The sequence below is a fragment of the Adiantum capillus-veneris genome, chromosome 17 (assembly GCF_014529385.1).
Source record: "Adiantum capillus-veneris isolate H3 chromosome 17, ASM1452938v2, whole genome shotgun sequence".
In the NCBI taxonomy this organism is placed as follows: domain Eukaryota; kingdom Viridiplantae; phylum Streptophyta; class Polypodiopsida; order Polypodiales; family Pteridaceae; genus Adiantum; species Adiantum capillus-veneris.
This window is the reverse complement of record NC_140947.1, coordinates 132,263,196-132,407,374: the sequence shown is the minus strand read 5'-3', so window position 1 is coordinate 132,407,374 and position 144,179 is coordinate 132,263,196. Positions and strand designations below refer to the sequence as shown.

Here is a 144,179-nt window from a genome sequence, read left to right as displayed (position 1 = left end):
TCTTCTTGATCCCAAGTACATAAAGTGCATCAACAAGTGTGAAAGAAATGCCATTTGTAGCAGTAAGCACAATCTTTCCAACTCCCCTGAACCGGATCACAGGCATTGTTGGCACAAATAACTGAATTCCCATGAGGGACAGACTCAAGAGATTTGAACAAATCATGATGTGAGGTGATGTGCTTTGTAGCACCACTGTCAAAATACCACACATGTGAATTTGCAGCAACTGACATGCATGCATCATGAACAGCAAGATTATAGGTACACTCTGCACTAAAAACCCATTCTACATCAACATCAGCATCACAATCTCCTTTCACAGAAGACTCAACAATAGCTACATTTGTAGTGGAACTAGCATTTGCAGTGGAACCACCCTCTTTCTTCTTAGCCTCTTTGGCCTTCAACTTAGGACATTGCTTGATCAAGTGATCATTAGCTTTACAATAATGGCAACACATCTTCCTTTTGCCCTTATCACCAGAATTTTCAAATGAGTTGTTGCTAGCAGAAGCATTAGGAACATGTGATTTTCCACTCACAGAAGAACCATAAGAAGTGCATGCATTACTGTTACCACCCTTTCTTTGAGCAACAATAAAAGTCTATTCAATTGCACGCTGTCTAGTCCTGTTTTTTCTTGAAAGTGACTCTTGCAATAGCAATGTGCATAATGCATCAAACTTGACAACTTCAAGATTTCCTTGGGTCATAAGTCTCCAAGTACTAGAAAAGTCTGGTAAGAGTCTGGCAAGGCATCAAGAACAGTCTGCACAAGAGAACTCTCTGAAATGACTTCACTTGCAGAAATAAGTTGATCATTGATATCCTTGACACAAGCAAGGAAAGTGTCCATATCATCTTCCTCATGCATAATTTTTTACTCCAACTCTTTATGCAGCAATGCAATTTTTTCCTCATTGCGGCTTACATAAAGACCAGCCAAAATATCCCAAGCATGTTTTGCAGATTTTGCTGAACAAATGTGAGGAGTAATGGTGGGCTTTGCAGAAAATGCAATCAATGCATGAGCTTGCGCATCCTTTACATCCCAACGAGCTTGTTCTGTCGTAGGCAAAACAAATCTAACAACAGCAAGACCTCAACATCCTCAACATCGCCTACATCCTCAGAACCCGGACGTACATCAATGAGTTGCACAATATTCTAGATGCCCTTTGACATAAGAACATGTTGCATCATGTAAGCCCATATAGGGTAATTGTCCCCATACAATCTGTCCTCAGCAACAAACATCTAGAACACATCTGTGTTGATGTCAGCCATGGTAAATGCTACATCAATGTGAAAAGTGCCCAAAAAGAGAAGAAACGAAGCAAGAACAACACGTGCTATATAGCACAAACCGTAGAAGACTGTAAGGGACCTGTTATGCAGAAAAAGACACTAACAAAAATTTTGCACAAAATGACAAAATAGCATGTGCAGTACTACCTGTAGTGGAAACGAAGGCCTAAATGAGCCCAAAATTTTTATTGACCTAAGAGAGGTCGCCAAAGTCACTAAAATCGAAGAAAGTGAGCAGGCGTGTGTTGGAGCTGCTAGCGGCTAAGCCCGAGAGGACGCAACTTGCTCTGATACCAATTGTTGTAATTAAGGTTGCAGGAAAACACATGCAGCTTGGAGAAGATGAAGGAAGATCAAGGCACTCAATAGAGAGTGTATTACTTAGTCTGCAATGGAACAGATAGATAGCCCTAGAATGAATGGGCGTATATACAATGCACGGGGGATAAAACCTCCTAATGAGGGAAAAAATGCCTCGACAGTCCTAGGTGTGTTCAACACATCACTACCACATGTATATGGTAACAAAAAGTAGGCTTGAACACACCACGTGAGCGAGGGCCCCAATGCCTTGTGATGATGCACTAAACCAAGTGGGAATGACCCTCGATTGTTGGAGAAACCCGAGATTTAAATTCTTATGCTATCCTTTGCAGGGGACCACACATACACAAACTCACACACACACTTAGATTAAAGAGTCAATTGGAAGCTAAAAATGAAGGAATTTTGTGTGCTTAATCGAAAGCTTGAACTTTGTGCAAATCTTGCATTTAAGTGCTCTATAGAAAGCTCTTAGGAAACACATCATACACACATGAGCCCCAAAAGAAAATGGATAGTACAATGAGAGCAATTCCAATGCAAAGTGGGATGAAGATGAACACAATAGCACGCTAAGAAATTACACACACACAATGCTAAGTGTGAATTCCCCTCACCTAATCACCAAAGGGTAGTGGAGCATGTTCTTGCCCAAGTGGTGATTATGGATTTGGATTATTAAGCTAATGCAAATAAATATTAGGGAATGTTAATCACACAAATGCATACTAATGAATTTATCTAGCACACTATAGCTCTGATACCACTTGATAGGAATGGGAATGTGCTAGCCAGGGTGGATGGAAAACAAACATAATGAACACAAGTGAGTGTGTGTAGGCTAGAGTGTTACTCAAGCAAACTAGGTTCCAAGATAGATTAACTTGGACTCATAAACATGATCTTGAGTAGTTTTCTAACCCATTACAAGCTCACCATAAACAAGAGAGATGTAATGCAAACATGGAATGGATTTGTAAGAGCTTTAAGTAGCTCTACAGCCTTGCACCAATACATGTGGGATAATTCCAACTCTTCTCTCCTTGACTCATACTCTAGTGACTCTAGGACAAAGCTCACACCTTACAATATCCTTCAAAGTCTCTCTTTGCATACATTGTTGGAGATATATAGAAGCCTAATGCATGCATCTGCAAACAATTACTTGCTATTTGATCTGCCATTTGATTGTACTCTCTTCTAGCATTCTTGAATTGGATTGCTTTAAAAACTTCAAAAGCTTCTTAATTGTGAAAAACCAATTTTTAAGAGAGTCCCTCTTCAGTTGCCACTGCCCCAAAAGTAATTTCATAACAAGGAGAGCATCACCTTTTGCAATGAGCCTAGAAGTCCCAAACTCTATGCATTGCTTCAATCCCAAATGAAGTGCCAAGTATTTCATTTCATTATTGGTATGCACGTTCTCAAGATCATAAGACTTTGAAAATACCACTTTAACTTGATGATTCTGGATGACAATTCCTCCACCTACTTTCTGTATCACTCCCCTATATGCATCATCAAACCACATCACGAATGCTCCCTCCATCTTTAGCTCTTCTTCTGCTTCCTCTCACACCACTCTTGGGTGTATAGCTAATTCTGCATCCCTGTTCACCAATATCAATTTTAACTCAAACTCAAATTCTTGTAGCTCCAATACTACTCCCCTGGCTTCAAATGTAGAATCACTTCAAGCATTAGGTTATTGGAGGTAAGTACATAAAACTTGTGAACAATAAGGTAGACTTTGAACCTCCTGCATGCAAACACCAAAGTTGTAACCCAACTTGTCAGCTTCTATGTAGGTCGTCTTGCTTGGACTTGTTGTGACAATAGATAGATTTGTAGTACCCACCAACCTTCTGCAACAAAGTGACGTCAATTGCAACATAGAAACATAAAAAATATATTACCTATTTGGTGGAAAAATCATCGCCAAACTGACTTGATATCTCCTTGACCCTATCAAAAGCCTTTCGTGCATCTTTGCTCCATGAAAAATCATGAGCTTATTGCCCTATCTTTTGAAGTGGATAACATACTGAGAAATCATCCATAAAAAACTTAGCAAATACTTCAATTTATGCACAAATGGAGCCAAACCTTGAGCATTTGATGGGGGTTCCATCAACACAAGATCCTTTACCTTCTTTAGATCCGCTTCTATACACCACATGCCCAAGTAAATGAGCTCGAGGTTGCACCAATTTACATTTTTTGAACCTTCTTCCTCCAATCTTTGAAAACATAGCTGCGACTTTGACCAGTGCTCCACCCTAGAGCTGTAACCCAACTGATGTCATCCATAAATACCATTATAAACTTATCCAGATAAGGACTGGACACACGGTTGATCCATTGTTGAAAAGTGGCATAAGCATTCACCAAACAAAAGGGCATCCTGTACAAGCAAAGCACCCTCATGGAGTGATAAATGTCATCTTCAATTAGTCTTCTAGAGCTATGGCAATCTGATGATATCCGAAGAAGCTATCCATAATAGAATAACTTTCACGACTCAAAAATCTCATCTTGGAATGGAAAAGGTTAACGATTTATTCGCCTTGTTGCATTGAGGGGCTTGTAGTGGATGTATATCCTCTACTTACCATTCTTCTTAGGCATAATAACAATAGAGGAAACCCACTTTCACTCATGCATGAGATAAATGAAACGAGATTCAAATAACTTGTTTACCCTAATGCTTTTGTTGAATCTCTCCCAACTTGTGAAACTTTTATGTTTTTATCTTCTACCCTTCTTTGAATAGAATTCTATGCTCCCCTCCTTTAGCTCCTCCTCACAAGTTTGTTTAGTCTATTGCAAATAGCTTTGCATAAGATGTGCATAATTGCATATAGTCTTCTTTCTCCCTCCTCAATCAAATCTTCTCCCAACATAGCACACACATCCATACCATGAACTCAAGAGTCTATATATCTTTCCCTATGTTGGATGTATCTAAAGAGACTCCAAACAGGTGTGCACCAATATTTAAACAATCATCATCACTTTTCTCTTTGTCTATATCTGTATAACTTTCATCATAGATAGTCTTAGTGACATACTCATAACTCGCCGTTGAATCTCCATCATCTTTATTGCCATTGGATGAAAATGAGTCTCTTTGGTCTTCAAATCGAGTACCACCTTTTGCCCATTATCCTTATTAGGCAAGTGTTAGCAGCAAGCTAACACAGATACCACGGATACCATTTTTCGGAGTTCTCATTATAAAAACAATTATAATTCTGATAAATCGAGAATATTGTAACTTCTAATTTTTGGATAAACCTTGTAATTGATAAGTCCGGGCTACAAGCTTCCAAATTGTATCAACTTGTCATTACCCATCTTTGGTAGAACTCCCAGATTATTAGTTTTGACCGCCAAAAACCTTGGCTAAGGTATAAAGGCCAATTTTTGTAAGTTATTATTAAGTTTTGTATAATGAAATACACAGCGTGAGCTAACGACGCTCACTTCTCTCCTTCTCGTGCTTCCTACTCCCTCCCCGGTTGTCACATTGAAGTCGCATTTGTTGCATTGCAATGGCAAGTAAGAGCTCTACGCATTGACGTAAGCACATCATAGTAAAAAGCAGCTTTTGGCATCGCCAACCCATGGTCTAATTTCATCATAACTAAGAATTTACACTTTCAAATCAAAAACTAAGCATAGGCGGGGTATTGGGGCATCATTGCTAAGCATTTAGATGCATTGTGGGTCGAAAACGACTAGGCCACTGTTGTTAATAATCGTGATTTTGGCACTTGACCTAAAGTGGGATTTGAGATCATAAGCATGTGTGCTTAGTTCTTATAAACATGTCCTAGAAGTTTCGTTATGTTTGGATGTCGTTTGATGTTGCAACGGATGTGATTTGATTGTCGCGATGAGCGATTGGCTTTTGATGATTTCAGTCACTTGAGTGTAGCTAGAGTTAGATGCGAGTTGTTAGTTGTTTTCCAAGAGATTGACAACCTCTTGTAGCCTCTATGCACTAGTCAAGTCAGCTTTATCCCATGGATTGACAATTTAATTGTGGTTCTCGCTAATACTGCAATAAGATAGGGTAGTGAGGTTAGACACGCGTTCCACATTTAGCGTCGTTGCCAGGGATCGAAGAGACCTAAACTAGGGAAAAACACGAGTGTCTTGTGAAGTTATCCTTTAACTTTCTCTAGGATCGCCTAGGTTCGAAACGTTCTTTTAGAAACCGCATAGCCTAAGATTGTCGTCTTTTGCTGTGTGTAGAGGTAGCTTGGAAGTAATCGTACTTGTCGAGTGCCTTTAGGATTGTAGGCTTGTAGAAATAGATTAGGATTTTGAGTATGATTGATAGACGAAACAAGTCTTAAGATCAATGCTCAGAAAATCATAAAAGACAAGAAAACGAGTGTTTGTGGACACTTTCCACAACCCCATTGCATGAGAATCTAGGAGTAGGGTAAGTAGGATCCGAAGTGGATTTCAGAACATTGCTCTCTTTGAAAGAACCATTGTGAGTTGTTATTGGCAGTTGCAGAATTTCATGTCTACGGCTAGAAATAGCACGAAAAGACTACAAACCACTCAATCCGACTGGAGAGTAAGCTTAAAAGCTGTCTGAACCAGTGGGTAAGCTCAAGGATACTTCAAGGTAAAAATTTCAAGAGTTGGCCAAAACTCATATTATTTACTTTTTCTTGATATTTTAGGCCAAATTAAGTTTTGACGTGATTCATAGGCTTAAAATAGATCATAAAGAGACTGTCCATGAAAAAAGTGCAAAAATAGGTTCATTTCAAGCCTGAAGTTAATAATCACGATTATTAACTTTCAGCTCAGATTTGACCAAGGTTCATACCATTGAGTCATTGCATGTGTACAAACAACTTTTGTAAAGGCACAAAAGATTTGGATCACCAAACTGGCAAAAAACTAGGTAAAAACTAAAGTTTGTACTGGATTTCTAAATCTTGAGTGTAAATTGGGAAAAAAATTGTCCAAAGTTGTTGAAATTTGATTTATAGGCTTATATTGATGTGATAAACATGTGTACATGCTCGGTTGACCAAAAAGAAGCAAAAATAGTGCCAAAGTAAATAATCGTGATTATTTACATTTGCCCCATTTTTCACCTTTTTGACCAAGTTGGCACACCACTAGTTTTACCATGTTGTAATAAGCTCACAAACCAAATTTGGTAATATTTTGAATCATTGGATTGAAAATTGTGGCCAAATTTGCAAAGTTAGTCTGTGAACATGACCATTTGACCAAAACTTGTCCAAACTTGATGAAACTTGGCTAGAGACCTTAACTTGAGGTGCTTAACAGATCTGTGTCAAAGTTGGGACAAAAATTGGCAAAAATATAGCTAGAGTAAATAATTGTAATTATTTACATTTGCTTCAAAAATTGACAAATTTGCAAATTTGAGTATACCTCAAGGTCAAGCATATCAAGTAGACCCCACAAATCAATTTTTGTGAAATTTGGATCACAAAAGTGAGACTTAAGCCAGATTCTTGAAATCGGGGTCTACGGACACAAAACAGTTAAGAAACTTGAACAGATTTTGTCCAAACTTGTTGAAACTTGTCCAGGGATTTTAGCAGGTTGTATACTTGCCAAACCAAGCCAAAAAGTGTAAAAATCTGACAAAAGTAAATAATCATGATTATTTACTACTGCTACACAGGGATACCAGTTTTGACTTTTGAACTTGTACAATGTTAGACCAACATAATACAAAGCCACCGGGCAATTATGGGTTCAATCGGATCCAAATTGGTACATGTTTACTCAGTTTCCAAGTTGCAGATTAATCCTTTGATTTTTTGCCAAAGTCGAATCTGAAAGTCATTTGCTAACTCCCATAGCTTCATTTGAAGTGATGCACACAGACCAATCACAATAGTTAGCAAAGATTATACAGTCTTTGTGAAAGAATAGCTAACTTTATCAAATTTATACAGGAATCAGGTTGCAAAAAAGCAATAGGTAGCTTGACAGAAAGTTGCAAACGAATCAAGTAAAAATTGACAACAAGTCAATCCAAAGGTAAGTACTCCATCCAAGGCTTCATAAGTCTATATGAACCTTAGATCTGGTCGTGTACTAGGAAATCAAGGCATACTCGGAGAAACCTCCAGTAGAGTATCAACCAATGAAAGCGTGAATCAAGGCAATTCCTTGCACACTATCATTGAAGAAGTCTCGAACACTTTTTTAGATTCAACATCTGAAATGTCTTCCTATTCGACTCGCTCGAAAATCGGAATGGCAATGCACTAAAAGCATATACTCTCTTTTTATAAGACTAATCGCCATGGAGCTCAGGTTTACCCGGATCCTAACGAGCAGTACGCTATTTGCATTGATGACCATGGTATTGAGTTCAAAGAAGAGATTAGGGCAAACAAACAAGGAAAAATATACATGGATAGAAACGGAACTCAGTATGTACAAGTCAAAAACCCTAACGTGATAGACAAATGGGGGTTAGAAGTAAACACCATAATCACGGATATGTCAACAAGAGAAGGACCACCAACTTTAGAATTCGAGGGATACGATCAAGTAGATTTGAAGCCTTTGAAACGGCTTAATACGGATAACCCTAGGATCGGAGTCTATTGTTGGAAGGATAGAAACGTAAAAGATCTTTTGTGGACTCGCATGCCAAATCAAGACAACTAACGGCCATGAAGATCATCTATATCTTCAAGATCAAAGATAAGGGATCAACAGACCTACCAACCTACCTGTTTAGAGATTGTTATAACAACAACCTTGTAATGATGACTCATGAGGAGGTAGAACAAACCAAATATCAAGGGTATTCTATAAGGGATTGGATATTGGGACAAGGACCAGAAACAATTCCAAGAGATGAACACCGTGAGAGATCATCTGAGAGTAATGTTAAGAAACCAGAAACCACCTCATCACGTAAAAAACCGGGTGACACTAAGGCCAGTCCAGGGCTACATGAGTCACTATTTCCAACAGATTGGTTTGAAGCACTCGGAACAAGACCAACTGCCAGGAGACCGGGAGTTAAACCAAACAGACGTGTCAGACTAGCTGATTTTCAAAAATGGGTCAAAAAATAAAGTGGATCAAGAGATCCATACGACCACTTAGCAAGCTTTAAGCAAGTGCTAAGAGCAGAACGTATACTTGATTTTCATACTCAATTTGAGGGGTTTGGAATGACATTAGAAGGAAAAGCATTGACATGGTTCCAAAACATTCCACCAAGGTCAACCATGGGCTTAAACACATTAGCTCAAGGATTTGTAGCTGCTTGTTCCAAAACGGGAATCAAACATAATATGGTAGCTCAAATCTAGAGCTTTAAATAGAAACAGGGTGAGTCTGTTAGGGATTGTGCAACTCGAATGAAACAATACATTGCCAAATGCCCACAGTTAGAGATACCTGCAAAAGAATGACTCGTATCTTTGTTTCTAGAGAGACTGCTCAACAAAGAACTTCATGATATACTCTATAGCAAGAAGCATACAACCCTAGAGGAGTGTATGCTATTGACTTAGGAGACAATTGTGATATTTTCGATGAAGAAGATGTCCCTAAGGATAACCAAAGTGAGAAAATAGCATCCATTAAACCAGCACAAGTAGGAATGGCTGCTCTGCAGCACCGCTTTCAACCATAGAAGATATGCTCAAAAGGATGAACGAGATGATGAGCAACATGCAAAAAGCACCTATATGAGGACCAGGACAAGGGATACCCCAACAGGGACAACCAATTAGGCCACAAAAATGGTGTGCAATCAAGGGTAAATGGACCAACCATGAGACTCAGAAGTACTACTTCCGACCAAAGTATGATGGGAATGTTCAGTACGGGCCTATGAGGCCACAAGGACAACCCATGTATAAATATCAGCCTAATATGCCCAAGCTCAAAGACCACCAATGGGTATGGGAAGACCTCAACCTGTGTTGGGTCAACAACCTTCGTATCCAGGACATAATGCAGTGCCTGTAAAGTACATGCATTCTGAAGGGGTCATAGATGAACAAGCATTAGTGCCTATTACATCCTATGTTGAGCCTAGTCCATCTACAGTAATGGTAGTGGAGAGGTCAAAAATCAACCAAAACACCATTATCACCATTTCACATGATGAGTAGGAGTAGAGTAAGTAGGACATCATGATTCAGGATCTAGAGCACTTCATGAGTAGGAGTAGAGTAAGTAGGACATCATGATTCAGGATCTAGAGCACTTCATGCATGTATACTTGCTTGGTAAAGTCATCACAAGTTTGTAAAATACGCAAAAAGACGCAAAAGGGTGTTTTAAAGCCTAAGTGAAGTCCAAAAGTTATTGTGAGTGTTTCTGATAGAGTTGCAGAGCATCAGGAGCATTTCTGTCAAAAAAAAAATTAATTTCAAGCTAGGAGACATCCTACGCGTAGGATGTCTACAGGCTAATCTGGTGGGAATTTTGGGATTTTTAGTTGACCAGTGTGTTCAGAAGGTGGGGTTTACCCTAATTTCAACTGGAAAGTGAAAATTTGACCATATCTTGACAGGATAACGCCCGATAGACTGAAATTGCCAAACATCCTATCCAAAAAGCATTATTTTAAAACCAAAACCATATGATGGATGCATGAGCATGACTTGCATGATATATTGAGTGACTGAGAGGGGTTTCATCTCATTTGGGTGAGAAAATTGGGTCCAAAGCAGACTTTAGCACTTTTGACTAAAAAAGGCAAGAACAGCTAAAATTGGGGACTTTTGAAATCCAAACCAAAATCTAAGCATACCACTGGGTTGCTGACATCAAGGGGAAGCTGTGGGTCAAGTCTGGGGTCAAACAGGCCAAAAAGACATCCTAGGCGTAGGATGTCTTCTGTGTGATTTTACACTCCAAACCTAATTTTGAGCATACCAAAGTGATCAGTAACTCAAGGGGAGCCTGTGTTTTGAATTTGAAGCCATTCTGATGAAAAAGACATCCTACGCGTAGGATGTCTAAAGCAAGAAATTGGGGGCATAGCAAGGTGTTGTATAGCCTGAGGCAAGCCTCCTGGTCAATTTTGGTCCAAATTGGAGTTGATTAGATTGATCAAGATCAACAACCGGTTGTCGGAACAGATTTCTGATCCATTGACCAGCTTACAGGTGTCCAAATCAAAAAGTAAAAACAGTTGTGGACTCAGCACATCAAGGGGAATCCATAGTGCAAAAATCCAAGCAAAACAAAGTAGGAGACATCCTACGCGTAGGATGTCTATTGGGGCCTACTGACGAGAAAATTTGACTGGGCTTAGACAGTGAGATTCCATTTGGCTCAAGGATTCCAGAACTTCTTTCGGAAGTGAATTTGGACCTTGTTTGTCCATTTGACGGAGCAAAGACTGAATTCAAACTTCTGCACGTAAAGCGAGCAACATCCGAGGGAAGTACACTTCCGAAATAGCAGACCTAGTCCAGAACAATGTATAAAATACAGTAGTGGTTGAGATTAACTCCCATTTATACCAATCATTACTAAGATAACCTCTAGCAGATAAATGCTTTGATTCGATTGCCGAAATAAAACACTTGTGTACAGGTATATTCAGCAAACAAAGTAAGAAGTTGTGCGGAGACTGATCCTTTGCCAGGTGAGTGGTTGGATTTGTGATTAATTGCATTGATAAGTTTGATGAATTTAAGATCAGGAAGATACATTTTTAGAGACCAGAAGGTGGCAGGTGACTAAGGTAGCTTAGTGTCCACCGAGGAGAGTGTAACTTAGGCAAGGCTAGATCCACTAGCACCGATTATTGAGGAAGGTAGTGATATTGACACTTCGTCAGAAAAATCTTTCTTCATGATGGGTAGTTAACAGCCAGGAGGTTTTACCTATGACGGACCAATGCTAGGAGGAAGCACCTCTCTAAATCCTTTGAATGCCAAGAGGAAGCACCTCCCTAAATCCTTTGAATGATTCCAAGCTCACTGTGATCTTCTTAGAGGGAACAAACTCGAGGGGAGCCCTAGTCTATTCTGACTATTGAGGACGCAAGTGCATTTGTATCGAAGAGAGGCCAGCACAAAGATTGGAGATAATTCGAGCCTATGATGATGGAGATAGATTCCGAGACGAAAAGGGTAACCACTATCTAATAGTCGGTAACCCTGAAGATTACAACAGATATGGAGATAATGTGGCGAAAGGGAAAATGGCTTCAAAAGCCACCAAACATTGATCGGCCCGCAGCTATTTTTATGTATGATAAGAAAACAACCAGGGTTCCAACTTATAATGAGAACGTGGGAATCTACAAGCATGAGAGTGAGGGTATAGTCACTTACTTTCGCAGCAAAGAACCATACTTAAACGAATTGAGCAAAGACAAGGTTCTTTACTTATTCTCTTATGAAACTGCTATGGGGAAGGGTATAGTTTTTGTTGATAGATACGGGTGAGAATACCAACGTATTCTCCCAGAGGAGGTAGAAAGGGCAACAGGTCCAGGAGCATCAACATATACCCTTGAGGAAGTGCCAAGAGCCACCTACACCCCAAGCAAGTCAACGAATCCTTTTTCAGAAGATTATGATGCCACCTCACTTTCCACCCGACCGCAGACATTCAACAACCAAAACCAACCAACAAACCAACCATCATTACAGGCATGGCTTCGACAGAGTGCAACAGTGGAACAAGACCGAAACCGAGATGATTATCAAGCCGCACGAGGGCTAAGGGATTTGCAAGAACCACCACTCTATTCAAGGTATCAAGGAGAGAGTAAGCCAAATACTCAAGGGTCAACAGAGCCTGGAGGGCCACCCTTAGAATGAGTTCGAAGAGATGAACCATCTCTGGCGAGAACTATTAGAAATTATGGCTTAGCAGCACCACTGGGAGAGAAACCAGCCTATTACAGAAGACCTAAAGAGGTATATCGATTAGGACGTGGAGATCCAATGATGAGGTTTGTAGACCATCTAGAATTAGACCTTCTCAAGTGCAAAAATGGGTAAACAAGAAATACACAGGAAACAGAGACCCAAGAGATCATGTAGCAGCCTTTGTACGTGTAATTAGAGTTGAAGAGGTGTTAGACTTCCCTACCCAATTTGCAGGGTTTGGACTAACCCTAGAGGATGACGCTGCCACTTGGTTTGACTCTGTAGAGCATAGAGACTTTGAGTCTATGGAGGAAGTGTTTGACGAATTTATCGAGGAATTCTCACAAAGGGGGATAGCTCATAATACCGTCTCACAAATCCATAAATTCAAACAGAAAGATGGGGAATCTATACGAAAGGCAGCCCTAAGACTAAAAGGATATGTTAAGTTATGTCTTGTGGAAGAACTGCCAACTCAGTCCAGACTTATACTTATATTTATCCAAGGACTAAGGAATGCGGATCTCCAGAAAGACTTACATATGAAGAGGAGCACGACGTTGAATGAGTTGACCAAGGAGGCTCTTTACCTTGTGGACAATTGTGCGGTCTACAAAGAGGGGGAGTTCAAGGACCTTGACGACAATTCATCTTCACAACAAAGTGGAGGCAAGTCTTCTAAGACAGCACCGAAAGGAGAAGTAGCTGTAAACCAAGAGCATCTTGTAGATGAAGTGCTAAAAAAGATTAACTTGTACGCCAAACCCCATGCTAAACAGCCCAAGTGGTGTGCTATTGAACAAAAATGGACGAACCATGGAACAGAGGAATGTTATTATAACAAGGGATATGTGAGAGAGAGACCTTACGCTCCCCAATCCCAGATAGCTTCTCCTTGAGTTCCACAGATGCCTAGGTATCAAGCAGGCAACCTACCAGGACCTGTAGGTGTAGAAAGACCACAACCAGTGTTGGGGCAACAACCACCCCTACCAGGATCACGACCAGTCGGTATAAGATACACACCAACCGTAACCAAATCAAAGGATAAGGCTTTGGTGCCTATGCATGCATATTATGAAGATCCCAATGGATATGCGGCAAACCCTGTCTATTATCCACCGAAAGAACTCTCGACACCAGAACCATGGAGCATGATAGGAAGTACAGGACCACCAACAGCTGCACAGGCAGTAGGAGAAGGAAGATATAGCCTGGATGAACGAACATTGTTGTTCATAGCCAACGGAGGCATGGGCGGACAGAGACATATATACCAACAAAGAGGAGCTCAAGGAGCACCTCAACAACCCAAGGGACCCTGCTGCAAGTATGGTGGAGACCATTGGCTAAGAGTCTGTCCTCATGATGAAATCATTAGAGTCAACGCATATTGCACCGAGTGTGGAGTTACTCATTTGATTCTCGATTGCCCTAAAAACTCGAGCAAAGCAGCAAAAAACACCTTGAACATGCTAGAAACAGTACCTTCCAGTGGAGGGTCGGAAAATGAAACAATCATACCTATTCAGGCGGTAACATGAGCCCAAGCTCAAAGAATGACGAACGAACCAATAGTTTAAGAGCCAAAAATCGATGCCCAAAGTTCAGAAACGAAAAATCAAAGAAGCACTTGGAAAGCTAGAAATGCGCGTATGAAAGCCAAGAAAGAACGAGAGCAAACTGCTCTATCCGAGGAGTTGAAACATACAAAGGATAGATTAGAGCGGTTAGAGGATCTAGCTAGCTTAAGCTCACACACCACGGCAACCATAGCACCCAAGGAAATAGCAGAGCCCAAAAGTGCAGGATCACGAGGATCTGTACTGGTAGACAAGGTAAATGAGCAGTTGGATGCGCTTCTAAAAGCTTATGAAGCCAGACTCAAAAAGAACCAAACCCAGGAGCAAAGATGGATGACTTATCCATATGCAGAAATAGAAAAACAAAGGTTGGAAATGTGTAAAAAGATGATCGAAACAGCTCAATCATTGATGGAAGACCCGCTGGGTAAACCTGCAAATTTGCATGAAGCACCAGCTCCAACCCCTATCCATCCAACTTTAGAGGAACAAGTAGAAACAAAGGAAAGATTCACTAATGCCTATGAGTCCAAAGGAGAGCCTATCATAGTGCCAAATACAACAGATAGGCAAGTGACGGGTTCCAGCCTAAAACATTGATTGTGTTAGGAAATAAGACGTAGCTAAATAGATAATTGAGGAGATTACTTAATGGAGAGAGACAAATTTACATACACGAGATTATAGAGTAGAGAGAGAGAGAGTACACACGATATACGCGGTTCACCCAATGTGGGCTACGTCCATGGGAAAGCAGCCACTCATCAATGGCTTTAGTACTTCAAAACAAGAAGTAGTTTACAAAGGGATTATACCCTTAATCGAGCTCCCACCTTGCTTCACTCTCACCACCTCACACTCACCTTGTTGCATCAACTTCACACTATGAAATGTGTGTAGAAATGGCCTCCTTTTATAGGCCAAAAGGGCTGCCCTCTCATGAGAGGCACCATGTGTAGCCGCCCTTGTGTAGATAAGTCCAAATCTGACCCTTCAATCCGTCCATGTGTGGCCGCCCTTGAGAAAACAAGTCCGCTTTTGAATTCGGCCACCGGCCACCGGCCATTGACTACCGGCCCACCGGCCAACCGACCGGTTGTTTTTCGACCACTTTCCGGGCGCCGTTCGGCCATAATATTCCGGCAAACAGGAATATTCCGGCGAGGGAATATTCCGACCCCTGATGTTTGGCCATGAAAATTTTGGTTTCTGGCGAGTGATTTTCCTTCACGCACGATGGCTTCTCCTCATAATGGGGGCCTTACAAATGTGCGCTTTTACCACAGAAGATTACAGGGTAAATCAGGCTCCATATTAACAGACAAAAATGGGTAAGGACTGTAACGATCTAGATGATCTGTGGAAGCAAATCCGTGAGGCCAACGAGGCTAATAGGATGAGTAACCACATGAATAGCACGAGAAAAGAGAAGAATGTGACCTTACCTCCTATTGAAGAATTTGAGGCAAGGTCACATTTGAACTACGAGATACATTCACAAGGGGGAGACTAGGGATCAATTAGTTCGGGGCACAGCCAACCAAACTTGCTGAAAACTTTACCCTCTTACCTAGGAGAGTATGAAGCCAAGTCTGAAGTGAGAGCAATCCCATCTCAAAGACTTTCTTCTAACAAAGTGATGGATTCGCAAGGATTTATTGAGTTATTGTCCACCCCGGTGGCATGCACAATCACCTTAGCAAAACTCCTAAGGTTATGACCAAACATGTGGACCACAGTAGGTAAATGCCTAGAAAAATTTGGAGTAAGAGATCCCACCTTGAGGCTACAAAAAGGGATCAGAGAGTTGGACCGGCCTCAACTAAACACTAGGCCAGTACCATTAAACAAAGTTGGAGAGTATTGTGAGGGAGAAGATGGAAATACCATGCTACCAGTAGAATTCCAAGGAGTAGTTTCCAAAGCTATTCTTGACAGTGGAGCGGGAGTTGCTATCACCACCAAGGAAATCTGGAAAAAATGGGAAAAACCAGCTTTAAGAGTTACCATAATGAAATTGCAATTGGCACATGGGTTCATGGAGAAGCCTCTAGGACTCTTAGAAAAGGTGATTGTCACTTCGTGTGGAATCGAGTATGAGCATACATTTGCAATAGTCGATTTCGACAAAAAGAACAATTATGAGAACATCTTGGGAAGACCATTCATGCGACAATTGAAGATGGTCCAAGATTGGGGTTACAACCACATATACCTCAGACATGGTGAGACAACAACTAAAATACACTTGAAAGACCATAGTTACAAAGATGTAAACCAAACATCTGTGGAAGAGTTTGATTCAGCTACAGTAGCAGGATCAGAACTCCCAGCATGGTTAGGGCAACAAAAAGAGCTATGGATGAGCGGAGCTTCACATTGTGGAAGCTTAAGAAGAGAAGAATGCGTCTTAGAAAGAGCGATAGAGGAAAAGGAGTATATTCCGGAACCTTTCCCTGAAGATGCCTTGGAACCTCTAGAATGGGAACACATACTAGTAACATTGGATGTTTGTACCATTACAAATAGTCCAACAACAAAATTTTGCGATAAGAATGGCTATGATGTGCTACCCTACTACATGGTAAGCATTATACTAGGAGAAGATGAGACGATAGAACCACCAGAACAAGAAGAGTTTTATAACTCCTCTGAACGTCTGGAAGTAAATGATGGTGCAGATAATGAGTGTTCAGACACATCGAGTGAGCGTGGAAGGGAAACCGAGAATATCAAATTTTATGATTTTGCTAATCAGCACCCTAGACGCCAGGAACGCTATAGGAGGAAACAAGCAGGAAACAAAGTGAGAGAGAACCTGATGCCCAGGATAAAAGATAAAACTCACTATTTGATGCTTGTAAAAGTAGAGGATTGTGTAAAAGATCAAATATCAGGAAGATTCTCAAAAGATCGAAGGGAAAGAACGCGAGAGGAAATAAAACAAGAACGAAAAGCTAAAACAGAAACAAAATCACAAAAATCTCAAAAATAAAAAAAAGAAACAACAAAAGACCAAGAGTGGACCAAACTAGAGCGTAAACAGAAATACTAAGAACTGAAACGGTCTTTACATGAGATATGGACTACTGAAGAAGATAGTGATGGTAAAGGGGAGTCAAAAAAGGGGAACATGAATGTACCATCACACTATCGGAAATTTACCATCCAGGACAGAAAAATCATCATGACACCACCAGTCAGGGAAAGAACCAACCAAGAATCTTACGATGGGCCTGAAAATGCAAAAAGGATAGACCTCGTGGAAACCAGGTGAAAAGCCTCAGCCGGTCTATATAGCAAACGATTTAGAGCCTGAAGAAGAAGAACGGGTAACACAACTTCTCAAGAAGTATAAAGATGTGTTTGCATGGTCCTATAAAGACCTCAAAGGAGTTGATCCATCGATACGCCAACATACAATTCCTTTGAAATCGGATGCAAAACCTAGCAAACAACGTCCTTATACATATAATGATACATTTGCTAAACGAATCAAAGAGGAGATTGATAAGCTGACGGAAGCTGAATTCATCTATGAAATTGAACATACAGATTGGGTGTCACCCATTGTGGTAGTATGTGTAAACCTCAAAAAGGTAAATGCAGCCACCATAAGGGACATGTACTTGAGCGGGTGGCCGGAAAATGGGCTTATTCCTTTCTGGATGGGTTTTCAGGATATAACCAACTGGCAATAGCAAGGGAGGATCAACACAAAACAGCGTTTGCCACAGAATGGGAAATTTATGCATATCGAGTTATGCCGTTTGGCTTAACTAATGTCCCAGCTACCTTCCAAAGGTTAATGACGCACGCGTTCAAAGAATACCTAAGAATATTCTTAGAAATATACATGGATGATCTTTGTGTACACTTTCTTCTACGAGAGGAACATATTCATCATTTGCAAAAGGTATTTGAAAAATGCAAGACATATCGAATCTGTCTTAACCCGGAAAAGTGTATCTTCAGGGTCAAGCAAGGCCGCATCTTAGGACACATTGTCTCAAGAAATGGCGTAACCACTGACCTAGACAAAGTCAAAGTCATAGTAGACCTACCCAGGCCTACTAATGCTAAACAAGTGCAATCCTTCATGGGACACTGCGGATATTATCGAAGATTCATATACATGTATGCCGTTATCGCACAACCTCTGTATCGTTTGCTAGTCAATTTCGATCGGACCGAGGAGTGTGAAACTTCATTCCAAATGCTAAAGGAAAACCTTATATCAGCACCTGTACTTAAAGCACTAGATTGGGAAAAGATATTCCATGTTCACATTGATGCTTCTGCATATGCAATCGAAAGTATTCTGGCTCAACGGAACAATGGATTTTCCAGTTTTTTGTGCAAGCCGACAGTTAAAGAGTGCGGAAAAGAACTACACAACCACCGAGCGAGAAGGGTTAGGAATGATTTATGCTCTGAAGAAATTCCGGCATTATTTGCTCGCAAACAAATTTGTGTTCTTTACAGATCATCAAGATCTTTTGTATCCGGTAAATAAACCATGCAATACAGGGAGAATTGTACGCTGGTTTATTATATTGCTAGAGTTTGATTTCACAGTGGTGGTCAAAAAGGGTAAAACCCATCTACGAGCGGATCATCTTTCAAGGATACACAACGGGGAAGCTCCTGAAGGAGTAGATGATGACATACCAGATGCTTATCTTTTCAACATTGAAATGATACCCAAATGGTCTTAGGAAATTGTTAGCATTCCTTCCTTTGGAAGTAGATTTGATCATACGGAATACAGATCCAGACAACAAACAATTTGACAAACAAAAAACTTCCAGTTTATAGCAGGACGACTATCATCTAGGATCAGACCAAATCCTATGATTATGTATAAATCCGGAAGAATTCGAGTGCTACCTTGAAGAAGCACATGTCCAGGATTGTGCATTTCATTGTTCAATAGTGAAAACACACCAGAGACTAAAGCAATTAGGGGTTTATTGGCCAATTATGTATGCGGACACACATTCTTATGTTACTAATTGTACTGTATGTAGTGCCAAACGACCAGTGGATCATGCGACATTGTTTTAGGTAAACATTGCACGTGCATGGAGTCAATATATCATTTATTTCTTAACCACTAGGACGTTTTCTGAGAACATCACAAGAGCACGGAAAAGGGCTATAGAGCTGGAAGCTCGTGACTTTCAGTTAATTGGGAACCAGCTCTATAAGCGAGGAAAGGATAATCAACTTAGAATCTGTGCAAGTGAAAGCGAATACCTACTGATTCTAGAACATGCACATAGCGGAATAAGTGGAGGCCATTTTTCGGGCGATAAGACGGCAAAAGTTGTCTTAAACGCAGGTATATGGTGGCCTACATTGCACATGGATGCTGAAGAGCTTGTAAAGTGATGTGACGCATGTCATCGCACCAAGGTGCCGATAAAGAGAGATGAGATGCCACTACGGCCAATGCTGGGAGCAAGAGCATTTGCAAAATGGGGCATTGATTTTGTGGGACCTATCTCACCCCCTGCATATCGCACCCATACCCAATATATCATTGTGGCTACGCACTATCTCACAAAATGGGCGGAAGCCAAGGCAATGCAAAAAGCAGATGTACGAACTACTGCACAATTTTTGCATGAGAATGTTTTTGTACGATACGGTTTACCAATAGAAATTGTCAGTGATCATGGGACACATTTTCTTAATGAAGTCATTGAATATCTGCTAGTGGAATTCATGGTCATACATAGGAAATCTGCTCCATACCATCCACATGCAAATGGACAAGCTGAGGCCACAAATAAAACACTATGCACTGTTCTTACTAAAATAGTGTCAGAGTCAAGAACATCAGCAGCTACACTCAACACTATGGGCATACAGGGTAGCTTACAAAACATCAAATAGAACAACACTATACAACATGGTGTTTGGCCTAAATGCTATACTACCCATAGAGTTTTTAATTCCAACTCTACGAGTAGCGAAACGCTTAGAATGGACAGGGCATGAGCTCTCTTCAAGAATAGATGATCTTGAAAAGCTAGATGAACTCTGCTTGAGAGCTGTAGCTTCAATCTATGCTAAAAAGAGAAGACAAAAAGAGTTTTTTGACAAGCATGTGCGCACTAAAGAGTTCAAAATAGGTGATTATGTACTTGTTTATACTTTGAAGCAACATGCCAAGAAAATTAAAAAGCGAGGGATGGGACCATTTGTGATTAGTGATCTATCACAAAGCGGAGCTGTCAAGCTTGCTACATTAGCAGGTGAAGAAATGCCGAACTGGATTAGTGGATGTCGACTGAAGAAATATCATTTACCACTAACATAGGAGATGCTCCAAAAAATCTATCAAGGAAAACAACGGATGAAGGAAAAACAGAGAGTACGAGAAGAAGCTCAAGCAGAAGCAAAAGAACGCATTGCAAAACGAAGACTTTTGCGACAACAACAAAGTGGAGCACCATTGCGAATCAATGCCATTCGATTAACGAAGTTGGATGAAGACACAGTGGAGCCAATAATTGCAGTCAAAGTGGGTAGCAATCAAGTTGAATCGACGACATTGCTTGATTCTAGAGCTCAAGCAAATTTGATCTCTTATGAATTATACCAACATCTCAAATCCGCAGGCCAACTTCATCCTGCTCCTCAAGTGTTGGAAAGTAGTATATCACACTCGTTGACAACATTGGGCTGGGCTGGACTATATTGCATGTACAAGTACATCAATATATCTACCCACACAAATTCTATGTGGTAGAGGATGAAAGCACACAACACCCAATGATGTTGGGACAACCTTGGCAAAAACAGTACAATGTGTAGATAGATTGGAATGCAAATACAATCAAAATTCAGCATGCACAAGAATAACAGGTGATAGCCTTTGCTCAGCAATACCAGAATAATCAGCTGCCAGCCATGCAATCACTGGAAAAAGAGACAAAAGCAAGAATGCCACCAAAGAACAAGATGATACTCAAGGCCAACAGACAAGTAAAAGCCAACCATGGTAACTACATACATACGAAGTCACGAACCGCAGTGCAAAGATCCAGATTACCAAAACAAGGGAAACAAGTATGGATGCGGAAGGATAGAAATGACATAGCAGACAAACAACAATGCAATGCAAGAATCCAACCTAAGCAGATGGTTCAACCAAAAACCACGGGTATAAAACAGATATGGATTCCAAAGAAAATGCTCAGCAATAACCCAAATGTTACTCGCATTTGGATACCAAAACAAAAGCAAAAGGAACTCCCTTCAGTACAAACAACAACGGAAGGCAAACATCTGCATTTCAAAAAGGGCAACCGACTTATGTGGATGCCAATCCGCAACAAAACAGTGGCAACCAAGGAAGTAGCAAATCACCTACAAAAACCGGCAAAAACAAGCTACCAATGGACAACAAAAAAAATACGATCCACAACCATTCAAGCCAAGCCAATCCTCTCCATCGAAACAACTCCGGCTATATCAACAGTAGAGGCAAAGCGATTGCCTTTTGCAAAAAAGACAATTAAACAGAGAGCAATAGAGTTACAGCTGTTACTTGCAAAGAAAACAGAAAACCTTGACGGCGAATGCATCTTGCTTATTCCCTTCTCTTGCACAGCATTAATTTTTCCATGCATTGACCAAATGCATAAATTAGGGCCACATAAATCGGCCAAGCATTAGCACAAAGTTTTCAACTTATACACGGCACATACTCCGACGCAATATCTTGTCGTCCTGGAGGACTCCGGGTAGGAGGGGGGAGGCATTCTCAAATGCGGAACCAATAGCAGAAAGAGCAAAAAAAGGGCATGATTTTCGACTATTTTAAGGGTTGTTGTTTGATTGTGAAATTTTCAAGACTAACCCAAGTACATATGCCCTTATACAACATGTATCTATAGGTATATGGGGCTAAACGCCAAATCAAGCCCCTAGTGTGTATATGAGTAGAAATAGCCATTTTTCGGACAAAATATTGGTAAAACGGAGAAATCCGGCCATGAAAATTGTATGTGAGTATATATAATGTTTTGCGGAGATATTTGTAATTTATTAGGATTTTTGGGGATTTTTTGGGTTTGATTTGCTATTTTCCTTTTAATTTTGTTAATTTTCGGCAAAAAAACTTCAAAAATACAAAAAGCAGGTGAAAAATGGTCGTAATGAAAAAAAAAAAATGGGGATGATTAATGACTATAGAAAAACCTATGGTACAATGGGGGTGCAATTATGAGACTGGAGCGGAAAGCGTGTTTTGACCAGGTTTTGACTAAAATGCCAAATTTCTGGTAAACAGAGCAAATGGAGTCCAAATCAAGAAATTTTTTAGCCTAAACCGCATCTCGCAAGAAGTTAGGAGCACATGTCAAATTTCATGAAAAGTGGTTTGGGGACCTTCATTATAAGAAATTTTCACTTCATTTTTAGCTCATTTTCACTATTGACCTTTTGGAGAGAGCTTCTGCCACCTAGAGCGAACGGACCTTCCATCAGCTTCTACGATGCGCACGACTACCCGACGGCTTGAGACATGAGAGGTAGGCTCACCACCTTGAGCTTTTCGCGCATGTTTGTCGTTTTGTCGCGAAAACTAGCGTAGGGTTCACACACAAAGCGGTTGGTAGAGACCAACAAGTAGAGGCGGCGACCTAACGGCTAACCCAAAAGCAATGCGACTTCATCGACAGCTTACCCTAGCATAGGAGACAAGTCTTGGATGTCCAAAGGCAATAGAAAACCATCGGGAAAAACCCTAATTCCTAGAATCCTGCAAGTGGCCACCAAATGGGAAATCGGCGAAAAGGCGCCCAAATGCTACCAAATTTCATGGGTAGGAGCATCTCGACATGCTCGACAAGTCTATGTGACCCACATGACCAAAAAGTGACCCGAAGTGGCACTAAAATTCAAAAACGGCATCAGATACACAAAGCGTCAAATTGCTCTCGTGGCCAAACTGCATGCCCGTTTGCCACCAAACTTCACGAGTGGCTTTCCTAGACCATCAACAACCACGTCCTATGGTGGTAGACCACCACAAATCATCGAAGACATGTAAACGCAACCACGGGTGCTTCTAGAGCGACAAATTGCCAAATGAAGCTCCGGTGAAGCCAAAGTTGACAAAAACCATACGACAAGGATCCCCAAGGGATCGGGAAGCTATGGAGACCAACATCAAGAAATTTCATCGCCAACAAGCACTCCAAAAGTCAGAAAACGACTCGGAGGCTCTGAAGTCCACACAAGGAGTTACTTTCTATCCATATGACTTTTTTGTTGAAATAATGCTTAAAAGGGACTCAAGGGGACCAAGGGCAGGCACTAGTGGCACATTCCATTAAAAAATGATCAGGAGACATTCTACGCGTAGGATGTCTCAAGGGCCTTTATGGACACAGATCCCAATATTTTTCATCACACACATTTTCTGAATGACCTTTACATGCTAGCCACCAAGTTTCATCACATTTGGACCAACATTGACCTCATATGCATGAAAAAACGCAAAGTTAGGGCATAGAGGCAATAATGGGCCATAGACCTACCAAATCTTGTCCAAATCACATGAAACTTGCACAACACATTCACAAGCACATCACCAACCAATCTGTGTGGTCAAAAGCAAAAATTGATGAAGTAGACATCCTACGCGTAGGATGTCTGTTTGACTTTTTTGGCCTACAGAGAATGTTTGTCCATTCCAGATCCAATTACCTCATCATCAAGAGCTCATATATCAATTTTGAAGCCATTCTAATCAATTTTGACCTCCAACACCTTCAAGATACACTTTTTGCGCCCAAAAACACTACACAGGCTCTTACAAGCATCAGTCCTTGTCCAAATCCAAATCCAAGAGCATAGCCATGTTCCATAGGCCAAGGACTACCCACAGAACAAATCTTGTGCCATTTTGATGAAATAGACATCCTATGCGTAGGATGTCTCTAGCATAATTTAGACCTTCTGTGCAAAGAGTGACATCATGGAAGCCAATACCATGGTGCAATGAGCCCATATACCAATTTTCAACCCATTTGGACATCAATTGCTACCTGTTATGGACTTTCTACCCAATTTGTGACGTAAAGCCTGAATCAGCCCAAGAAATCCACTTTTTGATATCCAAATCCATATCCAAGCACATAGCCATGTTCCATAAGCCATGCACTACCAGCATGTCAAGTATAAACTAATTCTGATGAAAAAGACATCCTACGTGTAGGATGTCTAAATGGAAATTTTTGGCCAGATTTGCACTGTGAGCACATGCACAGTTTCACAAGTTCCTTTTAAGCTTTATTTTCAATTTTCAAGTCATTTGGATAGTTAAAACTCAGTTTCTCAACTAAAATGGAAAAAACACTAACTTCGGACTACTGAGTGCAACAGGATCTATGGCAGCTGCGAAGTCACCGGCAAAGAAGAAAAGAATGACCATTAAGGATTACCTAGAAGAAGTGGAGCCCTTCGTCATACCAGAAGGAACACTAAAGCCCACCAGCACGTGGATCCAAGAAGATCTGTTAGAGTCCAACGACCTAAAGATCTACCAAGGAGTGTTCAAAGACATTGAAGGGAATGTGATCGAGCTACCGATGCTACTGCGAGAACTCAATGAGTTCGTAAGAAGCAAGATGGCCGGGTACTTGGAGAAGATTGATCTCCACAACTATTTTAAAGCAGTGCCGGCAGGGGTTGACATAAAGAGAGTCTGGGAGTTTGTGACGACCATCAAAGAAGATGGAGTGGCCAGAGTAACCGATTTGCAAGGCAGGCCAGAAATAGAAATAATCATCACCGAGCAAGTTGTAGCAGATGCACTAGACCTCTCCAACAAGGGGGATAGTGTAACTAAAAGAAGGGATGATGTCAAGGTGTACAATGAAAAGAAAGGAAACTACACTTTTGAACATATTGCCAACCCAAGAGTGGCAATCACGAGTCAGTTGTACAACCAATACTTCCATATGTGTACGAAGAGTCCACAAAAGTACAGAATGCTACAAGGTGCAATTGCCACGACATTCACTTAGGCAATGATGAAGAGCACTCCAAAGATAATCAATTATGCAGCATATATACATGACAACCTAGTGAAGATGGGTAACAAGAAGCCAACATACAATGTGCCAGAAGAACTAATCACTAAGGTGATTTATGGGGCATTGCATGCAAAAGGAAGATGGCTTGACCGCCCGTCACAGAACGACTGGCTGAGGCTCAAAGAAGACAAAGAAGATGAGCCACAAAGGGCACCAAGGGTTGCTACAAATTGAAAAGACGGCTAGAGCCTGTTCAAAAAGAGCAGCCAGAGCAAAAGAAGGAAAATAAATAATTTGCCCAAGTGCCGGCAAAAGAGACAAAGTCACAAAAAGCGGCTAGACTAGAGCGGCTGATGGAGAGCTTCAGAGCAGAAAGAGCCCTTAAAGGCGATTTGAGTGAACTCTGGAAGCCGTCTCTAGAAGCAATGTCGGGATCATCCCGAAGGGTGCAAAGGGATAAATTCGAAGATTACATTAAAAATTTCGAGATTCTTGATGCCGCATCAGAGAATATCCCGCATGTACCTTTTACAGAAGAGGAAGTGGAGCAGGTACGACAGAAACTGCTAGACGAGCAAGAGAGCCAAAGAGAAAGAAATACAAAGGCAGATCGAGATTTAAAGAAAAAGCCTACATCTCTACCAGCCCAACCCACAGCCCTCACCACCTCCTCACAGCCCTCCACAAGAAGATAAAGAGGAGGAAGACAAACACAAAGGCCAGGAAGAGCCCAAGAGAGAACAAATCCAGGAAAGGAAAGAGGTTAAACCCAAGAGTGAGGAGACAAAGCCAAACGAAGAATACAGCACATTTTTGGACCTGCTAGTTGCAGGATACACAAAAGAAGAAGCTGCCAGAGTCGCATTCAACTTGGCAAGCACAAGGCCTAAGGAACAAATGCAAAGCATCAGGTTGCACCCGCCCTCCAACAACTGGGATGTGGTGATGACAAAGTTAACTGGGTTAAGAGCGCAGTCCATGGCCTCAAAAAGTGAGATGGCAGCTCTCAAGGCCATGGAAGTAAAGATAAAGTTGGAAGTAGACTCTTTACAAGGACAAAGCCAAAGGCAGAAAGAGAGAGAAGCGGAGCTGCAGGCCAGCCTAGCAAGGGTATTGCAAAGATGCCAGGAAATGGAAAAGGAGAATCAGGCAGTAGCCCAAAGAATGCAAGGAGTTGAAGAGGAATGTAAGCAACTCGGTAAATCATTGATAGAGGCCAAGAGGGAAAGGGATAACCTGACCCTACAGCTGGCTGAGGAATCTAAAGAAGTTGAAGCCATGCGAAACGCCAAAGAAAAGGCGGAGATAGATCAAGAAGCCAGCCAGGATGAGGTCCTTGAACTCAAGGACCAGCTCAAAGTGAAAGATCAAACCATCCAGAGGCTGCGGGCATCTCCTGCCAGAGTCAGAGCTACTAGCTCGACTCACATCACTACGAAAAGCCAAATGTATGAAGAACAAATGCAAGAACTTCAGAAAGAGATAACTCTAGAGAAAAAGCAAAGATTGATGATGGCAGAAGGGTCTATTGTCATGCAAACACGAATGAAAGAAGAACAAAAAGCCAGGTAGGAGGAGTTAGAAACCATCAAAAGAAATCTCGAGGAGGCGGAGAAGATAAACACCAAGTTGAAAGACCTCCTCGTGAATATGGGCGAAGAAGCTGAAACAGAGAAACAGAAACTCCTAAGGCAAATTGAGGAGCTGAGAGGATTGCAAGTAGGAGAGCAAGAGGGCACAGGGCCAGCAGCCAATAAAGGCGTAGATTTAGAAAATGTGGCAGATCCTGTGGACACACCTATGCAAGAGGAAATCCTAGAAGGATCCTCTCAAGAGCCACAAGATCTGACACAGGAGGAGGAAGAAAAGCTACGTAAGGCAATAGAGGTGGAGATCAGAGAGACAACAAAGGAAGCCCTGGAGTGGGAGCAGAGGGTTTTCAAGTCCATGACCATCCAGAAGATTGACGCCAGCAACCTCAGGCGCGAATGGCTTCAACCCTCTCTCCCTTATCCTTTGCTGAAATATGAAGCTGCCACCATCAATAAGAGGATTAGAGAAGAGCCTACAGTGTCACTCTACAACGAAGATATCTCCCAACCAGAAGGGGTCAGGCTAATAGTTGACTCTCAGCCAAAATGGAGGAAGGCCTGGCTGACAAAGTACCCACAATACCTAATCCATTTGGTAGAGGCACCGAAAAACATCAGAGACAACCTCAGCTTTTTTCCTCTACCAAGGATCAGGACGTGGAAGGCCCAGGAGATATTACAAAGGAGCCAACCCACTTGGCTGAATTATCCTAAGCTGCCGGGCTTGAAGGTAGGTGAGAGAATAAGTGTCCAATACATGGTGAAAACCCTAACGGACGCCATCAAATTGTTCATTGGCTCACCTGACCTTACGTGCATCATGATGAAGAAAATCTGCAAAACTCTTTTGGTAGTATTTGAGACATTCAAGCCAGGCCAGGTGACAGACAGTATCTTCTTCTTCCAAGATACTTACAGATGTGCCTATGATCTGTCTGGCCAACCTTCCAAGGAGGTGATACATGCGTTGTATCAAAGAATAATGTTTCTACCATCCTATCACCTCCAGGCCTTTGAAGAAGCGTTCTACACCGGCTTCTTCACAATAAACACTGATATTTTCGGCCCAACAATGACGAATCTACATGGAAGATACGAATCATTGATCAAGATGCACGAAACCATACGATGAAGAAGCAGATCAGTGGCCATGTCGGGGACGACATGAGCAAGGAGGGGGGGAGTGTTAGAAGCTGGACACACCCCACGGAAACTAACTACTCGGAAGATTATCATTTTTGTAATTATTCAATTATTGAGAAAACCTAATTTTTCACCTTGTAAATATTGGGGCTTACAGAAGTTTCCAGATTGTATCCCAGTTCTGATAGTTAGATTGAGTAGATGGTTGATTTTGGAACTTTAGGGTTTGAGAATTGTAAGGTATATATACCACTTTTTGACCTTAATGAAAAAACCTTTTGTCATTTTTAAGAGAAGTTTTGAAGTCTGTGAGTGAGCGTACTGTGTACGAGAGAGAGTGTGAGCTTCATCTTGACGCTACGTGTGCACCGGTGGTCGGAATCGAGTGCGGAGAAGTGCAGCGTGTTGCCCCCGACGAGAGCTACGCGCCGATACCTACATTGCGCGTGTACGGTCCGGTTATGCGAGCTCCTTCTACGAGCTTCATCTGGTGGTTTGGTGAGCATACATTGTCCGATTTTGCATTGCAGCATATCCACGTGTTCACATTGAGTAGAGCTACACATTAGGCACTTTAGATTTTGGAAACGAAGATCTGCAAATTTCGGCCAGACATCCTCCGTGATTTTGCACCGGGTGTTTTGGGTTGGGATTTTGGTTCATAGACCTTAGGAAGAACGACCTATTGGTGTTAGTAGGGTCTCCTTCAAGATCTGTGGTGTTTCGGGATTGTATGTGTTCAGCTCTAGACAGCGTTGTAGAAAGTTTCCTCTTATGCACTCCTGAAGGCTGTGACTTAGACAATTGGTAGAGACCTCTGTAGGAATTAGTTAGGAGTCGGTCGAGTGTAGGTTGACACCTTATGCTTGCTTCCACGCGCCTGCGGGTCGAGCTTCGTCCTTAGCTGACAAATCTTGTTAGGTGAGTTCTCGTTGTGCTGACGTCCGCCGCGGCGTATCCGTCCAACAATCGACAACCTACCACCTGCCCTAGATCAAAACACTTGGATAGTGTCAGCTCACCTTCTCCATGAGCTACAAGATCTGCCAAGAGATCCTACAAGTCTGATGAAGAATCAATTGAGAGCTCGCCAGAACGGCACAACAGTGATAGCTCGGATAATGAAGAAAAAAGAGCACGACGGGAGGAAATGAAGAGAAAAGCCGTGGCAGCACACCAAGAAGAGCCTGTTCAAAAGCAAGCCCGGTTTGAAAGAGAGAAACCTAGAACCAAGCATCACACCAGGAAGTAGTTTGATGATCCCATGGAATCCTTGGAAAAGATGTACCAAGAAGCAAAATCTTTGAAGCTAAAAGAAGCCCAAGAAGCAGCGAGAAAAGTGAAAGAGGCGGTAGAACATCAAGAGCAAACAGAGGAATCCACTGCACAAGGAGAAGAACAACATACTCAAGGTGATGTGTCTCCCCGCATCTCTTCTCTTGTCTCTGAACACAAGATCACCCAATGTCGAGCCCACCACCATCACCGGTAGTTAGAACCACAACAACTAAGCCAACAAAAGAAGAAAAACCTGAACAAGAAAAATGTCATAATAATCAATATCTAATTCTCCTAAATGATTTTCTCATATTAAACTGATCATTTAATGTGGGGAAGTGCCAAGGGAGAAAAAGCTAGAATATTGGTTAAGTTAGCAGACCGGCCACAGTAGGGATCCAAAGGAGGGAAAATAGGGATCCAAAGGGGGGGCCATCTGCAAAAGAGCCATGTGAAACAACGGGCTAAAAAGACCCTAAGGTTCAGCCCATTAAGACTTCCAAAATGCTAAGGTTCCAAAATTCAAAGGTTGTGTCCAAAGGTCAACCTTAGGGAAAATTGGATGCTTAGTGTGTGTGCCCAAAAAGTCTTTCTGCATCCCTACATGGGAGGGGGCGAGCCCCAAAGCTAGGGGATGAGAGAGAAAACCACACACACACACACACACAGGCTCCCTTTACACAAAGGGAATGAGGGACACATGTCAGCTCCCTAGGCCAGATGCCCACAAGGTGTGCCCAATTCCTATTGGAAGACCCTTGAAGTGGACCAATGAGAATTAAGCTAGAGTAAATCTAGTTTAATTAATTTAAAAACATTTAATAAAAGAAACCAATAAGAATTAAGTGTCCTAGAAGACTATTGGGCAGTCTCCCAAGGGGTCCAATGAGCATTCAGAAGCCCCATGGCTTGCCTGATTCCTATTGGCCAGGAGGCAAAGGGGTCCAATGAGAGTTTAGTTTAATTATTTAATTATCTAAAGCTCTCACAAAAGGGGAAAGGGGGACACATGTCAGAAGGCTATCACTTATGCTGCTTAATTCCTATTGGCTTGACTTGGGGAGGTCCAATGAGGAAAAAGCCAGCCTAACTTAGCAGCTAGGGCTCGCCCAAGAGAGAGGGGGGGCTGATTTTTGCTGGGCATTCACTCTCACACTCTCACACTTGACCATGTGTGAAGGAAAAACACTCTATCTCCTCCCAAGCTTTAATGGAGAGCTCATCACCTACTCCAAGCTTGTGAGATAGAAGCCTACATCAACACTCTCTTGGCATGTGGATGCAAATCCAACCAAGAGCCAAGCTTCAATGCATGCTCATCTTCTCTACCAAGCTAATTACTAAGCTAAGCTATGCTAATATGAGTGATTATGTGAGGAGATGTACTTCTTTCTCGTAAGATACTTCTTTTTCCTCTCAATCTACTCTCATACCCTGCTAGCTCTCACCATCTTCGAAGGTGTGTGAGGTCTTGGGTCTGAGAACGGGGATAATTCAAGTTGTGTTTGATTAAGTGTTTTGCTTGGTGTATGAAGCTTCCATCTTCATTGCACTAGCTAGTCTTGAAGGAACACAAAGAATTGTATTGTACAATGTCTCTCTTGATGGGAGAAACCATAATACAAAGCCTTTTGGAGGGGGGACCGGCTCCATGCAAATCCGGTCCTCAACTGTTGTCAATAGTTTAATTGCTCTCTCTTTTGAAAGTATTGTCGATGCTATCTAACTAGGTGTTATGCTTTTTGTTGCTCTCTCCACCCAAGCACTCTTGTAATTATCATTAGGAATCTATTCTAATGAAATGCCCACTATGTTCATGCTAATTTCCGCTACAAATAAGATTCTAGGCCATTAAATGTTACAAAAAAGCAGTTGAATCTACACAAGAATCTGAACAGCAAGAAGCAGCAGAAACAACACAACAAGCAGTTGTCTCTACTCAAGAGCAACAAATAGAGAAAGAGCCAGAGACAGAAAAGGCAACCAATCCTGCACCAGAAGAGGACACAGTAAAATTTGAGCACACAAGAGAACAAGAGGCCTAGGAAACACCCTCTACCTCAACACAGCAAGAGAAGAATGAGGCACCACCCTCTACCTCAACGGAAAAAGATCAGTAGCCACAAGGGCAACAATAGCAACCAGCAGCTATGACGCAGCCATAGGTAAAAGAATCTGCAAAAACGTCAAGACAACTAACACAAAGCGAAGATTGGCAATCGAATGATGAAGTCATCGTGCAAGTTAACGAATATGATAAGCAAATGCAGGAGATGATAGAAAGACTTCGCTCAGCAGCACTTGGCCGTAGTATAAGGGCCAAAGAGATAGAGATGGTGATTGACACACTCCAAGGGGAGCTCGACGATAGACTCAATGTCATCACCGATCTAGAGAGACAAGTGCAGGAGTTGAGAGCGAAAGATGAATGACATCAGCTCGCAAGAGATAAGCAACAGAAAGAAATGAAGGAACTGGGTGGGTTTCTCACAAAACTGTCAGATGCATGCAAAGCAAAGGATGATCAGCTGATGGAAGCTACAAATGAACTTTTAACTATAACCCTATCAGCTCAAAAGATCCAGGTACAGTTAGATGTGTCCAATGCTTCCCTACAGTACTCAGAACAAAGAATCAATGATCAGGCGATATTCTTGTGGCAAATACGAGAAAATCCAACCGTCGACTCAATCAAGGCATTAGAAAAGAAAAATAAAGACCTCGAATTGGAGCTGAAATTAGAGCAGTCTCAGCGCAGAGACCTGGCCTTAATGCGGGTCCAAAGAGAAGACGAGCTGCTGAAGAAGATAACTGAACTCAAACGAGTCAACCAGCTACCGAGAGAGGGAAGGACAGAGACACAAGAAGAGGCAAGCACTCCGGAGCAACCTCAATTAGAAATCCCCTCAGTCTCATTTGTTGACATGGAGACACAGCTAGCAGTAGAGCTAAGCGAGGAGGAGTTTCAAGTACCAATTATTGAAGCCGACATAGTGCCCATGGTTCAACTCTCAAAGGCTGAAGAAGATGCACTGAAGGAAAAAGTTATACAAGAGGTAGATGAGCAGTGGAAAGCAGCAATGGATTGGGAGCTGAGAGTACTTCACTCCATCAACGTCACGCAACTCACTCCCAATCAAATAAATGTGCAATGGAACCAACAATCCGTGCCCTACCCTCTAATTAAAGTTGAGTTGCTGCAAGTAAAAGAAAGGCTTTATACCGACATGCAAGTCGAGGGCACAGATAAAGACCACCCGAGTGGAGGTTGAGCTAGTTGAACAAGAATCCCAGGTACTTGATTTTGTTCACAAGAGCACCTGCGGCCCTGCAAAAGGATCCTACCTTCTGTCGTGTACCAAGAGTAAGGACCTGGATATCACATGAGGCACTACTAAAGAAGCGGCCAACTTGGCTGAATTACCCCAGATTGCCTGCTCCAAAAAAGGGACAGCCGACTGAAGAATACATAGTGAAAACCCTAAAGGGCCGCCATGTCATTCTTTAAAAGTCTACCAGATTTTCCATGTGCTATGTTATACAAAATCTGCCAAATGCTGCTCACCTGCATCGAAGTGTTCAATGAGCCAGAGCAAGCAAGCGCCCCTTGGATGTCATTCCTCGAGGGTAACAAAGGGTTGTGCTATGATCTCAGTGGCCAACCTTCCGAAGAAGTCCTCTATGGCTTCTACGCCAGGTGTATGTTTCTACCTTCACACAATATGCTGGCATTTGAGGAAGCGTTCTACACGGGATTCTTCACTTGGGGAATGAAGATGTTTGCGCCGATGGTTAGCAACCCGACCTCAAGGTTTGTAGGCTACTCAACATTGGAGCTAAAAAACAGAGTAACTATGCAGTTCTTACAAGTGCTAGATAAGAAACGGAAAATTAGATATCAAAAGGCTCTAACAACACTTAAAGACTGTCTCGCCAGCCGTCAGCCCGAAAACTACTTTAGCCCATAAGGTTGTGTCAAGGGACGACACAGGCGAGGAGGGGGGGAATGTTAGTAGCAAGCTAACACAGATACCACGAATACCATTTTTCGGAGTTCTCATTGTAAAAAAATTTATTATTTTGATAAATCAGGAATATTGCAACTCCTAATTTTTGGATAAACCTTGTAATTGATGAGCCGGGGCTACAAGCTTCTAGATTGTATAAACCTGTCATTACCCATCTTTGGTAGAACTCCCAGATTATTAGTTTTGACCACCAAAAACCTTGGCTAAGGTATAAAAGACAATTTTTGTAAGTTATTATTAAGTTTTGGATAATGAAATACACAGCGTGAGCTAACGACGCTCACTTCTCTCCTTCTCGCGCTTCCTACTCTCTCCCCGGTTGTCACATTGCAGTCGCGTTTGTTGCATTGCAACCGCAGGTAAGAGAACTACGCATTGACGTAAGCACATCACAGTAATTCGTAGCTTTTGGCATCGTCGATCGGCGACCTAATTTCATCATAACTAGGAATTTACACTTTCAAATCAAAAACTAAGCATAGGTGGGGTTTTGGGGTATCATTGCTAAGCATTTAGATGCATTTTGGGTCGAAAACGATTGGGTCAAAATCCCACTGCTGTTAATAATCTCAATTTTGGCACTTGACCTAAAGTGGGACTTGAGACAATAAGCATGTTTGCTTAGGTCTTATAAGCATGTCCTAGAAGTTTCATTACGTTTGTCGTTTGATGCTGCAATAGATGTGATTTGTTTTTGCCGATGAGCGATTGGCTTTTGGTGATTTCAGTCACTTGAGTGTAGCTTGAGTTAGATGCGAGTTGTTAGTTGTTTTCCGAGAGATTGACAACCTCTTGTGGCCTCAATGCACTAGTCGAGTCAGCTTCATCCCATGGATTGACAATTTAATCGTGGTTCTCGCTAATACTGCAATAAGATAGGATAATGAGGTTAGACACGCGTTTCACAGCAAGACAAACATTCCACTTCCCTATTCCTGCTTGGCTCCCATGGCAAGTAGCCATGGCCTCCCTAGAATGATTGGGTATGCATTGTCTCCTACTTTCATTACAAAATACTCAACCAAGAATTTAATTGCCATGACTTTTGCAGATATGTGTTTTGTGCTCTATCTATATTTTCCTTTCTTCATGAGCTCTTTTATTTTCTAGAACATCAACATCCTGCTTATCAACCCCAATAATGTTAATTTGCAGAACATCTACATTACCTGGATGAGGTGGAGGCCCTTGACAGGTTTCTCTCTCAGATCATTTGGTGGTACTTGCCCTCTTCCTCTACCAAATAAGGGATACATACTGCCTCACTCTCGTGGTGGGTGCAAACAATCGGGAGTGAAATGCCCCTCTTCTCTGCAATTGTAATACCGCCCTGGAAAAGTCCTAGCTCTACCTCTTTTGACCTTTGGTTGTCCTTGACCTATAACACTCATCCTTAATTCTTACATCTGCTCAGACAAATGATGTACAATGTGTACCCATTGTTGTGGAATGACTGCCAGACCTCTATTAGAATGGCTCTCAGCTTTGGGTCTCATCATGAAAATTTTGTGGTGGTAAGGAGGCATGGGCATCATAACCTAATGCACCCTACTCTATCTTCTTCCTTATCTTGCAACTCTTTGCGTGAGCGATCACCATAGCACAATAGTAGTTCTATGGACTCTTAAAATCCACTTTTTCTCAAACTTATAGGTGTAGACAAGCTAAAATCCACTTTTTCTCAAACTTATAGGTGTACTCCCCATCCACCAATTGCATAGTTGTTGCCAATTCTTTCCAACTTGTATCAAGAAAAGTATTGAAATCCTCGCTTACATGTCGTTTGAGGGACTTTAGCTTCGCAACCATGTCAACTAGAGAGACCTCTTAAACAAATCAAGTTTGCAAATAATATCATGCCTACCTCTCCATCCAATGCATCATACCATACTCTTGCTTTACCTCTCATTACCAAAACATAGTTTGCAACTTTTTTTTCATCTTTCAACATATGTAGGGATAACATGTATAGCTCAAAATCTGCCATCCATTTGTCATAATTCTCTTGACCTTTGAAAATAGGCTTATAGCTAAAAGCCTATCATTTTCCTCCTCTCACGCTCTCAATACAAAATGATAGTAATTACTGTGAGCCACTCATTTCCTTGAGTTTCGGTCACATTCATGCATGCATCGGATCCTTTCTATATATATCATTTCACTTGAACAAGGGAAAGTGGGTTCTCATCCTCTTGAATAAATGTCGCTTCCTAATTTGGTTGACAAAAGTCCCCCGTACGTGGAAATAGTCCCCAAGAATAGTCAACAATCAACAGACTAGTGGTTGTCCTTCTCAATGGATGGAAACCACAACAACACGCACACGCGGGCAACTGGCAAGAGAGTGACCGCCATAGCTCATGCCAAGAGGAGATCAAGAGTCCCCAAAAGAGGCTCTCTCTTGTGATGCCTTATGAGAGGGTCTCTCCCACTATACATAGCCCAAACACTTCACAAAAGAACCCGCATGTGGGATAATCCAAGTGCCACATGGCACTTCCATGGGAATTTCCTTTTTTAAAATTCAAAAACCATCCAAAATCTTCCCCACCCCTTTGATCTTGGGCATGCACACTTCACTTGCTTGTTGCAGCTTCCTATTAAGGCTCTAATTATTGAGCCATAAATACCATCCCCCAAATGTGCATCTTAGGCTTGCATTTTGAGGTTTTCAATCACCCGCACTGGCTTCCCAATAATTGGAAAAGTTAAAATTTTCCCACTACTCCCTGTTCCTACCAACTTCAATGGCCCATATCTTTATGCATATAGATCTGATCGATGAGCCGTAAATCACATCTAACCCTGGTGAGCTTAAAAAATCCTTTAATGCTTGCATTTCAAAGGGGACCAATTTAATACAAACTCGACCCCTAAATAAACTTCAAATGGTCATATAGCTTCCTAGGGGTCCACTCTCACTAGCACTTAACATGACAATCTCTAGCTCAACCTTTATCGGGAGAAGCTTCTATAAATCCACACTACAAATTGTTTTCACTTTTGTTTTGATTTTTTGGTGCGTGGGCTAACCATCTATGTTGTAGGCCTTCGTGATTTTTCACCTTAGTAGAATATCTATTAGCACTAGTACATCTGGCGGCATTCGGTCGCCTCTCTCTCTTTCTTCGTGCAACTCTGTGTGTGTGTGTGTGTGTGGTCGGGGCTGCAGAGAACGCATGTCGAGAATGAAGGAGGAGTCGACACGTGGCAGGGAGGGGGGCCGGAATCCCCCCCCCCCCAATTATAAATAGTATAGAATGTTTTGTGTGTACCCACCTTGTATTTTTCTTTCTCTTTGTGCAATGTGCTTGTCTACTTAATTGTGTTTTTTTATGAAGTCATACTTTTTTGTGTTTATTTCCCTCACATTTTTTTTCAAAACTCATATATGGTGAGTGATATATTACATACCCAAAAGAATTATAGAAAAGGCTCTCCTCACCCCCATCCAGAGCATCTACAACCACAACCGAACACCACATATGAGTCCATATGCCAGAGTTTATACATGGAAGCTTGCAAACCAAGTACAAAGAAACATAAAATGCCTTGTAGGACCATATTGGGTGTCCACCACCGGCCCACTCACACTGAGCCGGAGGTATCCAAGACATCCAACAATACATAATAAACTAAGGAAAAACTATTACATGCGGAGATAGAACAACAAGATCTTCGAGAATGAAGCAACAATCTCCCCATGACAGTTGACGACCAACGCCATCGCGAACACACCAACATGAGTAGTGCCAATCAACACGACTCCTAACCATCCACTAGCAGAAGAGGACTACCACCAAGACATTGAGCAGTTCACACTTGTCCACTACTTATCCCACTTCTTCCACCAAAGCTCGGATCCCAGATCCGTTCGAAACACTGATCTCCAACTAAGACTGCAACAGTGTACACCAAGGTAGATCTTTTTACCTTTTTTTTGACACACTAGAGCACCCACATGGGGAGGTGCTTATCCCTTCCAAATATTTGCCATGTTACATGGTTGGGAAAGGGCCGCGTACCATCGAGCAAGAGCCACGTGTAGGCATCACCATGCCACCTATTTGATGCACCACATGCTGGGAACGACGAAGAGAACTAGCAACAACCTTTTTTTTTCAGTACACCAAAGGGCCCATAGGGGGAGGTGCTTATCCCTTCCAAATATTAGCCATGGGCCACGTACCATCGGGCAAGAGCCACGCATAGGCATCACCATGCCCACCTATTTGATGCACCACGTGTTGGGAACGGCCGAGAGAACTCGTAGCAACCAAGTAGGAACCTCCTCCTTAGGTGACCCATCCGAGGGGGGGATGCACTTGAGTGTCCAAGGGCAAGAGCCTTAGCAACATGAACACCAGAGGTGAGCACAAGGTGTCCCTCTAAGGTGTGACCCAGCAGGGGATTTGAACCCACAACCCATAAGTTGAGAGGCCAAAGCCTTATTGTTAGCCAACTCTTTGGGGACATCTTTTTTTTTTGGGTTGCGATGTGAGTGGATTATATTAGCAATCCAAAAGAATTACAATTACTAGTCATGCTCGTTCGAGCCATGACATCTTTGAGCAAACATCAGTACATCGGCTAATAGGGGGGCCACCCTGTGACAAAGGTATAACACTTGGTTGTCTAAGGATTAGACTCTTACCCATCCAATTCCGATATTGCTGCATTCACAACCTCTCTTCAGAGTTCCTCTGTTTCTCAATGGCAACAATCACTTCCTTGCTTTCTTGAATGATCTCCATGAACCTTGTTGTTTCCATGACATTCTCAACAAGTCAACAATTCTTGGCCTTCTAGACGTGTTTAAAGTAACAGTACCTGACAATTTGTGTATTGATTAGAAGTGGTTGGCTCATGGACACCTTCCCACCCAAGAAGAGATCGTTCTTGCAGAACCCAATCTTCCATTTCTTTTGGACCCACTTGCATGTATTTCCTGCCAGGCCACAGATCCGCAGGTAGTCCTTGAAAAGGTAGGGGAGTTTCTCACTTGTTGATCTGCATTGCGGGCATCAATCGGGACCAATACCTCTAGCTAGGACTTTCACCCCATTCAACAAGGCCCCCAGAGTACCGTCCATACAAAGACCTTCATCCTATGTGGCCATTGTGGGCACTGGATGTCCTTTGCAATTGTCACCCACATATTGCCTCCGGCCATTGCTTGCCATTGCTTGTTCACGGGGGAGATCCAATCCAGCGAGACCATGAGTATGTTCTACACCTCCTTCGTGTGTGGTTTACAGAAGTGTATGTCTATGGGAGGATGCCATGCTTTCCAATCAAACCTAGACTCAGAGGTCTGTAGGAGACAACTGATAAGCCATTATAAGACTCTAAAACCAACAATCTTTCAGTCCCATCAAGATTGAACTAGGTAGCTAGTTGGTCCGATCCTTTCTAGTCACTACTACTGTAGTCCCATAACTGGCCCAGTCATTGGAGTCCTTTGTTGTTCATCTTTCTTGCTACCTCCCTCCAAAAAGGGTTCACTAGGTCGTTTCCTAACTTATAAATCCAAGGGGACTAGTGAGACATCAAGTTGTGAAAGTATCTAGTTACCTCTCCCATTCCAAGGCCTTCGCTGCTCTATTACACTTTCGAGCCAACTGGCCCGTTAAGTCCCCCAAGCTTCAAGTTAGACCACCAAGGGGCAAGCAACTTGTCTTGCAAATCTAGCCCTTTCCACTGGACACCTTACGAGTGCAGTTTGTCATTTTCCATCATGGCCTTTGTCATATCAGCCCAGGCTTGATCTTGCTTCGTGATTGCAACCACAAACTTGGCACACTGGGCCTCTGCGTGAGTACTAGGGTTTAGAATTCCGAGACCACTTTGCCCCACTGGTCTCGCTATGGTCTCCCAGCTTGCCCCTGCTAAGGTAGCGAGTCTTTATTGTTGTTTTTCCAGAGGAATATTTTCATTGGTTTTAAGATTCCTTCCAGTTAGAGTTGGCTGTCTTAAGCAGTGGGCCATTAAATGTTATATATGTGAGAAAAAACGAATTGATCACTTCCAATCTACTTGCAAAAGGGAGAAGCACATACTCCCACATACGCAACTTGCTCCTTACCTTATCCAACACCCATGATAATCTTTTCTTATGGGTTATATCCTGTCAGGACACCGGCAAGGCTGGACTAGACAAGGGCAGGGCCGGGCTAGGCAGTGTGGGAAGGGAGTCCAACTAGGGCAAAGGGCCAGGAGCTATGATATATAGTGGGTGGTTGGGTGGTGGACTCTCAGGTTCTAGTTCCCCATGTCTTACAATGCTATCAGAGCTAAGTTCCTATTTTGGGGAAAGGGGAAGGCGTGGTGCTTTTTAGCCACACAAAGCCTTGCATGATTGCATGTCATGGTCGAAAACTATGAAGATCACCCTTTGCTAAGAGAAACGACGAGGAGGAACCACCGTGGGCAAGTGGGCTTGGCAAGGAGAGCCGCCGGGTGCAGGAGCACTAAATCGACTGCGCTCGGGCTCAACCGATGTGCACTGGGCTGCTAGTCACTTCTCGACACAGGGCCGAAGCCCGCCTTGGAACGCATCGACCACCCTCATCTTCCCAAGCCTCTGCGCGTTGCCTGCTCACGGCGATGGAGTTTTGAAGCTCACTATTCACACATAAACGCCAAAGGCCAAGGGCCTTAGGACTTTAAATTAAGATTAGGGGTGATACACACCCCCGCAACGGATACACACCCCTGCCACGAGCAACAAACTCTCGGGATTTAGTGAGCACATATCCGAGTGGAATCGAGACGGGTCAGCAAGTACATGGCAATACACAAATTCCCTGTGTGCTGGCTGCAGAAATTCAGCACGTCAATAAAGCTTCATAAGCGGATTCATTGGCGACAGTAGTTCTCAAATTGATTGTGGTCGAAAGCAATACCACTCACACTCGATTCGGCTGCAACGTGTTTAAATCAAGTACCTGCACGGCTGAAATTTTGGATCGTTTAATCGACGTAATTAGCAAGGATAATTAACCTTAATTAGCCTTGGTGGTGCATCCTACATCTACAGGTATTTTTTCTTGCTATTCCTTCCACTACACTATGTCGCCATGGATTCGGATATCAATATGACATTCGATTTTGAGCAAAGTACACATGATCCTGCCAATGATGGCCTGCAGCCGGATCCTCTCAAGGAGAGTACCCGCGACGCTACGGCAGGTGAGGATACTTACGAATTGCTCGGGATATTCAAGAATTTTGTGCACTTCAGACACGCATGACAGTCATGGATGAAAATTTTAAAGCTTTAAATGAAAATGTTACTAAACTATCCACATTAGTAATTCAATTAATGCAACATCAGTCCAAAAGTCCTGCTGACACGCACGTGCATGAGCACGTTGCTACACAAGGAAAGGCACTTCTAATCTAGGGCAAGGCCTAAATGCTGATACGTTGCATACTCTCACTACAAAAGAGGTGGATGAATTGTTGAAAAACACCAAACCACCGATTTTTAAGGGAGAAGACCGAGACCGCAATAAAGATGCAGCGAATATCTTTCTCAGCAAGTGGGATGGAATTCACGCCTTACCGCGTACTCCGGACGCAGTCAGAGCTCTACAAACGAGCTTAACTCTGGAAGGCAAGGCCTACAAATGGTGGATGTCTCTCAAGGAGAGAACATCATACCACACGTTGGGCAGCTTTTGAAGCAATGTTTAGCAAGGAATTTTTGCCTACAAACGAGGCCGCTCAAAATTGGACGGCTTGGGACACATGTTCCATGCGCCAATACCCATCACTACTTGAATATATCTCTCACTATCGGGATGTTATCCTCAAGTTGGAAGGCTTAGATACCTTTCAACAAGTACGAGGGTTCATACGAGGTCTGACACCTGAGCTTAAGAAGTATGTCAAGACCCAAGACCCTAAAACACTTGAAGAAGCCATAGTGAAAGCACATATTCATGATGATCCAGATGAAAAGAAAACACATAATAGTCACGGGCCTGCTAATATACATGGTAATACACGCACTTAGTATGGGCACAATAAAAGAAAATTTATAGTTGCCAATTCGGATGCATCTAAAAAACCCAAGGGGTCCAGGGGTCCTCTCTCTCCTGAGGACTTTGATAAAGCCAAGAAAGAAAAATTATGTTTTCAATGTTTAGGAAGAGGTCACCGCAAAAAGGATTGTCCCAAGGGGAAATCTGCTGCTCATGGCAAGGAGAAAGCAATGCACACGGTGCAACTGCTGCCTCTTGAGTCTTCCTCACGATTCTCTACAGTGGAAGTAACACACACTGAGGTGGTGCATAACTGCTGTCTCACAGCTTCCATGTGGCAACCAACCTTTGGACCACATGAGTTAGTACGTATGCACGGATATTTTCAAGGGCACAAGGCGCGCATCTTGGTAGATGACGGTGCTACTCACAATTTCATCAATTACGGATTGGTGAAAAAACTCAAATTGCCTCAAACTCCGAGTACCCACCACTACAAGGTAGCAATGATGAATGGACATGATACTGAAATGTGGGATACTCAATGCCGAGCTGTTCCATTGGAAGTACAAGGGTACTCCACATGTTTGGATTTTCAGGTTATGAACATGGAAAGGACTGATGTGGTTCTTGGTAGGGAGTGGTTGCATAGCCTAGGACCATCACTAAAGAGTAGCTATGAGCACAAAAGCTTGATGTTTGAATCCCATGGTGCACATGTGTTGTTGTTAGGAGAAAAAGATATACCTTCATCACCACTGATTTGTACCGCTAAGCTTATGCATCTCGTTTTTTATAATAAAATAGATCAGGTTTTCTTGTGTTACTCACTGTCTCATTTTCTTTCTAACATTGAGTCTGTTGAACATTCTTCAACGCCGCATGCTTCTCTCTCCTTTGTTCCACCAATTGCTAATTCTAAACAAGCAAACATTGCTAGTCAATTACATAAATTATTATAGGAATTTCAAGATGTATTTCCTAATGATTTGCCATCATGATTATTGCCAACACGATCAGTGCAACATAGCATTGACGTGGCTGCAGGCTGTAAACCTGTTAGTAAACCACCTTACCGTATGAGTTATTCAAAAGTTGCTGAGGTGGAACGTCAGCTTGCTGACTACCTTAGCAGAGGGTTTATACAACCCATTTCTTCACCATGGGCTTCGCCTATCCTCTTAGTGAAGAAAAAAGACGGTAGTATGCGCATGTGCGTAGACTACCGTGGCTTAAATGCGGTTACAATTAAGAACAAATACCCATTGCCCATAGTAGATGAGTTGTTTCACAAGCTTACTCATGCTTGCATTTTTACGAAAATAGACTTGCGGTCAGGATATCACCAAGTCCGTATTCGACTTGTCGATATACCCAAAACTGCATTCCGAACACTGTTTGGACACTACGAGTTCTTGGTGATGCCCTTTGGGTTAACCAATGCGCCCGCAACATTCATGACACTTATGGATAGTGTCTTGAAGCCATATTTGGGCAAATTTGTCATTGTTTTCCTCGATCACATCCTAGTCTATAGTGCTTCTGAAGAAGAACACTTACAACATCTCAGGCAGGTGTTTGAGTTGTTACGCACAAACAAATTATATGCCAAGGAATCTAAATGTGCTTTTCTAAAAGACGAAATTCATTAATTAGGGCATGTTATTTCAGCTAACGGGCTATATATGGATCATTCCAAAGTGGATACCATCCGAAAATGGCCTTCTCTTAAAAATCTGGAAGAATTCCATATATTTTTAGGATTTGCAGGTTTTTACCAAAGGTTCGTTAAAAACTATGCTCAAATTGTTGTTCCTATGACGGATCAAGTAAAAGGCAAAGGTAAAGCTTTTTAGTGGGGATCCGCTCAACAGCACAGTTTCGATACGCTCAAGGATGCATTAGCTACAACTCCTATACTAGCTATTGTAGATCCTTTGAAACCATTCGTTTTGGAAACGAATGCCATTGACCGTGCTATTGGAGCAGTCCTGTTTACAAGACGGACGGCCGATTGCATTTGAAAGCAAGAAGCTTGATGCAGCTGAGTGGAACTATTCTGCTTATGAACGCGAACTCTATGCAATAGTGTTTGCCTTAAAAACATGGCAGCATATCTGTATGGTGCTCAGTTTGAGATTGTGTTTGACCATGAAAGCATCAAATAGTTTACACAACAAACGGATCTGAAGGGTCGAAAAGCCAGGTGGGTCGAGATTCTTTAGGAATATGACGCCAAGCTAAGGTATCACAAAGGCCGGTACAATGTCGTGGCGGATGCTCTAAGTCGAACGCTAGAGATCAATTCGCTCTTGTTCACGGAACTTTGTAGTGAATTTTTAGATTCTCTCAAAGGCAAATATGAGCATGATGAAGCATATTCCAAAGTGTGGAGCCATGTTCAAAAGAGGGATCCTTCTCACTCCAATGTACAGTCAACCTCCACACCTAGTTCTCCTTTATCAAGTGATGAACTACAGCGATGGAAGCATTTCACCATCGACAATGGGTACCTACTCCATAAGGGGAGAGTTTGTGTACTGACGGACACAGACATTCGGCGCCAAATTCCTTATGAATGTCATGATAGTCCAAGTGCAGGGCACCCGAGGATTAGAAAAATTTATGCTCTCGTACGACGACAGTTTTACTGGCCAGGGATACATGGCTTTGTTCAAGCTTATGTCTTGCATTGCCAAAAAATGTCAAGTTAACAAAGCAGAGCGCCTGAAAGTAGGAGGACTCTTACATCCTTTGGAGATTCCCAATGGAAAATGGGAAAGCATCTCTATGGATTTTATTATGGGTTTACCACCCACTATACGAGGTCATGACTCGGTATGGGTGGTCGTAGACAGGCTGACTAAACTATGTAAGTTTATTCCGACCAAATCAACGGTTAAGTCACCAGAACTAGCCAAGTTATTTGTGGACAATCTATACAAACTGTATGGTTTACCAAGTAACATTGTCACTGGTCGTGATCCCGAGTTTAACAGCCACTTTTGGAGAGCAATATTTAAATGATTGGGTACACAACTAAACCTCAGTACGACTGATCATCCAGAAACAGATGGTCAGACGAAACGAGTTAACCAGGTGCTAGAGGATATGCTAAGAGCATACGTCAGTATTAAACAGTCAGACAGGGAAGAATACTTACCTATTCTCGAGTTTTCCTACAACAGTGCTAAGCATGTCACAACAGGCTTTAGTCCTTTCATGCTCATGTACGGGTTTCAACCTAGGTCACCAGTTACGGTGGAGTTGGCAACCAAAAAACTCCAACAGGTTAAGGATTTTCTCCAAGACCACATGGATATGCTGAAACTTGCTCATTAGAATATCCAACAAGCACAGGATCAGTATAAGAAGTACGCTGATGAGGAACGTCTGCAAGTTACCTTCGAAGAAGGGGAGGAAGTAGTTTTACGTGTGCCAGAACAATCAGAAAGTCTGAAAACTGGGCCAACACCTAAATTATCTCCCCGATATTGTGGGCCTTTCAAAATACTCAAGTGAGTAGGTGATCGTGCCTACAAATTACTACTACCTTCACATTGTCGCATTCATCCGGTGTTTCATGTAAGCCGTTTACGTAAGTGGTTACATGGGGACGACAATGTCATTGACCAACACGTTTTGGTTGATTTCATTGAACCTCCTACCTTACCGCATGAACCTGAACTCGTTCTCGATTATCATGAGTTGCTTACACGTCATCACATACGTCAACAAGCCTTAATCAAGTGGAAAGACCGACCTGAGGAAGGTGCCACTTGGGAAAACATTAGTGTTCTTAAGAAGAAGTTCCCCACTTTTGTTTTCGAGGACGAAAACTCTTCTTAAGGGGGGAGTAATATCAAGACACCAGCAAGGCCGGACTAGACAAGGGCAGGGCTGGGCTAGGTAGTGTGGAAAGGGAGTCCAACTAGGGCAAAGGGCCAGGGGCTATGCTATATAGTGGGTGGTTGGGTGGTGGACTCTCAGGTTCTAGCTCCCCTTGTCTTACATATCCACCTCAAGAGGGGCTCCCAGGTGCCTAAACATCGTCCCTTTGGACACAATCTCCCTGGTCGGATTGAACGAGTCATCTTCTGAGAGGGAGATCAATCTAGATTTTTGATATTTCAATTTGACCCTAACGCAATGGCATACGCTTGCACAATCTCTAGATACTTCTTGATCACCCGAGGACAAGCTTTGAGGAAGAGTAGTGAATCATCCGCAAATAGCTTCGCAAGTAGCTGGTCATTATTGGGGAGGGATAGCCCTCGAATCTCCCCTCTTGAAGCACTGTCTTCGAGCATTGTCACCAGTGGATGAGATCCAATGGCAAACAAAAGAGGAGCCCATGGACAACCTTGCTTAATAGATCTTTTTCCCTCGAAAGTCCCCACAATCCACTCATTAAATAAGAGCTCAGATTGAGCTCATATTGGCTACCAACACCTAATGTGCTAACTAATTGACACATCCGCGACCCAAAGCTGAGTGATTTCATGACCTCTTCGATAAAGGACCATGTGATCCTATCATACACTTTATCTAAATCCAATTGTGGTAATACACACTTTTGCTTAGTGAATGATGCAAACTCTATGCCGATCATTGATGCCAGAATGTTGTCGTAGATAGATCTTCCTTTTATAAATCCATGCTGGTGGGGGTGACGACCTTGTAAAGTAGGGGAGAGAGCTTGAGAGAAACAATTTTGGTGATTATTTTGTATGTTACTGACATCATAGTTATCGGGCGCCAATGCTTCAACTAGGAGCATTAAACTTGTTTAGGGATCCGTTTGATAAGGCCTCTTTTGACGCTCAAGTCGAGAGCTCCATTGGCTAGAGCTTGGTTAGCCATTCATGTGATCAAAGACTTAAGCTCCTCCTAGGATTCTTTGAAGTACTCCGTAGTTATGCCGTCCCATCCAGGAGACTTCTCTTTGCCGAAATCTTGCATCGCGTGAGAGCATTCCTCCTCGGAGAACGCCTTCTCTAAGATGTTGGCATCTGAATGTGAAACCATTTTTTTTAGACTTCCCGGAAGAGAAACTCTGGCTCCATCCACTTATGGGGAGGGAGCCTTAGGATGGCCAATTATCTGTTTCAAGTGGTTAAGCATCATATGAGCCATTTCATATGGGTCCTTGATTACCTTTCCTTCCCCATCAAGCAATGAATGGACGATGCCCCAATTTCTCTTGACTTTGAGGGCCATGAAGAAGTGAGATTGGTTAGCCTCCTTTGACAGAAGGAAAGTCTCTCTGGATATAATTCTGGTCTTTTTCACCTCCTCGAGTTGTTGTTCATTCAAGTCACATTTAGCTTCAAGCCACCTTCTGTGCTCGGCTTCAGAATCCGACCTTTCTTGTTTTTTGGTGGTGAAAAGCTCTACTTTGTCTGCGAGTTTCTTTAAACTCTCCTCGTGGTGTTTCTTCCTTCTAGGGCATGCAGTCTTGATTGCTTTTTGAATATTCTTGGTGAAGATATCCCAAGCCTTAGGGATTACCAAATCTATATGCATCTTTCTTATAGCTTTTTTGACCAGGCTTCTGAAGAGAGGGTCTTTAAAGATATGAGCCCCTGTTGTTGTCAGTAGCTTCTTCGATCCTTGGGGGCATTGAACTCCCACTTTGGTTTTTTGGAATTTCATGCTTAGTGGTAGGTGATTCGACAGGCATTGTGAAGCTACCACCTTCACATCAAGCGATGGTGGTAGCCAGTCGGCTTGATGGGAACAATAACATCTATCCAATGGAAATGTGCCAACATGCTAAAGGTTGGTATACGTGAATCCTAGTGTGCTATTCCATGGACCCACCTCCCACAAGTCCATTAAATCCCACTTCTCACACAAACTTCGCCATCTGGATCTCTCAAATCCCTAAGCATGCTCGATGAGCCTATTCTATCCTTTCTCTTCTCCACCATATTGAAGTCTCCCATTAGGAGCCATTCCCCTTCCATGTGAACGCCTTTCAAGTGATCCCAGAGCTTTGCTCTTTCCTTCGCCACGCAAGGACCATATACATTGACAATGGTGATATGTTGGTCCCCCCACTTGATCTTTTCTCCCAAAGCTCCCCCAAATGGATGATTGATCACCACCTTGGGTTCTAGGTCCTTGTCTACAATCGTCATGACACCAATGTACCCTCTCCATAAATTACAAGCTTCTTCCCCAGTGCTTGTTTTCTTTTACTTTCTGCATCGAGGTGATATTCTTGGACAACCCAACAATTGACTTCTTTTCCTTTTCTAACTTCCTCCTAGAAGAGGGAGCTCTTCTTCTGGGTCTTGAGCCCCTTAACGTCCCATGACTGGATGATCAGCTCCTCTATTATTGAGATAGAGGAAGTTTCCCGGGGGATCCAAATTAGGGGCTTGTTTTCTCGTAACACTGTAAAGGGATTATCAAGTGAGACGACAACCGTCACCCCTTTCGGTTGGCGGGAAGTGGGTCGGAGCTTCTCCCTTTCCAAACTTTCGTAGTCTCAAGTGACCTGGAATCCCTTGCTACTGCCCTCACCCTTTTGGCCCTCTTCATGCCTGGATTTCCCAATGTCATAAACTTAGGTGGAGAAGTATTCTCCTTGCTTGGACATTGAGGGATTTGCAGAGCGAAGCACTGCTTCTCCACCATCTTCTCCTGTTGTTTGGTTACTTCTTTGTCACAAATCATAGCCTCTTTTTCTTCACCTTCTCCTGACTCTTTGTTATTCTCTACCTGTTTCTCACTCACTTCTACAATTGTTTCCATCCTAGAGTCTTGCATTGCGGGTCCAGTATTTACCTTAGCCTTCATGGGACAATCCTTGGCCAAATTTGTTACACTCAAAGCATGCAATAGTAGGTCCCGAAGTTGAGTGGGATCATAACTAGCCCTGCTCCAACATTGATGACCATGATCTTAGGCGGTGTCTTAGAGAAATTCCAGCCTATGCATACCCGATTAGAGGTCCTGCCTAGTCCTCTCTTGTTTGGAACAAACAAGGGGGTGTCTAGTTGACTAGCAAGCATCCTGATATTATCTCAAAGCCAACTTGGTAGCCCCGCGAACTCGACCCAAGCTGGATGTATCCCGTTGAGGGATTCTACCAAATCAAAAACGGGATCCCATGGTACTACACAGACCGTGGTCCTTTTACACAAGAGGGGGCCTTTATCTAGGATCTTCAAAACATCGGAGTCGTCCTTGAATCTGACTGAGCAAAAGCTAGCGAGGTATGCAATACTTTCAATTGCTCCTCCATGCCCAAGGATTTAAGGTCATTGAATCCATTGAATCAAATCGTATCTATTCGGTACTCTCCCACTAAACTCAAACACAAGCGTAAGCTTTGCTTGCATGGCTAGCTGCTTTTTAATAAGCACTGGTGGAATCGCCACCGTGATGGCCTCTGCAACCTCCACCTGTCGGAAGAGACTTCTTTAAAGCATTGTAAGCTCGATCCACCAGCCCATCTTTGAGAACCCCCCGCTTTCAGTCTGTGAGCTAGATCTTTTGTTATTACTGCTAGCCAATCTCCATTTGTCTGTTAAATTCTTTCAGTTCTAGTTCGAGCCAGGACTTTACTTTCTTCAGTTTTTCTTGGCCTTCATCGCTAGATCCCTCAACAGTTGTAGCTTTGTTGTAGGCCATAGGATTAGGACCCTTCAGAATGCTTGCAAATGAGATGACTGATCGGAGAGAACCAAAGCTGGTAGCCATCTTGTTGGTGTTCATACAGATGGTTCCTTGAGGCTCCCCCGTCTTGAGTGTCTTTACCTCGAAATTATATCCTTTGATATTGAGATCGACCACTGCACCTTTTTTTGAGAGAGTGATCTCAACCAAAGATTCTTCATTATCTACCTAGATTGGTCCCTTAGTCAATGCTACACCTGTCATCGTTTGAAGCATGCGGTGTTTGCTCAACCCCTTTGTCCATTGGCATGATGCCTTCCAGCATCGGCACCTTTCTCGATGCAAGCATCTCCGAAAATTTGCAGATGTCCTCCTCCCTCAGTAGCATCTCGGCATCCATGCTATGAACCGCCATGGTGCAAACAATAGTGGCGGGGCAGGATGGTTGACAAAGCCGCACTGTGGTGGGCATGAGGCCTAGGAGAGACACAAAAGTCAAGCCAAAGCGCCAAAGATAACAAAAAGATATTGCCGAAGATAATATAATACCGCCGAATAAAGGTAGCACCTAAGATAAAGACGTAAGAGGGAGCACTGAAGATGACAAGAACAAGAGAGAGCGCCGAAGATGGTGCCAACGCCAGGCCGGTGCGATAAGCAAGCGAAACCTCTCGCGCAGGAGATAAACCGATTTTTTTTTGGTTGAAGACGCTATGCAAGGCGTGTGTGTGTGAATATCGAGACTCAAAGAGGGACAAGCGACGCTCGTGGTTTTCCCTTCTGCATACAGTTTTGCCTAGACTTGCGCTCAAAACAGAACGCGAGGGTCGAGGGGGGTTTCAACTAAACAACTCAGGCGCTCAGCTTTCCTTCACAGAAGGCTTGATATCTGCCATCTCCAACACAGCTTCAACTCTTTGGGGACAGCTTATTACCTTTTTAGAAAGCCTTCATGAAATCTTCAAGTTCCCTAAAGTTCCCCATTTAATCAATTGAATAACATATGACCTTTCTTTCTCATTTCAAAGTATTTTGACCTTTTAGAAGGAGTTAAGGCCATCGTTCAAAACTTTATTATTTTCTACTCTGATTTTGATTGTTTTTTTTTTTTTGAGAAAACTGGAATTGATTAATGAAAAAAGCAGATACAACCTTTGATTTTGATTGGATCTTGCTTTTCATGAGACCAATTGAAATGATCTCGGAGTGTTGCATAGGTACATCATTTGATTTCCCTTTCGATTTAGATGTTTTAGTTTAGAAAGCCGATGTGAACCATTTGCTTTTGCATCTTTTGATGAATTTTGGTTTATTCAAAATTGTCATTGGACTTCACTTTGATTTTATTCGAAATTGTGAAGGCAGGGAGTCGATAGAGCAGCTGGTCTACTTTTGCCATCGCCAGGCGCGCTCTTCTTTGCAAGAACGCAGGTTGTTCATCATCAGTGATGGAAATCAAAGAGTTCCCGAGAGAGAAACCCTAGCTCTAAATCGCATTCGAATTTCATGGATGAAGGTCACGCCTCCGCTACCGCAAACGATTGTGACAAACGTCAATGTGCCACGCTTCTTTCCAGAAATGGTTCTGATGGGCATGGAAGGCTCACTTGTCCTTTGGGTGAGCCATCATGCGTACCTCGGAACAAAGTATTAACGCTTCCTACTATGCTCACCCTTGGCCGCATCGCTGCCATTCCCATTTTACTGTTTGGTAAGCTCTTTGTGCACTTATGCCTCAGAGAGAGAGAGAGAGAGAGAGAGAGAGAGAGAGAGAGAGAGAGAGAGAGAGAGAGAGAGAGAGAGAGAGAGAGAGAGAGGTATTACGTCGTGTAAAGGCTGAAATTGACCAATAGGTATAGGACCAATCAGGTATATCCGTTTCACATTCCATTGTGGGTATCATGCCATAGATGCAAGGCCCCCCACCGTGTTTGTGGAGTGGTATTTGCTTTCCATTGCATAAACAGATTGTACTTTACAAAGTTACTATAGATGAGATACATCAATGTAAGACTCGACTCAACTGTGCGGGTGAAACTTTCAGCTTTGAAATGTTTTGAGGTGATGCCGGCTGCATATGGCCACCACGGGGAAGCTCTGTGGCTGATTTGCTTACCGAATATGAGAAAACTCGAGGTTTGGTATTAGACTCACGAGACGATTTTTATTTGCCAATCCACTGGGCCTAATTAGTCCTAGTACTAATTACTTCCTCTTATCATTTGTGAGATCAATCAAGTATGATTATGTTTGTCACAAACTGGTGACGTGGCTGCCCGGTACACACACATCCTCCGCTCATGGACACGCCGGAAATGATCTGAAATGCTGACGTGGCTGGCTGTATGGCACCCTGGAAATTGCGGAAAACTCGCCACGTGGCAACTGTATGGAGTTCGGACGCCCCACTTTTTGCGGCGTTTTTGGCGGACAGTTTTAATGGCAGCTTTTTGGGGCAGTTTTAAGCTACGCAAATTGAGAGAGAGAGAGAGTTCTTTTGCTTTTGCTTTACTGTGGCTCAAGAGAGCTTGAGAGAGAAAGAACAAAGCTTTTGATTTTCAGCTTTTGGGGCTCTGCTTTTAGCATCCCTTGTAAATCTTTAAAAGAGTCTTTGAACTCTCACTTCTCAGAGCATCTGGACGCAGAGTCTGAGAGTGAGTCCCGGCTACTCGCTTGTACTTTGAGTTGCAGATTAATACAAAAAGAAAGGGGCGCCAATCTTTGGGGCCAATATCTCTAGGCACGGAACTCCTCCGGGCCAATGTCGAATCAATTGTGAATTGTGAACTGTTTTGAAGTGATTATTTGTGGTGTCACGGTAGATTCTCGACTTGGAGTGTCTGTTACAGTGGTATCAGAGCGTGACCGATTTCTCTTCTATCGGGAAATCCGATCCTTTTTACGCGGCACCTATGGCTTCAGACAGAGATCAGTCGACTCCCTCTGCATCCGGAGATGCGGGAGGAGAGCACGAAGAAGATTTACCCGAGGAGTATGGCCCGCCTCGGCCTACTCCGGCGGAGCTTGAAGAGATGGAGCGTCGACGACTAATCGACGACGCAGGAAAGATGATGTTAAATTTTGCGAAGGACCCGAAATTTGCAAAATTTATGACTCAGACCTCCTTCGACCAGGTGTATGCACAATGGCAGCAACAGACCACTGAACCACCCCCCAAACCGGTACTCAAGAAACCTCCTACCCCAAGGATGTTTACTGAGCAGGAATTAGAAGAGGTGGTTGATGCACGGATTTCTCAGCCTTTTGACGCGCAGAATAAAGTAGAAATGCACGACAAAAAGCAGAAGAAAGGAACTGACTTCCCGGGTTATTTGGGTCGTCAGTCTACTTTTGCCTCGGCCAAAAAGCAGAAGAAGCGTGTGCGGTTTGAAGGATTACCTAGTTCTTCTTCTTCTTCTTCTAAGAGTTCTTCTAGCTCTTCTAATTCGAGCGAAGAAGACAGAAAAGGCAAAAAGCGAAGTAAAAAGCACAAGGGCAAGAAAAAGGCAAAGAAGTCTAAATCTCGCCCAGTTTCAGATAGTTCTTCAGAGGACTCGTCTTCAGATAGTTCGGACTCCGATGACCGCAAATTCTATTCAAAGAAGGATTTTTTTACAAAGCCAACCAATATGACTTTCTAGAAGATAAAAGCAAGAAAGTCCGAGAGTTCAAAGAAGGTGGACAGTCAGTTAAATTTAACACTTTTTCTGGTTTTTGAGATGCTTCGAAGGCTTTGGCCTTCATAGAGCAGTTTGACATAGCTTTCTCTGGAGGGCATTACTCAGAGCACTCCAAGATTCGGAGGGCTACTTCCTATTTTAGAGGGAATGCTCAAACTTGGTGCTCCACTCTTCTTTTGAACAGGAAAGCGCCAGTTAAATGGCTGAAATTTAAAAGGCTTTTTATTTCTTCTTGGCTGACTCGAGAGTACGAACACGACATACGAACTGCTTGGAACCATCTTCGGATGACCAAGAAGGATACTTTGGACGCATATTGCGAGAGATTCTGGAGCTCTTTTCTACCAGCCTCTTCATTTAAGAAGATCTTGTTCAGAGAGCAGATTGAGCGGTTTACCTTGGGTCTTCCTACAGAGATCCGAGATTACTGCTTAGAACAAAAGTTAAATTCCTTTCAGGAATTGATGAGTCGTGCGAAACGGGGTTTTGCCATTCACTCTGGCACTTTGACCTATCCCACATATGAAATCATGACACAAAGAAATGAACAGACTTCGAACAGTGAAACTAGAAAGAAGAAGAGTAACCCAGAAAAGAAAGAAAAGGATGCACGACCCAAGCTTACTCTTTCATAGAGAGCTCTTTACATTAAAAAGGGGAAGTGCTTCGGATGCACGAAAACTGAGCATATCTCCGCGAAGTGCCCTAGAAAGGCACCGAAAGAACAGAACGACAAGGATGAAGACGGGTCAGAGAGTTCGAGAGCAGCTGAGGACCGTGGACGAAAAGGCAAGATGAAAGCAGGACTGGTTCCAGATTGCATGGGTACTGACCCAAGTACGATTGATGAGAGTACAAAACTTTGCCGAGCTTGGGGCAAAGTGAAAGACCAAGAAGCCCTAATTTTCTTTGATGGAGGAGCCAAGGCCAACTTCATTTCACATTTCACCTGAATTGAATTGGCAGCGCGGCTCGTGATCACACCCGATCGGATGGGACCACTAGCAGAGGCAGTTCTAGCGACACCCGACAGGGACGTAGCCATTACACCTGTCATTGGCAAACTTCGATTGCATTGTCAGGGGTATTTGGGGCACGAGGACTTCTACATAATGCCTTTGGAAGGTTGTGATGTCCTCTTGGGAATTCCCTGGTATCACAAGAACAACGCAATGGTCGACTATCGGGCGAGAAAAGCGACTTTGACCACAGAGAAGGGCAGAACTATTGTACTCGATGTAAAACTTAAGGGCGAGTCTGTCCCTATTGTATCGGCTACAGCCATTTCAAAATTAATGAGATCCAGTCTGTTTGTTTACTCGATCTTCTTGAGTAAATAAAGCAGAGCTTTACTCGATTTCACAAGCTCTGCTTGAGTAAATAAAGCAGAGCTTTAAAAAAAAGTAAAGCTCCCTCTCTCTCTCAAGCATTGCGTAGACAAAGCAGGCCTAAAAGCTGCCAGAAATTTCGTACGCAGATCTGCCACGTCAGCAGGCCGGAAATTCTACCGAAAATCGCGGGGATCTGTATGGGAGTGCCACGTCAGCATGCTGCACAAATTCCGGTGCCGTGTCTGCATTTTCCCCGGGCTTGTTCATGCCAATGTATGTGTACACATGGGCAGCCACGTCACCAGTTTATTACATGTGAACTATGCTTTGATGTCGATAGATCCTCTGACAGTTGAGGAGGCTCTTTCACAATCAAAGTGGAAGTTGGCCATGCAAAAAGAACTTGATTCCATCGAGAAGAATGACACTTGGGAGCTGGTTCTGCGGCCTGCCAAGCGGAAAGTGATTAATGTCAACTGGGTCTACAAATTTGATGGTTCTTTGGACAAGCACAAGGCACGACTGGTTGCCATAGGCTTCTCTCACAGACAGGGTGTCACATGTGCACTTCACTTGCGCTATGTGGACAAGCTATTGCTACAGTCTAGCTCAGTCTTAGCTTAGGACCTAGCCTGGCACCCTTGTGAGCCTCTAGCAGGACGTGCATGCCCAGGTCGGTCATAGTTGCATACCCTCACTTGCATAGTTAAGTCACTTAAGCATATAGACATATGAACAGTCACTTAAGTGTGACTTTGACATGACATTTATTAAAAGTAGGTAGGGAAAATGGCTAAAGAACCTATAAAAGAAGCCCTTTGGGCGCCAGTAGAATGCGGAGGAGCAATAGAAGAGCCTCTTAGCAATACCAATGCTTGGGCAGCCATCAGCCAACGTTTTCTCCAGCAGCCATCATCGTTTTCAGCCCTATAATCGCCATCAAATTTCAGCCCTCAGCGTTTTCAGCATAGCCTCGTCGCGGCTGCAGTCCTTGCCGCATTACCACCAGTGTTTTCAGATTTTAGCCATCTTCATCTTCAGCGTTTTCAGTTTTCAGCCCATCGCCGTCCCCGGCGATGGCAGATCAGCCTCGTCATCGTCGTCGTCGTCGTCAGAGTACCAAGTACCTTGATCGGTACCCATTAGTACCTCAGCTGCACCGCAGTACAAGTACGCCTCGTTGTCGTCGTCGTCGTCATCGACGTAGTACCCCAACATCTAGCACCCCTTGCGTTTTGGCTTGGCTCCTGCCTAGCTCAACGTAGGGATCATCAGGACCTCCGTGTCCTTAGCACCCAAGTACCTTCAATACCCAAGTACCCACAGTACCAAGCACCTGTAGTACCCCGCAGTACCCAGTCCTTAGCCTCGTAGTATCAAGCATTTACGCAGTACCCTTCAGTACCTCATTAGTACCCAGCATCAGTAGCATTAAGTACCCATTAGCATCTCATCATTTAGCATCATTGTATCAACAGTTTTTTGCAAGAAATGAAGCAAGTACATGTTATGGAAACCAAGCAAGGGGGCCCTTGAGGGTGGTTGGGACTTGACATGCCGTGTCTACTCTCTTTCTTCTCTCTCTCTCTCTCTCTCTCTCTCTCTCTCTCTCTCTCTCTTTGCGTCTCTGTCTTTCATTCAGTTCAGTTATGTTCTTTCAATTGAAGTAAAGTAACCTTATGTTTGTGTGCGGAGTACTAGCTCCGAGTTAAATCCATAAACACTTCCGCCACACCTGTTTTTGAGATGGATGTAGTTTCGGCTTTTCTCTCAACGGCTTGTACTCTTTGGCATGTTGTTCGGTGCAAGGTTCCAGCATTTGTGCACTCTCTCTCTCTCTCTCTCTAGCGTTTTTCTTCACCTAGCATGAACCGCCCACCATACAGACACAACAACCATCTGCAAGCACAAACACCGCAGGTAGGGTGTCTACACGTTGAGGAGAGGGAGCGCTAGAGAGAGGAAGAGAGATCGCTTAAGAAAAACGCCAGAGACAGAGAGAGAGTTAGCTTGTGTATGAGGAGATCTAACGTAATAGATCCAAGATCCGTTGGCTGCCCGATCCTAAGAGGAGGTTTGCTCACGGTTGCAGACGAGATCAATACCCGATTCACCCTTTTCCGCTGCAACTTTGACACCAATCTTATGCAATCAGAGTCACAATATGGGACTAATGGTACTCTTGTCAGATTGGGTCCACTTTTGGTGTATCTTGGGCTTGGCTCTTCATTCTCTCTTCCATTTTGGTGCCAGCATGCCATGTCACCAAGTTGTGTCACTCCCAATCTTACACCATGAGAGTCGCACTCTGAAACTAATGGTACTATGGCCTCTATTTTGTAGGCATTTGGGCCCAAAAAATACAACCCAACGAAAATAACTTATAAGCATGCCTCCTTTTGTATTCAAGTTGATTACCTGGTTGTTGGTTGGATCGTTGTGTGGTAACTCATCTATTTTCCATGTTGGGTGCATCTGCAGCGTTTTATTCAAGAGCGTCATGGGCACCGACAGCTGTAGCTTGTATCTTTTTGTTAGCTGCTATAACAGATTGGCTTGATGGATTTCTTGCGAGGAAGGTAAGTTTGTTTTTCAGAGGGAAAGCTTTTCTCCAATGTAACAAGAGAATCTCTATTCGTGTTTTCTTATTCTTGTTGCATATTTCATTGCAGATGGGGTTACATTCCAGTTTTGGAGCTTTTTTGGATCCAGTTGCTGACAAGGTTGTTAGCACAATCAATATTCATGCAATGAGCTGATTTAGTTGTCACAAAGTTTTTGTTGGCCAGGATTTATCCTAAGTCAAAATAGCCCCAAGTTGCCATGAACGTCTTCCCTACTATCATCTTTGTTTTCTGATTTCTCTTGATAGTCTGCATTTATGTCAGTAAATGTTGTCGTAACTTCTTCTTTGGGTCAACATTCAATCTGTGTACACATGCTCTTATGTTCCTAGAGCTTTAGCTCTCTCAAGGTAAAATTTGTTACTTGGAGCACACTGATGTATTGTCATTTACAAAGTCCCTTTCGTCTTGATGGAGTCGTATTTTTACTTTCAATGCTCCCAACAAACTTGTTACAACTTGAAAGTTCCTTTTTTACTTTAAGAAGACACTCATTAAAACAACTTTTCATGGTGAATAAACCTTGCACATCAAGGGTAGGTGCCTTTGTATAAAGTAATTGTCCTTCTTGCACATTATCTAGGGTTTTCGGAGACATAATATTAAGTAAATAATGCTTAGTTTTTTATCACATTTAGTCATGAAATTCAGATTGAGATGTGTGGTAGTGTTTTTAAAAACATTGACATGTATTTATTCGAGTTTATTAGAGGTTACGTGTTTCCACCAAAAGTGGTACCAAAAGGTGGCACCATCCCTCCATACATACCTCTATATTGTGGCCCCCGGGGATACCCCTGGATGCCAAACATCATGCCATACATGCCTCCTATATATCCAGGCACAGAGGCTCCAAAAGCCACCCCATAACCTTAGTGATCCATCCATGGACTTCGCCTTCCTGCAATGTCAGTAAAAGGGGAATTCTTCTTATGTGTTCAGAATGATTGGGCATATTCATGGCTATCTGTTGTTGTAGGAACTGCTGTTCCTGCTGCAGCATTTGCTGTTGTAAGAAAGGATTGACATCCTTGGTGCTCTAGGACTTGGTACCCTTTGCTGTTTAATTTGAGAATAATTGGGCGCCTTTTGACTCTTGCATTGTAAAAGGATTTAAAGAACCTTGAGTACACACTGAGCTCTCATCCTGAGCATTCACCATCATCACTTCCACTGCACATTACACCTTAAGAAAGGGAATGTAATGACAGCGTGGTAGGATACTATCAGTCTTTTAGAAGAGATATACTTGCTAGATTTGTGGATGACGATGATGAAGATGAAGCCTCACATAAATGCCACTACTCTAGGAGTCACTAGGCAAGAGCTACAACGGAAACTTTGGTCAAGGTGGGTCATTTTGAGGAGCCATATGTTGCATTGATAGATCATGGCTCCGAAATTAATCTTATGTCCAAGAGTCTTTACATGAAGGCAAGCGGTCGATAGACACCAACCATGGTTGGATGATTAGAGCTGCCAACAACTTATTAGGAGATCTCTATGGGGCGTTTCCAAATGTGAAGGTGACCATTGGCAATGTCAAAGATGAGCAAAACTTCTTCGTGCTCCTTGGGCAGCCATACATCACACTATTCGCATGGAAACAAAGGTCTTGGATGATGGTTTTGTTATGTCGGGATAAAGAGGAGAGATAGAAAGCGAGCTGTTCAATTCTTGATAGTATGTGTGAATCATGAGAGGAACCATGATGGTCTTTGGGAGTATCCTCTACCAAAGGCAAACAAAGAGTTCAAGGACTACATGGAGATCACGGGTTTTGGCCATGTACCATTGTGAAGCGGTATTGTAATGGTACAAAAGAAAAAAGGTTCTCGCCTGACCCAAATGGAGAATCTTTCTCTACACATTTTCAAGGGCTAACAGAGCATGGGATGGTATGTTTCATGAAGCTTGAAGGTATGAAGAGAACTGAATGTCAACATGTATATAATTTACAAAATGAGATGAGAAAGATGGGTTTTATAGAGGATAGTGAATGTGTAACAAAACTTGGACACCCCAAGTCAAGATTCTAGTGTGACACAACAGAGATTCACTTCAAATAGTTCACAAAAGACGACACGGCCCGGCGTAGTTCCGTGCCAAGAGGTATTGGCCCCAAAGACTGACACCCCTTTCGGTATTTATTTTTATATTAATCTGTGTGCAAAGTACAAGGAGCCTACGGGTGCTCACTCTCAGTCTCTGCGTCCAGATGCCCCAAGAAGTGAGCCCCTCTGAGGCTTATTTAGTCTTACAAGGGATGCCCAAAAGTAGAGCCCCAAAAGTTAAACTCAAAAGCTTTCAAAAATAAAGCAAACTGTAAGCTTGCGAGTGCTAATTCAGCCAACCAAAAAGAGCAGTGTAATTTCTGGAAATCAGTACGGCATGTCAGTGCTTTTTACGGAACGTCCATACATTGCCACGTCAGCCTGTCAGCGGAATTTACGGGTCTGTACACTACTGCCATGTGGCATTTCTGCCGCCAGGGTGTGTGAGTGTGTCCGAGGACCTGCCACGTCACCAGTTTGTGACATATCCCCCTCTTGAAAGAATTGTAATCGCCCTCGATTACGCGTGCAAAACAGACATAGGCCATAAACTATCTTAGTAGACATTGATTGTTAGTACCGATGCAAAAGTCAAGATACATTTAGCACTTGTACAAAACGACAGTCACATCACAGGACATCACATGACAAATCAGACAAAGTCATTCCAAATCTTAGACCATGCCCAATTGGAAACGTATTTAGTAATCGCATCTAGATCCATTCCGGACCTCACAGATGCCCGATTAACTAATCCATTGCAATCATGTCTATAGAGATTTATGAGACCGAAATGCTGCAATCATTTTGTCTTTCAGTTCCTGCACTCAAACAAGTCAAGTACAAATGAATCATTTTCATTTTCGGAAATTCCAGTTTTAAAATCATATAGCAGAATACTACTCGGCCCTTTAGTATCCCTGAAACCCAAAGGAGACATCAATGACTCTATTCAAAATCGGGGTAATCTGTTGACAAAGAAGAGGAGTGACTCCCCTCTTGTGTAAACCCGCTGCACTAGATTCAGCCTCGCTGAAGTCGGGGTTCTATCGAAGTAGACTATGCTAAACTGAATGCTTGAAGGTAAAGTTCCAAAATTTGAGAAGTATCTGCTAGGTCCTCCTCCTCCATCCACTTCGCTTCACTAGGATAGTTCTTGAATTTAACCAAAAACCGCCTAATCACTTTACCTTTTATCTTTCTGTTCTTGTGTGCCAAAATCTGTTCTGGAACGAGTATCTCCTTGCTTTCCTCCACTTCGGGTTGCTCATCTGGCTCCCCATCATCGGACACATCGCCTTTAAAAGACTTCAATAGACTCACATGAAATGCATTGTGAATCTTTCAAGTATTGGGTAGCTTCAGCCTAAAGGAGACATCATTTATCTTTTCTTTTATCTTGAAAGGGCCATAATATCTCATGCTAAGCTTTGGAAAAAACCACTCCTTTCTCTTTTTCTTTCCTAGGCGTGCCTTCTCAAAACGTAAGAGCACCCAATCGTCTTCCTTTAATTTCAAATCGCGACGGTGTCAATCTGCTACCTTCTTGTGTTGTTCCTGAGATTTCGCTAAAGCCTCCTAGACCTTGGCAAAAGCAGTGTCGAAGTCCCTCATGTACTGGTCGGCTTCAAAAATCTTATCTTTAGTGCTTAGGAAGGGTGGAACCTTTGGAGCACCTTCAATGATCTCAAATGGCACCTTTCCCGTCTAAGAGTGAACCTTGTTGTTGTAGGCAAATTCCACCAAAGGCAATTATTTCTCCCATTGTGTCTTCTGATTAGAGATGTAAGACTTAAATAAATCCAAAACAACTGAATTTGCAATCTCAGATTGCCCATCTATCTGCGGGTGGAATGATGATGAGAACTGCAACCGTGTGCCAATGTTCTTCCAAATAGCCTTCCAAAACAAACTCGTGAAGTGGGGATCTCTGTCGGAGACTATTGTTTCATGCATGCCATGTAGTCTGAATATCTGTGCAATGAACTGTCTCGCTAAATGATCTGGCTTGACTGTTTTCTTCACTGTAATGAAGTGAGCTTGCTTGCTAAATCCGTCGATGACAGTCCAAATGCCATTATGATGCGCACTCTGTGTCTTCGGGAGATAAAAAATGAAATCCATAGCAATACTTTCCCAGGGGCGGGTGGGAATGGGTAAAGGCTGTAACAATCCTTTTTTTTTGTGAGAAAAAGATCATTCTATTAGTTACTGAAACTGCCCATGGGGCTACAACCACCTCTGCTAGAGAGGGCTACAACAAACATAAGGGGGAGACTCTCCGAATGAAAAATAACATATGTACAATGAGGCTAAATCAAGAGATGGGAGGAGGGAAAAGCCACACAGGTGGGCGGTAGTGTCATCTCAACACACCCCAGACCATGGTGAAGAAAGGCCAAGGGCGCCAGAGTCGAAGGAAAGCTTCTCTACGCCCCCGCATGCGGTCGGAGTTGCCCTGGAGTCTCTCGGACAGTCTCTGCTGGTGGTATAGGGCGAGCCTCAAAGATGCGGAAGGAGCAGGCTGGATTGTAAATCGATCCCCCTGCATCACTATCATCCTGTTGGTGGAGGATAGCTCAAACTGAAGTGCCGGGCCCGTGAGAGTGGACCAAGCAGCTGCCCCCCAAGTGTACTGCCGTGCCGTGGAAAGAGCTGGCATCAGCCGAAGGACATGAAGCCAAACTTGCTGTGCCAAAGGACAGTCTCAAAGACAATGGCGCTGACTCTCCACAGGATGGTCACAAGCTGCGCATGCTGTGGAGAGACCACTATGTACTAGCCAACTCCCAACCGCTGTAGCTCGATGTGCAACCAGACACTGGAACAAAGTGACTCGCCGCGGCTGTCTGGAGTCCCACAAAAGCTGACAAGAGGGTCCCCCCAAACCACTCTCTAGGATCCCACTGCACTCGCGCCAATGGACATCACTCCCAAGCCCACAGCCTCCGGTGGCCAGTCTCAAGAGCTGCAAGGTCGAGATCTATGACACAAGTCCTCCCAAAGATGCCCACAACTCGGATCCTTTGAAAACAACACTCTGCCGCCTGTGGGGCCTCTACTGAAACTCGGTGTAAGCGACCCTCACCGTGTAGCTCGAAAGACAAGGAGGGTACAGTCTTTGAGCAAGCCGGAATTGCGATGAGAACCTCCAGTTGCATGAAGGCCCCCATCCATCTGGGTGCTGCTGACTCAAGAGATGTGAGCCACTCAGCAGGTACTGCCTTTGTGATGTCCTGACACATGCTCTACACCCCTCTCATGCCTTGAAGCTGGATGCTCTGAAGCTCCTCTGACAAACCTGAAAACTGTAGCCAATCACCCAAAGTGCGTGCTGGACCCTCTCACATGGGACTCCCGAAACATGAAGCCTACTACCAACCAAGTGGCCTCTCTGAGTGCTAACCATGGGGTTCCAAACTAGGGACTATCTCAAGCGCTCCTCCATGCAAGTAGGTTGATGCTGCTCCAGGCCTCTTTGCAGCTGCTCCCAGGAATGGAGCAAACTCACAGCGAAATGGTCCTCCAGTCTCGTGCTCAGGCCAACTCTGCGCATCTTTGTGAAAATCCATCTGGTCAAAGGTCGCCTAGGGCCTCCAGCGTGAGGTACTCTAGCGCTAAGCCGCTGCAGCAAAAACTCCTTCCAGGGCTCCTCCCCTAGAAGTAATCCTCTGACAACAAACTTCCCAAGAAGGGCTCTACTCTGCTGTGCTGGGTCTATGATCCCCAACCCTCCTTGAGAACAAGAAAGAGTAATGACTTGCCAGGCTACTTTGGCCTGGGCTATTTGAGTGTCACGCCCTGACCAAAGGAAGTTCCTGATCAGCCTCTCTACCTGGCTGATGTAGGAACTCGAAAAGATCCAACAAGAAGTGATGTACCACATAGTAGCCAACAACACCTGGTTGGCCACTACAACTCTACCTGCCAGAGAAAGTCGTGCGGAACTCCAATGTAACAACTTCCTCCTGATGGATAGGAGGAGGGGAGCAATTTGCTGCTCACGAGACAAGTCCAAGCCAACTTGACAACCCAAGTATCGAACTGCAGTCCCTGGGGGAATCCATTTGAAGCCCTCACCTGGCAGCCAATCAGGCATAGGAGCATTACCAACCGAGAAAGGCACCGTCTTTCTCCAGTTGATCCGTGTGCCTGATGCACAACAAAGGGTCTCAAGAGCCTGCTCACACCTGTGAAGGTTGCCCTCCTAGCCCTCCAAGTACAAGGCTGAGTTGTCTGCAAACTCAGCATCGAGTAGCTCATCTCCCCGAATAGGGAGCGCTAAGCCACATAGACCAACCTGCTGTGAAACCAAAAACGTGCTTATCGCCTCAGCATAGAACAGAAAGAAGAAGGGGGCAAGAGATCAGCCCTGTCTAACCAAATGTGTGAAACGATCTCCTCTACCACCTGCCAAAGGTACCTGACTGTGTGCCCGTCTGTAAAGAGCTGACACACCTCTGATCCATGCATCTGAGAAGCCCATCCTGCGTAGAGTGCCCTCCAAAAAGTCCCAGTCAACTCTATCGTAGGCCTTCTCAAAATCGAGAAGAAATATGATGTATCACCAGAGCCTCACCACGGAGGTGTGCGAGGGCAGATGCCTCCCAGAAAGTGAAGATGTTGTCAAGGATACTATGCTCCTTGACAAAACCTGTTTGTGTCCCATGTATGACGCTCTCTAGAAGTGGCTGAATCCTCAAACTCAGAGCCCTAGCGAGAATTTTGTAGGCTAAGTTGAGGATGGTGATGGGCCGCCACTGTCGAATCTCATCCAAGGAGCCACCCTCCTTGGGAATGATGTAGATCAGGCCCTCACTCATGTTGTCAAGCATCTCTCCTGTGTGTAGAATGTACTGAAAAGCGCTGCAAAAATCTGAGCCAAGCAAGTCCCAGTACTCTAAGAAGAAGCTGGGAGTCAATTCATCCTCACTCGGACAACTACCACGGGGAAGTGCTCCGAGGGCCACGTGGAGCTCCTCTAACTGAAGAGGCAGCTCAAGCCTCTGACGCATCTCCTCAGTCACAAGACAAGGCATCTGTGCCCACACCTGCTCTCTGCATGCATCCTGACTCTCTGATCGAGTCACTACTGACAGCAGGTCACGGTAAGAGTCGGTGGCAAATGCATGCATGTCCTTTGGCTCTGAAGCAACTGACTCGTCAGGCCTCCTCAATTGGCTAACCCTGGCATGCGCATGTTGGGGCCCCACTGTCTCAAAGAAAGCCCGTCACTCTGTCACTGACCTGAGTCCACTGAGATGCCTGTCGATGAAAAGCAAGCTCCTGGCGCCTCTCCTCTCACTGCTGGCAAGCTCCTGGCGAGCCTGCTGTAACTGCTCCTCCAGCCAAGGACTGTCTGGATGTTGCTCCTGCATCCTCTGCAAGGAAGCAACGCCCCGTCGGAGACGCTGCTCCTCCTCTCTCACTGCAGCCGGGCGGGCCGTAGACTCCTGAAGAAATAGCCGACTAAGCTGAGCAAGTCGAGGCCACTCTGTCAGCAGGAGAGTCCTGCAAGTCTAAGCCCTTTGTCCAAAGAGCCACCACTCGCTCTCTGAGCGCAAAGTCCAACAAGACCCTCTCAGAGATGCGAAGCATCGTGCTCCCCCTCCTCTGTTTATCTGTCATTGTGAGGATCACTGGTGCATGGTCCGAAAAAGATCTCCCAGCTAGAATGCAAACTGACCCACCCAAGTCACAAAAATGGTCACTAGTGTAGAAGCGATCTATCCGAGATAGATTCACTCCTCCCACTCTGCGGTTCTACGAGAGAAGGCCAGGCTGTCTGGAGGCCTTACATAGCTAGAGTGCTGCCACACATCAAAAACCCGCATAGTCATAGATACCCTCTCCCAAGCTGCCAACTCAACTCCATGCACAGTCGTATGGCTATCTCCAATCCTGTCAGAGGGGTCCAACATGTTGAAGTTACCCTCAATGCACCATTGCTCTGCCTACGGCAGAGACTCTACAATATGGGACCAAAACTCTGCACGTGCACTCGCCACATTGGGTGCCAGATGTTCAGGAAGCCCATGAGGCAACCCTGAATCTGCATAGTAATCCACTGAGCCCTGCCTGGCACAATAATCCCTCTACCCACAATGGCCTGCGCAAAGAATCCGCAATAGTCATACATACCCCACCCTGGATGCCTCCAGGTCCAAATGCAGTGGACCAAAACGTCTCATAGCGACAACGCAAAATCTGACACACCGTCTAATGCAATTCTCACAAAGATGATGCTCCTGTAGCATAAGAATGTCATTCTCACCACCCACCAGGCATCTCTGAAGCTCCTGACGCAGCCGACCCCGCTGACGCTGAAACTGGGGCTCTCCTAATCATTGCACATTCCATGAGATGATCCTCATGGAGTCAGTGGGAGAAAAGAGCTGCTGCCACATCAACCAACCTCGCTATCTTTGAGGCCGGTTTGGCGCATCCAAATGACTCTAGACAAGCGCGAAAGAAGTGACTGTCCCACCCAGGCCCAAGCCGATCTTGCAGCCCAAAGGGCTACATCCTCTGTCCAAGAATCCTCATGTACACATACATAACAAGGAGGGCTCTAAGTGTCAGCAAACAAATGCACCACAATGTGCCTGCAACCCACTGCATCCGGAGGCGTCACGCTGAACTTGGCCAGAGGCCAAAGTATTGCACTAGATTTTTCACCCCAAGTCCCCTGTGTGGTGTGAGAACTCAGTAGCCTGAGTCTGGAGCTAGTCAAGAATTGTGTGCCGAGTCCACTCTGTGTGATCCCTATCGCACAACGGGAAGGAGCAACCCACCACTGTGTCCAAAGACTCAATGCCTCTAGCTGCAAGAAAGAGGACATGGACTCAAAAGAAAGCCTCCTCCAGGTCAGGAGAAGTCACCCAGAAACCGAGTGAAATTGTAGTCGAAGAAGTCCCAGCGTCTGCGAATGTCAAAGCTAGTCAAACCTCTTGGGACTACTGCAAAAGGAGAAGCCTGCACCAAAAAAGGCGGTCTCAAGTGGGGCTGTCCCTCTCGAGCCACACGGCTCATAGCGAAAGCACTACCAAGAGATCGCCTCGCGCGGCAGACGCGTGTCCAGTCCCCTGCATCTGAGCAGGAGTGGTGGAGGGAGCGGGAGATGAGGCTGTGGGCCCCACCGGGGAGAAAGGGGGGACGGGAGGCGGAGGTGGAAGTGGGGGAGGGTGAGGCGGAGCGGCAGCGTCTGAGGGAGGAGGAGGTGGAGATGGAGGAACTGAAGTGGACAGGACCTCCTGAGCCGGGTCCTGCTGAAGGGGGTCAAAATGGTTCCCTGTTGGAAGAGCGAGTGCTGCTGAGCTGTAGAAGGTCGGCCACTTGGGGGAGCAATGGGGCGAGCCCTCCCATGTTGGCGGCAGCCAAGAATCTGCTGCCAACCGTCAGCTGTCTCATCGCTGGTCTCAGTTGAGGTACCATCCTGTGCATCCTGTGTGTCTGGCTTCTGGGCATGCTCAGACTTGGTAGGCTGCGCTTGCGCTGTGGGTCGAGGTCTCCTACGAGGATAGGTCTTTGCCAAATGGCCCATCTGTCTGCAAATGGAACATTGATTCGGGAGGCCCGAATACTCCACGCCTTGATGGAACCAACCCCAACTCACCCTAGGTAGTAGGATGACCTTCGGGAGAGTGGGTGTTCCGAACCAGAACACCTACTGTGGGGATGCCGGCCACCTTGGCAGCTACAGAGGATGCCGTGCAAGGTGTCTCCAAGACAGTCCCAATCTCTAAGCCTATCCTGGACAAGAGTGGCAGGGTACTCCCTCCTCAAACCGGGAAAGCAGACGGGGATGGGAAGGTCTGCCTCCGCTACGAGAACATCTGTAGCTCGATCATGCCTCCACTGTCGAAAGTGGGCTCGAACTGCTCTGATGGCCAAGGGACTCATCGCGATGACCTTGGACTCCATCTCGGAGGTCTCGAACTCTATTTGATAGTAGCCTCGTCCGAGGAACTGAACATTTAAGATCGTGCCCACCTCGGCGAGAAGGCGGGCGTGGAGAAGATCGCGCACCTCTCCTTTGCTCGATCTGGTGCCGAGAATCTTGTAGATGACGAAAGTCGCCTGCAGGCGTTCCACCTTTGCTGCGAGGTTCGCTTGCTGTGTCGGCGAGAGAGCAAGTCAGATGGTGGGCTCTGCGGGGTCGGGCGAGGGGGGTTCTTGAGAGTCCCTCTGAGGTGGAGCATGAGCCTCCATCAGTGTCTACTGCCGTGAAGAAAGGGCGAAATGTCGATGACGAGAGGTGGTCCTCTGCTGGCCGAGCACGACAAAAATGCTGACGAATTCAGCCGAGCCAGACCCTTTTAGGGGGGGGGGGGGGGTTGCGGTGCGGAAAAAGCGGGAGTGCAAGGCTGGATCGGGCGGGCTGAGGTGCGGCGGGAGGGGGGCTGAGACGTGGCGGGCTGGGGAGGATATGCTGAGGGCTGGCTGCGCGCTGTGGCTGATTGCAGGCAGCGGGCAGGCAGGATAGGGCAGGGCAGGCAGCGCGAGGGAGGCGGGCTGCACACTGGTGCTGAATGCAGTCAGCGGGCGGGCAGGGCAGGCATGGCGAGGAAGGGGGGGGGGGGGGGGGGGGGGGGGGAAGAGCGATGGCCGCAGGGGAGAAGGGCGAGGGCAGCAGCGAGCTATCAGGCTGTAACAATCCTTGTGCCTTATGCCTGTCAAACTTGACTTTCTGGCATACTAAACATCTGAGTACAAAGTGGTCCACATCCTTCTTGAGTCTCGGCCAAAAGAAGTAGCGCTCCACACCTTTCAAGGTGGTCTCGATGCCGCGGTGACACTTAAAAGGTGGACAATGGCACTCAGTTAGAACCTTTTCCCTCAACGACTGTGTGACGCACAACATTGTTTTCTTCATCAAGTAGCCATCCCGTATGGAATATCCCGCTACTACCTCCCCATTCTGTATTCGAGTGAATACATCGGAAAAATCCGGATCTGTGGCATACTAAGCAACCATGTCCTCGAAGCTTCTATGATGAATCGCGGAAATAGCCAAGACTAGCGGCTTCCGAGACAAAGCATCTGCCACCAAGTTCTTCTGTCCCTAAACATGGACAATTTGGAAGTGAAATTGTAACAAGATGTTAGCCCACCGCATTTTCTTTTTCGAAAGCTGCTTCTATGACAAGAACTAGCGTAAACTCTGATGTTTAGTGAAGACTGTGAAGTTGGCTCCAAGTAGGTAATGTCGCCACTGAGTAAGAGCATGGATCACTGCCAAAAGCTCTTTCTCATAAATCTGTGCTATGAATTTTGGCCTTGAAAACAATCGGCTTTCATAGGCAATCACATGGCCTTCTTGCATTAAGACCGCTCCTAGACTACGACCACAAGCATCACAATATACTTCAAATGACTTTTGCAAATCCGGCAAAGTCAACACTGGTCGAATAGTCAATTTCTCTTTGAGTGTCTGAAAGGCAGTCACCTCTGTTGGTCTCCAGGATAATGGGACTCCTTTTTGTGTCAATATGTGCAAAGGGGAAGCTACCTTTGCAAACTTTCAAATGAACCGTCGGTAGTAAGAACACAAGCCCAAGAAGCTTCTAACTTCATGAACGTTCTTCAAATCGGGCCAATCACGTATAGTGTCAATCTTGGCCGGGTCCATCTGTACTCCTGCTGCCGAGACGATGTCTCCCAAAAAGTGTATCTCCGGCAAGAAAAAATCACTCTTTTTGGCATTGATAACTAACTTGTGGTCTTGCAATGCTTGAAAGACCTGTAGCAGATGGTGTCTATGTTCAGCTTCATCCTTGGAGAAGACTATAATGTCAACAAAGAAAGTGCCGACAAATGATCTATACTCTCTAAAAATCCTATCCATCATTCGGTTGAGCTAGAGCATCGGTAAGGCCAAAAGGCATCACCAAAAAATCATACAAACCGAAACTTGTCCGAAAGGCTGTTTGGTAGACATCTCCTGGTGCGATTCAGATGTGACGATATCCGCTTTTCAAATCAATCCTGCTGAAACAAGAGGATCCCTGAAGTCTGTCAAGAATATCATCGATCCTTGGAATTGGAAATCTGTTCTTGATGGTGATTTTATTGAGAGCTCGGTACCATCAATGCACATTCTCCAAGATGCGTTTTTCTTTAATACCAACACCGGAGAGCAGTAGTGGCATCATTCTTTTGAGTTGCTTTAGCCTCGGCCCACTTGGTCAAATAGTCCGTAGCTACAATGATATATTGAGCTTGGGTTTTATAGGCAGGTGACTGTATTGGCCCAACAAAATCTATACCCCATTTTGCGAAAGCTCTAGCCCCCATCATTGGTCTTAAGGGCATGCTATCTACACAGGTTGGCATTTTTTCTCGTTGACATGCATGACACCTTCGAACATACTCCTTGGCATCTGCAAAAAGTGTAGGCCACTATATGCCTGCCATTAAGTGCTCTTGTGGTGGTCTCACTAGAAAAGTGAACTCCAGCTAATCCAGCATGTGCTTGTTCTATAATGGAAATATATTCGTCTTCATTTGCACAGAGACGCAGATGTTGATCCTTACCTCTCCGATACAATTGGTTTCCAATAAGAGCATAGTCTCTTGCTTCTGTTTCAATTACTCTTTGACATTTACTCATATCCTCAGGAAATGTTCGGCTCGATAAGTAAGTAACTAGGTAGTTACTCCACTTACTCGGCTGGATAAGACCCTTTTCCAAAAGGTCTTTCACTTGGTTCATGATCTCTTCATTCTGGGCTCGGCTAACATGGTAAGGTGGCCTTTTCGGTGGTGTGCTTCCAGGAATCAGATCAATGGTGTGATCCTCAGGACGAGATGGGGGCAACTCGCCTGACAGGCCCTCAGAGAAGCAATCGGCACGAGTGTGGAGAAAATCTTGGCATTCTCTATCAAGTTCAGACATGTTCGTTCTATGTTCATCATTTTACTCTTTCAAGTAGATCGAGTAAACAAAGAGACTGGATTTTATTAATTTGGAAATGGCCGAAGCCGATACAATAGGGACGGACTCGCCCTTCAATTTTACATCAAGTACAATTTTTCGGCCCTTTTCATTAGTCAAAGTTGCTTTCTTTGTCCGATAATCGACCACAGTATTGTTCTTATGGTACCAAGGGACTCCTAGGAGGACGTCACAACCTTCCAAGGGCATTATGTAAAAGTCCTCGTGCCCTAAATACCCTGACAATCCAACCGACATTTGCCAAGGACAGGTGTAATGGCATGTCTCGTTCGGGTGCTGCTAGAACTGCCTTTGTTGGTGGTCCCATCCTGTCGGGTGTAATCTTGAGCCGCGCTGCCAATTCAGGTGAAATGAAGTTGGCCTTGGCTCCTCCATCGAAGAAAATCAGGGCTTCTTGATCTTTCACTTTGCCCCAAGCTCGGCAAAGTTTTGTACTTTCATCAATCAGGCTTGGGTCATACCCATGCAATCTAGTACTAGTCCTGCTTTCATCTTGCCTTTTCTGCCACGTTCCTCTGCTGCTCTCGAACTCTCTGGCCTGTCTTCAGTCTGTTCTGGCTGTGCCTTTTTGGGGTACTTTGCGGAGATGTGCCCATGTTCCGCGCAACCAAAACACTTCCCCTCTCTGATATAATTGGCCCTCTCTCGAAGAGTGAGCTGGGGTCGTGTATCCTTATCCTTCTCTTCTTGGGAACTCTTTTTCTTTCTACTTTCATTGTTGGAGGTCTGTCAGGTTCTTTGAGCCAAGATCTCATCAGTGGGGTAAGTCAAATTGCCCGAATGTATCGAGAAACCCCGTTTCCCATGATCCATCAATTCTTGAATAGAATTTGACTTTTCTTCAAGGTAGTAGTCTTGGATCTCTGTAGGGAGTCCGCAGCAAAACCGCTCAATCTGTTCCTTAAAAGAGACCTCCTTAAATGAAGAGGTTGGTAGAAAAGAGTCCCAAAATCTCTCGCAATAAGCGTCCCAAAGAATCTCCCATCGTCATCCGAAGATGGTTCCAAGCGGTTCGTATATCCCGTTCGTATTCCCGGGTCAACCAAAAAGAAATAAAGAGCCTTCTGAATTTCAACCACTTGACGGGAGCTTCCTTCCTCAGAAGAAGAGTGGACCACCATGTTTGAGCATTGCCTTTAAGAAAAGATGCAACCCTCCTAATCTTGGAGTGCTCTGAGTAATGCCCTCTAGAGAAGGCTATGTCAAACTGCTGGATGAAGGCCAAAGCCCTCATAGCATCTCGGAACCCAGAAAAGGATTCAAATTTAATCGATTGTCCACCTTCTTTGAATTCTTTTTCTTTCTTGCTTTTGTCTTCGAGGAAGTCATATTGATTGGCTCTGTAAAAATGCTTCTTCTTTGCATAAAACATATGGTCATCGGAGCCCGAACTGTCAGAAACTGCGGCTGGGTTTCTTTGCCTTTTTCTTGCCCTTTCCGCTCGCTCCAGTCAGAAGAGCTAGAAGAACTGTCAGAAGAAGAACTGGGTAGTCCTTCAGTCCCTCAAAGCGTACACGCTTCTTCTGCTTTCTTGCAGATGCAAAAGAAGATTGACGGCCCAAATAACCAGGGTAGTCAGTCCCCTTCTTGCGCTTTTTCACTTGCTTTTTGGATTGATTGTTCGTGTCCAACAGCCGAATAATTCGAGCCTGAACCACCTCTTAATTCTTGTTCCGTAAACATCCTTGGAGAAGGAGGTTTCTTGATTGCCGGTTTGATGGGTGGTTCGGTGGCTTTTTGCCACTGAGTGTGCACTTCTACGATTGATTGTTGAGATAAAAATTTGCAAACAGAGGGTCTTTTGAAAATTTATTCATCCTCTTTGTGCACTCCTCAAACTGCTGTCGATATTTCATCTCTTGAAGTTCGTACTGAGTAGGCCGAAGTGGCCCATATGATCTCCTCCCGCATCAACAGATGCAGCAGAAGTCGACTGATTCTTGTTGGAATCCATAAGTGTCGCAAGAAAAGGATCGGATTTCCCGGTAGAAGAGAAATCGGCCACGCTATGATACCACCGTAACAAAACTTGGACACCCCAAGTCAAGATTCTATCGTGACACAACATAGATTCACTTCAAATAGTTCACAAAAGACGACATGGCCCGTCGAAGTTCCGTGCCAAGAGGTATTGGCCCCAAAGACTGGTGCCCCTTTCGGTATTTATTTTATATTAATTTGTGTGCAAAGTAGAAAGAGCCCGCGGGTGCTCAATCTCAGTCTCTGCGTACAGATGCCCAGAGAAGTAAGCCCCTTCGAGGCTTATTTTTTCTTACAAGGGATGCCCAAAAGTAGACCCCCAAAAGTTAAACTCAAAAGCTTTCAAAAATAAAGCAAACTGTCCCAAAAGCTTGCCAGCGCTAATTCAGTCAGCCAAAAAGCAGCAGCGTAATTTTTGAAAATCCGTATAGCATGTCAGGGCTTTTTATGGAACTTCCGTACTGAAACAGACTTGGACACTCCAAGTCAAGAATCAATCACGACAGCACCAAATAACCACTTCAACACAATTCACAGATCACAATAGATTTGCAATGGCTCGGCGGAGTTCCGTGCCTAGAGATATTGGCCCCAAAGACTGGTGCCCCTTTCGGTATTTCTTTATGTATTAATCAATGTCAAAGTACAAGAGAGCGGTTAGGGTTTCACTCTCAGACTTTGCGTCCAGATGCTCTGCAGAGTGAGCCCTAAAACCACATATTTAAAGATTACAAGGGATGCCCAAAAGCAGAGCCCCAAAAGCTTTCAAAACAAAAGCAAAAATTCTCTCTCTTTCTCAGAAAAATAAAGCAAATCAATTTTTCTCTCTCCCCTTGCCCATGTGTAGAGAAAAGCAGCCCAATTTGCGTCGCTTGCTGGCCTTTTTTGCACCGTGAATCCCGCTGCAATTTCCGGAATCTATACTGCTTGCCACGTGGCATTTCAGCCGCCTGTTTTAGGGTTTTCAGCCACATTAGGGTTTCAGCCAGCAGTTAGGGTTAGGTTTCCAGAACTTAGGGTTTCTGGCAGAAATTAGGGTTTGCAGGAATTAGGGTTTCCGCTCTCAATAGCCACGTCATTACTTTGTGACATACCCCCCTCTTGAAAGTATTGTAATCGCCTCTATTACGCCTGCAAAACAGACTGAGGCCATAAACCGTCTTAGCAGACACTGACTGTTAGTACCTACGTACTAGGAACACACATCTAGCACATGCACCAATCGATAGTCACATCACACGACATCACTTGACATTTAACATTTATTCGGATCTTAGACCATGATTTATCGGCAATGTAGCTAGCAATCGCATCTAGATCCAATCGTGACCTCATCGATGTCCGATTGACTAACCCCTATTGCAACCATGTCTATTCGAGATCAATCAGACCAAAATACTGCAGTCATTTCGTCTATCAGTTCCTACACTTAAGAGAAGTCAAGAACAAAATCAGTATCATAATAGGGAATTCCATTTCATAAAGTCATATAGCAGAATACTGTTAGCTTTCAGTATCCCTGAAGCTTAAAGAGACATCAGTGACTCTAGTATCTAAATCAAGGCATCTGTTGACAAAGGAGCGGAGTAACTCCCCTCTTGTGCATCCCACTGCACCAGATCTCCGGCCAAGCTTAATTTTGGGTTCCATTTGGAGTAGACTATGCTAAACGAAAAGCATCGAGGTAAAGTTTCACAATCCGAGGAGTATCTGCTAGGTCCTCCTCCATCCATTTCACATCAAATGCAGAATAGTTCTTGAACTTAACCAAGAACCGCCTTCGGACTTTACCTTTCTTCGTATTCTTATGTGCCAAAATCTGTTCAGGAAGAAGGATCTCGTTTTCTTCCACTTCGGGTTGCTCATCAGGCTCCCTATCATCAGGCACATCACCTTTAAAAGGTTTCAAGAGACTCACATGAAATGCATTGTGAATCCTCCAAGTATCAGGCAGTTTCAGTCGGAAGGAGACATCATTTATCTTTTCAGTAATCTGGAAAGGTCCGTAGTATCGCATACTAAGCTTTGGAAAAAGCCTCTCCTTTCCCTTTTCTTTCTCAGGCATGCCTTCTCAAAACGTAAGAGCACCGACTCATCCTCCTTCAATTTCAAGTCGCGACGATGGCGATCCGCTGCCTTTTTCTGTCGTTCTTGAGACTTCTGCAAAGTCTCGCAAACCTTGGCAAAAGCCGTATCTAAGTCTCGCGTATATTCATCCGCTTCAAAAATCTTATCTTTCATGCTTAGAAAGGGTGGAACCTTCGTAGCACCTTCAACAATCTCAAATGGCGCCTTCCCCGTCGAAGAGTGTATCGTGTTATTGTAGGCAAATTCCACCAAAGGTAGGTACTTTTCCCATTGAGTCTTCTGATCTGAGATATAACACTTCAATAAATCTAGAACCACTGAATTTGCAATCTCAGATTGCCCAGTAGTCTGCGGGTGGAACGATGACGAGAAGTGCAACCGCGTGCCAATGTTTTCCCAAATTGCCTTCCAAAACAAACTCGTAAATCTGGGGTCTCTGTCGGAGACAATCATCTTAGGCATGCCATGTAATCTGAAGATCTGGGCCACAAACAGTCTCGCTAAGTGATCCGGCTAGTGATCCGGCTTGACTATTTTCTTCACTGGAATGAAATGAGCATGTTTCCTAAATCTGTCAATAACAGTCCAGATACCATCGTGACCACTTTGTGTTCTCGGGAGATCAAAAATGAAATCCATTGCAATACTTTCCCATGCAAAGTCTCGCAAACCTTGGCAAAAGCCGTATCTAAGTCTCGCGTATATTCATCCGCTTCAAAAATCTTATCTTTCATGCTTAGGAAGGGTGGAACCTTCGTAGCACCTTCAACAATCTCAAATGGCGCCTTCCCCGTCGAAGAGTGTATCGGGTTATTGTAGGCAAATTCCACCAAAGGTAGGTACTTTTCCCATTGAGTCTTCTGATCAGAGATATAACACTTCAATAAATCTAGAACCATTGAATTTGCAATCTCAGATTGCCCATTAGTCTGCGGGTGGAACGATGACGAGAAGTGCAACCGCGTGCCAATGTTTTCCCAAATTGCCTTCCAAAACAAACTCGTAAATCTGGGGTCTCTGTCGGAGACAATCATCTTAGGCATGCCATGTAATCTGAAGATCTGGGCCACAAACAGTTCGCTAAGCGATCCGGCTTGACTATTTTCTTCACTGGAATGAAATGAGCATGTTTCCTAAATCTGTCAATAACAATCCAGATACCATCGTGACCACTTTGTGTTCTCGGGAGATCAAAAATGAAATCCATTGCAATACTTTCCCAGGGGCGGGTGGGTATGGGTAAAGGCTGTAACAATCCCTATGCCTTATGCCTGTCAAACTTGACCTTCTGGCATACTAAGCAACTGCTGTTACGGGCAACGGAATGAATGTTTGTGCTTTGCTCAAGATGAGTGCTCCAAACTGTGCTCAAGGTTCCTTTTGTTCTTATGGAAGGGAGAGCCTTCCGTTCTTAATAAGAGATTACTATGATCACGAACAAAGTGAATGGATACTGTGCATGCAAGTGTATGAGATTGAGAGATAGAGAAAGAAGAGAGATACGACACCAGAGACGTTGTAAAACCCTCCTCCGAAGGCCCCACTCTCGTCGGCGAGAGTGGTCTACTTATGATTGCACAATCTGGTACAAATGGAATGCATGAGACTGATGCAAGTCTAGGCTATGTCGACGATGACGACGGTGATGACGAAGTCGACCTAAGGGCTGAAATCTGCAATCTTTCTACTGCTGTCCAAAAACGCTATGGGCTGAAATCTGCTAATCTTTTATCTGCTGTATTCTGACTCTATGTCGGTGACGATGTCGATGACGACGATGCGACGACGACACGCTGAAAACGCAGATGCTGAAATCTGTGTTTTCCGGGCTGAAACTGTGAACCTTGCGGAAATTGGCCGTGCGGCGAGGAATTGTTGCGGGAAGGTGAGATTTGCGAGGTTCGGGACTTGATCTGCGATGTCTAATTGCTGAAAAATGAAAACGCTGATGGTACTTGACTTTCCGTCGCGATGATCTGTAAAAACGCTGAGGCTGTGTTGCAAATTAAAAACGCTAGGGACTGAAATTGGTGTTTCTATTGCCGTGGTTCTGCAAATGCAAAAATGCTAGGCTGATTAGTTGTGGTCTTGTCGCCAGGGATCTGCAAGAGAAAAACGCTGGCTGATTTGCGGTGGTCTTGTCCAAAAACGCTAGCAAAGCTGTTGTGAAGCAAAAACGCTAGAAGTCCTTGGGTTCTGCGGAGAAGTTGCCTGTTGAGCAAGGTGCTCCTGTTGCCTCTTCTGCCAAATAGTGCTAGCTCTAGTTTGCTTATATACAAAGTTAGCAAAATTGCCCTATCTACTTTTGTTGGGAAGTCACTTAAATTAATAAGTGAAAAATGTCAAAAATAGGGGAAATAAGCTAAATGCATTGGAAAAATCCCCTAACTGATTCTAATGGATTCTGATGGGAATACTGATGATCATGCTGTGTGCAACCAGAGGTTATGCATCTACACTAAGTGACTGAGCATGCACGGTCTACGAAGACTCACAAAAGTGCCAGATCACTTCTAATCTAGACTGACTGGACTGATTGAACCTTGATCATGCTGTAGCTTGTCCACGGACACATAGGGCTGGATGTGTCACGTGACATCCCCTCCTTTTCAAAGTGAGGTATTGGTACCGAACTGTATGTCGTCGAGGGAGATCGCCAATAGCATTCGGAATCCTGGAAGGGACTCTTCGTCGGCCCACTCTGATGTGTGGGTCGTGCGGTACTTGAACTTCATAAAGGTCTGCAATGCTTGCTTCTTTGGGCCGCACCGAAAGCGACACAAAGTCATCTTCAATGCTTCTACTTCGTGTATCGTGATGCGTCTTTCTTCTTCAAGAATCTCCATGGCTGAAAATTCCTGAAACCATTTCCAACACAAAACATGAACATACCTATTCCATGTAAAGTGAGACAAAATCTTGTCTTCGCTAAAGACTGTGTATGCAATGTAGATGAACATAGAGACGGAGTGACAACCCGTTCATCAAACATATGCAAACAATGAGATTGAATCTTTTCTGTTTGATCGAAATCAATCAACTGTGGCAAATCACTATGGAAATGCGCATGCTTGGTGCTCATACTTTCATGTGCTCGTTCGGAAACTGTGTCATGCCAAGGAAGAGACATGAAATGTGACTTCCTTACATACATACTTTTAAGCTTTTCATAAAAATCCGCATACATTCGTGCTCATCCATGAGTGAAACGTGCTCAACATACAATATGTCATGCCTAGTAAAAGAAATCACATAACAATGGTGACTAAAATACAGCAAACGATCACGAATGAAACATTCGAACGATGCGTGCGTATTAATCATGCGAACACATAATACTTCCTGTAAGGGTTCTTTGGACCTAGGCTCGAGAGCCAAGATCGGTGCTTCCTGAATGATCGAATCGTCGTGTGGGGGTTCTTTGGACCTCGACTCGAAAGCCAAGATCGGTTCTTCGTGATTGATCGAATCTACAACGAGGTTAGTTTCGCTAGAAAAAGCATCCACTAACACATCATCCTTGGGAACAATCACATCATCTTCATGCAACTTATCATGCTTGTGAGAAATCACATCTTGATCATGCAAATTATCATGCTTGTCATTGTCATCCAAATCATTATGCAAATCATTGTCCTTCAAATCATCATGCAAGTCATTGTCAATCAAATCATCATCATGCTTCACACAATCATGCAAATCTTGTGTATCATGCTTTGGAGAAGAAGAGACTGAGAGAGTCTCCTTTTCCTGAATCTTTTGCATCGGTGCCTGCACTTGAGAAAAAAGTCGCAAGAACTCTTGCATGCGTCGCTCGCTCTGTTCTTGTCTTGCCTTTCTTTCTGCTTCTCTTTCTGCTTTGGCTTCTGCGTGTCTGCGTTTCATTCTGCCATTCTTGCTGCATTTCTTGCTTCGCGTTCTAAATTCCGTTTCAGAAACTATTGCTCCAAAGCCTCCATAGGAGTTAATGCAATCCTTGACGTAGATGTGGAAAGGGGAGGGTCGGAAAAACCTCCTGGTGGGGAAAATTCTTCTTCGCCTCTCTCATGCTCATCACCTCTAAGCGAAGTATCCATTCCGCTTCGAGTGATGACCATTCTAAAGTCGTGGGTTCTTGTGGTCTTGGGTTCTTAAGTTCACGAGGAACTTGGGTTCTTGCGGGTCTTGGGTTCTTGAGGGTCTTGAGGTTCTTGAGGTTTTCTTTTGCTTGCAAACCGCGTTTGAGAAGGATCTTCTCTTCACCCGAGTTGTGCTCTTTTCCGCGGGCGCACCCTTTGGCGGCCTTGCGCTCACACCAAGGTTGCTTTTTCCCACCTTAGGTCGATTGGCCGGCCGCTAACTGCACGGTCCGCTCTCAATGAGTGAAAAGAGACACAAGGGGAGGTTGGACAAGCCCTTCTTTCCTGGGATTCCTGTCACTCTTCAAAAACTTGATTAGGAATCGACACGCCCAAGCGAACTTGGGTTCGTGCGATCGCAACAAGCAAAAAAAATTCTTGTGATTCTTGCGGTTCTTTCCTTGAGTGATACAGAACACTGCCAAAGCTCTGATACCAATGTTAGGTGCAGCGGAATGAATGTTTGCGCTTTGCTCAAGATGAGTGCTCCGAATTGTGCTCAAGGTTCCTTTTGTTCTTATGGAAGGGAGAGCCTTCCGTTCTTAATGAGAGATTACTATGATCACGAACAAAGTAAATGGACACTGTGCGTGCAAGTGTATGAGACTGAGAGATAGAGAGAGAAGAGAGATACGACACCAGAGACGTTGTAAAACCCTCCTCCGAAGGCCCCACTCTCGTCGGCGAGAGTGGTCTACTTATGATTGCACGATCTGGTACAAATGGAATGCATGAGACTGATGCAAGTCTAGGCTATGTCGACGGTGATTACGAAGTCGACCTAAGGGCTGAAATCTGCAATCTTTCTACTGCTGTCCAAAAACGTTATGGGCTGAAATCTGCTAATCCTTTATGTGCTGAATTCTGACTCTATGTCGGTGACGATGTCGATGATGACGATGCGACGACGACGCGCTGAAAACGCAGATGCTGAAATCTGTGTTTTCCGGGCTGAAACTATGAACCTTGTGGAAATTGGCCGTGCGGCGAGGAATTGTTGCGGGAAGGTGAGATCTGCGAGGTTCAGGACTTGATCTGCGATGTCTAACTGCTGAAAACTGAAAACGCTGATGGTACTTGACTTTCCGTCGCGATGATCTGAAAAAACGCTGAGGCTATGTTACAAATTAAAAACGTAGGGACTGAAATTGGTGTTTCTGTCACCGTGGTTCTGCAAATGCAAAAACGCTAGGCTGATCTGCTGTGGTCTTGTCGCCAGGGATCTGCAAGAGCAAAACGCTGGCTGATCTGCGGTGGTCTTGTCCAAAAACGCTAGCAAAGCTGTTGTGCAGCAAAAACGCTAGAAGTCCTTGGGTTCTGCTGAGAAGTTGCCTGTTGAGCAAGGTGCTCTTGCTGCCTCTTCTGCCAAATAGTGCTAGCTCTAGTTTGTTTATATACAAACTTTAGCAAAATTGCCCTACCTACTTTCGTTGGGAAGTCACTTAAATTAATAAGTGAAAAATGTCAAAAATAGGGAAAATAGGCTAAATGCACTGGAAAAATCCCCTAAGTGATTCTAATGGATTCTGATGGGAATACCGATGATCATGCTGTGTTCAACCAGAGGATATGCATCTACATTAAGTGGCTGGGCATGCACGGTCTACGAATAGACTCACAAAAGTGCCAGATCACTTCTAATATAGACTGACTGGACCGACTGAACCCTGGTCATGCTGTAGCTTGTCCACAGACACATAGGGCTGGATGTGTCACGTGACAACTACTGTTGAAAGGTCAACCTTTCAACAACGCTTCCACAAAGATTCCATAAAGATCCCTGAAAGATTCTCTAAAGATTCCAAATAAAGATGCTGATGAAGTGATGAAGACGAAGATGGATGCTGTAATGTGAAGATACAAGCTCATGGACATCATCAAATATCCTGTTATTATCATTTGAGCCATTACGGCCACTTTTGTAATGTTTACGGGAACTTCATATTTTAAGTCAGCAATTGTATTGAGGCCATAGATGCTTGTTGGATGAGCAAAGCCAGCTCACGGTGTTGTAATAAAGCTCTATAGAAGCCTAGAGACAAATGTCATTTTGGTCGGACATTAGGTTTTCTAAGGCTTAGTATATAAGCCAAAACCTAAAGCTTTGTAAAGAGACTTCTAATAAATCTGATCTTCTGTGTCGTTGGGAGACTGTGAGAGAGTGAGAGAGTGTGTCTGTGCGCTACAAGAGCTAAGGTGGTCGGAATCGCGAATGAAGAGCAGCAGTGTGTTGCCCACGAGGAGAGCTACGCGTTGATGCTTACATCACACGCGTTCGTCTGTGTTTTGGCAGATTCACCCGCGAACTACTTTTGGAGTTTCGGTGAGTAACTGTTGTCCATTTTTGCATTTCAGCATATCCACGCGATCAGAGCGAGTAGAGCTACACATTAGGCACTTTAGTTTTCGGAAACGTCGACCTGCAAAAACCGGCCAGACATTCTACGCGTTTTCTGCACGGAGGGTATTGAGTAGGTTTTTTTGGTCACGGACCTTAGGGAGAGTGGCCTATTGGTGTTGATAGGATATCCCTCAAGTTTCGTAACGTTTCGAGAACGTCTAATGGGCTTTTGGCTTGCAGTAGCATCATAGGAGACTCTCACATTCACAGAACCGATGGCATGTAGATTTGATATCTCTGTAGGAAGTAGTCATTAGTCGGTCGAGTAGAGGTTGACACCCTTTGCTTGCTTCCACGCGCCTGCGGGTCGAGCTTCGTCCTCAGTTGACATTATATGGTAGGTGAGTTCTCGCGATGTTGACGTCCGTCGCGGCGTATCCGTCCAACATTGGCACTGCTACCGGGGACGAGGGCCCTAAGTAGGTGACCGAGACTAGTCCTTGAGGATAGAGGTCCCTCTGGCTTGCCAGAGTATATTCATTCTTTTAGATAGGATCGGAGAGTGGTGGACTCTTTCGGTCTTAGAGGGAGTCTAGGGAGCGTGTGTCTGGCCTAGATCCTTCGTCTTAGGTAGTATTAGGTGGTAGTTGGTTGTGGTATAGAGAGTAGGAGTTGGATTGGTAGATGTGGTGGTAGGTTGACTTGAGAGTCCGTGTGAGGCCAGGAAGCAATCGGGACATCAAAATCACCATCTCACATTGATGAGTAGGAGTAGGGTAAGTAGGATATCTTGATTGCTGATCTAGAGTACTTTATGCATGTCTTATTTATTGTTAGGCTCATCAGAGAAGTGGGAAACGCTAAGTAGGAAAGACGGTAAATTGTGTTTGGAAGCTGATTTGAAGTCCAAAATTTTCTGTGATTATTGCTGAGAGCTCTACAGAGCATAGGGAGTACTACTGCCAGAAAAAATTGCATTTTAAGATAGTAGACATCCTACGCGTAGGATGTCTCCAGGGCACTTTTGGCACGGAATTTGGGAAAACTGAGGTTACCAGTGTGTTCAGAAGGGGGGGTTTACCCTAAGTATACATTGAAACTAAAGTTTTGACCAACTCTTAACACCCAAAAGACCAAAGACGGAGTGTCAAAAACGCGAAAACAAGAAACTTAAGATTCTGAGCACAATTTTGCATAAAAATTGGTAGGAATGCTTGAAAAGTAGTGCTCAAGACTTGGGGACGCTTGTGGATGAATTCTGCCACAAATTTCATCAGTAGACATCCTACGTGTAGGATGTCTAGAGAGTGATTCTGGAAGCAAAAATCAAGTTTTGGCATCATACCCATATTCTGCATGTTGTGTTGGACACACACACCAAAGCTCATGTCATTTGGACATATAGAGTGAGAGTTAAGGGGATGTTACTCTTTCAAAGAAATATTTTCCCAAAAGTGGTGATTCTGAGCAATTTTGACATCCAAAATTTGATGTGATCACATATTCTTGTTATATGCATCAAGAAGCACCTTGGGTAGAAACAGAAGTCCATTCTGAGAAAAAAAGACATCCTACGCGTAGGATGTGTACAGGGTGATCTGGTGGAAATTTTGAAATTCTAAGTTGACCAGTGTGTTCAGAAGGTAGGTTTTACCCTATTTTCACCTGGAAGGGGGAACTTGACCATATCTTGACGGGATAAGGCCAAATAGACTTAAATTGCCAGACATCCTACCCAAATTGTGCCAAGGCATTATTCCAAGACCAAAACCATAGGATGGTTGCAGGAGCATGATCTGCATGATATATTGAGTGACTGAGAGAGTTTTCATCTCATTTGGGGAAGAAAAGGGGATCCTAAGCAGACTTTAGCACTTTTGACTGAAAAGGACTAGAACAGCTAAAATTGGGATCTTTTGAAATCCAAACCAAAATCTGAGCATAGCATTGGGTTGCTGACATCAAGGGGAAGCTGTGGGACAAGTCTGGGGTCAAACAGGCATAAAAGACAACCTACGCGTAGGATGTCTAGGATGTCTTCTGTGTGATTTTGGACTCTAAACAAAAATCTGAGCATACCACATTGATGAGCACCTTAAGGAGAGTCTGTGGTTCAAATTTGGGGCAATTCTGAGCAGTTAGACATCCTACGCGTAGGATGTCTAAGGCATGATTTAGATGCCAAATTCAAACTGTGTACATAGCAGGGTGTTGTATAGCCTTAGGCAAGCCTCCTAGTCAAATTTGGTCCAATTTGGAGTTGATTTGACTTGGGAATTCATCAGAACAGACATCAGGCTTCTGGAGGAGATTCTTGATCATTTGACCAACCTATAGGTGTCAGAATCAAAAAGTAAAAGTAGCTGTGAGCTTAGCACATCAAGGGAAGCTGGGGTGAAAATTTCAAGTCATTCTGAGCAAAAAGACATCCTACGCGTAGGATGTCTCAAGGCCAATTTTAGGACCAAATGAAATTCCGAGCATACCATTGTGTTGCTGGACGTAAGAGGAGTCTCTCGACCAAATTTTGTTAAATTCTGAGCATATAGACATCCTACGCGTAGGATGTCTCTAGGCTAGTTTTAGGTTCCAGCTGTAATTTTGACCATACAGGAGTGTTCACAGTAATCTTCTTTTCATTTTTGACCATTCTAAACTGCAATTCACTGTTTTGGCCATAACTTTCACAAACAGTATTGGATCGGAAAAGTTTTTATATCAAAACGTAGCCTGAGAGCGACTCTACAGATCTTAGAGCAAAACTTGAACTAAATGTATGCCTACGGCAACCATTTAGTTCAACTTTGAAAAGAACATTGTTTAAGGTCTCAAAATGCATCCGAAAGTCAGGAGTGTCTAAAACCGACAGTTCGAAAGAATTGAGAGAAAACGGTCACGGTTTTGAAGACTGCTAAGTTAGCAGATTGAAATTATCTTTTGGGAAAACCATTGGTCACCCGCTGGAAGGTGCTCAAGGAACAAGTGTGGCCGTCAAAGATTGTGTGCTAAAGTGAACACAGGTTAGCTCGACTCAAGAATCGCTACAAAGGGAGCAGTCGTTGCAGTATAGTGGTAAGTTGCATAACTTATCATAGTGCTTCCACTAGATCGAGGCCTGTTAAAAAGCTCTAGGCAAAGCAAGCAGCCAGACAAGTCAGTATCAGCCTTGGCAAGCAAGGGAGCTAAGAAGTTCAAGCAGTGCAAGCCAAGCCTAGTTCATAAAACTCAGAGATTAAGGCATCCACAAAAGTTGAAGGACCTCAAGCGAAAAAGACCGACACAAGGGTGCTAATAATTTTTATTAGCATTGAGGCAAGCAATTAGAGCTATCACTGAACAGGTACAACAAGGGAGTCAAGACGAAAGCAATGGCGTCTCAAAGGAATCAGACCAGTCAGGAAGAAGCTTCAAGTACAACCCCAGATATTACAAGAGAGCAAATTCGGATCTATCTGATTGGATACTACAAAGGACTGCCATGCTATGAGGATGTCAATCGGAATTTGTACATCAAGACAAAGAAAGATATAGAGGAAACTCGGACATCTCAATATGTGGAAGTTGAAACAGCGAAGAATGTACTACACCCACATCCAAATTTCATGGAAGACTGTCTGGGATCAATTTACATGAGGCACGGAAAATACATCGACAATGAGATAAAAATGTTGTACAAGGATCAACTTACAGAACTCTACGCATGTCCTCCAAATATTTTTCTGTACAAAGCACAAGATGAAAAACAGAAATTTGGTACCCTCTATGGAGATGAAGATGGTCGATACTACAGGGTTGTCACAAGTCATGAAGTTCCTGTAGAAAACAATCATTACTTTATAGCAGAAGCGTTTGGCTCAAGAGGAGAAGACTACATGTCTAAAGGTGGTAATGTATACCATCTCGTCATGGGTTTACCTCTAACTACGCACTTGGAAGAGTTAACAACTACAACTGTCACTGCACAAATGGGTGGCACAACACAAGGCACAACATGGAAAGACACAACACAAGTCTCGTGCACTGCACCAGCACAAGACAATGCTCAAACACACCAAATTGCACAAACAGGGAATACGCTGGAAGTATCACCTATGAAGATAGCACAACTTCAAAAAGAACTAGCTCGGTCTCAAGAGCTACTTAACAAAGCACAAGCAGTCATATCATCAGGCATTGAACAGATGCCAACATCAGATATGAAACCCTCTCGGATGGTGGGAGTTCAAACTCAACAAAGAGACTCTATATCTTCAAGAGTGGGATTAAGAAGTCGAGTTTTACAAGCAGCAGTGTCCTTTTCAGGACTCCAAGTGGAATTTCAAGAAGCATTGGAAGATACCGAGCCGGAGGAGAGACCGCTGGAAATTCACAATGCCCAATATAAAAGGTCAGGTCAAGATGTCATTTTGGTCGACAAATACGATAGGCACTATGAAATAGCCGATGTGAAAAATATGGATGAGTTTAGCAATTGTGGGCAACCTGTAAGTCACATACTTGGACCCCGTCCAAAAGCACCATCAAGGAAAACAGAAAACAAAGATTCGGTTCAATCTTCACCCTTGGTGCAGAACTCGCCGAAATCAACTCGGAAACATAGCCCTAAGGCTATGTAGAAGCCCCACGTCAAAGACATATACTGATGGAAGAATTAGCATTACAACTGCTAGAAAGCATGGATAGTGATCTGATCTTGTATGCAAGAAATATGGAAGCTATTTTCAGCTTCTCAAGGACAAGACAATGAAGGATAAAGAGACAAAGCCAGTGGATACACCTAAGTCAGTCGTAATCTACAGGTTCATGCATGCAAAGAAGAGGTCATATCTATATCTAGATACCACAGGAAACCATTATCAGCAGTATTATGGAGAGCTACCTCGTCCAAAGGGTGCACATGTTGAGATAACAACATATTGCGACCAATGTGCCATTGGTCATTTAGTGAAGGACTGCCCAGTAAAGCTCTACATGGAAAAGAACAAGCAACAAGCCAAAAGCAAAGTTCAGACAGTGACAACAAGGGAACAATGGAAGAAAGAATCCCCAACAAGATCTCCGGAAAAGAAGCAGATCTTGTCGCAGAGCACAAAAGATAGGCTCAAGACACAGTTGCTTGAAGTCAAGGGTGTCAACGACATTATCATAGAGAATGAGGCTTTCAAAAAAGATCAATTGAATCAGCTGATTCAAGATCGTTTAAGGAACCTCAGTGAGGACAAGTCAGAGCATCCACAAGGTGATGAAGATGAAGCTCGTAGTTCAAGGGTCAAGAGCAAAAGAAGCCAAGATTTTGACCATAGTGAGCCAACACAAGAAGAGATGGCAAAGGTAACAAAAATTCTTAGTGCCAAGTCACAAGTGGAAGACATGCAAATAGAGTCAATGGATGAAGCTGAAAGTCTACCAAATAAATTTTCTATTGTGGACTCTTCATTGGTGATTGAACAAATCAAAGAGTATGAGAAGCTAAAAGAAGATGTAACTGAAGACATACAATGCACAGAAGAACAGAAAATGACTGAGTCCAAGATTGACTACCAAGGACAAGCAATACAGGATATGAATGAATATTTTCGAGAAGAGACTCTACAAAAACCCATGGAACAATGGAAACCAAAGGCCACGAAGACCATTGTATCAAAAGAAGAGAGTAAACCTCAACATCCTGCTACACAAGCTTCAAAACATTTCCAAGAAGAAAAGTCACCATTGAATGACCTTCAAGTGCTAGAAGAAGTAAATAGTGACAGAGAGCTTCTAAAATCAAGAATCAAGGCGTCACAGTCAGAAACTAGCAATGAACACCAACAAGCAGCTACAGCAGAAGATAGTAAGCACTTGGGACATGCTACAACCAGTCAAATGACAAAGAAGTTCAACATACAAGAGGATGACAAAGCCTTCAAGGCACAAAAGTCTAAGAAAAGTACCGAAAGCAACGAGGACATCAGTTACTTGGCAGCCCCCAACAAGAAGATTAAATTCTCGTTGGATGTGCATGAGAAATTGAAATTCAACTTTACAGCAGAGATAGATTGCACTGCCACGACTAATGTCATGTCTTATGGGCTATGGTTACTTCTAGGTAAGCCAGAACTGTATGAAATTCAGGTACAGGTTCCTATATCACATGGAATAGCCGTCACAAGTTTAGGGATTGCGACTAGTTCTCAAGAAATCCAGCCTGCTACTGCTCCAAGATTATCGGCTTCCGACAAAGGCAAAGCCAAAATGAGCCCACAAATGTCCTACCAACAGAAGCAACCCATTAAATCAGAGTCTTCAATCCAGCCCCGAAAAGTTAAAGATAGAGCTGACCACATGCTTCCACATGAAAGACAGAATCCAAAGAAAATCTTTCAACCGAAATACCCTACACTGCGCGATCATCGTCGACAAAAATCTTCAAAGGTCTACATCAAAGCTGAAGAAATCAAGGTCAAGGACCCAATATGGGTAAATGAGCCTAGTCGATTGACGAAAGGTAAACACATGGGATGGATAGCCTCCCACTACAGCTTAGCAGAGCAAGGCTATCATGAGGGTCAAAAGAAACTTTGGTTACCAAAACCACAGACCTCGGCTTATGTGGTGGATAAAGGTTTCAAAAAGCGTCCCCAAAAGCAACAAAGATCATATTTATATCGCCAAAGGAGACCAACCAACAAGGCTCGCCAAAGGGATGCAGGAAATTTCAAATCCAACTGGCCTTCATATCAACATAGGACTTCATCGATAAATAATCCCAAAAATGGCACTCTTGTACATCTCAATACGACATCAAAAACTTCATGGGAAGTGCCATCTACAATTCTTTAAGCACAAGGTTACTATCAAGGAAATCGGAGAATCTGGCTACCAAAGACGCCAGGTAAACATTCTTCAAGCAAACGACTTCAGCTTGAAAATAATCGCAATTTCACGGAAGGCAAAATCAAGGACAATGTCACAGTCAAGGCAAAGGATATCTGCAAAGACACGCTAATCACACGATGCAGATACAAATGGGTACCAAAAGAACAACAAATAACGAAGAAGATTGAAGTCATCTCTAGCTCTCAAGAAATGTCAAGACATGATAGACAAAGTGTTACGGGGAATGGAGCGAGCCAATCTTCTCAACCAAGGGACCAACAACAACAAAAAGAAATTTTGACAACCAAGGTCATCCAGGTATGGCAAAAGAAACCAATATTGCCAGTATGGTCCTTTACAAATCCTCTCTTCGAGGATGGGAGTTTTGAATTTCAAAGCCTATTCGTGGTCGAAAGCTCCCGAGAGTAAGTCAAGTCACCATAAAAATCATGGCATAAGAGTCAAGAGTCGGGCAGCTGAGCCACGAAATGAGCAAGCGTCAGACCCAAGCTTCATGTCTTAATATTCTTTGTGGTCTATGAGTCTAGATATTTAGATTATAGCTCAAGTTGGAGAGTTGAGCATATACAAAGTCATGTCACTCATGTTGGAAGAGGTGAGCATAAGAGTCAAAGTCTACTATTTTAAATGGTGGAGTGGCGGAGTAGTCCAGAAAACACTCACGCACATGAACACAGTGAGGAGAGTGAAAAAAACCTCGTCGACAAAAACCCTTCTTGTGAGTAACGGCAGCTCTTGAAGTCAAATATATTTTTGCTTCTCTAGCTACGTTCACTCCTGGAAGCACCTATTCAAACTCCTCTCACATCGCATATTGTTTCCCATGCATCTATCTGTGCAAGCATATATAATGTCCCATCATTGGACATTTGCATTTGACACGATTTGTGTTCCACCCAGGCACTTACACAACAAAATGACGATGACGAAGTGGTAACAGGTTTCATAAGCATTTGCTCACCAACAATGACTCTGACTTCAAGCTACTAACACTTATCCATTGTATATCCAGTAATAGTAGCCATACGGCGATAAGTACTTTAACTCAACAAAACTCGGTTACATCAAACATAAGTACATATAGCCTCACATTTAATGGTGACTAAAGGCATTTTTTTCCCACTGGGTTTTTTCCTCTAGTCCTATCCAGGTATCCAAGACCTTTATTTTGTAATATACGCCACATTTTATTTTTACTATTTTATTTTTCTTATTAAAACACAGAAAAGCAGACCAACGACATCCCCAAACAACTGCATGCTCATCAACTATAGGATCAAAGGGGAGCGGCCTAGAAAAAATTCAAAAAGGCTTCAAGTTTACAGGTACACATACAGGATGACACTCAAAGAACAAACAATGCAGAGCTGCCATGATAAAGCCTTGCTGCAACAACAAACCTCACTCGACTTATTCACACTACAACAACCAATCGGAGGGGGAGAGCTATGGCTTCAACTACACTACATGTACAAGAAAAAGGTAACTCTACGTCGAAAGGTCAACCTTTCAACAACTACGCACAAACTCTTCCACATCCTTTTTGAGTCTCAGCCAAAAGAAGTATCTCTCTACCCCTTTCATGGTGGTAGCAATGCTGCGGTGACCCGTAAGAGGTGGACAGTGGCATTCAGTCATAACCTTTTCCCTCAACGGCTGTGTAACGCACAACATGGTTTTTCTCATCAAGTAGCCTTCCCAAATGGAGTGTCCTGCTATTGTCTCCCCATCCCGTATCCATGTGAAAATATCTGCAAAATCTGTATCTGTGGCATACTGGTCGACCATATCCTCGAAGCTTCTATGATGTATCGCGGAAATAGCCAGAAAGAACGGCTTCCGAGACAAAGCATCTGCCACCACATTCTTCTGTCCCTGCACATGGACAATCTGGAAGTGAAACTGTGACAAGATGTTTGCCCACCGCATTTGCTTTTCTGAAAGCTGCTTTTGTGACAAGAAGTAGCGCAAACTTTGATGGTCTGTAAAGACAGTAAAAGCCGCTCCAAGTAGGTAATGCCACCACTGAGTAAGAGCATGGATAACCGCCAAAAGCTCTTTCTCATAAATCTGTGCTGTCATCTCCGGCCTTGAGAACAATCGTCTCTCATAAGCAATGACATGGCCTTCTCGCATTAAGACCGCACCCAGACTACGACCACAAGCATCACAATATAGTTCAAATGACTTCAGCAAGTCCGACAAAGTCAAAACTGGTCCTGTAGTCAATTTATTTGTCAATGTGTGAAAGGCAATCACCTCCGTGGATCCCCATGAGAAAGGGACTCCTTTCTGTGTCAAGATATGCAAAGGGGAAGCAACCTCTGCAAACTTTTGAATGAACCGCCTGTAGTACGAACACAGTCCCAAGAAGCTTCTAACTTCATGGACATTCTTCAAATCGGGCCAATCACGTATAGTCTCTATCTTGGCCGGATCCATTTGCACTCCTGCTACTGCTGAGACAATGTGTCCCAAAAAGTGTATCTCTGGTAGGAAAAATTCACTTTTCTTTGCATTAATCACTAACTTGTGATCTCGTAATGCCTGAAAGACCTGAAGCAGATGATCTTTGTGTTCTGCCTCATTCTTGGAGAAAACAATGATGTCGTCAAAGAAAGTGTCAACGAATAGCCTGTACTCTCGAAAAATCCTGTCCATCATCCGGTTAAATGTCAGGAGCATTGGTTAAGCCAAAAGGCATCACCAAAAACTCAAATAACCCAAAAGTAGTCCAAAAGGCTGTCTTGTAGACGTCTCCCGACGCGATTCGGATATGATGATATCCACTCTTCAGATCAATCCTCCTAAAGCAGGAGGATCTTTATAACCTGTCGAGTATATCATCGATCCTAGGAATCAGAAATCTGTTCTTGATGGTGATTTTGTTGAGAGCTCTATAATCGATGCACATTCTCCAAGATCCGTCTTTCTTCAAAACCAACAACACTGGAGCGCAATACGGTGAAGTACTAGGCTGGACAAGCCTTTTTTCCAAGAGGTCTTTCACTTAGGTTCATAATCTCTTCATTCTGTGCTCGGCTCACATGGTAAGGTGGCCGGCTCGGTGGTGTGCTTCCAGGTATCAGATCAATCGTATGATCTTCAGGACGAGCAGGTGGTAACTCGCCTGGTAGGCCCTCTGAGAAGCAATCGGCGTGAGAGTGGAGAAAATCGTGGCGTTCTTTATCAAGTTTGGACATATTTGTCCTATCCTTATCGCTCAATTCTTTCATAAAGATCGAGTAAACCAACAGATTGGATTTCATTAATTTTGAAATGGCCGAAGCCGATACAACAGGGATAGACTCGCCCTTCAGTTTAATATCAAGTACAATGGTTCTGCCCTTCTCTGTACTCAAAGTCGCTTTCCTCGCTCGATAATCGACCACGGCGTTTTTCTTGTGGTACCAGGGAATCCCTAAGAGAACATCACAACCCTCCAAAGGCATTATGAAGAAGTCCTCATGCCCCAAATACCCCTGACAATGCAACGAAGTTTGCCAATGACAGGTGTAATGGCTACGTCCTTGCCGGGTGCTGCTAGAACTACCTCCGCAAGTGGTCCTATCCGATCGGGAGTGATCTCGAGCCGCGCCGCCAATTCCGGTGAGATAAAGTTGGCCTTGGCTCCTCCATCAAAGAAGATCAGGGCCTCTTGATCTTTCACTTTGCCCCAAGCTCGGCAAAGTTCTGTACTCTCGTCCATGGTGTTGGGATCGGTACCCACACAATCTGGAACCAGTCCTGTTTTTATCTTGTCTTTTCTGCCACGTTCCTCAGCTGCGCTTGAACTCTTAGGCCTGTCATCGTCCTTATCATTTTGTTCTTTCTGTGCCTTTTTAGGGCACTTCGCGGAGATATGTCCATGTTCCCCGCATCCAAAGCACTTCCCCTCCTTGATGATGCGAGCTCGCTCCTGAGGAGTAAGCTTGGGTCGTGCATCCTTTTTCTCTGGGTTGCTCTTTTTCTTTCTACTTTCATTCCCAGAAGTCTGTTCGGCTCGTTGTGTCATGGCCTCATCTGTGGGGTAGGTCAGACTGCCAGAGTGAATGGAAAAGCCTCGCTTCGCATGACTCATCAACTCTTGAATAGAAGCCGACTTCTGTTCCAAGTAGTGATCTCGGATCTCTGTAGGTAGACCCAAGGTAAACTGCTCAATCTGTTCTTTGAACGAGATCATCTTGATTGAAGAGGCGGGTAGAAAAGAGCTCGAGAATCTCTCATAGTAAGCATTTATTGTATCTTTCTTGGTCATCCGAAGATGGTTCCAAGCAGTCCGTATATCGCGTTCATACTCTTGCATCAACCAAGAAGAAATAAAAAGCTTCTTAATTTTCAGCCATTTAATTGGCGCAATCTTGTTTAAAAGAAGCGTGGACCACCAAGTGCGAGCATGTTAGGTGCAGCGGAATGAATGTTGTATTTTCTCAAGATTAGTGATCTTTATTTGCTCAAGGTTCCTTTTAGTTCTTAGGGAAGGAGAGAGCCTTCCGTCTTGTAGAGTGCTGTGGTCACGAACAAAGTGAGTGGATATTGTGCGTGCAAGTGAATGAGACTGAGAGAAGGAGAGAGAAGAGATACGACACGTGAGAGGTTGAAAAACCCTCCTCCGAAGGCCCCACTCTCGTTGGCGAGAGTGGTCTACTTTGATTGCACAAAGGTGTACAATGCGAATGCAATGGACAGATGCAAGTTGGACTATGCCGATGACGACGACGGCTAAGGCTGAAATCTGTGATCTTTTGGGGCTGAGTTCGGGGTTGTCTTCGTGGCTGAAAATGACTGTTGCTTGCTGTTTTAATGGCTGAAAATGACTGAGTTGTCGGGGGTCCTGCTGATGGTAAAAACGCTGACTTCTTGTACCTGCTAGGCTGTGTTTTCTTCTGAGGTTGAAGGCTGAAAAACGCTGGTTGCTGCAGGCTTTTCAATGCTGAAAAAACGCTGAATTGACCAGCAGAACCTAGCGTTAGTAGATGGCTGCAAAAACGCTGAGTTTGCTGGAACAAAAACGCTAAGGGCTGAGGTGGTTTGGTCGCTGGAAAACGCCACAGACGGGGCTGATCTGCTGGGAGACTATCTCCAGAAGGGGGAACTTCAATGGCGAGGCTGATGCTGTGAAAAATGCCAAGGGGATGGGAGAGGATGGCGAGGGATCTGATGCTGAGGGGGGTACTGCTGAGAAGTTGCGTGTTGAGCAGGAAGCTTCTGCTGCCTCTTCTGCCAGAAAGTGCTAACTTGGGTTTGCTTATATATTAACTTAGCAAAATTGCCCTACCTACTTTTGTTGGAAAGTCACTTAAAAATAATAAATGAAAATACCAATAAATAGGAAAATAGGCTAAATGCACTGGAACATTTCCCTAATTGTCGCTAAATAAGCATTAAATTGATGCAACCAAGGATGAATAACTGTAGCATCCATCTTACCTTCATACTTACTGAAAGTCAACTTTTTTGTGACTGGATGGTTGGAATCCGCGTCGTGGCCTACGACGCTTGACGACCTTCCACGATCTTTGGGGTTCGGTCTTCGAGGCTAGGATTTGGGCAATAAATTCTTGATTGCGAAGCTCCCTTTGAGCTTCACGCTCGGCATCCTTTTCTGTTTTTCGTGCATTTCCTTCATCACGCTCGCGTTCGAGAGCAAATCGATTTTCTTCTTGTTGTGCGGCAAGTCTTGCGTTTCTTTCGTCGCGCTCGCGGTCCTTGGCTGCTTGGTCTGCGACCATTCTTGCAATTCTGTCGTCGCGCTCACGGTTCTGAGCAAGTCGATTTTCTTCTTGTTTTGCGGCAAGAGCAAGGCGCTCACGCTCCTGAGCAAGGCGACTTGCTTCTTGTCTATCCATCATGGCCATCATTTGCCTGACCATTTCCTCCATAGGGTTTGGTGCACTTGGTGGCGTAGATGGCGAAGGGGGAGGGTTGAAGAAATCATCTCCGGGTGGGGACGAGTCTTCGTCGCCTCTCTCATGCTCATCACCTGTATGCGAAGTATCCATTCCGCTTCGGGTGACGACCATGCACTATGATCTTGGGGTCTTAAGCTCGCGAGGAACTTGGGTTCTTGAGGGTCTTGAGGTTCTTGAGGTCCTTGATTCGTGAGAATCTTGGGTTCTTGAGGTTCTTGAGTCTTGAGGGTCTTGGGGTTCTTGAGGTTTTCTTTCGCTTGCAAATCGCGTTGGAGAAGGATCTTCTCTTCACCCGAGTTCTACCCTTTTCTGCGGGCGCACCCCTTGGCGGCCTTGCGCTCACACCAAGGTTGCTTTTTCCCACCTCACGTCGATTGGCCGGCCGCTAAGTGCACAGTCCGCTCTCAATGAGTGAAAAGAGACACAAGGGGAGGCTGGACAAGCCCTTCTTTCTTGGGATTCCTGTCACTCTTCAACAAAACACGATTAGGAATCGCCACGCCCAAGTAAACTTGGGTTTGTGTGATCGCAACAAGCACAAAAATTCTTGTGGTTCTTCCCTTGAGTAATGCAGAATACTTCCAAAGCTCTGATACCAATGTTAGGTGCAGCGGAATGAATGTTGTATTTTCTCAAGATTAGTGATCTTTATTTGCTCAAGGTTCCTTTTAGTTCTTAGGGAAGGAGAGAGCCTTCCGTCTTGTAGAGTGTTGTGGTCACGAACAAAGTGTGGATATTGTGCGTGCAAGTGAATGAGACTGAGAGAAGGAGAGAGATGAGATACGACACCTGAGAGGTTGAAAAACCCTCCTCCGAAGGCCCCACTCTCGTTGGCGAGAGTGGTCTACTTTGATTGCACAAAGGTGTACAATGCGAATGCAATGGATAGATGCAAGTTGGACTATGGCGATGACGACGACGGTGATGACGACGGCTAAGGCTGAAATCTGTGATCTTTAAGGGCTGAGTTCGGGGTTGTCTTCGTGGCTGAAAATGACTGTTTCTTGCTATTTTAATGGCTGAAAATGACTGAGTTGTCGGGGGTCCGGCTGATGGTAAAAACGCTGACTTCTTGTACCTGCTAGGCTGCGTTTTCTTCTGAGGTTGAAGGCTGAAAAACGCTGGTTGCTGCAGGCTTTTCAATGCTGAAAAAACGCTGAATTGACCATCAGAACCTAGTGTTAGTAGATGGCTGCAAAAACGCTGAGTTTGTCGGAACAAAAACGCTAAGGGCTGAGGTTGTTTGGTCGCGGGAAAACGCCACGGACGGGGCTGATCTGCTGGGGGGACTACCGCGAGAAGGGGGAACTTCAATGGCGAGGCTGATGCTGTGAAAAACGCCAAGGGGATGGGAGAGGATGGCTAGGGATCTGATGCTGAAGGGGGTACTGCTGAGAAGTTGCCTGTTGAGCGGGAAGCTCCTGCTGCCTCTTCTGCCAGAAAGTGCTAACTTGGGTTTGCTTATATATAAACTTAGCAAAATTGCCCTACCTACTTTTGTTGGAAAGTCACTTAAAAATAATAAGTGAAAATACCAATAAATAGGCTAAATGCATTGGAAAATTCCCCTAACTGATGCTAATGGATTCTGATGGGAATTCTGATGATCATGTTGTGTGCAATCGGAGGATATGCATCTATGCTAAGTGACTGGGCATGCACGGTTTACGAATAGACTCACAAAAGTGCCAGATCACTGCTAATCTAAACTGACTGAACCCTGTTGTGGTGTAGCTTGTCCACGGACACATAGGGTTGGAATGTGTCACGTGACAGAGCATTCCCCTTAAAGTAAGAGGCAGCTCTCCGAATCTTGGAGTGCTCTGAGTAGCGTCCTCCCTCGAAAGCGATGTCAAACTGTTGTATAAAAGACAAAGCCTTCGAAGCATCTGAGTATCCTGAAAAAGTATCAAATTTGATAGAGTGTCCACCTTCCTTAAACTCTCCGACTTTCTTGCTTTTATCTTCCAGAAAGTCATACTGGTTGGCTTAATAAAAATTCTTCTTGTTCGTATAAAAGTTTCCGTCATTTGAGTCTGAACTGTCTGTAGACGAGTCCTCAGTAGAATTGTTAGGCGAGATTTAGACTTCTTTGCCTTTTTCTTGCCCTTTCCGAAGCGTTGTTTCTTGCTTCCTTTTTGCCTTTTCTATCTTCTTGGCTCGAATCTGAAGAGCTAGAAGAACTGTCAGAAGAAGAAGAAGAAGAAGAAGAACGGGTACTCCTTCAAAGTGAACACACTTCTTCTGTTTCTTGGCTTTGTCAAATGTCGACTGACGACCCAAATAACCCGGGAAGTCAGTGCCTTTCTTCTGCTTTTTGCCGTGCTTTTTAGCTTTCTTTTGCGCGTTAAAAAGCTGAGCAATTCGTGCATCAACCACCTCTTCTAATTCCTTCTCTGAATATTTCTTGTGAGCAGAAGGTTTCTTGAGAGCGGGTTTCAGTGGTGGTGTTGTGGTCTTTTGCCACTGCGCATGCACTTTCTGAAAAGAAAAGTCGCTCATATATTTTGCCAACTTCGGGTCCTTTGCAAAACTGAGCATCATATTCGTTGCATCGCCAATCAATTGACGACGCTTCATCTCTCTTTGCTCCGCCTGAGTAGGCCGAGGCGGGCCATACTCTCTGCCGGAATCTTCGTTGTGATCCCTGCCCGCATCTCCAGATGCAGAGGGAGTGGACTGATCCTTGCGTGAAGCCATAGGTGCCGCGGAAAAAAATTGGGATCGGATTTCCCGTAGAAGAGAAATCGGCCGTGCTCTGATACCACTGAAACAGACTTGGACACTCAAGTCAAGAATCAATCACGACAGCACCAAATAACCACTTCAAAACAATTCACAGATCACAATAGATTTGCACTGTCCCGGTGGAGTTCTGTGCCTAGAGATATTGGCCCCAAAGACTAGCGCCCCTTTCGGTATTTCTTTATGTATTAATCAATGTCAAAGTACAAGAGAGCGGTTAGGGTTTCACTCTCAGACTCTGCGTCCAGATGCTCTACAGAGTGAGCCCTAAAAGCACTTATTTAAAGATTACAAGGGATGCCCAAAAGCAGAGCCCCAAAAGCTTTCAAAACAAAGGCAAAAATTCTTTCTCTCTCTCTCAAAGAGTAAAAATAAAGCAAATCAATTTCTCTCTCCCCTTGCCCATGCGTAGAGAAAAGCAGCCCAATTTGCGTCGCTTGCTGGCCTTTTTTTCTGTCGTGAATCCCGCCGCAATTTCCGGAATCCGTACTGCTCACCACGTGGCATTTCAGCCACCTGTTTTAGGGTTTTCAGCCACATTAGGGTTTCAGCCAGCAGTCAGGGTTAGGGTTTCCAGAAATTAGGGTTTCTGTCAGAAATTAGCATTTCTGCTCTCGGTAGCCACGTCATCACTTTGTGACACGTACACTGTCACGTCAGCATGTCAACGGAATTTGCGGATCCATACACTGCTACCATGTGGCGTTCCTACCGCCAGAGTGTGTGAGTGGGCAGATTTTAGGGTTTGCAGAATTTTTAGGGTTTTTGGCAGAAATTAGGGTTTCTGCTGTCAGTAGCCACGTCATCACTTCGTGACAGTCTAATTTTCAGAAACCCTAATTTTCAGAAACCCTAATTTCTGGAAACCCTAATTTTGCAGAAACCCTAACTGCTGGCTGAAACCCTAAAAGTTGGCGCTAGTGCCACGTGGCAGCAGCAGTACGGATTTCCGGAAAAAAAGCGGGCTGCTTTTCCCTCTTCCAAGCGACGCTATTTGCGTTTTTTTTTGGCTACGCATGAGAGAGAGAGAGAGAGAGAGAGAGAGAGAGAGAGAGAGCGTCATTGCTTTAATTTTATTAAAAGCCACCAGAGAGAGCTTGTGAGAGAGAACACTTGCTTTTGATTTTGAAAGCTTTTTGGGCATCCCTTGTAACTTTAAATAAGTGGTTTGGACATTCACTTATGAGAGCATCTGGACGCAGAGTTTGAGAGTGAATCCAGACCCACTCTCTTGTACTTTGAACTGATTAATACAAAAAGAAATACCGAAAGGGACGCCAGTCTTTGGGGCCAATATCTCTAGGCACGGAACTCCGCTGGGCCAGTGCAAATCTATTGTGATCTGTGAATCGTTTGAAGTGGTTATTTGGTGCTGTCACGATTGATTCTTGACTTGGAGTGTCCAAGTCTGTTACAGTGGTATCGAGCACGTCCGATTTCTCTTCTACGGGAAATCCGATCCCCAATTTTTTTTCCGTAGCACCTATGGCTTCACGCAAGGATCAATCGACTCCCTCTGCATCTGGAGATGCGAGCAGGGATCACAACGAAGATTCTGACACAGAGTATGGCCCGCCTCGGCCTACTCAGGCGAAGCAAAGAGAGATGAAGCGTTGTCAATTGATCGGCGATGCAACAAAGATGATGCTCAGTTTTGCAAAGGATCCGAAATTGGCAAAATATATGAGCAAGACTTCTTTTCGGGAACTTCATGCATAGTGGCAGAAAACCACTCCACCACCACTGGCTGAAACCCTAAAAGTTGGTGCCAGTGCCACGTGGTAGCAGCAGTACGGATTTCCGGAAAAAAAGCATGCTGCTTTTCCCTCTTCCAAGCGACGCTATTTGCTTTTTTTTTTTGGCTACGCATGGTGGGGGGGGGAGAGAGAGAGAGAGAGAGAGAGAGAGAGAGAGAGAGAGAGAGAGAGAGAGAGAGAGAGAGCATCATTAATTTTATTTTATTAAAAGCCACACAGAGAGAGTTTGTGAGAGAGAACACTTGTTTTTTATTTTGAAAGCTTTTGGGGCTCTGCTTTTGGGCATCCCTTGTAACTTTAAATAAGTGGTTTGGGCATTCACTTCTGAGAGTATCTGGACGCAGAGTCTGAGAGTGAATCCCGACCCACTCTCTTGTACTTTGAACTGATTAATACAAAAAGAAATACCAAAAGGGGCGCCAGTCTTTGGGGCCAATATTTTTAGGCACGGAACTCCGCCGGGCCAATGCAAATCTATTGTGATCTGTGAATTGTTTGAAGTGGTTATTTGGTGCTGTCGCAATTGATTCTTGACTTGGAGTGTCCAAATCTGTTACAGAGACTTGCCACGTCACCAGTTTGTGACAGAATGTATTTCAGGTTCTTCAATAGAGCATGTCAATAGAATTTGCGGGTCCGTACACTGCTACCACGTGGCATTTCTGCCGCCAGGGTGTGTGTGTGTCCGGGGGCGTGCCACATCACCAGTTTGTGACAAAATGCATTTCAGGTTTCTTTCAATAGGTTCCTTATGTTGATACTATGTATGAGCTTGAGACTATAATGGATTCTAAGATGCAGTATGGAAGCCATATTGTGGAAATGTGCACTCTGGAAGTGTATGAAATAATTGAGGCTTTTGAAAATGGGAAAGGATTCAATGTCAATGAAGGACCGAAAGTGTGAATAGAGACCAAGTTTAAAACTATGGCAAAGAAAGTAAGACCTATGGCCTTGCTTTTACCAGCAAATTCCAAGCAAAAGCTAGAAGCAGCCTCTTTGCAACCAAATCTCAGGGATCCAAAAAGAACATCACAGAGACTTATAATGGAATCCCTAAAAGAACTTAAGGTTGTTTGTGAGGAGTTTTTAACACAAGAAGAGTAGAGGTGTTTTACAGAAATGCTCTGAAGACGTTGCTGCATGAGATAGGAGGTGTTGATTTAGTGTTGTTGCCCTGATGGTGATCTTCACTGTCCTTCATGTACCTTGGAATTTACGTCCAATTCCGGTCCCAAAGCACATTTGCCAAAGTTGATAGAGATACTCAATGAGAAGATTAACATGCTTATTTTGGAGCCTTCTTGCACACCATATTCAAACAGGTGGTTCAATGTGCCTAAGAATAATGGAGACTTGCGTTTCATTCAAGATATGTAACTTGTAAACAAGGTTACCGTTAGGAATATGGGTATAAGACCAATCGTGGATGAATTTACAGAGGCATTTGCAGGAAGGGCAATTTATTCAATGGAAGACCTCTATTTCATGTATGATCAATTTCAACTAGCTATTGAAATCAGAGATTTGACAACAATGAAAACACCTTTGGGATTGATGAGGATGTGTACCTTACCTCAAGGAGCAACTAATTCAATTGCACATATGATGAACATGATGAATAAAGTTCTACGTGACTTCATACCTCAAATCACAATGCCATTTCTTGATGATGTGCCTATCAAAGGATGTGAATAGAAAGACAAAGATGAAACTATGGGTTCGAGGGGGTGCCTTAAATTTGTTGCAAGCCGTACTGAAGATTGTGAGAAGATTTTGACAAGGAAGAAGTCAATCTTACCCTATCAGGGCAAAAGTCTATATTTGGAGTCATTGAAGTACTAATTGTGGGGCATATGTGTGGTCCTTATGTTAGAAGGCCTTGTCCAGCGAAGGTGGATGGAGTTAAAAACATGAAAGAAACATATACAACAATAATTGAAGTGTGAAGATTTTTGGATGCATGTGTCCTCTATCTTATTTGGATACCACATTATGCGCATGATACAAAAGCCATGAGAAAGTTAAAGAAGCTACTTCTTTCATCACCAACCTTGAGGAAGGTAGACTCTGCATGCGGAAGACCTATGGTTGTGAAAGTAGATACAAGTCCTACAAGGATTGGATGGGCAATAGGACAAAAGGAATAAGGTATGTGGTGAGATTTGGGGCCAAGGTTTTGGGTTCTCGCCCAACACAATTATGCATAGGTGAAAAGGACATTATGAGGTGTTGTTACAGCATTAACGTGTGACAAGGGAGTACTTAATAGAGGCAACAGTTATTGTGGAAACTGATTGTTTACTTGTCCTTTGCATGATAACAACTTATTCAACTCCTAACATTGCTATTTTACGATGGATTGCTTACGTAAAGTCATTGAATCTAGAGTTTACGCATATTACAGGGAAGGATAATCCAATAGCAGATATGCTATCCACAACAATGTATGAAGATGAAGAGAACATGGTTGTTGATGGAGATGATGTAGGTACAAAGTTTTACATCATTGCTCATACTAAGGGTGATCAAATGTATTTGGTAACATCACTTGAGCCATTTCAAGAGGAGACGTATGAGATTGAGTGGTTTGTTATTGGTCGCTACTTCAGTACCTTGCAAAAGCGAGAAGATTGGTCTGAATAGGAATTCAAGAGGATAAGAAGGAAGACATATGGATACTTTTTGAAGAATGGATACTTGTGGAAGCTTACAAAACAAAGGGGTGGAATCCCACGAAGAGTAGCACGTGACAAGGACACTCAAATGAAGCTTATTAAGGAGTTTCATGAGAGTATATTGGCTGGTAATCGAGGTGTATGGGCAACATTTGCCAAATTGAAAGAAAGGTATTCGTGGAAAGGAATGCACAAAGATGTATGTCAATATGTGCAGTCTTGTGTAACCTATCAAATTTATTTAAATGTAAGGCATTGTGATGGGCACCCTACTTACCCATTAGCCATGCATTACAAATGGGTGGTGGATCTGGTTACTATGCTTTTGGGATTATGGCAAATGCGATACATAGTTCTTACAAGAGAAGATTTGTCAAACCAAGTGGAAGGTCGTGCATTAAGGACAAAGACTGTAGAGAGAGTATTTTCTTCTTGAAGATATAATTTGTCGTTATGGCTATGTTGGAAAAATAACAGCAGATAGGGTGAGTTGGATGCCGAGGAAGCCAAGGAGTTCTTTTCCAGGTCGGGCATCACTATTCCTTACAATCCAGAAGGGAACGGAAAATTTGACTGTGGACATTCTCCTATCATTAAAGCTTTGGCTAAGGCTTGCAAAAGTAAACTAGGAGAGTGGCTTAGATTATTGCCTTATGCTTTATGGGCTGATTGTACAACGCATAGCTCAATCACTGGTTATATGCTTGTTGAGTTGATGTATGGTCAGAAGCCTATAATGCCAATTGAGGATGTGTTTCCTACATGGAATGTATTGCCTTGGGAGGATGGAATGAGTAGGGAAGGCCTTCTTGCTTTGCGAAGACAACAGGTAGAAAGAAGACCCGAAGATATTGAGCTTGTAGTATCATGATTAAAAGATGCAAGATTGAAGAATAAAGATAGATTTGACAAGAGGCACAAGCTTAGGCAAAGGATATTGAGGAAGGTGATTGGGTGCTGATGTATGACAGTAGTCTTGATAACCAACACTCAACAATAAGGAAGCTTGCATGGGAATGCAACTTATATCTTGTGTGAGTTAGATGGGACAGAATTGAGAATTCCCATTGCGGGAAAAAGAAATAAACTCTTCAAAAGACGAGGGATGTTGATCCGTTTGATGCACAAGCGAGTCAAGAAGATGATGGATATGGAACTATGCAAGTTGAGGATGAAATTGAATATATATTATTTGACAATGAGTTTTGATGCTCACCAACGACTATTGTAGCACATGCCAGAGGATGTGCAGGTGTAGAGGGGGGAGATGTTGTGCTGCGGCATGTTTACAATGTGAATTTAAATGTTCATCTCACTCTTATGCTTTTTGGTATGTGGGACCAAATGCTACAGAATACATAGTGTCATATGTGTGAGAACAACTTCCACGGTCATAGTTATGTACATACCTTACCAAGGAGGTGAGGCCTTGGATGTGGCATTATGGCATGTTTTCTCGCAATAAAATATGTCTAATTTAGTTTACAAATGTACATATGTCATGTGCGTGGAGATGACACACTTGTTTTGCCTAGAAAGTTCAAAGAGGGCGATCTCGGCCAAAGATAGCAAGTTTCATGCATGGCCGTAAAATATGTGTCCAAATTGCTTGCCAAGTGGAAAAATGAGGTTCAACATGTAATTTGAGCCCAAAGGGACTTTTCTACAAATTTAGAGATTTTTGTTTGGGCTTTTTACGAACAAAAAAAGGGCATTCTTGGGTTAAAAATGGCCATAAAGTGGTCAAAAATAGCTCAAAATGCCACGTCAATGATGGTGTCGTCATTGTTCAAGATGGGGGAGAGTTCATAGAGCCAAAAATGACCTCTTTTGGATATCTAACGAAGGAGCTACAACCATTGCAAGAGAGGGTGCTAGTGCATTTTCACCGCATGTTCGAGGTTGTGAAGCCACCAATTAGGGTTTAATCTCCTCAGACAACCATTTGGGCTTGTGTAATGAGGTTCTGAAGCTTCCATGAAATGATCACAATGAAGAATTGAAGCGTAAATTTAGAGTTTTTAACAGAGCGAAAGAACATTGCATCTGTGCAATTGGGAGCGAGGTTACACCAAATCTTCACACACACAAGAGTTTTGAGTTGATCTTGGTTGTTTTCTAGAGTGTGGCTTTCATGGCTGGAGTTTTGTTCTTTTCGAGCGTTTCTCTTGCTTCCAAAGTTGGACGATTCCCTTGATTTTGCTACAAACATTCACAATCAGAGGCCTGGTGATTTCCTAGTGGCACTACGTACTTCTTGACGTCTTCCCTACAAGAGTTATGAGAGGCTTTAGTTGTTCACTTTGGGGAGATCTTGGCAGCTCCACCCCCTCTTGCATAAGAAGCTAGACAAGCACGCAATCTTTTTCTTGCTCCAATCATTTCCGTACAACAGTCACAAAATTTGGAAGTTGATTTCACTGAGGTGGAATTGCATGCAAGCTTGCTGGACTTGGGCAGATGGAAATCTCCTGGTTGGGATGGGTGTTACATTCTTTGACACTCCAAGCAAGAAATCAATAGCAACACACGAACAGAAACTGCAAACAATCGATTGAACTTCAATAGAGAGAGAAAAAGGGAGTCGACACGGCATGGCGGAGTTCCGAGCCAAGACTCACTGGCCCCAAAGACTTGCGCCCCTTTCCTTATTTCTTTATTATTATGTTTGCTAAGTACAACTCCCCGAGGGTCCAACTCTCTCGGAGACTCTACGTCCAGATGCTCTACGGAAGAGTGACCTCGGGCACTTATGAACAATACAAAGGATGCCCAAAAGGAGATTAACCTCTTTTGTCTTTTAGGCCCCTCGGCCATCTTCAGTAAGTTGGGTCTTTTCTTTTTGTGCTTCTTCTTCTGCTATGGCTGAGGTCCCTTGTTGAAGATTTGTAGGTTGGCTAGGGTTAGGCTCAAGGAGTCCGAACCCCCTTGGTCTTCAGTGGTTGACACGTCAGCAATTTGTGACACTGCCGGTTGGTACTTAATTGCATGTGCGGTGCATCGCCCCCGAGACAATGTCGCATTTGCTTTGGGCTTGCCGCTGCTCCAGGACTTTCATCAGGCAACTGTCATCTGCTTTGCGCCTTGTTTCGCCTCCAGACTCAGATTTTGGGCTATGTGGACCATATGGCACCAACGTAACTACTAGATGTTTCAAGCCATGGAAATTGACCCTTCTCCTTCAAATTTTTGCTTGGAGAAGCGATACACTTTGCTCATGATGTAAGAGACATCTCACTTGATGCTTATAGGATTTACTGTTTCTAGTTCTAGGAGCCTCATGGTGCTTCATTTTTTGTATCTCTTATGTATTGTGGGTTTTCCTCGGTTTGAGGTTTCCCACCTGTAAATTAAATAAAGAATTACCACAAAAAAATAAATTGTGTAGGGCAATGTCTGTGTGTGTTTTGGGGTGAAGGGAAGCTAAGGGAAGGGTCGGTCTATAAACATCAGATATCAGAGATAAAAGTGTTTGGGAGGTGACCCTCGAACATTTTGACAATCTTTAGTCAGTTCTTGTTGCTGCCTCCATTGTGTGAAGAGCTCGAGATTTTGTTGCGTTGTTTTGCAAAGTGTTACAACAAACTCTTAACTGGGAGCTCACTGGCACCTGTCTCCAACTCTTCATCACTCCTTTTTTTGTTTGTTATTCACATTCATGGGTGTTTGTTTTTCATAGTTGATTTCCTGTAAGATTAGACAAACTTGTCGGAAGACTTAGCAACTGAAGTCTGAGCTCAGAGGGCCTAGTACAAATTTCTTGATACTCGTAATTTCCAACTACAAAATTGAATAGTACTTTAGTCCATCACTGTCTGTGTCTAAAGTGATGTTTGTCTGTGCCTCTTTCATTGTTTCAAAGAGAGGTGGTAATGAACTTCAAAAGCTATAAGAGAGAGGGGTCGGACATGGGGTACGTGTTTATTCTTCCAAGAGGTTCCTTGAAAAAGGGGAGATAAAGACTTAGAAGTCAGAAAAAATAAAACATTACCTGGAATTTAACATATAAGAAAGATAAAATACTGTAGACTTGCTTAAACAACGTGATACTATTGTCTTTGACAGGCATAATTTTATGGCAAAAAGTCTTCTCTTTTCAGTTTTTAAATACAAAACTCTGTATGTAAGGGAACTCAACAGCACACTGCTTGCAGCTAATGGTTGCGACAACTTTGGTTCTGTTATGTACGAAGCCTCTTCATATTTCATGGGCATCTGACACTCCTTGGCTTATTCCTTTACCATCGACAGCCATCATTGGGAGAGAGGTGAAAGACTGGTTTCCTGTAGTTTGGTTTACAATAAGTACGGCATAGAAATTCTTTTGCAAGTTACTTTAGTTTACCATGACAAGTTTCACATGGTTCCAGATTACTATGTCTGCTGTCCGGGAGTGGGCTGCAAGCCAAGGTGAAATCTTGCAATCGGTGAGTATTTTTGAAGAGGGTATAGATGATTCAATTACTTATAAAGGTTTTGCATCTGTCTTCATCAGAGTATCATTGGTCCTTTGGGCTTCAATACAGGCTGTGGCTGTGAATAAACTGGGCAAAGTGAAAACAGCTTTTCAGATGGCTGCTCTGACAGTACTTCTTGTGACTAGGAGTGGCAGGTATCTTCCTGGCTTCCTTTTCTTTCAATTTGATCCAGGTGCTTTTACTTCAGCTGCAACAATTGTGGAAATCTGACACTTGTGTTAAAATGGAAGCTCGTGCTTTTGCTGATAGATCAAAGCTTTAATCAATGGGTTGATGGCTATTCCGTACTCTTGCATGCCTCTTATGTGTAGCTTGCATGCATGCCTTGCAGTGTGCCATTGTTTTTGTTTGCATTGAGAAAGATAATTAATTTGTTCAAAGATTTAAGATGTGACAGCCTTTAACCCAGTGACATTGTGATACCAAGTTTATCTGTTGTTTAATGCATTGCTTTTAGTATGCTATTTCGTTTTTCCAATGGCAGTGAAGCTGGAAGCGCTTCTGTACTGATGGCGATCGGTGTGGGCCTGCTGTATATTTCTGCGATGCTTGCAGTTTGGTCTTTGTTTGTCTACATGAAGGCCATCTGGGGGGTGTTGGTAAGGTAGAGATGGGTACTTGTATGTTATGTTTCTCGTCAGAAGTTGTGTTGGGATGGCGGATAGATTCTGGAGTTCGCAAGATTGTCTAGTACCGGAGTTTCATGAGGATGCTGAGATGGAGTACATCTGATATCCCGTTGCAGTACATGCAACTGCTGACATTTGAGCTTTAGTCATCACCTTACATGCACGTGCCTTGGCGCGAGTGCCAGGATGTATGTTATACAGATTTGAGTTTGATTCCTTTCCGTCATTTATGAAGAAAGGGGGGCAACTGGTCCAAAGAATAATTACACAGGATGCATGTTATGCAGATTTGAGTTTGATTCAGGGAGGCGATTGGTTAAAAGAGTGATTATATCTGAGGACTAGCAGACCCTTAAAAGGGGTTCTGAAATTTTTTGAACTCAATTCAATATGTACAAGGAACAGGCCATGTGACTGATCATTTGTTTTGCTGAGCTCAGAAAGAAGTAAAACAGGAGCGGCTCTCTCTCTCTCTCTCTCTCTCTCTCTCTCTCTCTCTCTCTCTGGATTTTACTAAGAGATGTACAACCATGGCATTTCGAACTCAATAACGCTAGGTGAAGACCAACAGTGTATATTTTGCTGGACATTGAATGCAGACTTGTTATCATCTTATGAACTTGGCTCAAATAGAAATTTTGCTCCCGAGGCTCTATGCATAAGTTCATGATTTCATCAAGACTTTTCCTGTACAGTCTCCCTGCTAGCAACTTGTACATTGCCGATTGCCAACCATGGTTCAAATAGAATTGGAGTACCAACTATGAATAGCACTATTTGATATTTGCTTATATAGCGATGTTTGCCAACTATGCTGGGTGGGCATGGCGGATGTGCACGCATTAGTTTAGTGCTGGAACAGTTATAGCAGTGTCCTTTGGCTGGGGTTTGTATAAGATGGCATGTGCATCTGAAAAGAATCCTTTTGAGAACCTTCTTTACATCAATTTAAAGTTGGTTTCTTGCACTTGATTTGAGCCTCTAAAAAGGAAAGTCTTCCCCAAAGAACGCTATAAGCTTAGAAATATTAGTGCTGCATGTAGGGATGTATCAATTAATTGTAAGTTGCTCCAAGAGTCTTGTCATGTCAAGTGACATGGGTGTGATAATCAAGTTATGTATTTGCATATTCAATGCAAAAATGTCCTTTTTGTGCCTAAGTGTCATGTTTTATGGAGTTTTGCACTAGAACAACACTACTTTGGTGAAAAGGGCTTTGAAAGACCAATGTGTCTTGTTGCCTTCATTTCGTTTATAATTTACATTAGGCATGAAGACTAGGCTTCAGTTCATGTGTGCTCTTTTTTGTAATGTCAGTATTGATCAAACATGGGTTTATAAAGGTGTGAAATTCATTATCTTCGAAGAAGCTGTAGGCACTTTACAACATTTTGAGGAGAGACCTAATTATTCTGCTGATACTTCAGTCTGAACTTATCACATCTCGAGTTTGAAGTACGTTATGAGCAAGACTGAAAAGCTCATTGTTAGCTTCATGCAACGACTCAAATTTTTGGTAGAAAAGAAAGGTTAAGACCAAAAGGAAATGGAAAGAGCTAAGCATGCAGGCAATGGTGCCCCCTAGACTAAATAATTTTGCAAGTTGAGAGTGAAGTGGGGATTTTGATGAGTACCAAAGGTGGACAAACTCTGCCAATTGTTCACAACTATCTCCCAAAACTTGAAAAGGAGGGAAAGCTGACCTTAAGATAGCTTAATTGATAAAATAGAGGAAGCAGATGTCACCCAATGCATGGGTGTACTTCATATATCATCACTCAAACACGTGTTGTGTACGTCGGTGTGGCTACTTTGTACATGCCCTCCAATTCTAAAGGAGAGGTGAAGGAGTGAAGTATGAGTAAATTAATTGGTTAATCAATTGTTGTTGATATTGCCTTACAAAAAATTGAACCTAATCACTTTCCTGAACCACAAGATGTAGGCAAAGGATTTAGTATATGGATGTGGAAATCCTAGTGGCCTCTACCTAGAGCTATGATACCAATTTTGAACTACGCAGTGAAGTAACAATGCACACTTATCTCACAATGGATCATAGGCAAAAGGAGATATAATGTTTGAAAACAAACTAGGTTGTATTAATTGAACAAAATTGGATACATAGTGTCTTCATTTAGGGAATTTGGCTAAGGTGGACATTGTCATAAATCAAGGAGCATAATCCATTGGAGTCGGGTGCAGTTTGGTGGATGTAGAAACCCATAATCAACCCCTACAATCATGGGGTTGATCCTCTATTTAAAGAGTGCATTTTGCATACATTGCCTTTGGGTAAATAAGGTAAAATCTGCCTAAGGTTCAAGGACCATACCATAGGGAGAATGTGACCATGGTTATCATTCCACCCACCAACATATATCAACAAAGAGGAAAATGTGGGAATGTACAGGTCAAATCACTTTAGGGATGCACCTAGGCATTTTTGTGTTCACGGCTTCTAACTCCTTGCAGCATTCATATCAAGAAAAAAATAGGGATGCACCTAGGCATTTTTGTGTTCACGGCTTCTAACTCCTTGCAGCATTCATATCAAGAAAAAAATACTAGTGAGATTGGGACCATGATTGACTTCCATAAAATGTTAAAACATTCATATGACTATCATTTGTAATTTCACAGTTATTGTTTCCCAAAAATCTAACAATTCCATGTAATGTGACATTTAAGTAAGTAAAAGTCCCCTTTAAAAGTGAATCACTTTCTATAGTTCCAAGCTTATAAAAGAGAGAATCTCAAAATTGTGGCATTGTACATCCTTTATTGGCCACTTGATTGAAAAGAGGGGATCATCCAGCAAGATTGCAACTGGGATGCATTAGCTTTAGGAGCAAACACAACATGCAATGGAACATATGAACCACATATCGACTATGACGGACCTGGACAATGGAACCTTCGGAAGATAGAAGAGAAAGAACCCAAGCACTCGAACACCTGATTCATAATGACCAAACCCAAACCATATCTTGAGAAATTCCAAGCCTTGCCATACGCGTCTTCTCTTAGAACGGCTTACTTAGCTCATCGACCACTAGCAAACAGGCTTGTGTATGTGGGAAATGGATCTCGTCTCTTAGTAAAAATTGCATCCTACCTAGTGCCTGCAATATGAAATGGATGCTTGGAGAGCACAGTGGACACTGGCACTAGCAATGGCAATGGTAAAGATACATATGATTTATTACGTTTAAGAGCGTACATATGAGCTTCATCCACCATAACTATTTTATTTTGATGCACATCAGCATTGATTGTTAGTTCTAAAAAGGGCCTGTTATTTCTTTGTGCATGCATGTTCGTGGGATGGAAGAGCAAGAGACACTGGTTTCCTAATAGATCTCAAAACCTTTCAAACGTTAGCCAAACTGACAAATGTACTTCAGTATTCCATCAGGTAGATGCAGACCCTACAAGGAAACACCGTGCGCAAAATTCTTAGAGATGATGCTAACAACATTGGATATTCTAGTAAAGGAATTAGCAACGCTCTAATGACTCCAGCTTCCATTGAAACTTGCCAAGCTCATGTCTTGTACTGGAACAAAAGTTATAAAAGCTGGGGAAGTCACACCAAGCATTTGCCACATACAATTTTGCATCATTACAACCAAGTAGTTTCAATCAAGCCTGATCATTCAAGATCTACTGCCATCTGCCTTTGTTGACCTAACCCACGGCTCTAAATTGTCTCCATTTCAAAACCTAGAGTTAAACCAATCAAACCCTAGAGGTAAGATCATTCTCCATGATGCTGAATGTTCATAGCAATGGCCTCTTCCATGGCACCGAATTTGGCATCAGGTACAGACCTCTTGAACACCTTGATACCATAAATGTCATCCGTGTCAATTTGGTTGTGCAATTTTTCCTGTCAAAAAAAAAGTGCTCATAAGGGAGCAAAATACTGAAAACCACATGCACACAAACTCCTTGACCAATGTAAACTAAATTGCAATGCCATGGGCCTCGAATTGTAACAATTCAAGATTTCCCACACAAACGAAGAAGCATCAGTGAAAAAAATCCTTATGTCCATATTTGACATAGCTATTAGTAAGGCAACTTCTCAACCTAATGTAGGCCAGTCCTTGATAGTGCCTTCTTGGCTATAGAGCTCGTTAAAGCTAGAGACAAAACACAAGTTCAGCAGTGAGAGACATAGTACCAAGATTCCTACGACATTAAGAGCAACTTCCATTGTACAAGATGTGCAAAGATCAAGACACTAACCAGTGGAAATAAGACTAGTGCCAGTGAGAAGCAAGTAACACCATCTTCACCACACTTTTTTTTTTTGATTGAGAAATACACAATTTTCATGTCTTACATATACAAAGGCTTTGTTTTTGGCAATCAAGATGACCAAAGCTCATAATACAACAGTATGCAGCAGGGCCAGTAATCACGTTGAGCACATCCTCATGAGCTCATACTTGAGCTCACTTCTCATAATGTGCAAGAAAATTCCGCCGCAACTCGTCTTCGTTAGCTCCAGAATGGGAGTGAATCAGCTCTCCGTTGCGAAAAAACCGGAAGTTGGGCACTGCTCTTACACCCCATTTTCGCATCAAAGCCTATACAATATCAATAAGAAAGATTGACAATAAACATGGACCAACACATCAGATCAAGAAAGGAAAACTGAATGCTAAGATTATAGAACATTTACCCGAGTTCCACTATTAAGATCACCCATGATTTTCAAAAACACAGCATCAGGGTATTCTTTACTCATCTTAACAAGTTTGGGGTAGATCATCTTGCATGGTCCACATGTTTTGGTGGAGATATCAAGAACTACCTACACACCAAGCAAGGAAGTTAACTCTAACTCACTCTCTCTCTCTCTCTCTCTCACACACACACACACGGTTACATACCCACACACACACGTTGAGTGCTCTCTTCCCCTTCTCCCCTCTTCTTCACAATATGAAGAGAGGGTAGCTACGAAGACAACCATGTCTTCCCCCATCATCAAGACGCCGACACCGACAACCTTCATGCTCACGAACAAGAGGATTGCACAACTGGAGAAGGACATGAAAGAATGGCGGATGGAGAGAGAGATATGGAAGGAGGAGAAAGCCACCTTCATCAAGCTATGGAACGAAGAGAAGGAGGACATGAGAGCGGAAATCCAACATCTCAAAGAGGAGAAGGAGAGAAGGGAACAGGAGAACGAGAAGGAGAGGGAGAGATGGAGGAAAGAGCAAGAAGAGATGAAGGCACAAATCGATTTCCTTCATGCTTCCATCACATCCCTCACCCCCGAGGAAGGAGAGATTAAGGAGGAGGCTAAGGAAGCCCTCAAGGAGGAGATCACCAAAGCCCTCACCGCAAGCATTGAGGACAAATTAGAGGCCACCAAAGAAGGATGGGTCGAAGTGGTCAAAAAGAACATCAAGAAGGTAGCAAGAGAGGAAGCCCAAAAAGATGAAGTACTCATCGTACACACAACCATCGAAGAGGAGAAGATGCGACAAGCTCGCCGTCTCAATGTGCGAGTGACTGGCATCAAAGAAGAAGAAGGGTCTACACCCGAGAGCGATGGGAAAGCTTTATGCAAGAAAGTGGGATACAAGGAAGAAGAGATCCCTTTCTCCAAAATTTGGAGAGCCGGCAAAGATCCAAAGAAGAGAGCTCTCATCCTCCAATTCGCCTCCGAGGAGTCTCGAACTTCCTTCCTCCGAAAGAGGGTCATCTTGAGAGGGATAGAAGGCCCCCCGATTTATCTTGATGATGACCTCACAAAGATGCAACAAGATCACCGTCGCGCGTGCATGCCTCGAGTCCACCAAGCCCGCAAAGAAGGGAAGAAGGCAGTATATCGAGATGGTAGGGTTATCATTGATGGAAAGACCATCGCATAGGGACTCGCGGCCTGTGGGACACACGAGGAGATTCATGTCACGGTTTGGAATTGCAATGGAGACCTATGGACACACCCAGAGAGACTTGAGGAGGTGATGAGAGGTCGAGACATCATTCTACTTACAGAGACACACGAGAGCCCGGAGAGAGGGTTACCACGGATACATGGATTCCAGTGGGAGTCTCTACATCGAGGATGTATGCGCCAGCACACCACTCGCGGCTCAGGAGGAGTGGCCATACTCTTTAGACAGGGGCTTCACAGCAGACTACAGATTGTTGCCCGGGACCCATAGGCCCGCTACATGTGGATTCGCCTCGAGCTCTCACGAGACAAGATCGTCTACATTGCCCTTTGCTACTTTGCTCCCACAGGCTCTAGATTCGCCCCTATTGAGCAGGAGTCACCGTACGCATGCCTCACGGAGGACATTATGGAGTACTCGACACTGGGTGAAGTCTTCCTTATGGGAGACTTCAATGCTCGTACGCGCAGTGAGCAGTGTGAGGCATATGACCATGAGGACCCAGAGGCACTACACACTCTAGATGAGGAGGCTACTATGAGAGATACAGCAGACAGAGCTCCAGTCACAGCCTACGGACGACATCTACTTCGACTTGGCTCCCAGCACCGTCTCGTTATTTATAACGGGATGGTTCAGTGGCCCACCTCAGGGGGCCTGACTTGTATGCCACATGGAGTTGCAGAAGGAGGGGGGAGTACAGTCGACTATATTCTGGGACCCAGGGAGGCTACACACCTTATCACATCCTTCACCATTCCACCCATACCCATCGGAGCCGACCACACATACCTCTCTTTCTCCATCACCGGAGATACTATCCCACACAGCTCCACAGCACACGCTCCACACACCACCATCCATTTCACACATGAGCTAGCCTCTCTTTACTCGGCCAAGGTCGAACATGGCCTATGCCTCCTCCACCCATCCACACCACTCTCAGTTCTCACATCACATATCTCTTCCGTTCTCCACACTTCAGCTATTAGCTCTTTTCCACACCACTCACACAGGACGCACTCCCCCCCCCGGGACTATGCCTCAGAACCGCTAGTATGATGATGAGTGCAGAGAGCTATACCGACGCCTCCGTGCACGGCGAGCCTTAGGAGAGATCACAGAGAGAGAGGCCAGACGGCATATGAAGACGCTGACACGCCAAAAGCGGCGAGCATTCGAAGAGGCACAGGAGCTTGAGCTATACCGCCTATTCATGAGCATGGATAGCGCGACGGCATGGCGCACCCTGCGCGAGCCACGTCCAACTACAGCTATTGAGGACCCACAGATATGGCATGACTATGCAGAGCGACTATATGAGGTGCCAGGGCAGCCTCCTATCCCACAGCCACACGAGCCATGCCCCACGTGCTCCTCCTCCTTTACAGCAGAGATGGTAGAGAGGGCCATACGCCGCATGCAGCACAGACGATCAGCTGACCATACTGGATTACAGAGTGAGCACATCATTTACGCGGCCTCCACTATAGCCCTGTTGATTGCACATGTCTTCAACCGGGCTATAAGGGAGGGCTTCCCAGAGGAGTGGACACAGCACACCATAGTGCCTATCCACAAATCTGGCGACACCCTGAACCCCGGGAACTACAGGACTATCATGATTGGCCACACGATGGCCAAGCTATATGGAGCAGTACTTGAGGCACAACTCAGCCGCTACGCAGAGATCGAGGGCTTACGAGCTCCAGGCCAGGCAGGTTTCAGACGAGCTTTCTCCACCACTGACCACATCTTCGTTCTGCGCTGCCTCATTGATGGGGCAAAGGCGCGGAAGAAGAGGCTTTACTGCTGCTTTGTGGACTTCCGCAAGGCCTTTGACACAGTCCCACGAGAGAGACTCTTCCAGCGCCTTCACAGCATTGGGGTACCAACAAAGATGATTTGGGCCATATATGCTCTCTATGAGAGGGTGACGGGTCGGGTTCGTTGCCCACGCGGGTTTTCAGAGACCATTGCTAGCACCATTGGTGTTAAGCAAGGATGCCCACTCTCCCCGACACTCTTTGGGCTCTACATCGACGAGATCTCCGACTACATACTGCGAGCAGGGGGAGAGGGGAGCGACTTGGCAGGTACTCCGGTCCACATCATGTTATATGCTGATGATATTGTGTTGATTTCAGAGTCACCCGAGGGCTTGCAACGCCATCTTGAGGCCTTGGACGAATTCAGCACACACAGGGGGTTGACTGTGAACCTTGGCAAAACCAAGGTTATGATCTTTCACACATCCAGTGCAGTGAGGAGCGCCACCACCTTCACAGCAGCAGGAGGACAGGTTGATGTAGTCACCTCCTATGTCTACCTTGGCATCACATTCACCAGCCTACCAGGACCCTTCACTATGAGGCAGGCTGCTGTTGACAGGCTCACCCGAGGATATGCAGCTCTGGCCATGCTAGAGCGGAGATGCCACCAGGCACACTTTCAGGAGCCCCGCACGAAGGGGTGGCTTTTTGACACCTTAGTCACCCCGGCCTTGATGTACTCAGCGGCGGTATGGGCACCAGGATTGACAGCTGACCAGTGGACACAGCTTGAGAGACCACAGGTATGTATGATCTCACGCTTGCTCCGCAGCAAGAAGACACTGCCACATGACATTATTAGAGCCGAGCTCGCCACACCACCTATGGTTGTAGAGGCACTATTCCAGACAGTTTGCTTCATCCAGAGGATGAGAGAGCTACCTCCTGACAGACTTACCCGTAGAGCATTTGAGGCAGCTATACAGCTATCAGAGAATGGGCATGAGAGAGCATGGTACTCACAGGTCAGAGCATGGTTTGAGGGACACGGTCTTGACATGGAGAGCCTACCACCATTCCAGTACGACCCCCATTCACCATATGTTCACCTCTCTCGCAGTGAGAGGAACTTGGTATTGAGACAGGATCTGTGGCAGCTATACACTAGGAGAGTCTGGGAGGCACCTGGCTTGGGGACGAGGATGTCAGATTACAGAGACCAGTTTCTCACCATATTGTCTGGGGGATTCATACAGAGACCACGCTACATGGACACATATATGCCACATAGCTCACGGGTGGCGATTGGTCAGCTGAGAGTGGCTTCACACAGGTTAGAGATTGAGATCGGGAGACATACTGGTGTTCCCAGGGAGGAGCGAATCTGCAGAGCCTGCACAGAGGAGGTGGAGAGTGAGGAGCACTTTGTATGTAGATGCAGAGCATACACTGAGATCAGAGGCAGGTATGAGGCCTTATTCAGAGGACAGCCCACTCTCCAAGAGATCATGGAATCTCGAGATCAGAGACAGCTCGGACGTTTCTTACTAGAGATACAGAGCCATCGGGACACACTACTACAGCCACACACAGCTACACAGACAGAGGGGAGACAGTCGCAGCTCACAGACTTCTTTCAGAGGATTTCCGCCCCTCCCTCACCAGACACTCAGAGGGGAGTGACACTCCCACAGGCGGAGGTGAACCGAGCTAGACGACGACCACGAGTCACAGGCTACAGGGGCGCGAGCTCCCACCACCGACAGATCGAGGAGATCCGAGCCCGGGAGCGCCGTGCCACTGAGGAGCGAGTGGCTCAGATGAGGGCCGACCCGACAGCCTTCATCCGGGTAGCCTTGGCACCAGACCCGCCCATGTACCACATCTTACATCCCCCCATTAGTACAGGATGGAGCTAGATAGCTTGATGCACTCTCATGATTGTACTACCTTGATTATACACCCCTAGAGATAGAACTCCATCCCTCCTCAGATACTCCACTACCTACATTCAGTTCAGTTTTGTATCAGTTTTGTTTCATTTGTCTTTCCGATAGACGGATGACATACACACCATGTACACTTGATTTGTCTCATAGGCCGATTTCGGCCTGACATAGACGTTAAAAAATCTCTCTCTCTCTCTCTCTCTCTCTCTCTCTCTCTCTCTCTCTCTCTCTCTCTCTCTCTCTCTCTCTCTCTCTCGGATAGATCTTTGAGGTCTCTTGGGATAGTTTCCCACGACGCTAAAAATTCTCTTCTTCTTGGGTGTGTGCGTGTGTGAGTGTGTTGATAAAAAGAGGAAAATGGTGTACCCTTTCTATCACCCTAGTGTGGTAGAGTGGTTATGCCATTTCCCTCTTGAATAACAAGTCTTGAGTTCAACTCTTGTCGGATAGATCTTTGAGGTCTCTTGGGATAGTTCCCCACGATGTTTAAAATTTTCTTCTTCTTCTTCTTCTCTCTCTCTCTCTCTCATTGGTAAAGTTAAAATTAGAGCCTGAAAGAACCAAGTAATTGTATACTAGCCCTACATGTAATACATATGAGTAAACATACAAACAAACACGCATGCATGCGCATATACATAAGATGTATGAGAGAAAGATCCGAGTAATTGTATACAAACACATGCATGTAAATATATGTGGATAAGCAGACAAACAAACATGCATGATAGGCATGCATGCACGTATACATAAGGTGTGTGTGTGTGTGTGTGTGTGTGTGTGTGTGTGTGTGTGAGAGAGAGAGAGAGAGAGAGAGAGAGAGAGAGAGAGGGTATCCTCCAATCTGACAGCTCGGGCATATGCTACAACCTAAGATGTCGTACCAGTTTGTCCCCAGCTTCTCGAAAGTATTGCTCCAGTGTAGCCTCTAAGAAAGACCAAAAAAAAAACCCAATCATGACAACCTGTACAAAGTGATGTAAGAATTTCAAGAATCAACTCTGCAAATAATGGAATAGGTACCATCCTCGACTTCCATTACACCTCCCTCTATTTCAGTAGCCGCTTCCTCACTGACACTCCTAGCAATCCACCATGCATGCTTTCTTTGAGTGGAGCTGGTACTTGAAAATCCAAGCAGGCACTTGTCATGGAGCACTCCAGAACTTAGTTGCCCTCTAAAGCCCGGAATTGAATTGAAGCCCTTTGTGTTTGAGCCTGTCAATTCCTTTGGCTGGCCACAAACAATAGCACCTGAAGCACCAAGCACAAGAGATGCCATCGCTCTGTAGCCAATCTCTGTCAGAGTCATCAAACTAGAAAAATTTCTCTCTCTCTCTCTCTCTCTCTCTCTCTCTCTCTCTCTCTCTCTCTCTCTCTCTCTCTCTCTCTCTCTCTCTCTCTCTCTCTCTCTGTTTCCTACAACGTTAAAACTCTCTTCTTCTCTCTCTAACAAGAAAGTGGGGCTTGATACCCTTTTGTATTACGTAATTAGAGTTACAGGCCTGAACGCATTACATATGCCAGTAGGCACACAGAATGTTATGGAGCTGATAGTGAAAAAACCCCTCAAATGTTCAACATCCACAGACCATAGGGGAAAAACTACCAGTGGTACACAGTTACAAAAGATGGGTGATTACAAAAGCTAGGAGCAGGGGTGTAAGGGAAGAAAGTAACAGAGAGCTGAAGCACAAACAGGTCCCCCAGATATTGATGGGAGACCGAAAACTCCACCAAAGAATCTCCCAGAGCAGACTCCAAGTCTCCAAGGCCGTAAAAACGGCACATCCTAACAGAAGAAAGTTCACCACTCTAATTCGACTCTGCACCAAAAATCCAGGAGAGAGACGACCTCTAGCCATCCCTCGCAGATCAACAGGGCTATTACATTCTTCACCCTACAGAAGAATCTGACGGCGAGGTTAAACCTTCCATGCCGACCACCCCAACCCACGCTAAAACTACCTTACCTGCTTCCACCAAACAAGAAACGAAACAACAAAAGCTTACAACAGTCAAACAAGCAACCATACATGCACACATGCAACCATACACATACACGCACACACATGCAGCACAGGCAGAAACAAGCAATCACACAAAACAAAAAGCCGCAAACAGACACAACAAGCAAACAGGCAACACCCAGACAAACAAAAGAAAACCTACGAGTGAAAGAAGAAGGCAGAAAACAAAGAAACAGTGCAGGACACAGAGGCAGGCGACATGAGTGAAGTGAGAAGGGGTTGTCAAAGCAAAGGGAGGGGCTGTCGAAGCTTCAGATTTGGAACATCATCGTAGAGACTGCGTCCACAGCTGTTCAGCAGCACGAGGGAGTGTAGGGCAGGCAGGGCACACCGCGGTGCGAAGCAGGGGAGAGTGGAAGAGGGCGGTGTGGCAGATCTGCAACATCACGAGGGCCCTAGACACAAGTGTGGTAGATTGGTTATGCCATTTCCGTCTTGAATAACAGGTCTTGAGTTCAACTCCTCGTCAGCTAGATCTTCAAGGTCTCTTGGGATAGTTTCCTACGACGTTAAAACACTTCTTCTCGGGTGTGTGAGTGGGTGTGTGTGTGTGTGTGCTAATAAAAAAAAGAGGAAAATGGTATAACCTTTCTATCACCCAAGTGTGGTAGATTGGTTATGCCATTTCCCTCTTGAGTAACACGTCTTGAGTTCAACTCCTCGTCGGCTAGAACTTCAAGGTCTCTTGGGATAGTTTCCTACGACATTAAAACTCTCTTCTTCTTCTTCTCTCTCTCTCTCTCTCAAACAGGGTTTATACCCTTTTGCACCACTGAAAAATTGACCATTTGTCATGATACAATATGTCACAAACTGCTGATGTGTCAAGCCACTGAAGAACGGAGCCACTATGCAAATCCCAACTGAGGGGCCTAAACCCAAAGTGAAGAGATATAAGCAGTAGAAGATGAAGCAGGACCATCACACACACACACACACACACACACACACACACACACACACACACACACAAAAGATACGCAGCCAGTCGATGACATGGCAGACCTGTACGGACAGCCCGGATTTCACGCTGATTGCTGACGTGGCAGACTGTAGCACTGACATGCTGATGGGGCAGTCTGTATGGATTTTCGCGATTTGCGATGCTAACATGGCAGTTGTATCGATTTCTGTTATTTACACTGGCAGCTTTTGGGCCAGTTGCTTTTGAGTTTGAAGCTTTTCACTGTAACTGCTTTTCACGCCAAGGGCCTTTAAATATGAGACTAGGGCTAATTCTTTGACATGCTTCTGGACGAAGGTGCAGAGGATGGAGTACCGGCTTGCACTTCGATGATGCAATAAAAAGAAATACCGAAAGGGGTGCCGTTTGGGGCCAATACTCTCTGGGGTGGAATTCCGCCACTCCGTGTCGCGCGTCATCTCTCTCTTTCAGTTCAGTTGTTATTGCAGTGCAAAAAGTGTTCAGTCTGTTCTTTTCTTTTGGCACGTGGTGCCCATCTTGTGACACAATAAATATGGGGGGAAAACTGACTGCAAGTATCACACTATACATGAAACAGAATGCTGCAGCCTCTCACAAACTCCATGGGAGAGAAACCCCTACGCTAAGTCTGAAGCATATCCTCCATCCATCTCAAAAGGTATCTATGACAAATCCCCAAATACGATGCAGTCCTACAAGGCAAACTGATAGGGAGAAACGTATCATCTATCTGGTGCTTGATCACACAGAGGAAAAGTTCATAATCTATAAAGTTCAATGCCTCCATCAAAGTCTACTCATCAATGCATCAAGAACCGACATCTTTGTCTGGCCCCCTCTCTCAGAATACTGCATGAAGCGAAAATCAGTCCTGAAGGACCCATCCCTCAAAGGCTCTGCTGGAACAAGTCTAAAGCATAAAATTCACCTGGCAGCCATATGGACTTTAGAAAAGCCAGCAGAATACTTGAAGCCCTCCTCTTGCATAGGGGACTGTTACCTCAAGAAGTCCCATTGACAAACCACTGCTGTGAGTGGAATCTCTGACTACACCTCCAAAGGCCACATTGACTACTACACAGTCCTTTGGACTGCACCTCTATCACTACATCAGACTGCTGATCCAATCAAGCCTTTGGCTCCTGTCGAAGCTCACTCCCATCTGGTGGTATATTGGGAGGTTTCTCAATACTATCTACAATAAGTCTCTCCACAGCATAGTTACACGCAACGAGAATCCGGCACGTTTCTAAACGGGGGGGCCATGGAACAACGGAACGGGAATGGGGGCCGGAAAGGTGAACCTAAAATATGCCATGGGGGGGCCTGTTTTTAACTCTTGAGAGCTTAAGGGTTTGGATTATCTAGGAGAGGATGGGAAGGATACCCACCTTCCCCCCCAATGAAGCTTGTAAGTTGTGCCATATTGATGGCGCTTGAGGGTTAAGCCATATTGATGGTTGCCCGTTCTGCTTGAGCCATATTAATAGCAAAGAAAAAAGGACCCCCCCCCCCCCCCCCCCCCCTTGTGTGAGTCTTGACAGGTTTAAAACCTCCCCCAAACGGCCACCTCTCTCTCTCTCTCTCTCTCTCTCTCTCTCTCTCTCTCTCTCAAATTGTTGAGAATTCAAAATAGAAAATTGGCTACTTTTTTTGAATTTTGCTGCTCATTCCGCCCGGCCGTTCCGACTGCCCGTTCCATTGTTACGTCCCGGTTGCGAAATGTTTTCCCGTTCCTGAAACCATTTCGACGCCCAGAACCGGCTGGAACGCCGTTTTGATACACTTACCCCCCGTTCCACCAGTTCCCTGTTACTATGCTCCACAATCCTATAAACCAAACAGGTTGTGCCTCCCTTTGTCTGTTGAGCCCCCTCTTTCGTTGTCTCTCTGCTCACTATTTTGACTCAACTCTCACACTCCTTGTAACAGACTTGAACACTCCAAGTCAAGAATCAACCGCGACAGCACCAAATAACCACTTCAAAACAAGTCACAGATCACAATAGATGTACACTGGCCTTACGAAGTTCCGTGCCTAGAGATATTGGTCCCAAAGACTGGTGCCCCTTTCGGTATTTCTTTTTATATTAATCAGATCAAAGTACAAGAGAGAGGCTAGGGTTTCACTCTCAGACTCTACGTCCAGATGCTCTCAGAAGTGAAGCCCTCACCACTTATTTAAAGATACAAGGGATGCCTAAAAGCAGAGCCCCAAGAGCTTTTAAAATAAAAAGCATCAGTTCTCTCTCTCTCTCTTGTAGAGTCTTTTCTCTTTTTTTATTAAAAAAAAGCAAAATTCGCGTCGCTCATCATTTTTTTTTTTCAGCCTTTGCGATTTCCGGAGATTAGGGTTTTTGACAAAAATTAGGGTTTGCAGGAATTTTAGGGCTTCTGGCAGAAATTAGGGTTTCTGTTGTCCGCCACGTCATCACTTTGTGACATACCCCCCTCTTGAAAGCATTGTAATCGACCGCGATTACGCCTGCAAAACCGACAAAAGCCATAAACCGTCTTAGCAGACACCGACTGTTAGTACCTACGTACTAGGAACACACATCTAGCACATGTACAAAATCGACAGTCACATCACAAGATATCACAGGACATCACATGACATTCAACATTCATTCGGATCTTAGACCATGATTTATCGGCAATGTAGCTAGCAATCACATCTAGGTCCAATCAGGACCTCATCGACGTCCGATTGACTAACCCCTATTGCAACCATGTCTATTCGAGATCAATCAGACCAAAATGCTGCAGTCATTTCGGCTATCAGTTCTTGCACTCACAAGAAGTCAAGAACAAATCAGTATCATTATCAGGAATTCCATTTCATAAAGTCATCCAGCAGAATACTGTCAGCTCTCGGTATCCTTGAAGCTCAAAGAGACATCAGTGACTTTAGTATCAAAATCAAGGCATCTGTTGACAAGGGAGCGGAGTGACTCCCCTCTTGTGCATCCCACTGCACCAGATCTCCGGCCAAGCTGAATTCTGGGTTCCGTTTGGACTCTGGAGTAGACTATGCTAAACCAAAACATCAAGGTAAAGTTTCACAATCCGAGGAGTATCTGCTAGGTCCTCCTCCTCCATCCACTTCGCATCAAATGCAGGAAAGTTCTTGAACTTAACCAAGAACCGCCTTCGGACTTTACCTTTCTTTGTATCGTTATGTGCCAAAATCTGTTCAGGAACAAGGATCTCCTCCTTTTCTTCCACTTCGGGTTGCTCATCAGGCTCCCCATTATCAGGCACATCACCCTTAACAGGTTTCAAGAGACTCACATGCAATGCATTGTGAATCCTCTAAGTATCTGGCAGTTTCAATCGGAAGGAGACATCATTTATCTTGTCAGTAATCTGGAAAGGTCTGTAGTATCGCATACTAAGCTTTGGAAAAAGCCTCTCCAAATCTCGCGAATATTCATCCACTTCAAATATCTAATCTCTCGTGCTCAGGAAGGATGGAACCTTCGCAGCACTTTCAACAATCTCACATGGCGTCTTCCCCGTCGAAGAGTGTATCGTGTTATTGTAGGCAAATTCCACCAAAGGTAAGTTCTTTTTCCATTGAGTCTTTTGATCCGAGATACAAGACTTCAATAAATCTAAAATCACTGAATTGGCAATCTCAAATTGCCCGTCAGTCTGCAAGTGGAACGATGACCAGAACTGCAACCGCGTGCCAATGTTTTCCCAAATTGCCTTCCAAAACAAACTCATAAATCTGGGGTCTCTGTCGGAGACAATTGTCTCAAACGTGCCATGTAATCCGAAAATCATCATGATCATTCTGTGTAATCGGGAGATCAAAAATGAGATCCATTTCAATACTTTCCCAGGGGCGGGTGGGTATGGGTAAAAGGGTGTAACAATCCCTGTGTCTTATGCCTGTCAAACTTGACCTTCTGGCATATTGCGCACAACTCTTCCACGTCTTTTTTGAGTCATGGCCAAAAGAAGTATCTCTCTACCCCTTTCATGGTGGTAGCAATGCCGCGGTGACCCGTAAAAGGTGGACAGTGGCATTCAGTCATAACCTTATCCCTCAACGGCTGTGTAACGCACAACATAGTCTTTCTCATCAAGTAGCCTTCCCGAAGGGAGTATCCCGCTAATGTCTCCCCATCTCGTATCCGTGTGAAAATATCTGCAAAATCTGAATCTGTGGCATACTGATCGACCATATCCTCGAAGCTCCTATGATGTATCACGGAAATAGCCAAAACTAACGGTTTCCGAGACAAAGCATCTGCCACCACATTCTTTTGTCCCTGCACATGGACAATCTGGAAGTGGAACTGTGACAAGATGTTCGCCCACCGCATCTGCTTTTCCGAAAGCTGCTTCTGTGACAAGAAGTAGCGCAAACTCTGATGGTCTGTAAAGACAATAAAATCCGCTCCGAGTAGGTAATGCCGCCACTGAGTAAGAGCATGGATAACCGCCAAAAGCTCTTTCTCATAAATCTGTGTTGTCATCTCCGGCCTAGAGAACAAACGGCTCTCGTAAGCTATGACATGGCCTTCTTGCATCAAGACCGTACCCAGACTACGACCACAAGCATCACAATATACTTCAAATGACTTCTGCAAGTCCGGCAAAGGCAAAATAGGTCCTGTAGTCAATTTCTCTTTCAATGTCCGAAAGGCAATCACCTCTGTGGGTCCCCACGAAAAAGGTACTCCTTTCTGTGTCAAGGTATGCAGAGGGGAAGCAACCTCTGCAAACTTTCGTATGAACCGCCTGTAGTACGAACACAGTCCCAAGAAGCTTCTAACTTCATGGACATTCCTCAAATCGGGCCAATCAAGGATAGTCTCTATCTTGGCCGGGTCCATTTGCACTCTTGCTGCTGCTTACACAATGTGTCCCAAAAAGTGTATCTCTGGTAGGAAAAATTCACTTTTCTTTGCATTAATCACTAATATGTGATCTCGTAATGCCTGAAAGACTTGAAGCAGATGATCTCTGTGTTCTACCTCATTCTTGGAGAAAACAATGATGTCGTCAAAGAAAGTGCCAACAAATAGCATGTACTCTTGAAAAATCATGTCCATCATCCGGTTAAATGTCGCAGGAGCATTGGTTAAGCCAAAAGGCATCACCAAAAACTCAAATAACCCAAAAGTCGTCTGAAAAGCTGTAGACATCTCTTGGCGCTATCTTGATCTGATGATATCCACTCTTCAAGTCAATCTTGCTAAAGCACGAGGATCCCTGTAACCTGTCGAGTATATCATCAATCCTAGGAATCGGAAATCTGTTCTTGATGGTGATTTCGTTGAGAGTGCTATAATCGATGCACATTCTCCAAGATCCGTCTTTCTTCAAAACCAACAACACTGGAGAGCAATACGGTGAAGTACTAGGTTGGACAAGACCCTTTTCCAAGAGGTCTTTCACTGTGTTCATAATCTTTTCATTCTGTACTCGGCTCACACAGTAAGGTGGCTGATTCGGTGGCGTGCTTCCAGGTATCAGATCAATGGTTTGATCTTCAGACCCTCTGAAAAGCAATTGGCATGAGTGTGGAGAAAAATCCTGGCGTTCTTTTGATCAGGTCAAAATATATTCAACCTTTATCCATTGTTCAGTTCTCTCCCAAAAGAATGAGTAAGAAACTGAAGTTCATCAAGTACAATCTCTAAGCCCTTCATTTATCAAAGTCGCTTTCTCGGCCCAATAGTCAACCACGGCGTAGTTCTTGTGGTACCAAGGGATCTTGAGTAGAACTTGACTCGCGTGCCCTGAACACCCTGTCGAAGTTTGCCAATGCTCAGTGTAATGGCAACTTCCCATCCAGGTGTCAGTCGAACTACCTCCGTCTGTGGCGTCAGTCTGTCGGGCGTAATTCCAAATCGAGCCGCCAATTCCAAGTGAAAAGAAGTTGGCCTTGGCTCCTTCAAAAGAGCTTCCTGATCCTTCACTTTGCCCCAAAAGCGGTAAAGTTTGTACTTTCATTCATTAGATTCGGAGCAGGTCCCACGCCATGTGGTATCACTTCTGCTTTTCTATCTGCCTTTTCTGCCACATTCCTCAGCTGCTCTCGAACTCTCAGGCCTGTCGTCGTCTTTATCATTCTGTTCTTTCTGTGCCTTTTCAGGGCACTTCGCGGAGATATATCCATGTTCCCCGCATCCAAAGCACTTTCCCTCTCTGATGAAGCGAGCTCTCTCCTCAGGAGTAAGCTTGGGTTGTGCATCCTTTTTCTTTGGGTTGCTCTTTTTTCTTTCTACTTTCATTCCCAGAAGTCTGTTCGGCTCGTTGCGTCATGGCCTTATCTGTGGGGTAGGTCAAACTGCCATAGTGAATGGCAAAGCCCCGCTTCGCATGACTCATCAACTCCTAAATAGAAGCTGACTTCTATTCCAAGCAGTGATCTCGGATCTCTGTAGGTAGACCCAAGGTAAACCGCTCAATCTGTTATCTGAACGAGATCTTCTTGAATGAAGAGGCGGGTAGAAAAGAGCTCCAGAATCTTTCACAATAAGCATTGATTGTGTCTTTCTTGGTCATCCGAAGATGGTTCCAAGCAGCTCGTATATCTCGTTCATATTCTTGCGTCAACCAAGAAGAAATAAAAAGCTTCGTAAATTTCAGCCATTTAACTGGCACAGTCTTGTTTAAAAAGAAGCGTGGACCACCAAGTACGAGCATTCCTCTTTAAATAAGAGGCAGATCTCCGAATCTTGGAGTGCTCTGAATAGCGTCCTCCCGCGAAAGCGATGTCAAACTGCTGTATAAAAGACAAAGCCTTCGAAGCATCTGAGTATCCTAAAAAGTATCAAACTTGATCGAGTGGCCACCTTCCTTAAACTCTCGGACGTTCTTGCTTTTATCTTCGAGAAAGTTATACTGGTTGGCTTTGTAAAAATTCTTCTTATTCGCATAAAAGTTTCCGTTGTCAGAGTCTGAACTGTCCGTAGACGAGTCCTCTGTAGAAGTGTCACTCACTGGGCGAGACTTAGACTTCCTTGCCTTTTTCTTGCCCTTTCCAAAGCGTTGTTTCTTGCTTCGCTTTTTGCTTTTCCTGTCTTCTTCGCTCGAGTCTGAAGAGCTAGAAGAACTGTCAGAAGAAGAAGAAGAAGAACTGGGTAGGTCTTCAAACTTGACGCGCTTCTTCAATTTCTTGGCCTTGTCAAATGTCGACCGACGACCCAAATATTCCAAGAAGTCAATGCCTTTCTTCTGCTTTTTGCCGTGCTTTTTGCCTTTCTTTTGCACGTCGAAAAGCTAAGCAATCCGTGCATCAACCACGTTCTCCAATTCCTTCTCCGTATATTTCTTGGAGGCAAAAGGTTTCTTGAGAGCGGGTTTCGGGAGTGGTGTTGTGATTCTTTGCCACTCCATCTGTACCTCTTCCAAAGAGATCTGGTTCATATATTTTGCCATCTTCGGGTCCTTGGCAAAATTGAGCATCATCTTTGTTGCATCGTCAATCAATTGACGACGCTCCATCTCTCTTTGCTCCGCCTGAGTAGGCCGAGGCGGGCTATACTCTCTGTCTGAATCTTCGTTGTGATCCCAGCCCGCATCTCTAGATGCAGAGGGAGTCGACTGATCATTGCCTGAAGCCATAGGTGCCGCGGAAAAAAAATTCGGGGATCGGATTTCCCGTAGAAGAGAAATCGGCCGTGCTCTGATACCACTGTAACAGACTTGGCCACTCCAAGTCAAGAATCAACCGCGACAGCACCAAATAACCACTTCAAAACAAGTCACAGATCACAATAGATGTACACTAGCCCGACGGAGTTCCGTGCCTAGAGATATTGGCCCCAAAGATTGACGCCCCTTTCGGTATTTCTTTTTATATTAATCAGATCAAAGTACAAGAGAGTGGCTAGGGTTTCACTCTCAGACTCTACGTCCAGACGCTCTCAGAAGAGAAGCCCTCACCACTTATTTAAAGATACAAGGGATGCCCAAAAGAAGAGCCCCAAAAGCTTTTAAAATAAAAAGCATCAGTTCTCTCTCTCTCTTACAGAGTCTTTTCTCTTTTTTTATAAAAAAAAAGCAAAATTCGCGTCGCTCATCATTTTTTTTTTTATAGTTTTTTTTTTTCAGCCCCTGTGATTTCCGGAAATTAGGGTTTCTACTGTCCGCCACATCATCACTTTGTGACACTCCTCTTACCCCTGTCCTGTTGCTACATAGAACCTTGACATTGTGCTGAGGTCGATTGGGTCTTGTGAGACTGTGAGGATGGGGCTCTCTTATGATCAATTTGTCTTTGTGGCTGCACATCATCACTTTGTGACACTCCTCTTACCCCTGTCCTGTTGCTGCATAGAACCTTGACATTGTGCTGAGCTCGATTGGGTCTTGTGAGAGTGTGAGGATGGGGCTCTCTTATGATCAATTTGTCTTTGTGGCTGCACCTGTGACAATCTTCACAAGGTGACCCATCATGTGGCATCTCGAGCATAAGCTCGGTCTACCGTGACCACAATCCTCTTACAATAAATCTCTCACTTCCACTCACCCGCTCACCCTTGAACTTTTCAACAATAAGCAATTCTTTGCCTTTACTCGTCTTCAATTGAAAATTCCTAGCCTTCGACTGGACCACCACATCATTCTTGTAATGCCACGCATTCCCAAAAGCACATCAACCCCTCAAGTGGCATAATATGGAAGTCCTTGTGCCCTACAATGCAAGCAGAGCTTGCCAATGAGAGGTATTACTACAGCTTCATGCCCTTGTGCTGCTAGCACTGCATCAATTTGCGGTCCCATGTCCTCGGGCCGACTCCAAACTGAACCATCATCTCAATAGAGATAAAGTTGGCCTTGTCTCCCATGTTGAAGAAGATTAAGGCTTCCTGATCTTGTACTCTGCCCCAAGCTCTACATAACTCAATACTCTCATCATTGTGGTCCTTGGGCATCCCCTTAAAATTTGGTACAAATTCTGTTTTCGTCTTTCCCTTCTTTGCCACTCGCTCCTCTGCAGCTTTTGATGTTTCCGGCTTGTCGTGCAGTTGTTCCTTTTCCTTGGGACACATTGCCAAAATGTGCCCTACTTCGCCACAACATAGCTCTTTCCTTGCTTGTATCACTCTGCTTTTTCTCGACAGACATTTGTGGAACTGTCACGATTGTGACTATGTTGCACTATTACATCTACACTCCTAGTTGCAGATACGCAAAGTGCCATGCCAAGGAGAATCCCTACGCTTGGATGGTCACGACCCTTCGCTCAAGAGACATGCCTCTTCACCAAATGCCACACTTCTTCGACAACTGATCACACCCCTTCGCTCTATGGTTGCGACTCTTCGTCCAATGGTTGCAGCTCTTCGCCAAAAGGATGTGTCTCTACATCTAAAATCATGTCTCTTCACCATGAGACATGTCTTTTCATTTGTGTCCCTTCGTCTCCTATATAAAGAGCCTATTGTACTCAATTTTAAAGCATTCATTCAATCAATCAAACACACATTCAGTCTCTTGAGTCTCAGTTTGATCTTAAGTATGAAGTTTTAAGTCTTAATTATAGAATCAGCACCACTAATCCTCACACTAATATCGGGGCAAATTTTTTTCCCGGGACCCGAAGGTTGTGAGCTTCTCACCCTCGCCGCTACATTCTATCCCCTTCCTAGAGTTATATGGAAGCAGAAGAAAGATGGATTGCAGATTGCATTGCTGGTGTTTAACCCCTTGATGTAGCCCTCTCCCGCATCCTCTACCAAACACGCATGCACCCTTTGGTGGCTGATTTGAGAGCAATTCCTTACCGGGGCTGAGATGGAGTGGTGGCCGCAGATTCCCCCTTGCATGCACCAATGCCCTTTGGTGTCGACCCAATGGCTCTTCTTCGCACATGGCGCTCCTCTCTATTCCCTTCTCTATGCTTCTACGTGAAGCTGCCCCTTGCGCTGCTGAGTTTCACTCCAGGGGCACCCCTTTCACAATTGCTAAAGTGCTGGCTGAATCACTGGGTTGTAATTCGCTGGATAGCTTGCCTTGCTGACGTTCACGCTGGCTGCCCCTTCGCTGGTCCTTTTTTTTTAACCCGTTCAGCCAGCAGCGCATGGTTTTTTAACTATAATCAATACCTTTAATTTATCGGTTCCCTTGCCCGGCCAACCCCCGAATAATTAACCCCCTCATGTGAACTCACCCTTTCAAGGAAACTCTTTCAATTTACTTACATAACCAGTCACAATTTATAATAAAAAAAGCAGCCAGCAAGCGTTTTCAGGCTTTGCACTTTGCCCCCACTCTCTCAGCGCTAGTCATCGTTTCTCCTCTACACGCAATCGGCACCACACCCATGGCAGATGACACGTAGACAAGATTCCCAAAGATGTTCTCCCAGAAAAACCCCTTGCGCCCGCAGTGGTAATTCTTCTCGATTTTCCGACTCTAGAGCCCAAACTTGTCCCAAACATAGTTTCAGCTCCCTAAGTACCCGTCCCAAACCTTGCTCCTGCACCTATTCGAGTTCCCTTTGAGGCGTAACCATGCTGCCATCACATGATGGAGAAGGTCAAAGGATGCCCTTGCTCTTATCAAGGAGCAAATGGCCACACTTTCCACAAGCCTCGCATCACTTCACACTCACTTGGATCAGATGCAGACGCAAAACACTTCTCCAAATCGTCCTACTACTTCTCGGACAACTGATGCTGCTTCTCCACCACCTTCTTCTGAAGCTTCAATGGACGAACCAAACGAACCAAATCCAACTCATGAGGTAGACAATCGCCAACTTCAATTACTTTATAAATTTTTAATGTTGCACAGAAGAAGAAACTGGAGGCTATACTGCCAGAGCCATATAATGGCCGCCGCGACAAGCGCGTGCTGGACCAATGGCTATTCAAAATGGAGGTTTACTTATCAAACACAGATTTAGTCGAGAGTAAAAAAGTTGCACTTGCTACTTCTCTGCTCAAGGACACAACATTTCTTTGGTGGCAACGACGGGTTGCTGATGGTAAACACACACCTTCTTGGGATAAGTTCCAGCATGCTATTCGTAAGGCGTTCGAACCTGCCAATGCGGATTTTCATCCTCATTGGCTGCCTGAGCCAGACTGGCTCCTTGGTCGCGTACAACACAGAGTTTCAGAGACTAACTCTGGAGATAGAGAATCTCGGCCCCTCTGATAAACTACATAGTTTCATAGACGGGCTTGAACCAACCCTGAAGACGATGTGCACAAGTACAACCCTACCACCTTGGATGTTGTAATTGCCTATGTGGAGCGTCTTGGCAATAATCGGCGCACTGCATGGAATTTTCTCCCTGGTGCCTGAACTTCAAACAACACTCGCTTTTCACAGCATGACGCAAAGAGCTATAGCCAAAGTCAACAGCAACAATCTCAGTTCAAACAGCAAGCAACGAAGCCTTATTCAACTTCAAGGTTCTATTTTCAAGATCGACAATCTCGAAGCAGATCTTCTTCAAATCCTCTACTTGATCGTGGTAAAGAACGTGATTTTTCTCAAGATCGGCATTGCAATACTCAGCAAGGCTCTTCGTCAAATGCTTCTTCAACTTCAAAGAAGGATGGATTATGTATAATTTGCGGTGGTGACCATAGATGGTATCAATGTCCAAAGAGACCAAATCCGTCTAATTTGAAAAGAAATTCCAACACGAAAACATCATCAAATTCCAAGCAACCAACTTTTGCTCAAGATAAAGGAAAATTTGTGGTCAACACAATTTGTGTCTCAGAGGATACGACTATTCTTATGAAGCATGTTCCGTGCAATTCTTCAGTTTTGAAGTCTCTCTCAAAGCAAGTTTTGAGCCTTCTTGGAACTCTCAATGGTCAATCCATCAAGTTTTGGTGGACAGTGAATGCTCAAATAATTTCGTTTCAGCACTTAGATAGTTCGACAGCTTGGTTTGTCAATTCAGAAGACATCTCACTTATGTGATGTGGAATTAGCTAATGGATCAATTTTAACTTGTGATGAGACAGTTCGACAGTTACAGTTCGAAATTCAAAATTATGCAGATCAACTGGATCTCGAAGTCGTGCCTTTATCTTATTACGACATGATTCTTGGCCAGCGTTGGTTATTTCAATATGATCCAGCCATTAGCTTTCGAGGACATACTATCAACTTGTTCAAAGATGGACGTGAACTGATTTTACACGAGCTTTATCATGCCGAACGAGTGATTCAAGCCTCACGTATACTAGTCAAACAACATGATACAATGGATTATGAAGCAAATATGATCTCTGGTGCAGATGCAAAAATAATTATTGATGAATTTTTGAATTCGTTAACTTCTCCTGAATCAAATGATGAAGACAAAGATGATTTCAAGCAAGAAGTTTTTCCAAGTGATACTTCGTTACCAGACAGAGATAAGGACATAGTTGTAGATTCTGAGTCTGAAGACGACTATGCTTTCTTTGATTCTTTGTTGGATGATGATATGCCAATTGCAAGTCATGAAGTGACAATTTTTGAAGATGATTCTGACAAATTTTGGGATTCGTTAATGGAAGATGATTGGAATCTCAATCCAAAATCCTCTCCAGTGATTAACAAAGATGAAGTTAACTACTTCGAAGAATGCCTTGAGAAGATTTCCTCTTCACCAAATATTTCACAAATATTGGAAGATTTTGAACCAGACGTCTTACATTATATAAAGGATTTTGAAGATCAATCCCTTTTTGCAGTCAACCTGATTAAACCTGATTCTTCTAAAAAGTCTTTGAACAATGAAACGACATGGGATTTAGCAATCAAAGCAAAAAGGTTTCACAAGAAGCAAAAGTTCAAGACAAAGGTTTCAGATAACTCAAAGACTGAAGATATTCAGAGATTTAATGCTTTTCTAGAGTTCTATCAACATCAGAAGTCATTTCTTAAACACGGACTCTCATTTTAAATGGGAGGGAATGTCACGATTGTGACTATGTTGCAGTATTACATCTACTCCTAGTTGCAAATACGCAAAGTGCCATGCTAAGGAGAACCCCTATGCTTGGATGGTCACGACCCTTCGCTCAAGAGACATGCCTCTTCGTCAAAAGCCACACTCCTTCGACGATTGGTCACACCCCTTCGCTCTATGGTTGCGACTCTTCGTTCAATGGTTGCAACTCTTCACCGAAAGGATGTGTCTTTACATCTAAAGTCACGTCTCTTCACCATGAGACGTGTCTTTTCATTTGTGTCTCTTTGTCTCCTATATAAGGAGCCTATTGTACTCAGTTTTAAAGCATTCATTCAATCAATCAAACACACATTCAGTCTCTTGAGTCTCAGTTTGATCTTAAGTATAAAGTTTTAGGTCTTAATTATAGGATTAGCACCACTAACCCTCACCGGAACTGTGGACTTCTTCTTCTTAATCAACTTTTTATCCTCCTCTCCCTTGAAGGTCTCTTTGTCTGAGGATTTGGATAAATGTGTATCCATTGCAAATGTCAAGGGGTCTGTCAACATTGAATAATCATTCAGAGCATGGTCTATGAGCTGTTGAATATCGGAAGACTTTTACCATAGACAGTATCTTTAAAGTTCTTTGGTTAGACCGCAACAATATCGCTCATCTGTTATTTGAGAGAGACCTTTTCAAAGGAAGCTACAAGTAGAAAAGTATCCCAAAATGTCACAAATTGCTGACGTGTCAAGCCATCGAGAACGGAGCCAACTTGCAGATCCCGGCCGAGGGGCCTAAACCCTAGAAGAAGCAGCACAAGAAGTTTTGCCAACTTGCAAAGTCTTGCCGAGTAGCCTATTTCTAAAGAATTCCCACTAACTTTTGGGACCCCGTTCGATGGGGCCCAGGAGACCTAAAAACATTAAATAAAGTTGTTGCTAATTGGACTATTTCTTATTTTTAATGATTAATTTCTTTTTATGAAATTAGGATATTTTAATGTGTACACTAAGAACTGTTAAAAGATTGTAGCTATAGGAAATGCCATCAGGAACGGACAACTCTGATGTGTCATTTGATGGGTGACGGTAAACATCGCGAAGGAGTTTCCGTAAGTTTGGTGGAAAGGGCCGGGTTACGGGTGCCCCTGATGCGTCACATGATGGGTGACGGGTGCATCAGAAAGGGGGCATTCCGTAGGCTAAGGAGGAAATCCGAACTGAGTAAGAAAATACGCGTAAGAACGCAAGCACAAGAATAAAGATGGGTTCAATGAAGCTTTTTACGAAAAGCAGGAACAATCGCGGGAAGGCAGACGCTTTCCCACGAGGAATCTATGTTTGCATTGCATTCGTGCATGTGGTTGCATCCAGGGACGCCTGGGAAGTGTTGTGAAATGCATTGGTTTTAACTTATAAGGTTTTATTGAGTTTTTGGGCACGTTCAGACCAATTTTAAAATATGTCGGCCGCCCACTTAATAAGTGGGCAGCCACTTAGAAGATAAAGCAACAAAACCAGCCAGCGAATTCTCTCTCCCTATTTCGGGAAGAACAGCGCAAACAAAAACAAAAAAAAACGGCCACGATCTCTACGCGAGCAGCTATTCGTGCCGTGGCCAGGGAGCTATATAAGCACCACATGCCCTCACTCAAAGGGGGTACCAACGTCAGCAAGAGAAGACTCTGCCGCAAGAGATCGCGAGACTACGAAGCACGGAAGTCGCTTTTTCCCGCGCAAGAGCAACAGGTATCTATTGTGGATTCGCCATACGAATTGTTGTCGCATGTTTGTGTGGTTTGTTTTGCAGGAATCTCCCGTCTTACGGGAAGGCCCTTTACGGGAAGTACGGCTTCACGCCTAAGTCCCTTACGGGAAGGAACAACCTTGTGCCCAAGCCCTTTACGGGAAAGCACGACCTTCGGGTCTAAGATTACAAAACGGAGGGGTTTCCTCGGGTTCTCGTGCTTGTATAAGAATTCTCTCTGAATAAAAGAATACTCTTTACGGGGGGGGGGGGGGGGGGGGGGGACCAGCCCATCTTCTGGTCCCCAATTCTGTGTCGATCTTCTCCCTTTTCTCATGTTTTCAAAGAATTATAATTTTCAGATTTTCTAAGTGCTCGTGTACGCTCCCGTTTTGTGACAAAAGCAAGACACACACACACAAAATTGCGTTGGACTCATGACGTGGCAGCTATACGAACGCATGCATTTTGCACTAACAGTGCCACATGGAAGGTTGTACAAACTTCCGCGATTTGCGTTACTAACGTGGTAGGTGTGCGGACTTCCGTCAGATGCGCCAGCTAATTTCAGCACCAGCTTTTGGGCCGGATGCTTTTGAGTTTGAAGCTTTTCATGTAACTGCTTTTCAAAGGCCAAGGGCCTTTAAATATGAGTCAAGGCTCATTCTCTCGCATGCTTCAGCGTGAAGGTGCAAGGATTGGAATACCGGCGTTGTACTCCAGCAATATAAAGAAATACCGAAAGGGGCACCAATGTTTGGAGATACTGCTCTCTTGGGGTGGAACTCTGCCACTCTCGTCTTGTGTCGTGCATCTTTTTCTGTTTAATTGTTATTTGAAGTGCTTAAAGTTGCTCAGTCTGTTCTATTCCGTTAGCACGTGGTGCCTGTCTCGTTACAATGGTATCAGAGCTTCAGGCGTGTGCTTTTCTGAAAGCATACTAGTCCCACAAAAGAGCAAATAGAGCGCTTCCAAGCTTTATATGAAATTTTATCAAAGAATCTTGGTGTCCCGACCCGGACTTATTAGCCACTCACACCCTTACTTCATCGTGCATCGAGCACGCTCCCGTCTTCATCGCTCTGTCTTCCAGGGCATATGCCATAAAGATCACTTGCAAGAGAAGGATCAATAATTTTTTCAAGCCGATGTTTTTTCTCAAAGGCAATGCCATGCAGTGGTGGATGTCTATAGCTACCAAGCCGCACACTCCAAGGACTTGGCAAGCTTTCAAGAAAATTTTTGCCCAAAATTACATGCTTTCTAACATCTTTCTTCGAAGTACAACTTCTGGCAAAGTAGAATATCTTGAAATGCTTGCTATGGAAACCCTAGCAGATTACACCTTGAATTTTTTGGACATTTCGCAATTGGTGTTTCGTCTCGACCTGATAACCTTGGAGGTACAGTGTGATTGCTGTCTTGGGACTACCATCACCGCTGCAGGAACATTGTCTGTCAAGGACTGTTTCGACTATTCAAGAGCTTGTGGACTATGTTGCGGTTTGCTACAACCTTATGGAAGAAATCTAACCCTAATTTTGGTGCAGGTTTCAGGACGGAAGCCCTGTCCACTTTCAAGCTCGATTGATGTCGAGAATGCTTTTTCAGTTTGAATTATCAGTTTTCTGAATTTTGTTTGATAACTTATTGGTGATCCTGTTTGGAATTTGTTTGAAATGATGGTATCTGTTTTAAACCTGTCTTGGTGCCAATTTGAACTGTTTGACTATGGTTTTGATACTGGTTTCAATACTTGGTATTATCTGAACCTTGAAACGACGCAGACGGGATGTTTGGGGAGCATTTCGTTGTATGTTGGAAAACCTATGAACGACGCAGGCGGGATGTCTAGGGAGCGTTTGGTTGTGTGCTTGAACCTCCAAACGACACACGCTGCGGTCTGGAGGGTGTTTGGTTGTAAAAGGTCTCTATATCTCCCGCTCGGATCTTTTTAGGTTATGCGGGAGGAGTGTTGAGGCCCGAGGGAGGAGTCGAACAACCCGTAGCTCGAAACTGGATGGTTATTTGCGCAAAAAGAGTTCATCAACAACTTTATGTTTCTACGTCTTGTACCATACATATGTGAGCATTTGTGTTGCATTGTGATGTGCCAACCACTGAATACTCCTATTGGATAAGATATTTCTGGGAAACCAACGACCCAAGATATCAAGAGCTCCAATCTCGAATGAGAAAACTGATTGTCTCTCGGAAAGACCCTCGGAAATTTTTGAGCTAACTTGAGTTATTTTACAGATATGTTGTGACCGCAGACGATTACTTTCTTTCAAGAAGGGAGGATGTCACAAACTGCTGACGTGTCAAGCCATTGAGAACGGAGCCAACCTGCAAATCCCGATCGAGAGGCCTAAACCCTAGCAAAAGTAGCAAAAGAAGCAAAAGCAGCAAAAGAAGTTTTACCAACTTGCAAAGTCTTGCCGAGTGGCCTATTTTTAAAGAAGAATTTCCACGAACTTATGGGACCCCGTCCATTGGGGCCCAGGAGACCTAAAGAGATTAAATAAAGCAGGACCCACACACACACACACACACACACACACACACAATTTTGATGGATTGATGACGTGGCAGCTATACGGACGCCCGCGTTTTGCGTTGACAGTGCCACATGGCAGGTGTTGACGTGTCAAGCCACTGAAGAATAGAGGCAACCTGCAAATCCCGATAGAGAGATCTAAACTCTAAGAAGAAGTAGCAGCAGAAGTTTTACTCGGAATGTCCTTCGAATTGTCCCTCGGAAAGACCCTCGGAAATATTTGAGCTAGCTTGAGTTGTTTTGTAGATATACAGTAATCGCGGACGATTAGTTCCTTTCAAGAAGGGAAAATATCACAAACCGCTAACGTGTCAAGCCATTGAAGAACCGAGCTGTCACAAATTGCTGACGTGTCAAAGCCCTTAAGACTGTTGTGGCACCGGTGGCGCTTGCAAGAACTCCATAAACCTTGGGTTCTGCACCAGTCGAGAAAAACATTCACAGCGGCAACCAATTGAGTCCTGAATGCATCATCTTCAAGTTGCCCAGTCATAAAGCCCTGCATCAGTGGAGCATTCACATCAACAAGAGGTACAGACAGACGTGGACGTGAACTCTCGCCAACCTCAAACACTAGAGGAATTGCCCGTCTGTCCTGTGAAGAGAAACCCTCTTCCATGATGCCTTTCCCTTTGTCGGCCATAGTGTAATCCCGCGTTCATGTACTCTGTGTCTTCACCAAAAACCAACAGAAGCTCACTTCTTGAGGAAAAAGTGATTATGTCCTGCCGACACAACCATGAAACCGGCTCATAGGGCGGTAGACGTGGGCTTTCACCCGGAACTTTACTTTAGACTTTGGGACACAGAGAAACTTTGCAAATAAAAACCTGTAACGGGAATTGATAATTCAAACACACACGGCTTGGAAGCTAGAGCACTACCAAGCAGATGCCAACACCTGTTGGCCCCAAAGACGGACGCCCCTTTCGGTATTGCTTTATTGTATTCACAAAGGTAAAACCTGTGATTTCCTACAAGCTGCCCCGCATAATCCGGGCTGAAATGACCTGTTCTGGCCCGATTTCGGCAACATAACCATACTAGGAGGCTTCACAGACAGTATCCCCACACAAAAAGTGACTTTCCCGACGCATACAGACACTTTGCAAAACCTGGCGAGAATCTGCAGCTGAATTCTCTGTTTTCTGCCTTGAAAATTCGCCAAATCACTCACATAACGGTCCCCTCGTGTCCCCGGACCTCCTGGGGGTATTAGGGACCGTCTAGGGGCAAAACCCTAAACCTGCACAAATACACAGCAGGCTGTATTTCCTGTTTTGGGCTCCGTTTCGCAAGTCAGTCGCATCCGTAGCAAGTCCTCGATCTCCCGCACCTGTAGGGCTTCTTGCCATTGGAATCGGACAAGATTTCTCACATGAAATCTCTCCGAATTCACATATATACCTATCTGCGGGGGATTAGAACCTAGCTAATCCAGTACCTGTGCAAGAGGCTCTTGCCTCGGCAATCGCGCATGAACCCACACAACTGTACATAGGTCAAATGAAGAGCTGTAACAAACTTGGACACCCCAAGTCTAATTCTACCGCGACACAGCAAAGATTCACTTCAAAAGAGTTCACAAAAGACGACACGGCCCGACATAGTTTCATGCCAAGAGGTAGAGGCTTATTTATTTTTACAAGGGATGCCCAAAAGCAGAGCCCCAAAATCAATTTAAACTCAAAAGCTTCTCAAACTCAAAAGCAACTGTAACCAAAAGCTGCCAGTCTTAATTGCGGAGATCCGTACGTACTGCCACATCAGCAGTCAGCACAGATTGCGGGCGTCCATACAGTCCGTACACTTTGCTATGTCAGCCTGTTGGCGCATTTTACGGGGCCCGTCAGCTAGCACCTCAACAATGTGTGTCCGGGGGCCTGCCACGTCACCAGTTTGTGACATACCCCCCTCTTGAAAGAATTGTAATCACCGTCGATTGCGTCTGCAAAACAGACAGAGGCCATAAATTGTCTTAGTAGACACTGACTGTTAGTACCGACGCACTACACACGACACATCTAGCACTTGTACAAGACGACTGGACATCACTTGACATCACACGACATCACATGACAAATCACAGACAAATTCATTCCAAATCTCATATAGCTAGATGAATCCAAGATAAGCCCAGATTCACCCTTGAAGGAAAGTGCAAGGTATAGACCCATGGTAGTCATTTCAAATCTCAGACCATGATCAATCGGCAACATATTTAGTAATCGCATCTAGATCCATTCCGGACTTGACAGATGGCCGATTAACTAATCCTTATTGCAATCATGTCTATAGAGACTTATGAGACCGAAATGTTGCAGTCATTTCGTCTTTCAATTCCTTCACTCAAACAAGTCAAGTACAAATCAATCATTTTCATTTTCGTGAATTCCACTTGAAAAGTCATACAGCAGAATACTCCTCAACCCTTTAGTATCCCTGAAACCCAAAGGGGACATCAGTGACTATTCAAAATCGGGGTAATCTATGACGCCCCAGAATCTGGGCGCGTCGGGGAGGGGACGTTTCGGGCCCGGCTCGGACGAGACCGGCTCGGGTCGGGGTGTTTCTTCAAGGGGTCCTGGCGCGGACGGCACCGGCTCAGGAGGGCCCGGCTCGGACGGGACCGGCTCAGGTCGAGGTGTTGCTTCAAGGGGTCCTGGCGCGGACGGTACCGGCTCAGGAGGGCCCGGCTCGGACGGGACCGGCTCGGGTCGAGGTGTTGCTTCAAGGGGTCCTGGCGCGGATGGCACCAGCTCAGGAGGGCCCAGCTCGGACGGGACCGGCTCGGGTCAAGTTGCCTTCACGGGGGCCCGGCTCGAACGGGACCGGCTCGGGCGTGGTTGCGTTTCATGGGTCGACGGCCGTTTGCGTTTCGCGGGTCTTGCGTTCCGGGTCCCTAGCCCCACGTAGCCTCAGGCTCCGCCGCACTGACGGAGGGTCATAGCGTGCCCCGGGGAACCTTGCGTGGAGTCCCCACGGTGCGCGAGTGCGTGGAGTGAGGCTAGCGTGTCTAGGTGGGGGGTCCCCTCCCGTGGCCGGTCTCGGGAGGCTCATACCCCTTATATAATCCATTGACAAAGGAGCGGAGTGACTCCCCTCTTGTGCAAATCCGTTGCACTAGATTCACCCTCGCTGAAGTCGGGGTTCTATCGGAGTAGACTATGCTAAACCGAATGCTTCAAGGTAAAGTTCCAAAATCTGAGTATTTGCTAGGTCCTCCTCCTCCATCCACTTCGCATCCAATGCAAGATAGTTCTTGAACTTAACCAAGAACCGCCTAATCACTTTACCTTTTATCTTTCTGTCCTTGTGTGTCAATATCTGTTCTGGAACGAGTATCTCCTCGCTTTCCTCCACTTCGGGTTGCTGTCACAAACTGGTGACGTCGCTGGCTCCCAAACACAACCCTGCAACTGGTGACGTAGCAGCAGCCCGGATAAGGCACCGATAGGCTGACACGTTGCAGATTGTACGGGCCCCCGCAAATTGCACTAACTGCTGACGTGGCAATTTTCTTTAAAACGCGCTGACATTGCTGACGTGGCATTCCGTACAAATCTCCACAAATTACGTTGGCCAGCTTTTGGGCATGTGCTTTTTGAGTTAAAGCTTTTGAATTAGAGGATTTTGGGGCTCTGCTTTTGGACATCCCTTGTACCAATAAATAAGTGGGCTAGGCCTCATTACTCAGAGCATCTGGACGCAGAGTCTGAGAGTGAGTGTCTACCTACTCTCTTGTACTTTGAACACAGATTAATATAAAACGAAATACCGAAAGGGGCGTCAGTCTTTGGGGCCAATACCTCTGGGCACGGAACTATGCCGGGTCGTGTCATCTTTGTGAACAGTTTTGAAGTGAATCTTTGTTGTGTTGCGGTAAAATCTTGACTTGGGGTGTCCAAGTTTGTTACAGTTGCTCATCAGGCTCCCCGTCTTTGATCACATCGCCTTTAAAAGGCTTCAATAGACTGACATGAAAAGCATTGTGATTCTTCCAAGTATCGGGCAGCTTCAGTCTAAAGGAGACATCATTTATCTTTTCTTTTATCTGGAAAGGGTCATAATACCTCATGCTAAGCTTTGGAAAAAGCCACTCCTTTCCCCTTTTCTTTCTTAGGCGTGCCTTTCAAAATGTAAGAGCACCCAATCGTCTTCCTTTAATTTCAAATCACAATGGTGTCAATTTGCTGCCTTCTTGTGTCGTTCCTGAGATTTCGCTAAAGCCTCCCGAACCTTGGCAAGAGCAGTGTCCAAGTCCCTCGTGTACTGGTCGGCTTCAAAAATTTATCTTTCGTGCTAAGGGTGGGTGCGAACCTTCGGAGCACCTTCAATGATATCAAATGGCGCCTTCCCTCGTCGAAAAGTGGATCATGTTATTGTAGGCAAATTCCACCAAGGACAAAAAAAATTCCCATTGAGTCTTCTGATAAAAAATGTAAGACTTCAATAAATCCGGAACAATTAAATTTGCAATCTCAAATTGCCCATCTATCTGCGAGTGGAATGATGATGAGAACTGCCACCGTGTGCCGATGTTCTCCCAAAAAGCCCTCCAAAACAAACTCGTGAATCGGGGATCTCTGTCGGAGACTATTGTCTCAGGCATACCATGTAGTCTGAAATCTATGCAATGAACAGTCTCGCTAAATGATAATCGGTTTTACTGTTTTCTTCACTAGAATGAAGTGAGCTTGCTTGCTAAATCTGTCGATGACGGTCCAAATGCCATCATGCCCACTCTGTGTCTTCGGAAGATCAAAAAATGAAATCCATAGCTATACTTTCCCAGGGGCGGGTGGAAATGGATAAAGGCTGTAACAATCCCTGTGCCTTATGCCTGTCAAACTTGACCTTCTAACATACTAGGCAACTGCGTACAAAGTCGTCCACATCCTTCTTGAGTCTCGGCCAAAAGAAGTAACGCTCCACATCTTTCAAGGTGGTGTCGATGCCGCGATGACCCGTAAAAGGTGGACAATGGCACTCAGACAGAACCTTTTCTCTCAGCGATTGTGTGACGCACAACATCGTTTTCTTCATCAAGTAGCCATCTCGTATGAATATCCTACTACTATCTTCCCATTCTGTATCCAAGTGAATACATCTTAAAATTCCAGATCGGTGGCGTACTGATCAACCATATCCTCGAAGCTTCTATGATGGATCACAGAAGTAACCAAGACTAGGGGCTTCCGAGACAAAGCATCTGCCACTAAGTTTTTTTGTCCCTGAACATGGACAATCTGGAAGTGAAACTGTGACAAGATGTTAGCCCACCGCATCTGCTTTTCCGAAAGCTGCTTCTGTGACAAGAAGTAGCATAAACTCTGATGATCAATGAAGACTGTAAAATCGGCTCTGAGTAGGTAATGTCGCCACTGAGTAAGAGCATGGATCACTGCCAAAATCTCTCTCTCATAAATCTCTGCTATCAATTTTGGCCTTGAAAACAATCGGCTTTCATAGGCAATGACATGGCCTTCTTGCATTAAGACCGCTCCTATACTACAACCACAAGCATCACAATATACTTCAAAAGACTTTTGCAAATCCGACAAAGTCAATATTGATCTAGTAGTCAATTTCTCTTTCAGTGTCCGAAAGGCAGTCACCTTTGTGGGTCCCCACGATAAAGGGACTCCTTTCTGTGTCAGAATGAGCAAAGGGGAAGCTACCTCTGCAAATTTTCGAATGAATCACCGGTAGTAAGAACACAAACCCAAGAAGCTTGTAACTTCATGAACATTCTTTAAATCGGGCCAATCACGTATAGTCTCAATCTTGGCCGGGTCCATCTGTACTCCTGCTGCTAAGACGATGTGTCCCAAAAAGAGTATCTCCGACAAAAAAAATTCACTCTTTCTGGCATTGATAAGTAACTTGTGATCTCGCAATGTCTGAAAGACCTAACGCAAATGGTGTCTGTGCTCTGCTTCATCCATAGAGAAGACTATAATGTCATCAAAGAAAGAGGCGGCAAATAATCTATACTCTCAAAAAATCTTATCCATCATTCGGTTGAAAGTCGTTGGAGCATTCAAAAAGTGCCGGCAAATGATCTATACTCTCAGAAAATCCTATCCATCATTCGGTTGAAAGTCGCTTGAGCATTGGTAAGGCCCAAAGGCATCACCAAAAACTCATACAAACCAAAGCTCGTCCGAAAGGCTGTCTTGTAGACATCTCCCGGAGCGATTCGGTTCTGATGTGTAAGGTGCAGCGAAAGTGAATATTGTTCTTGCTCAAGATGAGTGCTCCAAACTGTGCTCAAGTTTTCTTTTTACTTACGACAGGGAGAGCCTTTCGTTCCTTTAGTGAGAGAGTACAATGATCACAAACAAAGTGAATGCTCCTGTGAATGAAGGTGCTGAGACTGAGACTGAGAGAGAGAGAGAGAGAGAGAGAGAGAGAGAGAGAGAAACAACCTCCAAAAAAGCGATGTCAAGTTGTTATATAAATACAAGGGCTCGATGGATATCCTTGAAGCCTAAGTGCATGTCAAACTTGAATGCTTGTCCTCTATCCTTGAACTCCTTGGTCTTGTTACCCTTTTTCTCAAAATGCTCATATTGAGCTGAAAGCACTAGAGTTTTCTGTTTCTCCCCGTAGATAGTTCCATATGAGCTCCAATCAATGTCCAAACTGTCAAAGGATGGAGTGTCCTCTGAACTGCTAGAATGCTTGTGATGCTTTCTAGACTAGTTATGGGATTTGCTTTTCGATATCTTTGTCCGCTTCTTTTGCATCTTTTCCTCCTTGCTGGAGTCAGAAGAAGAAGAACTCTTTGAGTTGTCTAAAGACGAAGGCGAAGATAGAGAACTGAGGACATCCTCAAAGCAAACACGCTTCTTGGATTCACTAGCTTCCTTGAAAGTAGATTCCTGACCTAGATAGCCGAGATAATCCTTTGAATGGCTCTTCTCTTGAGATTGCTTTGTAGTCTTCATCAATTTGTTGACCTTCTTCTCAAGAGCATCGTCAAACTCTTCTTGTGAGTACAATTTTTGCTTTTTTGCACTTGGATTTGCTTTCTTCTTTATAGCCGATTTGAGATGTAAATGGATGGCATTCTCCATCGTGAGTGAACCTCGTTAAGTGGGTGGTTCTTCGAATACTTTGCGTACTTCGGGTCCTTGGAGTACTTAATCATCCTTTTGGTACAAGTGTCAACCTGTAGTTGACAGTACTCCATCCTGTCGAGATCTCTTGGTGGAAATTGGCCATGGTCTTCTCCCCATTCCTCGGAAGGAGGTCGGCTCCCGTTGGAATCTTCATTGGTTTCTACTACTTCCGCACTGAGATTGAGGTTGACTTTATCTTCTCGAAGTCGAATAGTCAGTGGAGCAATTTTCAATTTACCAAATTCACTGCGAGAATCTATGTGTGTCACAAGACAAGGGACCGGATCTTTCATAGAAGAAGAATCGTCTAAGCTCTGATACCACTGTAATAAGCTTGGACACTCCAAGCAAGAGATCTATAGCAACACATGAGAAACTACAAACAACTAAACTAAACTTCAATAGAGAGAAACAAAGAGAAGAGAAGAGAGTCAACACAAGGTCCGGATGCACTTGCCCTAAAGTTTGGTGCTCAAGCTAATCTGCCAGAGAGAAGGGCCCTAGCTCTGCTTGTAAAAAGCACAAGGGGGGCCAAAAACAGAGCGATCGCAAAAGTTGCGCATCCAAAAGTTGATCTCCCAAAAGCCTTGCACCAAAAGCTACTACCCAAAAGCTACTACCCAAAAGCCTTGCCCGTCTCAACGCAAATCGTGGATATTCCATACGGCCATGTCAACAACCTCCGTGTTTTTTGGGGGATCCATGCACACATATGTAGGGTACCCAAGGTGATTTAATTCAAGGGTTTAGGCCCCTCCGCCGTTATCTGTAACTTGGGTTAGGGTTAGGTTCTTTAACCCTAACCCACTGTTGTCCCCTCAGCCAAGCATGCCACGTCACAAACTTGTGATAGTGTGTGTACGTACACATTGTGCCGGTTTACATATAAAATCCATTTTTGTAAAATAGCATGCTCCATGTAATTGAACAATTCGTATACCCTGGATAGTCTCCCTAAAGGAGCACGTTGTGCATATGCTAGACATTTCTGACCAAGGACACCAACGCGAGTTCACGATCTCCATGTTGCATAAACATGATTAATCATGTCACAAAATTGCACATATTGTTGCACAAGCATCGCTAAAGTGTGCGACCTCCCAACTCACTCTCTCTCTCTCTCTCTCTCTCTCTCTCTCTCTCTCTCTCTCTCTCTCTGCCTCTGCTTGCAGGTTCTAAGCTGATCCTAAGCTCTATCTCTCACACACACCTCTCTCACAAACAAACACACAAGCGCGCGCGCACATATATTCATACTCACATGCAGCAACACATGCAAGTCTCGCACCAGAGTTAGAAGGGCCACCTTAGCAGCTCAGCGTCTTGAAATGCCGGCGCGCCTTCACAGATTGAGTATGGAGAAATGCAAGCACATTGGAAGCTCCCCAGCAATAATAGCTGAAGGGGTGTGCAGAGTGTGTGTGGGTGTGTCGATAAGCGTTGTTCTACGGAGCCAGAAGGGTCCCACTGTGTTTCATTTGCGGCCTCAGAAACGCTTGCGGCTTCTCATAGAATTTGACCCGTCACACTATGCGACGAGGTGAGATTCGAGAATGACCAAAAGGCAGACTCCGAGTGGACAACGAGAGCAAATCTGGACCGTTGCAGCCTCGCAGTTTTTCCCGAGTTAAAGGTCAAGTATGGTGAATGGGACTTGTGAACGATAGCACTAGGATCGACAACATGACGGTTGTAGCCTTGCTAGATGTCCTTACTTAAAGGTAAACTAGGGTGAACCAAGGCCAAAAGTGTGTGGCATGGAACTTGTGAGGATCGATAAGTAGATATGCATGAGATCTCAAGAGGAATATTCTGAATGAATATTTCTTTTTGGTGCCAAAGCTTAATGAATACATGTGAATCACACATTGAGGGTCTTATTAGAAGGCTTTAAAGCTTGTGGAGAATAGCTCACATGTATACAAGTGAGGTACATAGACTGAGTATTAATACTAGAAGCTCATCGTGTATTCCAGAACAAAGACCCAAAGCCTAGCTTTGGGATCTAGATTCGGTCCCGTTGTAGTTACCCCCATGTGATCCCCTCATCAACATTAATTGTCATGAGGAGTGAGGAGGTCCAACAATTACTCTACTGCACTAACCGACATTGGTTACCCCTTCTATGCCCCATGCCAAGAGGGTTACCCTCATTGTAAGCGAGTAACTAACAAC

The 144,179-nt window shown here is 44.2% G+C and overlaps 2 protein-coding genes across 9 annotated transcripts; one reads left to right on the top strand and one right to left on the bottom strand.

The window, feature by feature from the left end:
* Nucleotides 1–50,136: 50,136 nt before the first annotated feature.
* Nucleotides 50,137–105,677, top strand: LOC147438104 (CDP-diacylglycerol--glycerol-3-phosphate 3-phosphatidyltransferase 2-like). Its single transcript, XM_086487461.1, has 7 exons — nt 50,137–50,524; nt 56,306–56,403; nt 56,497–56,547; nt 104,112–104,225; nt 104,328–104,384; nt 104,484–104,569; nt 104,920–105,677. Exons 1-7 carry the CDS (start codon nt 50,320–50,322, stop codon nt 105,041–105,043), a joined length of 735 nt encoding a protein of 244 aa, XP_086343587.1. The 5' UTR covers nt 50,137–50,319; the 3' UTR covers nt 105,044–105,677.
* Nucleotides 105,678–109,363: 3,686 nt separating this feature from the next.
* On the bottom strand, nt 109,364–143,551 carry LOC147438103 (uncharacterized). 8 transcript variants are annotated; one of them, XM_086487456.1, is made up of 5 exons: nt 143,311–143,551; nt 115,733–116,008; nt 115,594–115,637; nt 109,758–109,889; nt 109,364–109,662 (listed from the first exon to the last, which is right to left on the bottom strand). In XM_086487456.1, the coding sequence occupies exons 2-5, from the start codon at nt 115,989–115,991 to the stop codon at nt 109,528–109,530; spliced, it is 570 nt and encodes a 189-aa protein (XP_086343582.1). In that variant the 5' UTR covers nt 115,992–116,008; nt 143,311–143,551; the 3' UTR covers nt 109,364–109,527. The 8 variants fall into 8 exon arrangements, with proteins under 8 accessions (XP_086343582.1, XP_086343583.1, XP_086343581.1 ...); XM_086487457.1 differs by having other exon boundaries at nt 143,266–143,483; XM_086487455.1 differs by having other exon boundaries at nt 115,733–115,995; nt 143,266–143,483.
* Nucleotides 143,552–144,179: the final 628 nt, after the last annotated feature.

Coding starts and splice junctions, on each gene's coding strand:
- LOC147438104 (XM_086487461.1), top strand. CDS start 50,320: ATGGATGAAGGTCACGCCTCCGCTACCGCAAACGATTGTGACAAACGT. Junction 50,525..56,305: donor CATTCCCATTTTACTGTTTG/GTAAGCTCTTTG, acceptor GTGCATCTGCAG/CGTTTTATTCAAGAGCGTCA. Junction 56,548..104,111: donor TGGATCCAGTTGCTGACAAG/GTTGTTAGCACA, acceptor CACTGCTTGCAG/CTAATGGTTGCGACAACTTT.
- LOC147438103 (XM_086487453.1), bottom strand. CDS start 116,021: ATGACTCTGACAGAGATTGGCTACAGAGCGATGGCATCTCTTGTGCTT. Junction 109,890..115,593: donor GAGAAGCTGGGGACAAACTG/GTACGACATCTT, acceptor CTTGGTGTGTAG/GTAGTTCTTGATATCTCCAC. Junction 109,663..109,757: donor ATCTTAATAGTGGAACTCGG/GTAAATGTTCTA, acceptor GATATTGTATAG/GCTTTGATGCGAAAATGGGG.